Genomic DNA, 139,148 nt, shown 5'->3' with positions numbered 1-139,148 from the left:
GAGCTGTGTGTGTGTGGCTGCAGACTGGCCAGTTTTGCTGAGGCAAAACAGTCTCCATTTCTCCTGCAGAGGGAGGGTTAGCGATATTTTCAGAGGGTTTGGTGGTCCCAGTGTTAATATAGATTGCCCCCTGGCATTAAAGGTAATTTGAGCCTGTAGTTTAGACAATAGGTCTCAACCTAGGATGGGGACTGGGCACTCTGGGAGAAAAAGGAATTCATGAGTGACTTCTTTACCCCCAAGGTTACAGGTCCTGGCTTGGAGGAAGGGCTGCTAAGTACTTTTGCCAGTTGTCCCTATGATAGTGGCTTGTCTTTTTGATAACGACCCAACTGGTTTGATCATCACAGAGTGTTGGGCCCCAGTGTCAACCATCATATGTATGGTGCAGCCCCCAGTTTGGACTCTGACGTTAGGCTCTGTGGGGCCGAGAGAATAGGAGCCCAGTGTGTCCTAATAATCTCTTTCAGAGTCTTCTATTACTGTAAATCCAATGAGCTGATTTGCTGGGCTTTATTTCTGAATTTTTACAAACCCAGGGTTTGGTTTGCGATGCTCCATTAGCTTTCCTGGCTAATATTTTGGCTGCTTGTTTTGCAGTGATGGGGTTGACTGGCCTGCTAGGACACTCTGGTTTCCAATGCCCCTCCTCCTTTCAGTATACACACTGATTTCACCCTAGGCATAGGCCCTTCCTCCTCCTTGGGTCAGGGGTTCCCCAGTTTACTCTCCTTGACACAGGATTGCTTCTTTTGACTATTGCTGCTGCCAGTTTTCTTCCCTCCTGGTCTCTACATCGTGGTTGATGTAGACCTTAGTGGCTATTTCCATGAGCTGAGGAACATTTATACCAGTGAAGCCATCCAACTTTTGTAGCTTTCTTCAGATGTCAGCCTGTGATTGGGCAACAAATGCTGCATTGAACATTGTTTGGGTTTCCAGAGTGTCCAGGTTAAAGGGCGTGTATACACGGAATGCCTCACATGGTCTCTCATAGAATTGAGCTGGACTTTCAGTGAGAGCCTGTAGGATTTGGATGGTTTTTGCCATGTTTACTGCTTTTCAGCTCCCAGCTCTGAATCCTTCAACAAAGGTGCTATGGAACATTTCTAGTCGGTTGAGCCTGGTTGTGTTACTGGCATCCCATTGGGGGTCCTCGTCTGGGAACTGTTAGTGGACATAATGGTTGCTGTCCAAGATTACCTCAGGTGGGTGCTCTTTGAGCCAGGTTACAGCCCACTGTGTGACTCACAGTCTTTCTTCAAAGTTTAGTAAAGTCATGAAGAGTTGTTTACAACCAGCCCAGGTGGGTTTGTGGGTCTATATGATGGACGGGAAAAGGTCCATCATGGCCTGAGGCTTCTCCAAGTATGGTGGGGTGTGGTTTTTTCAGTTAAACAGGTCTGTTGTAGTAAAGGGCTGATAGACAAACATCTGATTTCCCCCCCTGAATCTGGCCATCTGCATCATAATAAATTGGGGCCTGGCCTTCATGGAGAGGTAACTGTAGGGCTACCCTTGTCCCTGCTTGCCCTGTCTCTGGGGCTCCCCATGATCTGAATTGTCATTTTTCAGGGACTCCTTCCTGACTGATGGCCAGTGCTGCGCTGCCAGGGGCACACAGCTGTGGGGGTGAGGGATGTATTTCCTGGTGTGGATGGTGATAAAGGCAGCTACAGGGATGGTGTGGGTGTACTCTCCTGTGCAGATGGTGGATGGTGATAAAGGCAGCTATAGGGATAGTGTGGGTGTTGTACATCCCAGCACAGATGACGACGGGGGAGCGCTACTTAGGAAAATTGGCTCATCTCCATTCCTCAGCACTGCCATGGTAGGAGCAATCACATAGGGTGGTGGGAGGTCATTTTCATTTGGCCCTTCTAGAATGGGCAGGTCAGCCCTGGATTTGGGGCTCACTTCCTCTGGACACTTTGCACAGTGCTTGTGTGGCCTAGTTCCTGGGACAGCACTTCTAGGATTTTGTATTAGGCAAATCCTGGCTTCTTTAGTCATACACTTCCCTAACCAGGGCGGACTTTGACTCAGTGTCTTGCCAGGCATCAATGTAGGGGAACTGGTCAGGGTGCCCTGGTTTTCTGGTTACTATGCCATGGACTTTACAGATGATCCAGGGGTCAAAAGTGCCCTCCTGGGGCTGGCCAATGCCAAAAGTCAGCCATTCTAATTCATAAAGCATTCTAAGCTTTCCTGGCTGGAACTTTATGCCATATACATCTCCATGGAACGCACAGGGAAAGTTCTTCAGCATACATCCTATGGGGTCCTACTTTGTGTGTTTCCCATGTTTCCACCCTGTGCCGATGCTGCACAACATTCACTCAGCCTTACGCTTCATCCGTTTCTGCCTGCATCCCTCACAGGAGCTTACAGTACCTCTTAGCCTTAGCAGGTCAGTATAAACCCCCAACTCTGAAGAGGGTCAGTATAAACCCCCAACTCTGAAGCGAAGTCAGAGGACTCTCACTTCCAGACTTTAAATCATATTACCTAGCTACAGTGGTAAAAACAGCATGGTATGGCATAAAGATAGACACATAGACCAACAGAAGTGAACTGATGATTCAGAAACAGACCCTCATAGCTACAGCCAAGTGATTTTTGACAAGCCTGTCAAGCCCTCCCAGTTGGGGCAGAATAGTTTATTCAACAAATGTTGTTGGGAGAACTAGATATCCCTAGCCAAAAGAAAAAAAAAAAGACCCTTATCTCACAACCTTATACAAAAATTAACTTAAAATGGATCAAATGCCTAAATATAAAAGGAAGTACACTAAAGCTCCTAGAAGAAAATTTAGGGAAACATCTTCAAGACTTAGTGGTATATTCTTAAAACTTACACCAAAAGCATGAGCAATGAAAGAAAGCGTGGAAAAATGGGACCTTCTCAAACTTAAACATTTCTGTGATCAAAGGACTTCATCAGTCTATGCATCCAAAATGAGAGCTCTAATTAGTAGTACACGTAAATGTTTTACAGAATGAAAGGCGTGCTTTTTTATTTTCTTACTTCATTACATTGGTGGCAAAAGAAGTCTGTATGAAAATCAGTTCTTTGCTGACACAAGTTCCATTTGTTACAACTGAATTCTAATAAAAATGTCAGTGTTATGCCAAAAAAAAAAAAAAAAAAGGACTTCATCAAGAAGGTGGAAAGGCAGCCCAGTCAATGGGAGAAAATATTTGGAAACCACTTACCTGATAAGTGTTTGATTTCCATTCTATATAAAGAGATCATACAACTTAACAATAAAAGAGCAAGCAATCCAATTAAAAAATGGACAAAAGATTTAAATAGACATTTCTCCAAAGAAGAAATACAAATGGCCAAAAAGCACTTGAAAAAATATTTCATATCACTAGATATTAGGGAAATGCGAATTTAAACAACAATGAGATATCATCTAACACCACATAGAATGGCCATTACTTTAAAAAAAAAAAAAAAAACAGACCACAATAAGTGCTGGAAAGGATGTGGAGAAACAGGAACACTCCTTCACCATTGGTGGGAGTGTAAAATGGTGCAGCCTCTGTGGAAGACAGTTTGGCAGTTCCTCAGGAAGCTAAATGTAGAACTGCCACATGGAGCAGCAATTCCTCTACTAGGATTATATCCAGAAGAACTAAAAACTATGGCAGGAACAGACATCTGCACACCAATGTTCAAAGCGGTGTTGCTCACAATTGCCAAAAGACGGAAACAACCCAAGTATCCATCCAATAAATGGATAAACAAAATGTGGTATATGTATATGATGGAATACTATGCTGCAATAAGAAGAAATGAAATTGGGACATATGTGATAACATGGATGAGTCTTGAAGGCATTATACTAAGAGAAGTAAGACAGACACAAAAGGACAAATATTGCATGGTCTCATTAATATGAGCTAAATAAAAACAGTAAACACATGGAATTAAAACCTAGAGCATAGGTTATTAGGAGATAAGAGGAGGGTTGAGAAGAACTACGGATGCTTAATGTATATAGAAGTTTTAATTAACTTGACCGTAAAAGTGTGGAGATGGATAGAGTTGATAGTAACACATTATAGTGAGTAGCAACTGGTTTATAAATGGAATTTTGGCTGAAAAAGGTAGTCTGGGGAAGTAACTGTCAATAGAAAGAAAGCTAAAGAATAATCTATGAACTGAAGAACACAGTGAATCCAGAGGCAGTTGAGAACTGTGGTTAAGGGTACAAATGCAAGGGAGTCCTTCTGTGAGCTAAAGCAGATGTACATCACTGTTGCATGGTGATGGGAATATGGAGAAGCATGGGAAAACTACAATTGATGTGACCTATAGACTGTGGTTTACAGCAATACATTGATATTGCATCAATGCCAAAGCTGTACTGTGTTGGTAATGGAGGTATATGAGAAAAGTGTGCCAAATGTATGCTATGGACCATGATTGGTGGTAATTGATGATATGGTCTCAAAATCTGTATTGGATGAGGAGACTCCCTTCATTGCTGAGGGAAATCTCCTGTTTCTCATAGATGGAATCAACCACCATACATGCAAATCCTTCTAAGAAATATCCTCACAGTAAGAATCAGACCTCAGCTTGCTTAACCAAACACCTGGCCCCATAATCTAGACAAGTTAACACATGAACTTAACCATCACAAAGGGAATAAACCAATGGAAAAGACATGGGATCCAGGAAACAGGACCCTAACTAGAAGCGTAGAGCAGAGGATCCCTAAACCCACAGTTGTGCTTCAGGCCCAGAGTGGAGCAAAAGGAAAGATGACTGTGGAAGATCCCAAGAAGAAAAACAAGGAGAGCTGGTGATAGATATATAGCTGAGCCATTGGAACACTTGGAAAAATCAGCCATGTGTATATAGCAAACTAAGGAAATGAAAAAACTATGAATGAGCGCAGGAAAAACAAAATGTAAAAGAAGAGAGACATAATCATTACACATGACTTCACTCAGCAGTGAACAATATTTTGCAAAGTAAGCCACTATAAATATAGACCATGCATCTAGCTAAACATTACAAAGAGAAGTATACTCAGTATGTAGGAAAGAGCAGTGTATGCAGGGAGATTTTAAGATTTTGCATTTCTATAATGATGAGTGAGGGTTCTCATGTTTTCAATGTTTTCAAATGGTTAGGAGACATGTTCTGTAAATTTGTGCCCCTTATCAACTTCCCCATTGGGTTCTTGTTTTTATTGAGTTGTTGGAGCTCTTTATGTTAGGAAGATCGGTCTTTTGTTCTGTGATATGTGTTGCAAATTTTTTTCCAGCTTGTCATTTTTCATTCTATTTTTCTGGCTTTTGCCTTGCAGAAACTGTTTTTTAAAATGTTTGTTTTGTCTATTTTCTATTCTAACAGAACAAATTACTCCAAGACTTAGTAGGTTAAACAACTGTAATCATCTGTTATTTCTCACAGTTTCTGTGGGACAGGAATTCAGACAGCGCACCCCAGAGATGGCTCGTGCCAGCTCCATGATGTCGGAGAGGACCAGAAAGCTGGGTGATGGAATTATCTGAAGGCATCATCTGGCGGCTGATGCAAAAGTCATTCGCTGAGAGCGTGGGTGAGGCTATTGGCCAAAATATCCATATGTGGCCACTCCCTGTGACCTGCCATCCTCCCAGCATGGTGCCTGCCTTCCAGGAGACAGGCTGAAGCACATTTCCTTTTAGGACTTAGCCTTGGAAATCACTTGGCATCACTTACCCTCATTCTATTGGTTGAGGCAGCTATAAAATCCACCCAGGTTTATCAGGAAGGACTGACTCCACTTTTTGATGGGAAAGGGCCACCATCTCGAAAGGTTCCTCTGGCATTGACTGTGGATGCTGCAGCCATCTGACTACCACCTGTGGTTATCCCACTCATAAAGGAGCGCAGAGGTAAGTGAACCTGGGAACACAGTGTGAGCCCTGCATGAGTCCACCTGGAAGTATGCCCTGATTCCAGACCCTCCGTTATAGGAGCTAGTATATACCTGTATTTCTGTGTAAGCCAGTTGGAACTGGTTTGCTTACTGCTTGCAGCCAAATACATCTTAATTTGTATATTCAGACAAATTAATCACACTGAATTATTTCTAAATTTCTGGCAATGCTAAAAGATGGGTTTATTTTCTGATCCCCAACCACCTGCCCCCCACCCCCGAGTCCAAAAAACTGAAGAAAAGCAGGGTTTCCAAGGCTGGGAAATAGTCCAACCAAAGTAGGTCAATTCCATACCTATTCATTGAAGGAGTTTCTGCCAAGAAGTATGAGACACAATCTTGGGTCTGGAAAAGTCCATCAAAGAATCGGAGCTCCAACACTTGCATCCAGGAAGCCATCTCATAATAATACAAGGCCATCAAGAGTATTTGAAACAACATGTAAAGACAAGGGATGGAATGGCTTGGTTGGGAACCAAGAGGTCTGGGTTCTAATCCCAGCACGACCACTAACTTTCTGAGCTTCCACAGGTGCATGCCCTCAGGTGCTCTGGTTCTCAGATTTGGATTGCAACATAATCAAGCATCCTTCTGGGGCACAAGAAAGAACATTTTGCCAAACGAAGGCTATTTCCCCTTTTGCTATTCGTGACATAATCCTGAGATATTCCTGAGATATTCTTGAGATATAATATAGGCTGAACCTTATTCCAATGGCCCTGTTACCTGCTGATTTCTTAAAGCACCTTAGCGTTACTGCAAATACTTAAAGGATGCCTCTTCAAAACCTGGGCAGTGAATGATATGCTACTAGGTCATCTTGGTTTCAAATTGTCCAAGATGTCCCAGAGGGCATTACTCTCAGATTGGGGTTCAGACTAATGGGTGGGTGCTGTCACTTAGGCACCTACTGCCTGCCACACAGGAGAGAAGGCCCCAAAGTGATAAGGGAGCTGAGAGCCAGCCCCAAATTCCGCTCTTCCAAACTCCTGCTGCTGGAAATTCATGCAGCTGCCTGAAAGATGGGCACCTCCTCACTGCACACTGAGAAGCAGCTGGGGAGCAGGGGTTGTTCTTACAAACCGGAGCGGACTACAGGGAGGCAAGATCATTGGCCACTAGCATGAACTTGACCAGGACGGAGATAGGAGACTGAGAATTCCATCCTCAAGCACTTTCCTTGGGGAGTTTCTTGGGACAGAGGCCTTAGGGACCAACTGGGAATACTGGTGGGAATTTCTGGGACTCTTTGCTGCTTGGTAGTCCGGGTCTAGCCAAGCTCTCACTAATCCCAGAGGGAGGGACCTGGGATTCCCAGGGATCTCTGTTGGAAAGAAAAACAAACCACCTACCCTGCCACCTTTTCCTGTTGCAAAGCTTCTTCCTGGTTCTAGTTTGTGGGGAGCAGCTGTTCCCAGAAGCCCCCAGACATGGAACCAAATCCCACAAGAAAGGGTTGGGAGGCCACCGCAAATGGTGCCATCACACACCAGGAAGCTCCCGCCAGAGCTTTCTGAGGTTTCCCCATTTGCAGCCCAGGGTGTGTGAAAATGTCAAGGCTTTGGTGCAGACGGATGTGACCCAGGGCAAGATTTTTGTCCTCACTGAGCCTCAGTTTCCTTGTCTGTAAAGTGAGGATGATGATATTTGCCTCCAGGGTGATTATGAGGTTTCAATGAAATAATAGAGGCAAAGTGCCCAGCACAAAAAAGGTAATGCCGGGGGCGGCTCCAGAATTTCCATCTAGGAAAGGCTTAGAGCCACAGCCTGGGTGGAGGGCGAGGCGATTTGCCTCGGAGCTGCTGTTTCCAGAAGCGCCAGCCGTCTGTACTCCCCGGGGAGGGGGCTCTCTGGATAGGAGCCAACAGAGGACTGTTGCCTGGTGCGGGACCCCGGCAAGGGACGCGTACTCACCTTATGCGCGGGGGCGCAGGCGACCAGCAGCAGCCAGAGCGGCAGGCAGGGGCGCATGGTACCCGGCGCCCTCCGCGGGGCGCACCCCGACGGCCACCCGCCTCGTGTGCTCGGCCCGCTCGGGAGCTCAGCGTCCCGGGCAGGGTCCCGGGCCACGGACGGACGCCGACCCCGAGGAGCCATGGCTGGGCCGTTCGACCGCGGTGGACGCGCCCGGGTGCTGCTCCTCCCAGCCGTGTGGCTGCGCGCTAAACCACCCGGGCCATCGATAAAACCCTGGCGCTACAGCGCGCCTCCTCCCAGCAGAGGGGGTAGGGGAGGTCGGGCGCTCGGGCGCGCTGGTGGCAGAAAGCAGGCGGAGGGAGAGCACCATGCCATCCAGTCGACTCCTCTAGCTGGTGCCCGCTGCCTCGTCTCTGGAGTGGAGGAGGCCAGGAGAGGACAGGCTGGCTTAGCCTTCCAGGCTGCAGCACTCCAAAGAGGGGCCCCTAAATCTGGGAAGAGCCCTCTCCCGAGCCGTGACAGACCTAAGTTCAGGGTCGGCCCTGCCACGACCTTGCTGGATGGCCCTGGGCAGCTTAGGGCACCCTTCTGAGCTTTGGTGTTCTCACCCCGGACAACCAACACAGTCATACCTTCCTCCGAGTTGAAACAAAGCTAGTCAGTGCTTGTTACATAGCCAGAGCCCGTAAACGCCTTTGCATCTACTAGTGGGTGGGGGTTCACTTTTTTTTCGATTTTTCTTAATTATTAAAGTCATACACGAACTCATTGCAAGAAGTTTCACTCCCATGAGCACCACCATGTGAAGCAGTCTTTGATGAAATCCTGCTTGGTGGTCCAGGGAGGGAGACCAAGGAGAACCTTCTGGTAGACCCAGGCACCTGAGAGCTGTGCTGCGGATGAACAGCCTGGAGCCTTGTGCTTCCTGGAGCCCTTGGAGGCTATTTATGCATCAGGCAGGTGTTCCCAGGAGCCTGCTCAGCCAGCAGCTGAGTACTCAGGTATCCTGGAGTTTGGCTCTTGGCCTTTCAGAACAAGGCACCCCAAATAGCTCCCGTAGACCCAGTTTTTTTCATTCTCTGCACTGGTGCCCATTCCCTTCCTTCTCGCTCACCTTCTCTCTTGCTCTCTCTTCCCAGGCACTGTAAGTACCCAGGCTCACTCAATACTCCAAGTCTCCCAATGCCTCCTAGGTGGACTTATGCCCAGTTGACAGAGGAGGGCGCTGAGGGTGGAAAAGGACCAGTGGCATAGGCAGATACTTCCACCTTAGAAGCTCAGACCAAATGCCTGCATGTCCACTTTCATGGCTCATGCTGATTCCCTACAACTGACCTCTGCTCAGACCGCTGAGCAGCTGTGAAAGCACACCAGGCTCTAGGACTTAGCAGCACCCCCCACCTGAAGAGACCATTGATAAAGTGAGGTTGGCAAATCATAGCAGAAAAAAAAATATGCTTTCAGCCCCTAGGTCCAAAATCAATGTTCAGTACATATCAACCTAAAATATACATAACCTCTGACTCACTTCCAGGAACTTTTTCTCCAAAAGGACCTGGCGGTCTAAGGACATGTGTGCAGAGATGTTTGCAGTCGCTATTACAGCTCTTCCTTGTGGAGAGCAACCTTTAGTGCATGCTCCCGACCACTCTTTACCCTCTCAGGAACCCCAACACACCCACATGCACACATACACACACACAGGTAAGGCAAGCTCTCTGTGCTTCATGCACTTTCAGTAAGTCTGTGGCATGCACCACCTGTCTCTCCTTCTTTTGCCAGCACACCTGCCTGCCTGCAGAGAGCCTGGAAGTCCATTGCTCTAGCCCAGCCCTGCCCCCGTGTTGCTCCTGCACCACCAGGGACAGGTCTCTCTAATCCTGGGGTCCAGTGTTAGAGAACCCATTTGCCCACAAGAATAAACCACATTCTCTGATTATGACTTTATCACTAATATAAGTGATATTTGGCCCCATCTATCTTTTTATTCCTTTTAGGAGGTACCAGGGATTGAACTAGTACCTGCAAAGCAGGCGCTCAACCACTGAGCTACACTGGCTCCCCCGGCTCTGTCTTTTTTTTTTTATTTTTTTATTGATTATCTTCTTTATATATATAGATAACTGGCTCTATCTTAATATTCGCAATTGGTTCAAGATTCAGACTGGAAAGAAAATGTTACTTCCTGGTCCCCAGGAATCCCAACATCCTAAATGTGCATCAGAAAGCGCATGAGGTAAGAATGTGCATTTTTTTCTGTAAAGACTTCCCTGATACTTGATACCTGAATTTTTTTTATTAACACCTGTGTGTATTGCTTTTTGGATTGAAGGAAATCAAGAGAAAACACAAGAATGCAGTCTGTGTTTGGCAGAGCCTCATGTTTGGCAATGAGATAGCAATAACATTTGCTCTTGATAATCCAATAAATTTCTGGTCTGTGGCAAGCTATTCTTCCTTAAATGGGACACTGTCTGTCTGTGAGAGGTGCTTTTACAGACCGTGGGTGCAATCAGTGTCAGAAACTTCATAGTAGGGGTGGAAGGAAGGAGTAGGAACTAAAAGTATCTTTGACAGCTGCCATGGGCTTGGGAGTGTTAAAAATGTGCAGTGTGTTACCATGTCTAATCCTCCAAGACTGTGGGTGAGAATTATTTTCCTTGATTAATAGAATGGGCATTTGGGGCTTAGGAAGGATCTGCCCTCGCCCTTAAACACAGCTAACAAGGGGCAGAGCCAGGATTTGAACCCCAAACTGCATCCAAAGCCACCGTGTACTGTGCCCTGCAGTAGGTTCCTCTCCATCGTGCCGATGACTTCCTGACCCTTGGGGTTTCCAAAGCTCTTTTGCAGGCACCATCTCATTTAAGCCTTGAAACCACTCTGCGAGGTCAGTAGTACCAGCAGTCCAGGTCCTGGCGGGAGAAGGTGGCATGTGCTCAAAGGGTTTAACTGAGGGGAGTTTAATGCAAGGACCATGTGCAGAGGTGTGGGCAGAGCTCAGGGAACAACAAGGCATGGTGAGGACCAGGGAAGAGCAAGAGCGGAGAGGGAACAGTGCTCCCCGAAGCCAGCCAGAGGGTCCTGGGAGGGGGCTCAGCCGTCAGAGCTTGGCCATAGAGGAACGCAGCCACCGTCTGTCTTGTGGCCTGGCATGGGTGTCATGTGCTGGAGTAAACACCCTGACCTTTCTCCTGTCCCCTGAGCTCCTGGAAATGTCTCCCTTTGGCTGGACCCAACCAGAAACCGGCATAGGAGAAACTGTTATAGAGTTTAACCTCCTGGCTGGAGAAGGGAAGAATGGATTTGGGAGGGGGTGAGGCAAAAGGAGAGCAATCCCACTTGGTGATATTGTTACATCCCTAGAAGAGATGAAGAGAGCTGAGCTCATGAGGCTGTAACTCAAGATTACGCAGCTAGGATGGAGAATTGCTGGCACCTGCAATCTGCTTTTGCTTCGCAGCTCTGCGCTGTGTCCATCATACTGAAACCTAACGATAGAAACCACCACCAGGTGTTTGCTATTATTTCATAGCTCTGGCCTTGACTCGAGGGTCCCCTTGGGGCCTCTTACAGGGCTGCTATCAGACAGTGGCTGAGACCGGAGTCCCCTGAAGACCTGTTCGCTGCCTGCCCGGGCCTGGGCTGGGGAGACCCAGCTGTGCAGGGGCTCGGCCAGCGGCGGCTCCTCGAGCTTCCCTCCTACCCCCGCATGCTCTCTCCTTGCGGTCTCTCAAGCACAGCCTCTTCAGGGAGGTTGGATTTCTCACACAGCAGCTCAGGGCGTGGCCCCAGAGAGAGCCAGGCAGCCACTGTGTCATGGTTTATGACCTAGCCTGGAAAGTCACACAGTGTCCCTTCTGCTGCTTTTTTTTGTCAAGACGATCACAACAGCCTGCCCAGGTTCAAGGGGAGAAGACATAGACTCAACCTCTTATAGGGGGAGGGAAGGTTCTGGGAGACATAAATACGGTTATGGTCATTGTGGGACAGTACCAAACTGGTCACCCTCGAAACGACAACCCCCGTGAGTGGCAGGGAAGGGCCATTTCTGTGATTGGCTTCCCAGGTCTTGTTCAAATCCCTTTCTGCTAGTCCCACTGCAGAGGGAGGGTGGGGCATGCAAACTGAAGCCACGACCACCTCCAGGACATGTCCTCTCTGGGACAACCCGAAAGATGATGGGGCTGGTGTTCAAGGCTTCAGAGGCTGACATAACCACACACTGGTTGGTAGAAGTAAGCACTGCAGAGTGCGCTGTGAATGACATTGCGAACTCTGATAAATTCTATGAGATAGTATAAAAAAGGAACCCGACCAAGCCTGGAGGGTTGATGGGTTAGGATGAGTCAGATCACTCACCATTTGTGCAGATCCAAATCATTGACTATCAACCCTTTTATAAGGTTCAGCCTAATAGACATGTGTTGCTTTTGCCTGTCCAGCCTCAATGTCCCCTTCTTCCATATAAGTGCTCCCCTCCACCACTCTCAGACCAGGTGATTTGGGTGGGGCTTTTGCCAACAGCAACCGCAGGGGTGAGCACATGACCCAGACCTGGCAGAGAGAGTCACACCCTCCTCCCAGCTAACCCCAGTGGTTGGCTCAGGGGTGGGCACATGCCTCAAAGTGGACTGATAGGAATGGCTCCAACAGAACCTAGCAGGAGTATCCTTGAGCTAGGAGCAAGATGGCAGTCTTTCACAACATGGAAGATCCTGGCTGAGAATGAAGACAGTGTGTGTGGAGAGGAACAAGAGATGGGGAGAGATGAAATCCTCTGACACCTATCTAGTGCTGTAACTGCAAGCCAGTCTCACAGTCTCTCTCTCTCATCTAGATAACAGATTAGATAGATGTTTTTTAAACCTTAAGTCAGTTTGAATCATGTTTCTGTCAATGGCAACCGAAATAGTCCTGACATGCACTTAGTCTTCCCTGGGGAAGCGATGATTGAGCTGAAGGGGCTGGTTTGCTGGTAGAGGGAGAGCACTGGGGAGGGGTAAGGAATTGGCTGCTTCGGGTGTCTAAGCCCTTCAACCAAATGACTGCACAGTGAAATAAACTTGCTCTGCTCCTCCAGGTGCTGAATAAACCAAAGAAAGATGTCTGTCCTCTCCTGAATGTGAGCTTTCCTAGGAACTGAGCTAATGCAATATTGATGAGCCATAAATAATGGGCAAGTGTGATTTCCTAGCCAGTCCCCAAGCACAAAGGTGTAACACTGACATTTTAATGAGGTTTTTATGGTCCAGGAACACTGTTTACACACTGGAAATATGGACTGGCTTTCTCGGGAAGGCAGTTTTTCCTTTTCTTTTCTTTTCCTCCTCCATTTGCCAGCTTCCTTTTGAATATTTATGTAAAATATTATAGTTAAACAGAACAAATAAAGGAGAGCAAATAAAGGCACCTCTGAAAGACAATGTTGCCAGCACTCCCAGGGGCTTATCTTCACTGGGTGGAGCAAAGGAAATCAGGCTTCCCCTGGCTCCCCCCAGCTTCCCAGCGGGTCCCCACTTTTCCTGATAAGAGAATCTGCCTAAGGAAAAGAGTGTTGGCAACAGACAAAGCTGGGCTCAAATCCTGACTCAGTCATCAATGAGCCACAGGACCTTGGGCGAGTTATTTTACCCCTTTGAGCCTCAGTTTTCTCACCTATATAATGGAAAAAGTTAAACCCATCTTTTAGCATTGCCATGAATTTAGAGATAATTCAGTGTGATTAAATTGTGTGAATATAGAAATTAAGATGTATTTGGCTGCAAGTACTAAGCAAACCAGCTCCAACTGGCTTACACAGAAATACAGATATATACTGGCTCCTATAACAGAGAAGTCAGGGCATACTTCCAGGTGGACTTGGGCAGGGCTCAGCCTGTGTTTTGTCTCTGCCCTGCTTTGTGAGTTCCACTGTTAATGCCAGAGGATTAAGAGGTGATGGCCCTTTCCCATCAAAAGGTGGAGTCAGTTCCTTCCAGGTGAACCTGGAGGGACTTTTGTAACAGCCTCAACCAATAGAACAAGGGGAAATGATGCCAAATGACTTCCAAGGCTAAGTCCTAAAAAGAAATGTGCTCCAGCTTGTCTCCTGGAAGGCAGGCACCATGCTGTGAGGATGGCAGGCCGCAGGGAGTTGGTCACGTGTGGATATTTTGGCCAATAGCCTCACCCAGGCTCTCAGCGAATAACTTTCGCATCAGCCACCAGATGATGCCTTCAGATAATTCCATCAGCCAGCTTTCTGGTCCTCCCCGACATCATGGAGCATGCACAAGCCATCTCTGGGGTGGGCTGTCTGAATTCCTGTCTCACAGAAACTGTGAGAAATAATAGACAACATAGTTGTTTAACCTAGTAAGTCTTGGAGTAATTTGTTCTAGTAGAATAGATAATAGACACAACAGAAACATTTTTAAAGGCAGTTTCTGCAAGGCAAAAGCCAGAAAAATAGAATGAAAAATGACAAGCTGGGAAAAAATTCACAACACATATCACAGAAGAAAAGACCAATCTTCCTAACATGAAGAGCTCCAACAACTCAATAAAAACAAGAACCCAGTTTCTTATAACATAAAGACCAATCTTCCTAACATAAAGAGCTCCAACAACTCAATAAAAACAAGAACCCAGTTTCTTGTAACATAAAGAGCTCCAACAACTCAGTAAAAACAAGAACCCAATGGGGAGGTGGATAAGGGACACAATTTTGCAGAATATGTCTCCTAGCCATTTGAAAACATTTCAAACATGAGAACCCTCCTTCATCATTAGAGAAATGCAAAATAAAACCACACAGAAGCACTGTATTTTACTTATCAAAGTTTTATAATATACTCAGTGAGACTGTAGAGAAACAAGCATTCTCATGCACTATAGGTAGGTGTATAAATTTATGCCCATGGATAGCAACTTGGCAATAGTTACCCATATTAGAGACACACAGAACCTTTGACCTAGTGACTATACTTTGGGGACTTTTCCTACAGATATCCTCCTCACATGTATATGAACTGATGATGTATGCCTAGGTTTGTAGAAATGGTGTGGGAATTTGTATAATAATATTTTTAAAATTTGCATAATTTATAGGAAAAGATCAGAAACAACCTAAATATTCAATAACAGGGAATTGGTTAAATAAATTATGGAATGTTATGTCACCACAAAGGGAATGAGGAGCAACTTCATGTACAGAAATGGAATCAAACAGATATATTTAAGTACTGGGGACTGAACCTGGGATCTCTTACATGGGAAGCAGGCACTCAACCACTTGAGCTACATCTGCTCCCTACCCAGATATATTTTTAATTGGAGAAAAGAAGGGTTAGAAGACTAAGGCATTTGCGCTTTTAAACAAGGGGTGAACTTCTTACACATATCAGCATATACACAGTTGCATGTACATGTATAACATATATCCCTGGAAAGATAAATAAGACCTGGGAAACTCTGATTGCCTCTGGGAAATGAAAACTGTTGGCTGAAAGACAGAGATAGAAGGGAGATGTTGTGCTTTTTGAATTTTGAATCACATAAATATATTACCCATATTCCAAAAAAATTATTTTTTGAAATTTAGAAATTAACTGTGGACCACAAAAAAGGATTAGTGACCAGTGAGAACTTAAAACAGCTATAATTGTAGTTCATCCATTCAGTCCTTCTCAAACATTAATGTACCTTTTTCTTTTTTTAGTTTTGGCTCTCTGTCATTTATTTTTTAACAAATCAATTTTGTTGATACATATTAATAAAGCATACAATTCATCCAACATGCATAATCAATGGTGTTGGGTATAATCACATAGTTGTGCCTTCAACACTTCAATTATTACTAGAGCATTTTCATTATTTCAATAATAATAATAACAATTAAAAAACTGACAAGAAAAAATATGGAACGCTTCACGAATGTGCGTGTCATCCTTGCGCAGGCGCCATGCTATTCTTCTTGGTATAGTTCCATTAGTATGTGTCTGCTGAAGTTGGCTCCTTAACGCACCTTTAAATGAACCTCCTTGTTAAAATGCAGATGCTGATTCATTAGGTCTAAGGTAGCCTGAGAGTCTGCATTTCTGACAGGGCACTGTGTCACAGTTGACATTTTGAGCAGTGAGTGTTTAGAAGGCATAGTATGTCTGATTGCTATCTGTTGCAAGAAAAAAATAATGGGATGCAGGTACAAAGGTAGGAGGTGGAGTGATGTCATCCTGGTTGGGGATCACCCTCCTGTCGCCCTGCTCTGCTGTCCTTATTACCAGCTTCACCTTAACACTAGGGCCCTTCATGGCCTCTGATGGCTGCTTCTGTTCCAGGAATCACTTCTAACACTACAAAATCCAGAGGGAGAAGATTCTGGATCTTTCTGTCTTTCTTAGAAAAGAGGATATGTTTTCCAGAGGTTCTCCAGATTCCTTCGTTTAATGTCTCCAATGACTGGAATTGGGTTACACACCCACCCCTAATCCAAATCATGGGGATGGGAGCAGGAATGCCATGATTGGCCTAGACTGGTCCAGGTCTGCTGCTGGAACTGGGGTATGAGGAAAGACCTGAGCATAGAAAGAAAATGAGAATGGGCAACCAGCAGTGTCCAGTACACTCTAATGTGCTGTTTGTTAATTGATTGTACAGAGTCCTACATATCGTCTATAATGAAAAGAATTTTGCAATTTTTCTAAGAAAAAAAGTAAGCACATAATAAAAAGAGTTGCCCAATACCTATTAACAATGGTCTGGAACCAAGCATTCCATGATTTTAGCTGGGGTGGGAAGGTCTGGGGCTATAGGAGACGTGGTACCTGTTCTCCTGAAATCTACAATCTTGTTGAGGCAACAATACATATAAAACTAAAGCAAGTGAATTTTCCACCTAGCTGGCCAACAGTTACTGAGTAATGAGTATGAATCAAAAACTGGGTTAAATGCAATGGGAGATCCAAAGATAAGGCACAGTTACCTTCCTCTAAGGATTCTGTTTTTTAAGACCATACATAAATAATGATGGGTTCTGCGGTCACCCCTGGGGCTGAAGTGTGGTTTGCTGGCCTGGCACGGGAGCAGCCGCGGTAGGCCTAATTCCAAGCCGCTGCCCCCATAATAGGGTGGCTGGTCGGACTCACCGCCACCCCTGAAGGGAGCTCGGCATGGGCGCAGAGTGCCCTCGGGTCTCCCCTTCTCGGCAGCCATGCTTCGGCGGCCGCCTCTCCTCCCGGATGGCGCCACACGATGCCTTATGAGGCAACACCCTTCTTCTTCTTTCTCCCTGCGCAGGCGCAGGGCGGAAAATTCCAGTCTGCCCTCCCCCCCCCCCCCCCCACAGCAGCAACAGCCAGGCGTGGGCGGGAAACTCAAGTCTGCCCTCTACCCCAGCAACAGCAGCCACCAATCCCTAAACCCTGTCACTTCCCCCAGCAACAGCAACAGCTAATCCCTAACCACCACCCCTCCCCCTTCCAGTACCTCCCACTGACCTTTCTCCCCAGTAACTGCTTGCGGCAATCAATCAGAACATGGCATAAGCTTCGACCAATCAGCCTTCCCCAGCCCCTATAAGACTGTAGCCACTTCCTCAATAAGATTGGACCTGCGTGTTTACCTCGTCTCCGCGGTAGTTCTTCTGCCGTGTGCCCTCCAGTCCTGAGAGCCCCGACAAGGGCCTGGCCTCCCTTGTCCCCAGTTCATCGCCTGCTTCTCCGGGCGACCCCTTCATCGCCGGCTTCGTCGGGCGACCCCATCAGCCGAACCGCGCAACCCCTGTGAGACCGACCCCTCGTCTGCTGCCGGACCGACCCCTCGTCTGCTGCCGGACCGACCCCTCGTCTGCTGCCGGACCGACCCCTCATCCCAAGCCGGACCGACCCCTCATCCAAAGCTTGACCGACCCCTCGTCCGCAGCCAGACCCCACCGCCACTGACCGAGCAAGCCGCCGCAGGTTCAGCATACAGTGAGAGGAGAAAAGATGACCAAATGAAGTATTATGGATGTTCAGAGGAGAGAGACTTTCTAGCCTGGAGGGTGGGGATGACATGGGCAGGCTCCATGAAGATGCCGCACTGCTATCATTTAGGATGGGGAGATTTTAAATACGTGATGATGGTGGGGCCGGGATGGGAAAAATGAACGTTCCAGGTGAAGGGGAAAAAAGACACATACAGAACAATATGTGATGTGAATGTGGAAAATGCAGGTACCCTGGTAGACTCCCCCTCTAGTTTCCTATTAACACGAAGCCATAAATAGTATAAAGCAAGTGTCAAGTTTTAAAGGAAAGAATGAGACAAGGATAGCTCCTGGGAAGAGAGAAGCCTGAGCAGTCTGTGTAGAGAAGAAAGTCCATGGATGAAGGGCAGGAGGTCAGGAGGTCAGAAGCGCTGACCTGGTTTCATGGCATATACCCCCTAAAAATCAGAATGAAGGACACAAAGAGTTTCTTCAAGCAATTAATTGCAAAGAAGAAAGAGAGAGAGGTGGAGGAGGTAGTCATAGATTAAAAGACTTAAAAAACATGCCAATCTATTGCAATGTGTGGGTTTTGTTTGAATTGATTCCAACTGGCAAACTCTTAAAAAATATCTTGCCATTTATGAGGCAATCGACTATTGAATATTTGGAAACGTTAAAAAGTTATCACAATTTTTTAGGTGTTAGTATGGTGGTTATGTTAAAAGGAGTTTTTACTTTCCGGATGTGCATTCTGAAATATTTATGGATTTAATGATGTCAGGGATTTGCGTCAAAATAATGCAGGCAGTGGGGGAGGCATAGATTGGCCGCTTGGGATCCTTGCTGCAGCTGGGTATTGAAGGTTCAATAAACCATTCTGCCTACCTTTGCATATATTTGAAATTTATAATAACAGAAAATGTAAAACAAAAAAAAACTATAAAAAAGAGGGTATGCGGCGGTGACTGAAAGCCTGAGGCGGAAGCGCCACCCCGGGCGCTCGGAGGCCCCGCCCTGAGACCCCGCCCTGAGACACCGCCCCTTGCCCCAGGGCTGCTCTCCCGCCTGCCTGTCGGCGGAGGCCGCGCCTTCCCCTTCCCCCTCAGGAGCCCGCTCGCTGCCGTTTCTCAGTCGGCTGTCAGTTCCTCCTTCACACCCCAAGACTGCTCCGAGCCCCACAAAATAGCCCCCAGCCCCCGTCCCTCGGGCCGGGGCCGCCGCCTCCCCCGCCCCGTCGGGAGGCCGGTCGCTTCCGGTCGCGGGCTCGGAGCGCGTCGGCGTTGTGGTGGCGACGGCTGAGCGCGGCCGCCGCGGGGCAGATCCTTCGGCTGAACCCTCTCGGGTGGGAGCGGCCGGGTGCTGGCGCCGGGGCGGGCTGGGGGCAGGCGGAGCGCTGAGGCGGTCTGAGCCCCCGGCGGAGTCCGGCCTCGAGTCACCGGGTCGAGAGAGGCGGGCCGGCAGGGCTGCAGGAGGAGGGGTGGGGCGGCCCTGGGGTCTTCCCGTACTCCTAGCAGGGGGCGGTGCGGGGGCGCCGAGGGGAGTAGGCGTTTGGCAGGGGTGAGAGGGTCCAGCCCAGAGGATGGAGCGAGAGGACAGGCCGGCCGCTACAGGCTCTCCCTAGGGATGGGCCGCCAGAATGGGAGGTGTGGGGAAACGCGGAGCTCTGGAGCTTCCCTGGGGCTACTGGCAGGGAAGGAGTGGGGTCCGGGAGGAGATGGGGAGGGAGTGTGGATTTAGAGGAGGGAAATGAGGTCGGGAGAGGCCTTGCTGGGGAACCGCCCATCTTGGCGGCTACTGGGAAGAGGGGGTGGAAGTGCAGTGAAAGGAGGAACTCCTTCTTCCAGAAAGGCAGTGCCAAGCACCTCCTGTATATTCGCTGTATTTTGCATGAATTTTTGGGGGGCTTCCCAGAGCAGCCTTGCAGCCTGTGAAAAGGCCCCAAGGTACAAAGAAGTGTGGAATTTGTAAAGTGCTATCACAAGGCAGTCAATTGTTAAATGCCAACCGAATAGCAGAGGCAGTAGTTGCCAAAGAACTTGGAAGGATGTGGGGATAGGGTGGGCCTTATGAAGTTGGTGGAACTTAAGATGAGAATGTTATGGGAAGGCAGATCTGGCAAAGGGTACAGCATGCAGCAGGGCCCACGGGGCTCCTAGGAAAGGCGCTTGAGGCATGGAGGAGGGACAGGAACCTGGCTGGACTGTGGATTCGTCCACCCCGCAGTGCCCGCTGTTGGGAGAGGGGCCCAGGAAGGTGGCTCCTAAATGTTTAAAGTGTTCCTTGGTTCCATATATCCAAGAGACCGATTTGGAGAAATCCCAGAATGGAAGAGACCTGTTTACTTCTACTTTTTCCAAACTTAATTGACTCTGATATCCTTTCCTTTTCCCTCCATGGGCCCCACTGACAGCTCAAGCAGCATCTCATCAAGGAGGACATTCTGGCGAAAGCTACTGAGGAGCATTAAGGGCTCTGGCAGGCTTGGAGCAATGGCAGGATATCTGGTTGTGATATATGATATAAGGAGACTAATGGGACACCTGTTTGTGGGAACCCAGAGCCCGGCAGCCAAGAGGGAGGCAGGGGTCTTGAACCACAGTTAACCATGGGAGGGACAAGAGGTACCTTTGTCAAGGATTGAGGAGAAAAATGCGCTTGGTCTCTCATGGATGATTATGCTGCTTCTGTTTTCTCCCCAGAACATTTGGTTCAAAAAAGAAGGCACTGCTTTTCGTGATAAAATGGCTGTGGTGAAACCCTCCAGCAGAGAACCAAAGAATGCCAAAGAATCATTTAACAAGGTATCATCCCTCCTTTTGAAGAACCTAGTGGAGGAGCCCAAGAAAAGAACAGAGGTACCTAATCACCTCCTAGAATCAAGTAAGTGACTAGAAAAAGATTTGCTCTCTAACTTCCATTTTGCCAGCACATCCAAAGTCCAGAAAGCATAATAGAAGTTTTGCTGCTGATTCATCTATTTTTCTATAGGCCCATAATAGTTTTTATTATTAAGAACAATGGTTCTATTTAAATCAGGAATAGTCTCTCTTTGTTTAATAGGTTTTTAAATATATACTTTTTATTTTTTAAATATACTTAGATTACACAAACTTTACATAAAAAATATAGGGGATTCCCATATGTCCCCCTCTCTACCCTTCCCACATTTTCCCACATTAATAACATCCTTCATTAGTGTGGTACATTTGTTTCAGCCATTTTGGAGCATTGCCACTGAGTGTGTATTATAGTTTATATTGTAGTTTACACTCTCTCCCGTGTGATTCTGTAAGTTATTAGAAGATATATAATGGCCTGCATCTGTCATTGCAGTGTCATTCAGGACAATTCCTAAGTCCCAAAAATGCCCCCCATATTACACCTATTTTTCCCTCTCCCTCCCCTCAGCACCTGCTCTGGCCACTGCCTCCACATCAATGATAAAAATTTTTCATTGCTAGAATCACAATAAGTCTATAGTAGAATAACCAGTAAGTCTACTCTAGTTCATTGTTCATTCCTCATTCTTAAGGATTCTAAATATTCCCTCTTTCTTAACCAATAAATTAAAAAAATATATTTTATTGTGGTAACACATTTTAGCCAAGTTAGATATTCAATTTGGTAGTGCTTAATTACATTCACGGCGATGTGGTACTATCCTGACCTTGAATTACCAAAACATTCCATCAACCCAAACAGAAATTTGGTATCCATTAAGCATTAACTCCCCATTCCCCACTGCTCATCCTGCCCCTGGTGTAACCAGTCTATTTTTGTGGTGTAAATTAGCTATCAAGTTGTGTGGCTTCCACTTCCTCAAATTTCTTTCCTTGCCATCTCCAGGGTCTAGAACTGCTGCAGGTCTCTCTTTGCGGGCGACATTCTCCACCGTTTTCCGTACTCTTACAGTCAGCTTCGTTTTTCAAATCCTGCGTGAATCTTAGCCCTGTGTGCTCTAGTACTCTTCCTTCACCTGGCCTCTGGACCCCTTTGCTGTCTGATCCTGCAGTGTCCCCTCACTGACTCTCCACTGGTCCCCAGCTCCAGCCACCTCATATTACTCCCTGCTCCTTCGAGTCCATGTGGATTTTATACTTTCTTGTTTTTTTCATGTGATCCCTTAGCCTGGGAAACCTGGTAAATCCTATAGCTATGACATGAAAAGCTGATCAGTTTGCCTATGTTATTAAATCACACAGCAACCTCCTGAGGTTCTTTCTACATTCGTTTTACTGGTGGAGAAGCTGAAATCAACTGAATTCCCTGAGGAGATGCAACCAGTCAGCCCCTGAGCAGGGGAGCAGGCCTTTGAGCCTTTAGGCCCTTTCCCATGGAGCCCAGTGGCCCTCACTCCTTCAGAGCCCATCCTAGTTTTGGAACAGTGATGTGTTGGTGTGACTCTTTTGCCACTTGTAGAACAAATTAGTACATATTACAATTTCTAGCCATTAGCAGGAAAAGACAACATTTACATCTACTTTGTGGCCCTAAACAAACAAAAGCAAATAACAAGCATTCAGCATGAAAAAAGTTTACTGAGCACTGGCAATTTCAGCCCTTAGAATTCACTGAATAGTAACCTCAGACTCTTTATTTCCCCTTACCTGCCATCCTTGCCCCATTCCAGCTCTTCAGTTGGGCCCAAAGCTGATGACAATGATATCTCACCTGGGGAGCAACAAAAGTACCCAGTTTCCCACCCACCTCTGACTGATACTAGAGTCATGATGGGGTAAAGAGCAGGTGAGGGTGTCTGTGACTCACATGATTTGGGTGTATTCAGAGCTCGAAGGCTAGTATTTGTGAGAAAGCAGACCATATTGCGGGAGGCAGTTTAGAATAGTGGTGGGAAGTCAGATGGACCTGGGCTTGATTTTAACTACCAATCCTGGACAACTTAGTAAGGTCTCAGCTTCCTCCTCTGTAAGCAGAAATAACACCTACCTCACGGGGTAGGAATGAGGGCTCTATGTAAATGGGGACACAGTACTGCCTGGCACAAAGCTCTTAAGAAAAGGAAACAATTCACTGTGTAATGGGCATGGCTCAGTTCCTGCCTAAATAAAGAGCTGGGAAAGTTATGTACCCTGCACAGCTTTTGTGAGCTCAGTTGTCACTGTGCTCTCAAAACTGGGGGAAAAAAAGTTGACATTCCTACTAAAACTGTTTTAGACTTTCCTGATCAGCATGATAATTATTCAAAGCTTTAACATGATTATATATCACATTGTAATTCTATTCAGAGGAAGTCAAATAATAAAAATTTCAAATACAAGGTAATCTAATGAAACACTTTGTATTTGGGTACTTTGAACTGGGTAGTCATTCCTTAATCACTCAGTGAGAAGGGTTCTTGTCTTTAAGAGCTGGTGTTTTATTACAAAGATTTGTATAAGATGTATGAAGAGAAAATTATTATCTATTTTTTTGAAAATTATTTTGACAGATGACATATGAATTTGTATTGTGATGCTAAACTCTTGTGAGTGATGTTTAAAAATAGGGAAAGGCAGTGAGTTAACTTGGAACAGATTATTCAACTTGTTGACAGCTGTATCCTCTGCCTGCAACTTTCATATGCTTAAAATGTCCCAAATTAAAAAGAGCCCATATTCATAGGGTCTTCTTTAATTTAATATTTTCTCATGTCTTATCATGTACTTATTACATTGTTTTTATAGAGGTTTATGCAAAGCTTCTGACTAATAAGGTTGTATAGTCAAAACCTTTCATATTCCATTTTGGAGGCTATCAAATAGAAAACCACCACTAATAGATTCTGGTAGGTACTTTTTAATTGGGAGAATTAATCATAATGAAACAATGCGAATGTTCGCATTTATATGACTGGTTGATCTAAGAGAAGCATAATCATCAGAAGTGTGGGTATAAGGTTTTTCTGTGATGAGAAATTTTAAAATGTTATCGGTATCATTGGGCAAGTACTTTCCCTTGCCTCCCCTTCCACAAGGCTCCTCCCATCCCTATTTCAAAATAGGTGTCATTACTGAGTGAGTGGCTCTTGGGGGCCAGGTATTGTGCTTTGTGTGTTACATTATTTAATTTTGTCCTTGTAATAACTCTGTAGAGGTTGCATTATTATCCCCCGTTATATAGATGAAGAAACTGAGATGCCAAAAGGTTAAATTGTTTGAGGACACACAGCTACTAAGTGATGAGACAGAATTTGAACTTTGGGTTGCCTTCCTCCAAACCAGTGTGCACTGCAACCCCAAGGAAAGTGGTGTCTCTTTCCCAAGAGGTTCCAGAGGCTTCCATTTAACTGGCTTGGGTCAGTTGCCCATGCCCCAGTCCTTCTAGACAGAGCGATGCTGCCCTCTGCCTGGCTGGGTCTGGCTGGTGGGGCTCCCCTCCACTGAACAGGCTCCAGGAGGGAAAGATGAAAGGTTGCACTGCAACTCTAGCCTCTAGCGCCTGCAGTCCACCACAGAGTTACACTGAAGTCTGTCCTTCTTGGGCCCTCTTCATTAACCTGGATGTCTAGGCTCATACGTGACTACAGAGTCCCAACCCCCATTCAAAAATGGACCTAAGCTTTTAAGCCTTCCATCTTCAATGACCTCTCCCAATATCTCCTCAACTCACACCAGGCCATCTCAAAAATTCTCCATACTATGTCCTAAATCTGAGCCAAACGTACCTCTGCGCATGTGTTGGAGTTGGGTAGAGGTGGACTCTCATCACCTGGGGCTTCTGAGCACCTGCTCTGAATGTGCTGTTGCCCTTCCAGCTCTGTCCCAGCCACTTCAAGAGTCTCTACTTTTAGATGTCAAATTTATGCTCATTTTAAGAAAGAGTCCCAATTATTGTATTGAACTGTTTGGTGTATAGAGAATCGATGGTAGTAGCTGACAGATGGTGAAGCCCTCCGAAAGGGAAGTAGGTCTCTCTGGTGATCTGCCGTGAACAGAGGAGAACAGCTTCCATGAGTTTCTCACACTTTTGAGGGTGATAAGAGCAGATCAGGAGAGAAACCTGCTGGAGGTCAAGCATTTCCTCTCAGGAAAGGAGTTGGATTCTTTTTTTTAAGATTTATTTATTTATTTATTTCTCTCCCCTTTCCCCCCACCCCAGTTGTTTGTTCTCTGTGTCTATTTGCTGCGTCTTCTTTGTCTGCTTCTGTTGTTGTCAGCAGCACGGGAATCTGTGTTTCTTTTTGTTGCGTCATCTTGTTGTGTCAGCTCTCTGTGTGTGTGGCACCACTCCTGGGCAGGCTGCACTTTCTTTCATGCTGGGCAGCTCTCCTTACGGGGCAGACTTCTTGCTTGTGGGTCTCCCCTATGCGGGGACACCTCTACGTGGCAGGGCACTTCTTGTGCGCATCGGCACTGCACGTGGGTCAGCTCCACATGGGTCAAGGAGGCCCGGGGTTTGAACCGCAGACCTCCCATGTGGTAGACGAATGCCCTAACCACTGGGCCAAGTCCACCTCCCAGGAGTGAGATTCTTAATTTGTGAGTAAGAACTTTACTCATCAACCCCAGGAATTCATTTCTTGGAACACAGAAATCAAAATCCAATGTTAATAACTCATTTCAGAGCCTGCTTTTCCAAGTTATTAGGTTTGGTGTGTCTTGGCTATGATGGGATAGACCCAAAATCATTCTCTATAATTGTTCACTGTTTTTAAGCCAAAAGCTAAAGTAAGTTTTTTCACTTCTTTATTCAATTCCTTTTTTACAACTTTATTGAAACATAATTCTCATACTATACAATTGACTTATATAATGTGTACAGTTCAATGCTTTTTAATATATTCTCAGAGGTATGCAACCATCACCACAATCTAAGTTTAGAACATTTCCAGCATCCCCAAAAGATGCTCCATTAGCAATTAAGCCTCATTTCCTTTCAGTCCTTCTCCCCTCCCCTCCAGGCCCAGGCAAACACCAATCTACTTGCCTATTCAGGATTCATGTGAATGGAATCATACAGCACATGGTCCTTTTTGACTAGCTTCTTTCACTGCACTTAATGTTTTCAAGGTTCATCCATGTTGTGTCAGTACATCATTCCTGTTTATGACTATACCACATTTTATTTATCCTTTTGTTAGTTGATGGGCATTTGCGTTGTTTCTACATTTTACTTATTGTGAATAGTGCTGCTGTGAACATTACATGTCTCTGGGTAGATGGATGTTCTCATTTCTTTCGGGTATATACGTAGGAGTAGAATTGCTGAGCCATGTGGTAACTCTGTGTTTAACATGCTGAAGAATTGCCAAACTTTGCCAAAGTGGCTGCTTCACTTTCCATTCTCACCAGCAATGTATGAGAGTTCTAATTTCTTCATATCCTTGCTAATGCTTGTTCTTGTCCATCTTTTTTCTCATAGCCAGTCCAGTAGATGTGAAGTGGTTTCTCATATCCTCTTTGGAGAAATGTCTATTCAAGTCCTTTGCCCATTTTTAAAATGGGTTGTCTTTTATTGTAGAGTTGTAAGAGTTCTTTGTATATTCTGTATGTAAGTCCTTATCAGATGTATGATATGCAAATATTTTCTTCCAGTCTGTGGTTTGTCTTTTCATTCTCTGCATGGTGTCCTTTGATGCATAAAAGTTTTTTTAATTTTAATGATGTCTGTTTTTTGTTTCCATTGTCTGTGCTTTTCGTTTCATATCTGAGAATCCATTGCCAAATGCAAGGTAAAGATTTTCTCCTAAGTTAGCTTCCTAGATTTTTATAGTTGTAATGTTAGGTCTATGATTAATTTGGAATGAATTTTTGTGTATTGTGTAAGGTAGGAGGGTAGGAGTGCAGCTACATTCTTGTGTATGTAGATACCCAGTAGTGTCAGTACCATTTGTTGAAAAGACTGTTGTCTTCCCATTGACTGGTCTTAGCACCTTTGTCAAAATCAATTGACCATAAATGTAAGGGTTTATTTCTAGATTTGTAATTAGCCTACCTTGCTCTATGTGTCTGTCTTTAGGCCAGTAACATTCTTGACTACTGTTGCCTGTAGTAAGTTATGAAATCAGGAGGTGTGAGTTCTTCAACTCCGTTCTTTTTCAAGATCCTTTTGACTATCCTGAGTCCTTGGATTTCCATATGAACTTTAGGATCAGCTTGTCAATGTCTGCAGAAATAAAAAACAAAAACATATTGGATTTTGAAGAGATTGCATTGACTCCTTTGGTCAATCTGGGGAGTGTTTTCATCTTAATACTATTAAGTCACAATTCTTTTTTATGATAGCTGTTTACAAGTTTGTCATTAACTTAAAATTAGGTATTATTCACCCCTGTGGGGGTTGAAGAAGAGGACTCACCCTTCTTAAAATAGACTTGTTTCTGACTCACACCTGTGATGATTAGCTTGTCAAGATTCACCTGGTTTCAAGAAGAGTTGGCTTCCTTCCAGGATAGTAATTATGGTTAATAACAATTGGTAAGTTTATAAAGTTGCTTTTTGAAAAGTGAACTTCACTTTAATTTTCTTAGTATATGTCAGTGATTCCAATAAATTTCAAATTATTTTGCCCTCTTCATCATTTTAATCATATTAACTGCTACTTAACTATTTCTTTCATTCATACTTTTTTGTATATGATTTTGTTATCCCAATGAGGATGTATACTGGTGTATGTTGTCATGTTTTTAATAGAGTTAAGGCTCTCCTCCTTTTCAATTCCACGCATACTTAGTAAGAGCATCCAGCATGTGCAAAGAAGAGTATGCAGGCATTGTGGGAGATTTTGAGGCGAATAGAATCAAGGAGTTTTTCACGTGGCAAAGGACATTAAAAAAAACCACCAAACAACTTGAACACAAAACCAAACAAGCAGGGTAGCATTAAGAACTAAGAAGAAAATGCCCTGTGAAGAGAAGAAACCATCTTTCCCACAATGAAGGGTTGAAAAAAGGCTAGTGGAGGAGGAGGTATTTGGAATAGCCCTAAGATAAGGTGAGGAGAGGTCCTTAGAGCAAGAAGAGGAGTTCGGGGTGAACAAGCATGAGGCTTATTTGGAGACCATTGTGCAGTCTGGTTTACGTGGCTTGCAGAGCTTTTGGAGGGAGGTAATGGCAGAGAAAGTGGAAAATGTAGGTTGGGACTGAAATATCAATACCAGGAGATTGTAATTCAGAAAGCAGCAAGAAACTAATGAAGTGTTTGTGAGCAGAATGATATGGTTGAAGATCAGTTTAGTGGAAGCTCAGAGGATAGATGTGGTTCCCAACCTTTTTTCCATTATCATCCCCAAAGGAGAAATTAACAAGAGAAATTAAGTACTGACGAATATGAGTTTGTCAAGTAGGGTTGAGCTTGGGAAGGTCACAAGCTACTGTACTATCTGTTGTTTTGTTTTGTTTTTTGCCATCCCAAGAATCAATTTTCATGCCCTCTGGGAGTGATATCGCCTTTGTTAAGAATGCATGGAAGGAAGTGGATGTGGCTCAACTGATAGAGTGTCTGCCTGCCATATGGGAGGCCCAGGGTTCAAACCCAGGGCCTCCTGACCTGTGTGGTGAGCTGGTCCATGTGCAGTGGTGATGTATGCCAGGAGTGCCGTGCCACGCGGGGGTGTCCCCCGTGTAGGGGAGCCCCATGCACAAAGAGTGCGTCCCCACAAGGAGAACTGCCCTGCGTGAAAAAAGCACAGCCTGCCCAGGAGTGGTGCCACACAAATGGAGAGCTGACGCAGCAAGATGACGCAACAAAAAGAGACACATATGCCCGGCGCTGCTGACAAAAATGCAAGAAAAAGAAGAACACACAGCGAATGGACACAGAGAGCAGACAATGGGGGGAAAGGGAGAGAAATAAAATAAAATTAAAAATTAAAAAAATCTGAAAAACAAATGCATGGAGAACAAGATAGTATGATTTAATTATTTTAAAAGATACCCCAACCCTGCTTCACTCTACTGCAAAAGAGGCTGTGCCATTCTTTTGTATTGCTGGTACCTAACACAATGCCAAACACACCAAAGACACTCAAAAAACACTTGTGAATGGAATTGGACTGGCTTTGTTGGAAGAGATTGACTGACCCAGAGACTCACTAATTCCAAGTAAATACAGTGTAAAGTCTAACTCATGCTGCTCTGTCAATCACTAAAACAGACTGAAGACAGAAGAGTGCAAAATGATTTAATGACATTCTGGGAGATGGTGGGAGAGCCAGCCTTCAGTTTCTACAGCAACGTCAAGCAGAAGTCTAAGGCAATTACCTTGAGATTGCTGCAAAATGGAGAGGTAAAACCAACAACTCTTTCATCTTGGTTTGGCTACAGGAAACTATGAATATTGCCCAAGAACTGAGGATTGAATGTGCATTTGAAACCACAATAAGTTGTTCATTACCATTCGAGATTGATCCAGGTCTGGGACAAGGATTGAAAATATTCTACTTGGACACATATTGAAATCAATATTTTGATTTACTGTGACATTTGAAATAACAGTTCCTGGTTTTCTCAACACCAGACACCCCTTAAATTCTTTTTTCATCTGTGGAAAGATCTTCTCTGGGAAAGCATATTTAAGTAAATAATTAATCCATTTCCCCATGAGATAACCAGTGTTGCTGTTGCCAGGCCCAAATAAAATTGTTAGCCTCTACAGCCTTATCTTAAGTAAATGAACAATTTCTTTCACGCTTTCCAAAATAGTGACATTAGTGTTTCTGATTCCCTGCTACGGCTTTTGCAGACACCCCCTCCTCCCCCCTTGCCGATCTTCTCAAAATCAGAGTCACAAATCCCATAGATGGTAATTCTGTATGCTGGGGTGGGAGGAATAGAAACATCTTTCCCGAGCATCGATTTTCCTTTTACAGTTTGAAGAATTGCATTACAGAGTAAGTTTTAGAGTGGCGTGAATGAACAACATGAATTTTAAGCTGAAACACTTTAAAGAAGTTATGGGACTGCTTGAATATTGTCCACACATCCCTGGGGTTAGATATTAATCTTCTCTGGAAAAAGAATGAGCTCTGCCACGAGGGGAAGTGTTAAAAGACCCCATCTTGGAGGGGGAAGTTTGTGTTTGGAAAAATGCTACACTAAGTGTTTGGGGTTGAAGGGTCGCAAATGCTGTGCACTCCAGATAGAGAATCTCAGAGGGGTCCTCTGAGAGGTGGCAGAAGGCAGTGTGTGCAGAGGAGGTTGCAAAGCAGGAGTGAGAGAGCTGTGAGTCTGACTGGGGAAATCCTTCTTAATCTTGAGTAAAAGCTGGTAGAACCGTGACTACTGTGTGGTAATGATTTGGACAGGGGAGTATCAAAAAATGAAGGGGTGGGTTTCCTGTTAGCATTGAAATGGGAGCCCACAGGGCAGAAGCCAGGAGGCCATTTCCCAGGGGAAGGGAGATCTTAGTGGGCTTGGGACTTATACTGAGCCTAGAATGGAAGTTTAGGCAAGTTTATTTTGCCTCAAGGGGTGGGAGGGCCCCAGCTAACAACTGGGTTACAAGTGTTTTATGCTTTTAAAAAAACTTTTAAAATAAAGTTTTCATTAGTTACTTTCAGATATACAATTTCGGGTATTAATTACATTCACAGTGTTGTGCTACCATCACCACCATCCATTACCAAACTTCTCCATCACCCCAAACAGAAACTCTGCACCCATTAAGCATTAACTCCCCATTTCTCTCCCCACCCCCATCAAATAAAAGTTTTTGTAAAAATTTTATTTTATTATTTCTTTCCCCTTCCCCCCACCCCCAGTTGTCTGTTCTCCGTGTCTACTTGCCGTGTGTTCTTTGTCTGCTGCGGCACGGGAATCTGTGTTTCTTTTTGTTGCATCATCTTGCTGTGTCAGCTCTCCGTGTGTGCGGCGCCATTCCTGGGCAGGCTGCACTTTCGTTCATGCTTCAGGGCTCTCCTTACAGAGTGCACTCCTTGCGCGTGGGGCTCCCCTATGCGGGGGACATCCCTATGTGGGGGACACCCCTGCATGGTACGGCACTCCTTGTGTGCATCAGCACTGAGTGGTGCCAGCTCCACATGGGTCAAGGAGGCCCGGGGTCTAAACCGCGGACCTCTTATGTGGTAGACGGATGCCCTAACCACTGGGCCAAGTCCACTTCCCCAAACTTTTAATGTTAACTTAAAAGACATTTTCTACATGCTTCCTTCGTGGTCTCAATGTTATTCTTTTCATTGACTTCGTGTTTTCCTGCAGGAATACCATTTATTTTCTCCCTGAAAAGATACTATTTTTAACAATTTAAAAATAAAACTGACCCAATGATAAAGTGTAAAAGGAAAAACAGGAACTATAGTTTGTGTGTTGAGGTATATTGAGCTGTGAGGTTGCAGTATGTGGAGGAAAGGGCTGTAGACAAGGGCCAGACCAGAGTTCTAGATCTGGGCCTTGCCATTTAATACCGTGTGATGCTGAGCAAGTGAACAAGTCACTGGGACGTCACAAAATAAGGGGCTGGGCTTATTGATTCTTCAGTCCTTTTAGGTCTAGGCAGTGTGGTCTTTGATAGGACAGAGCACATGGGTTACTAGAGCAAGCAGTGAGTGTTGGGAACGAAAATTTGAGCACCAAAAATGTAATGAAATTATGCCTTCCCACTATATTTTGAAATCAGGTTTTTAGATATTGGCTTTGTTTTCTAATATGTTCCTTTTAAAAGCTCGTTTGCCCTTATGTCTCTTGGAATTGTCTTCAGCACTATGGGTTTAAATGTCCCTATCAGAAGAAGGATGTATCCCACCCCCCCGTCACACGCATCACTGTGGTCTGCTGACTGCCTGCTTAGGCCTCTGCCATCTGCCGTGTGTAAAGGTGGGTCTGGATCTACAGTGTGATCTCTTCTCCATTTCATTTCATTTCTTGCCTTCATTTGCCTGAGCTGCTATCACAAATATTGCAAACTGGTTTAGGCAATAAATAGGAATTTATTGGCTCATGGTTTTGAAGCTAGAAGAAATCCAAAATGAGGATATCCGCAATACTTTCTATGGTAGTTTGAGACTGTATGAGACTGTGGCCCCCCAAAAATCATGTTCTTAATAAAGCTGGTCCATTCCTGTGGGTGTGAACCTATTGTGGATGGAACATTTTGATGAGGTTGCTTCAGTTAAGCTGTAGCCCAGTGTGGGTCTTAACCCTCTTACTGGAGTCCTTTATAAATGGGCTGTATATGGAGAAAGAAAGCAGAGGAGCAGAGAGAAAAGCTGCAGGAAGAGAGAAACCAGCAGAAGCCCAGAGAGGAGGCCAGAAGCTGAAACAATAGAAGAAGAATGAGGAGAACGAAGAGACCAGCAGATGGTGCCATGTGCTTTGCCATGTGATAAAGGAGCACCTGCAGCCGGTCTTTCGGGAGAAAGCATCACCTGATGATGCCTTGATGTGGATGTTTTCACAGCCTCAAAACTGTAAGCTTATAAGTTAGTAAATCCCCATTGAAAAGCCAACCCTCTTCTGGTATATTGCATTCCAGCAGCTTTTGCAAACTAAGCCCTTGCTTTCTCCCCAAAGATGGTCACATCCTCAGATGTCCCTGGGGTTCCTGGGCTTGTATTTCTGCCTCCTGTAACAGGATGATGTCTTCTCCTTTATTCCCACTCTTCAGGTTCCTGATGACTTTCAGCTTCTCCCTGTGGCCTTCTTGTTATAGGGCCTGTAATTCAGATTCAGACCCACCCTGCTTCAGTTGGCCACTCCCTAATACAAATCCCATTTACAGTGGGTTCAGGCTTACAGGGATGCAGATTAAGAGTAAGAAGATGTGTTTTCTTGGGCAACCTAATTTAACCTACAACAGATCTCAAGTAAAAGCTGAAATTTTCTTCTGTATCCTATGCTCCTTTTCCCCAAATGTCCAAAATTCTGTTTGATTCTCCTATTTGTCTTTTGATCCTAATGAACAATTCCAGATCAAGGATCTTTTAAAGGTGAATGTAGGAAACAGTATCTAAATAATGTATCTTTTACTATCATGCATGGGATCTATTTAGTTGTTGATGTTTTTAATGATTCCCAGATATGTTTTATCTATTGGATTGTAGGTAGTTCAGTTTTAGAGAATTCTGAAGTACTTGTCAGAAATTCAAGTAGAGACACCCAGAACATGGTTATTTATTTATTTTAAAATAAGTTTTTATTTATTTTTTAAACATACATAGATCACAAAAAAAATGTTGCATTAAAAAATATGAGAGGTTCTCATATACTCCACCACTCCCCACGACTCTTCCCACATCAACAACCTCTTTCATCATTGTGGCACATTCATTACATTTGGTGAATACATTTTGGAGCAATGCTGCACTGCATGGATTGTACTTTACATTGTAGTTTAGACTCTCCCCCAGTCCATTCAGTGGGTTATGGCAGCATATATAATGTCCAGCATTTGACCCTGCAATATTATTTAGGATGCCTCTACTTCCCGAAAATGCCCCCACATCACATCTCTTCTTCCCTCTCCCTGCCCTCAGCAACTACTGCGGCCACTGTCTTTGCATCAATGATACATTTTCTTCCATTGCTAGAGTCACAATAGTTGTATTTTATGGTAGAATGCCAGTAAGTCCACTCTAATCCATGTTTTATTCCTCCATCCTCTCGACCCGGAGCTGGTGATATCCCCTCAACCTCAAAATCGAGAGGGGCCTTTGATCCCACATGGCTGGTGGATGCAATTCTCGTGCTTGCAGTTGTAGGCACTTTCAGTTCCCTGGTGTGATAGTTGACCATCTTCACCTCCCTGTTAGCTCACCTGGGTATGTCCAGTGAACTGGAAAGTAGGTCTTGCAACTCTGCTGAGGCTCAGAGCCCAGCTAGCACATAGCAGTCTCCAGAGACTCAAGTCTCCTGCATATGCACCAACTCCAGTTCCAACCACAGGTTCAGTAAAAGTGATAGAAGAGGCATGTGTAGAATGGTCACATCTGAGTCCAATTCCATCACACTCAGGAGCACAAATTCTAAAGTAGGGCTCACTGATAAGGCACTGGACTCTAGAGCCATCTGCTATGACTGTAGAACCTGTGTGTCTCTGTAGCCCTCATGAACACCAGTACCTGGGGTTGTATCTACTTTGACTCTGGGATCCTCCTGAGATGTGCATAAGTGTGACCCCTCTGATGGCCCCCCTACTCATTTTGATGTCTCTTAGCCATATAAACTCATTTGTCTTTACCATTTCCCCCTTTTTTTCGAGATCTTTTTATAGTTGCATCACCAGCTGGGGGTTGGTAATAATCCCTCGGTGCTAGGGAGGCTCATCCCTAGGAGTCATGTCCCATGCTGGGAGGGGAAGGTAATGCATTTACATGCTGAGTTTGATTTAGAGAGTGGCCACATTTGAGCACCATGGAGGCTCTCAGGAGTTAATTCTTAGGCACACTTTAGCTCGGGCCTAGTTCATATTTCAGGTGCACAGGCTCATGAGCATAGTATCAGTATCGACGGATCATTGCTGCAACATCCTTTTTTATTGGTCTTTGCCATCACACTTGGGGGATTGTTGCTGTTCCACTGGGGAATGTGATAGAGCTCCCTTGGCTAGGAACTTAGCACTCCCTCAGTTGTCGTTTTTAACTGTAACTATGAAAATATCCAAACTTTTTTTGTACTCTGTATACATGCCCTGGAGAACTCCCTCCCAATCATGTGCCCCCCATCAATAACACCCCACACCAGTGTTACTCCCCTGCCATAGCTGAACCTCTCTGTGGTCCAAAACTTCTTCAAAAATGAAGCCTAATATATTGCTAAGTTTCATTAATGGTAAAATAGAATATAGTGATGGGTTTAAAGGTTAGATATAGAATACATAGTAATTTAGAAAAATTAAAAAGTAAAAATAAATTGGGGTATAAAAAATGAAAAAATGAAAAATCTTTGTTTTTGACGTTTTGTCTTTCATCACTGCAATAGGTGTTGCTCTATATGTACAGTAGCAAGGTAGTTTCTTTCATTTCTTCCTCAGTGTCTACATCCGTTTTTTTTCCCTCTAATTCTTAAGTTTGTCTTCACAAAAGTTTTAGATCACAGTAATTCACATATACAATATAGGGTACTCCCACATATCCAACATCAAACACTTTGTCCCTTCCCCATCCATGGTCTTTTTACATGTTCATATTATATTTGTTGCAGTTGATGTACAGATATGGAAGCATAGCTTTCAAACATGGTTCCAATTTGGTTTATATTATGGCTTATATTTTAGAGTATACAATTTTCTAAATTTTTAGTTATCTTATGTTTTACATTATGGTTTACATTTTAGCCTATAGACCTTTATACATTTTTAGTGTAATTTAACATGTCCTGTGTATTAGTGAAAGGGATAATATTTCAAGACGAAAGAACAATCATAAACATTTATGCTCCTAACAAGGGCGACTCCAAATATGTGAGACAAACACAGGAAAAACTAAGTGAAGGAATAGATGCCTCTACAATTACAGTAGGGGACTTTAATATACCACTATCAACTTTGGACAGAACATCTTAATATGGATTTTATACATAGTCTTAGTATAATAAGCAGAATGTTTAAATAATGAAATAATAAGGAAAAAAGTTGTGGTTACCTCCCAAAGTCCTAACGTCTACCTGCTTTAATAGTTGTATTACCTACCTCCTGTAAGTTAAAGAATTACTCTAATTCAGTCCCCTACCTAATTGGCTTTGATTCATCAAATAAGAAATACTTATTAATAAATGAAGCTTTATGTTCACTGAACCTGCTTTTGACCCCAATTGATTTAGACTTACCTTGATTTATGATTATGCAGGTCATTCACATTAATTTTGATCTCTTCAGTCTGAACAGCAGCAATGGAAGTCAAGTTCAGTGAGCACATCGAAATTTGCATTATATGCACCACCTATGTTTCCTTCTGAATCATAGTGTTGGAATTTTGTGCCCCCGAGGAATTGTTTATTTTTCCAGACTGGTTAGCACATTAGGAATTTGGCTTCGTGTAATCATCATTAAACAAGTATCCTGACACTTTTTCTATGGGAATTATCAGAGCTCTGAAATTAATTGAAAATCAGACATATTAGCAGTGGGAAAAGCCCTAGCATTTTATTGTTTCCATTCAGGAAAATGCAAACATGTAGCTTTTAGCAGAAGAGTCCTAGACATCAGACTTGACTTGGCTGGAGGTCAGCTCTGAGGAGGCCCTGGGGTCCCCAAGCTGAGGGCTACATAGCCCGTGTACTAATGTGAATCACCAGCCTGAGAGCTTCAGAGAGCTCGATTTGGGCAGCTGAACACTTCCCACTGAGCATTGCCCAAGGCTTCCTTATGCTTGCTTATACTTTGAGGGGCATAGGTAACTTATACTCCTACTTCTGTCCAGCCAGTGAGGCATGAGTTACTGTTAGGCTAAATTGCCTTGAAAATGCAATGACCTCTGTGGACTCTGTCTTCCAGAATTAGGAAGCATCTCAGAAAGTTAAGATTGACCTTGTGTAGAGCCTGGTTTAGGACAAGTTTATGAGTATGGTAAAAACCAAAAAGCAAAGCCTGTGAATTATTTGTCTCATTGTTGACAGTCAAGTAGATAAATGAAAGCAAACTTAACATTTAAAGATAAAAAGTAAAGTATGAAACAAAACTAGGTGGAAATTAAAAATAGATGGAAAAGTGGAAGAACCATTTAGAAATCTTAGGCATTAAAAACATAACTGTTGAAATAAAAAAATCCCAACTGATCAGATAAACTTTACACTGGACATTGTTGAAGAGAAAGTTAATAAATTGGAAGATAATGCTAAGTAATTCACCCTCAAAATAGCAGAAACAGAAAACTGTTTTTCTTGTTTTAATGGAAGGGATGTAGGAGATATTGAAGCTAGACTGGGAGACACCAAAATACATCTAATAAGAATCCTCTAAGAAGGAAATGGGGGCAGTGGTTGAGAAGCAATATTTGAAAAATTAGTAACTGAGATTTTTCAAGAATGAAAGATAAACTTGAAGCTTTATATTATCTCATTTTGAATATCAACCAGGATAAAGATAATTCCCCTAGACATATAGGTGTGAAGCTGCAGAGCATTAAGTGTAAAAGAGAAATCATTGAGAGCTCCTAGAGGAATGTGCAATTACATTAAAAGAATGGCAACAGCAATTATTCATCATCATTGAACAATGGAGTATTTTCAAAATGCCAAGGGAAAAAAAAGTCAACCTAGAAAAATTTCCCAGTTAAAAGAGTGAGGGAAAAAGAAAAAATAATTTAATATACATAAAGGCTTGGAGAAATTATCACACATACATCATTCACTAAAAAGAACTTTTAAAAGATGATTGCTAGCAAGAAGAAAACAATATCCAGAGAGAAGCCATGGGAATTCCAAAACAATGGAGAGTACCAAATTTTGATTCTATGTGTTGGTAAATATAGTCAGCTATTTTAAAATTCAGTACTTTGTTTGTTTGTTGAAAGTAAGTTAAAACTAAAACTCAGCATCACAAATATAAGATAGATGAGGGAGAGAAAGGGCATTCAGAGGGCAGGTGAGGCATGCTAGTGTCCATGCCTTGTATGAAAGGATGATATAAATACTGGATACATTTAAACTTTGATGGGAAATTTATAGCTATTAGTATATTTTTAAAAAATTAACAGAAATGAAGCTGTCAAATCATAAGAGAGAAAAGAAGAAGTGTAAAAAACAAATCAGTCCAGCAACAGGCAGAAGGATATAAGTGAAGCAAAGGTGATTTTTTAGAAAACACAAGATAAGTGGAATAATTAAGTCCAAATATATAGCTATCATTAATCATAGCAAATGTAGACAGATTAAAGTTGCCTATAAAAGGAAAAGATTATCAAATTGTATAAAAACAAAAGCCAAATCCAACTATATGCTTCTTTCTAGAGACATTCCTAAAATAAAACTTTTCAGAAAATTTGAAAATAAAAAATAAAATTTATACCAGGCAAATTCTAACAAGAAGAAAATTCATTCATGGTTAAAAGAAAAAAAAAAATCTTAGGAATAGAAGGGAATTTCCTTAATCCAATAAAGGGTATTTATCATAAACATTCCAAAAATATAATTTTTTAGGGGTAGAACATTCAAGTATTTCCAATAAAGTCAGAACAAAAAAAGGATGCTTTCTATTACCACTTACATTCAGTATTATGATAGAACTTATTTTCAGTGCAGTGGTCTGAAAAAGTATGAGTCATAGGAGTTGGAAAAGTAAATAGAAAGGGCTCTGTTTTTTTCTCTTTTCCTAACTATAATTTTTGATATAGAAAAAACTAAGAAAATTAAAGATTTTAAAAATTTTTTAAAAATAAATTTTAAAATTTAAATAAACATTAAAATTTAAATAAATTTAAAATATTTTATAATGTGTCTTTTAAACAGATAGACTTTACCATGGTTTTGGATCAACATCCCGAATCCAATAACTTTGCAATACCCTAGTAATGATAAATTATAAAAGAAAAAAGTCCCATTCCATTCACAGTAACAGCAGAAGCTATAAGATTCTTAGCAAGAGAAATGCAACAAAAATGTATGAGCTCTTTATGAATAAAATTACAAAGCCTAATCGAAGGGCATAAATTAAATCCTGAATAAATTAGAGACATAATATGTTCATGAGTTTGGAACAGATTTCCATTCATCCCAAAATAAAAATTGATGAAGCTATTTTAAAATGACAAAGCACCATAAATAACTTAGAAGATAAACTCTGCATTGGAGATGTTTGCAATGCATTTAACTGACAAAATCAATACCCAGAACTTATAAATTAATAAGAGAAAAAAGCAAACCAATTAAAAAAAATAGGCAAAAATTTGCATGAGCAATTCATAGAAGAGGAACTCTTATAGATTGTGTGAATAGAAGCTTAACCTCAAGGAAATGACTATCAAAATAAAATGAATTAACATTTCACCCTCATCAGGTTGGTAGTTAAAATGTCTGAATGTGTCTCATACTCTACCAGTGGAAGAAGAAATTGATAACAGAGCTTTGGACAGCCTTTTGGCCATATCTTATGACATTTTTCCTTTCCTAGTAAACAGTCATTCCATTTGTCAGTCAAACCTAGCATAGCTCTGCACAAGAGCATAAAGGGTGGTGCAGAAAGGTCCTCATTGCCACATTGCATTTGCAAAAAAATCTAACAACCTCAATGTCCACGAGCAGGAGAGTAGATAAATGAATTGTGGTGTAGTGATATAGTGGAATCCTCTTCAGCAGTTAAGGAAAGAACAGAACTTGGTGTATTACCATGGGTAAATGTTGGAAATAGCGCGTTGAGCAAAAAGAGGAAGCTTCAGAATCACATTGTTGAAAACAAAGAATAGTATGTATTTTGTGATACATACATGTGTAGTAATATTATAAAAGGTGAGGGAATGGCACTTAGTGAATACCAGGCAGGGTTACCTCTGGGGAGGGAAGAAGGGGCAGGGGCATCCTGGGAGCTTTAATTGTTCTATTATGTTTTATTTCTTTAAAAAAACCAAACTAATCTACCCAAAGCAAAATCCTTGATAGAGCTTGTTAGTGAATACAGAGAACTTTCTTTTATTTTTCTTTATATCTGAGATATTTCACAAATTTTAAAGAGATAATGAATTTTTAAAGCTGAAAAAACTTGCTTTCGATAATCATTTTAAATACTGTATTTGAGCTATAATATATCCCCAAAATTGCTACTGAAAAAAAGTGTTCACTTTGCACCAACAAGTCTTTGTTGGTGTGCTGGCATCGTGCTGAGGTTATCCTGAAGAACCAAATGGACGCAGACTGTGCCTTCATAAACTTAGAGTCTCCCAAGGAAGGAGACCCTGGGCAGCAAGAAGGGAAGCCCAGAGGTTGGCCAGGTCGGCCTGGGGTTTCCCTGCTTCCCTACCACCATGAACTGTTCTGGCTGCGCTGCCCAAACCTGCTGACGATCTTGTTCTCCCAGGAAGAGGCACTGGGAAATGGCAGAGGGGAGGGCAGGAGGCAGGGGCTTTCCATTGAAAGGTTATGAGGTGGGACCCAGCCACGAGGCAGGGGGCCATGTTGGGCCACAAAGGAGCAGGAGTCTGGAGTCAGCAGAAGTTACCAAACAGGAAGGGATACACAGAGTCCTGGGTGCAGGAGCTGGTGGGTGGCAGGAGGAGTAGGGAGGAGATGCAGAACCAAGCAGGGGTGGTGGGAGTGGCTGAGTTCCCTTTGAAGGAGGAGCACAAACCTGCTGCCAAAAGGGTGACCAGAAAACTGCCCCGATTGCTGCTCTGGACACCGTTACAGGGTGAATAGTGTCCTCCAAAAGATATGTTGAGGTCCTAACCACCAGTGCCTCAGAATGGGATTTTCTTTGGAAACAGGGACATTGTGGATGGGATTAATTCAATTAACAGGAGGTCCCTTAGTGCAATATGGCTGGTCCTGATAAGAAGGGGAGAAGAGGGACAGACAATGGGGAGATGGCCATCCAAGAAGGCAGCAGAGACTGAAGTGCCGCAGCTGCAAGCCAAGGGATGCCAAGGATGGCCGGCAAACAGCAGAATCTTCTAGAGGTGAGGAAGGAACCTCCTACAGGGTCAGAGGGATGGCGGCCCTGCTGGCCCCCTTGATTTTGGACTTCTGGCCTCCAGAACTGTGAGAGAATATATTTCTGTTGCTTTAAGCTACTCGGTTTGTGGTACATTGTTACAGCAGCTCCAGGAGTCTAAGACAGACCACTGAGAAGTTCTGCCTTTCTGGTCCTCATTCGTGCTGTGATCGGAGGAGAGGCTTTTAGGAACAGCACAGGGCTCTCTGAGAGGTGGCGGCTGCTGTGGCAGCTTCCGGGTGCTTGTCTGTGACAGCCTCAAGCTTCCTTCGGAGGCTTGCCACCCTGGGTGTTGAGACCATTTGTGGATACACAGCCTCTCCCTGTGTTCTCTAGGAATTAAAGGACTTCTGATCATATACAGAATCTCCAGCTTTTAAAAATCAAACCCAATCCAAAGCAAGTTTTCTTCAACACTGTTCTAGGCTCTGTGAAGACCAGGGCTTCCCAGGCTTTCTAGAAGACTGGTTTATTCAGTGTTTCCTGGGTTTCCTGAGATCTGGCTCTGTGGATGAGATTGCCTGTCCCCTGTCACCATGAGAATCCATAGATTACATCGACCAGTCCCAAGAGTGGTCAGGAGTGCAGACACCTGACAGTAGTCGACCTGCGTTCAGTCCTGGTTCTCCCACCTGGTTCTAGCTGTGTTGCTTTGCATGGAACACTTAACCTCTCTTGTGCCTTGGTTTCCTCTTGTGTAAATGGGGAACAATCATAGTGCCATCCTCATAGGATCAAAATAGGTAATACTGGAAATGTTTAGACTTCCTGGCACACAGGTAGTACTCTATCAGTGTTGGCTGTTGCTTATTTTATAACTTAAGAAAGTCTTTTCCTTGCTACCAAAATAGGTGATTATAAGGAAAAATAATATTTTCCATTTTTCTTCTTTTTTTGTTTTGCAGCAAATATTATGTTATTCCTTTGCAGTGCAGCTATGCTGTAGATTTTGAAATTCATATCGCTTTGATTCAGTCTCATCACGCCTTTACTGTTGAGCCAAAATAGTAAATGAGGGCCAAGATTTCCAGTTTCCTATAACCTTAGGGTTCTCTGACCAAATAGAAGATTTGGAAAGTTGGTGTGAAGTTCTAAGAGAGATTAAGCAGCATTTGAAATGGGTAATTTTGTGTGTGTAAAATTAACAAATTTTGTAGATCTGACAATGTAAATTGGGTTTGGATACTTGGAAATAAGGACACTTTGGGATAATTTGTGTGATACTGATAATTTATAATAAGATTCAGGTAAGTTGGTTCCAAGATCAGTGCTTAAAATCTGAAGTTAATCCACTGTTATACTAATTTCAGCTCTTGGTACATCCTTGGTTTGGTATTCACCTTCAATTCAATTTCAGATATAATGGGAATATTACTTCTTTCCAAGCATTCAGAATCTTCATGATGGTTTTAATACATTTGTCTTGTGTGATGTGAAATATCCGTCTTTGCCTGCCCCAAAGGACATAGTTCCCAGTGCTGCTCAAGACATTTGAAAGTAAAAATTTCCACCTGAACCTACTTTTGCTTCCCAGTTTTCTGTTCTTTGATGTGTAAAGTTTGGGATTTAAGTATCTGTCCACAGTTGTCTGCTGTGAACTCTAAAATGTTTTTCCCCCCTGTATAGTTATCCATTTGTTTACAACTCTTTTATCATTGCAAGTGAGCATTTTGTCTACTAAATGAGTGTTTGAAGCAGAAACTTTTAATTAATTCTAAATTATTAAATAACTGTAGATTTCAGGAACCATGCTAAGATTTTTGAAATACAAGGTAATTACTATTTATATTATATAAAATGGGACTTGTTTCTCTTTCCAGAGAAAAGAGCCTTGTTGTTTTCCTTGGTCTGTAGAATTAAGAGAAAATAAGTGGTTGCTAAAATTTTGCTAAACAAGGTAATATTTCTGATTTTAAATTTAGTTGATATTTTCACAATAGGACTTTTGGTAGAATAATTATAGCTAACACTTACCTAGCATTTACGTGCCAAGCATTGTTTTAGAATGATAGATTAAAACAGATGATAGATAGATACATAGATAGATAGATAGGTAGATTCATTAATCTTTATGACAAGTTTGTAAGGTTGGTACTTTTATCACTTCTTTTTTATAGACATGGGAAAAGGCACAGAGAGATTAAAGAAGTTGCCAGTTTCACTCCGAAGTAAGTGGCAGAGCTGGGATTTGGACCTATGCACTGCCTCATGAAGTACAATTGAATTTTGTCCTTAACTCTAGAGAGGTTATGAAAATTTCACCTATAAGGTATGTCAGTAAATCACACTAGCTCCTGTGAACTTAGTCCATGCCCACTTAGAGATTCCAACCACAAAGAAGAAATCCTGCCCCTTCCCACTGAAAGGATGCAGTCAGGGGAGGAATGGGGGTGAGTAGCCTCCGAAAGAGGGAACCGCTTGCCGTTGGAGGCAGCCTAGCTGCTGTCAGTGATTAGAAGCACTATGGTGTGGAAAAGGAGCAGGCTTGTGTCATGTGACTCCAAAGGGAGAACTAGGACCAGTGCAGAGCTGAAGACACCCAAAGATGAAATCATTGTTCATCTCACAGTGAGTTTGCTGTCACTGACATCTGGGGGCATTATTGCAGAGGGCAACCAAATATCCAGATGGGTGGTTACTCTTGAGTAGTGGCCCCAAAGTGTCGAACATCTGTGAAAAATACAGAGCCATCCCTCATGATTTGGGCTTGGTCGGTCTGGGAAGGGGCCTTGTTTTCTGTACTGTTAACAAGACCTTCCAGGTGACTCTGATAATGGACATTCTTCAGTGTGGTGTTTGGGAATTACTGGACTAATTGAACCATGAGGTCTCATCCCACTTGGTGGTCTATCATTCTGTTGTAGGCAGAAGGGAACCAGGAAGGTTTTTGAGCAGTCACGATGGGAGCTGCTCTTTAGAAAGGTCAGTGTAGTGCAGTGGGCAGGATTACTGAGGAAGGTACAGGACAGAGGCCAGGAAATCCATTGTGTTGGCATTGGAACAATCTGGGCCATGGGAGCCTGAGCTAAACTGGTGGCATTGGCAAGGAAAAGGAAGGGAGAATTTGTGAGATACCTAGAGACTCTCAGGGCCTACCCAGACTTCTCTAGAAAATTGGGTCCGAAAACACACAATACCAGTTCACAGAAGGGATTTTGAAACACAGTCCATTCAAAACCGGGGGATGACTTAGATATCAAGTACAGTGCTGAGCATAGTTCAGTGTGCCAACTCCACCTGCAACACTTAGAAGTCCATGCAGCCTTTCCTGGATGGCTCTGATTGTAAGCGGCACAGCCACATAATTCAGACAAAGGCATGCTATGTGAGATAGTTTGGCTTGATCCATTGCTAGGCTTTTCTGGACATTGTAGTGCTTTGTTCATTGCATTTTTAAAGTTAAATTAAACTGAATATACCAGTTTGGAGTCAAGAGAGATGTGAGAGCTGGGGACGTAATCTAGGAGTCATCTGGGTGTTGGAACCTGGAGCTATGGAACTGGGGACAGGGATCAACCCAGGGAGTAAGGATAGAGAAGAAAAGTGCCTTGAGGACTGAGCCCTGAGCACTCAGACACTCTGAGGTGGCATGGGGAAGTGGACCCAGGAACAGAAATGAGGGAGGGCACTCAGGAGAGCGTGGTGCCCTGAGAGCAAGAGAAGATGTGAAAGAACGAGTGAATGAATGGAGACAGGCCAAACCTCTGGAGCTCTGGGGGTTTCTCTTTTGCCATTTTAAATGCTTCTGCATCTGATGCAGGGTGTTGCTGAAACAGCTTTACAGAGTGGACGAACAGGCTGGGGCCTTCAGCCTCCCCTGAGGCTTAGCTCATCCCATGTTCCTGGTCCGCTGGTCTCAAGAATTTTCTTGCTTTGGTTTGTCACTTTGTTTATGGATCAGTGCAGCTTTGGCTGCTATACTTTTGAGGTTATAGAATTTAGAGATGACTTCTAGTCACCTCCAATAAGAAAACCTCAACTATATAGAGAGCTGGGTCTTGAACTCACTGGTTTCCTGACCTGCCAGGCAGCACAGCTTGACTCACAACTCTTGGAGTCAGAAGCAATGCGCATGACAGTTTGATCAATAAGGTGTTATTATCTCCATTCTACAAATTGGGTCCAGATAGCACAGGAACCTTGAGGTAATTTTACACTGCTTGTGGCTGTAGATACTGTTCTTGGCATACCCTTGCTAAGCTGTCATCTTAAAGACTGGTGAGGACATTCATAGTCCACCAGCTTATGAGGCGTCCTCTTCTTTAGAAGCATCATCTCTTCAAGCCTTCCAGGCATTTTGTGATCAGGCTGGCCAAATAAAAATGTTTTAATAAAGCTAATTCCATTTATGTGATATGAATCCGATGCAGTGCCCTCAACTTTAACCCATCCAGGCATTCTTATTTGTCAGAACTGGGTCTTTCGATGGTGCTAAGATTGTCCTGAGATCAGAGAAGACAGGTAATGGATCTCATGAGCTTTTCTGTAGTTTGACAAGAAATCATATACAATTAAAAACATGGAGAATACTCTGTTGATAACATTAGAAGAGCTATTGGGATTGAGTCGTGTCCCCCACAGAAGGCATGCTCAAGTCCCAAACCCTTGCTCCTGTAGGTGTAGACCTATTTGTCAATTGAACCTTTGAAGCTATTATTAAAGTTGTGCCCAGACTGAATGAGGGTGGGCCTTAATCCAATTTGACTGACGTCCTTATAAGCAAAGGAAATTGGACACAGAGAGAGAAGCCATGGAAGCAGTGAGAAGCCGGATATCAGTGGAACCCAGAGGAGGAAGGAGAAGACATTGCCATGTCATTGCCACATGGTGGAAAAGCCAAGGAATCCCAAAGATTTCTGGCTAGCCAGAAGATACCAGTCCCAGGAAGAAGCAAATCTTTCGGCTTCTGAACCTGTGTGCCAGCAAATTCCTGTTGTTAAGCCAACCCCTGGTGTTTGTTTTAGATGCTGGGAAACTGAAACACCAGCTATAAACAACTTTGACCAAGATCTTATTAGTGTTGGATACCAACCAAATGTCACACACTAAAATTATTGCTCTTGTTTACTTGTACCACTTTGAAATCCTGAACATTTGCTTGGTGTCACATATGCTAAGAAAGAATGCATCCAGTTCATATAATTGATAAATTGTAGCATATAATGGCTTGTTAAACAAGAGTTCCTGGGGGGTTGGCTGTATGCCTAGAGTTCTTGTATAAATTTCAGTGCTTTCATTCTCTCTCTTTTTCAATTATGAGAACTGTATAAACCATTTACAAAGAATTTTATGTTTTGCAAATTTCTGAAAACTTTTATTGGTTTGGGAATACTCCCAGAGGCTCTGCCCATGTCTGGCCTCGGATCACTTTTTGCACACAGCCATTGCCCCAAGGTTCAGGACCACCAGCCCAGCAGGTGCAGATCCAGTCCAGAAGCAAACCCTCTCCCGTCTACGTGGGCACTGCACCCTGCTTGTGGGGCCTAAGGCACCCTCTTGCACCTTCCTGTCCCAGGGACCAGTCTGCACCCAACCCCTTATCCAATCACCTCACCTCAGCTGGACTGATTCGTACCCCTGGAAACATCTTCCATTGTGCTGCTGACACTCCAGCATTTAGGTGTTGCAGACGGGAGCAAGTGTGAAAGAGAATATCCTGGTTTTGCAACTACAGCTCCATGGGCCCTGTCTGAGTATTTTATCACTGTGCTCCAAAGCTAGCATAGCAACCCTGCCTACAGGTCTGGTGGCCCCTGGAAGGCCACAGGTAGAGCCATCCCCTGCAGACAGGAATGGGGAGTGGTTGCCTCTGCTTCTCCTTTCTCACCGTTCATCTGCAGGTGTGTGAGCCCAAAGACCCCCAAACCCCTGCTCAGATGATGGGGGGCAGGTCAGGGCTGTCCAGGAGGCAGTCAGCTGCTATCAGATGTGCTCCATGACCTTTGGACCTCCTGCCCACAGAGCAGGCCCTTGTCAGATGTTTCTTATTGGTGGTTAGGCCCATGCTGCTCAGCATCACAGGAAATATCTTTTGATTGCATGACTGTAGGAGAAATGGAAGTATCCAGTTAGAGCTTTGGCAAGGAACACTTAAAACAAATGATACAAATGAGTGAGATACACCAGGAAATGCTTCTGATAACCTTCCTGGTCAGCAAATGGGCAGTAGCCAGGGGGCATTTGTAATGCGAAGGAGAATGTTCATGAGAAGTAAAATCGAGAGATCAAACTTTTTTTTCCTAAATGGTTTGCCAAAGCACCAAACCTAATGGGTAAAGAAGTGGGAACAATTAAGCACAGTTAAGCTCTCAAGTGCCAATGAGTTCCCTAGCTTTTCAAGGGCACAAGTAACTAATTTATAGTAGGATGCTGAAGGAAGCAGACAAAGCTAGAGGACAGACGGAAGGCAATTCTTTGTGCAGAGACCCTAAAGCAGCTCAGTCGCCTTGGTGGCATTGCTACATTTTACTCAGCTCTCACTGGCCTCGATGGAGGACGGTGGTTGTAGCCACTTCCCCAGGCTCTGGTAAGCACATCACATGCACTGTCGCATTTAATTCTAACCTGGAGAGAGTAATGGTACCAGCTGCCTTGAAAATAGCAGAAGGGGACAAAGAATTGTCTGAAAGTACCTGAATTAAGAAAATTCTATTTCATGAGGGAAATTTTAAAGAAAGTAATAATTTCTGGCCCTCATCTCATGCCTTTGGGGGCCTCTGGCATCTCCTGTTCAAGGTGAGCATTTGGAGCTCTAACGGTCTGGGCCAGTTTAGCTCAGTAGACCATAGCAGCGGTCCATGAACTTAACCCAGAGACCAAATTCCATCCTGCTACTGTGCATTCAGAAGCACTGGTCCAGGTGAGGCTCAGGGAGAGGACAGAGACGGTCAAGAAAACCTGTCTTCCAGGAGACTGGAGAAGAATGTCGGCTCTGATTACAGGAGAGAGCAGACCCCCAGGGGTCCCACAGGGTTGGTCGGCATAGGTGCCTCACCCAAAACCAGGCAGCACCAACAACAGAGGAAAAATGAAAAGCTCCAGGTGTAAGGAAGTGCAGGAAATACTGGGCTAAACAAACATACATGTGATTGTTTTTTTTTAAAATGGCTTTCTATCAGTGAAATATGTTTATCAGAAAAAAAAGTTCAAACACTGCAAAACAGTACAAAATCTAAGTTGAAACAAAAATCACCAGAATCTCACCATCCCAGAAATAACCATCCTCAACACTTGTTGAACATCACTGCAGACATGGCTCTGTGCTTAGGTAGAAGAAGGGAAGATGGAATGATGCAGAGACAGATGAAACTATTAGAAATAATGGGATCATATTAAAAGAAAATCTGGTAGGTTTTTGTTGCTTCACCTTGAAGGAAAAGAAACAAGTGGAGTTTAAGAAATTGATGAACTTATTTGATATAAGAGCTACTACCTCCTAAAATTTTTGCTAAAATTAAGAAAAGGGAATATGGAAACTTTAAGAGGTCAGAGCCACTGCATTCTTCAAGTGCAGTCCTCAACGGCAGCCAGGATTTTGGCTGTGGACAATGAAGGAAATGCACCAATAGAGTTTCTCCCCATCTCCTCCCTATAACTCCCAGTTGTATTATTTTTGGGTTATACATATTTACATTCCATTTCATGACCATAAATGCCAGAATTACTTAGTGTCTGTTTAAATGGGACAGTGTATCCATCTCCGTTCTTTATTCCATTTCCTCCGTTACCAACTTCTTCATTTTGGTCTTTTTCTGACTGTCTCGATTCTGTCATACAGCTTCTCAAACAGAGCTTCCTGGGGTCTATATATTCAGAGTTCTTGCATCTTTGATGATGGTTCTCTGCAGCTTTTAATCGTGAGGGACTGGATATACAAATCCTGGTTTGCAAGTTTGTACACACTGCTTGATTGTACTTTCGGTTTGAATTGCAGGGAAGTCTAATACTGAATCTTTCCTTATTGAAGGTGAATTTTAGAGTCCCTTACGTCCTCTCGCTCCCCACCATTCTCAAGATTCAGTAACTTTACCAGGATATGTGATGGTGATGTTCTGTATCATTTTTTTCCTGGAAAATTGCATGTCCTTTTGATCTGGAGGAAAATGACATTTGATTATTTTAGGAGATGCTACAACCATTAAAACCTTGAATAGTTTTATGTTCTATTTGATTTTCTCTTCCTCAGGAATATCAGTTATGTGTGTATATTGGTTCCCCTTTGCTTTCAGTATCTATTACCTTTAAAATCATTTCAGGGAATGGATTTGGCTCAAGAGGTTGAGTGCCTGCTTCCCACATGGGAGTCCTGGGTTCGGTTTCTGGTGCCTCCTAAAACAAAAATAAACAACAAGCAAAACAAATGAAGAAACCAACTTGCAGGCCCACGTGGCTCAGTGCTTGAGTGCCGACTTCTCACAGACGAGGTCCCAGGTTTGTTCCCTCGTCTCTGGTACCTAAATAAATAAATAAATAAATTTATGAATTAATTGTTTTTGTGGCTATCACATGCCTACCTGCCATGTCCTTACCAGTGTGTCCAGCAAGCATATGTGTGTTTGGTGCTGGTGCTGCTGTGCCAGTGTAGTTTCTACCAATTCCTTTTTGGCTTTTTTCCTGAGCTCTACCAGAAGGAAGCTAACGTTCTTCTAGTGTGTTGTACCATGCCTTCCTCAAACTCTGGAGACTTACGTGACAAGGTCATGTAGGTATGATTTTCTTATGACTCTGGTGAGCCATCTGGGTTCTGAGGTTGTCCTCTTGTGATGTGTGTGCTTCACCTGCCTTTTGCTTATGCTCCTTCTTCAAAAAGCTTTAATTTTAATATTGCATAAGACCTGTTGAAAGCATTGGTTCTTTTTGGCACTTTATTTAACTTTGAATTGCACAAACTACCAGCAGAAGGATAATGTGGGAAAGTGTTGGTGGTGATGATGATGATGATGATAGCTCATGCTTACATAGTGCCTACCCTATGCCAAACCCTGCTCCACGTGGGTTCGTAGAACTCACTGAGTAACCCCTACAACTCTGAGGAAGTAGATTCCATTATTGTGCCCATATTGCTGATGAGGGAATCTGAAGCACACAGTGTCTTAGTAACCAGTGGCAGAGCTGATGTTGGAACCCAGGAATTGTGGCACCGCAGTCTGTGTGTTTAAGCATCCTGGAGGGAAGAGGACTTGGCCCAGTGGTTAGGGCGTCCATCTACCACACGGGAGGTCTGCGGTTCAAACCCCAGGACTCCTTGACCGTGTGGAGCTGGCCCATGCGCAGTGCTGATGCACGCAAGGAGTGCCATGCCATGCAGGGGTGTCCCCTGCATAGGGGAGCCCCACGTGCAAGGAGTGTGCCCCATAAGGAGAGCCATCCAGCATGAAAGAAAGTTCAGCCTGCCCAGGAATGGTGCCGCACACACCGAGAACTGACGCAGCAAGATGACACAACTAAAAGAGACACAGATTCCCGTGCCGCTGACAACAACAGAAGCAGACAAAAAAACAAAAGAAAAAAAAAGAATACACAGGAAATTGACACAGAGAACAGAAAACTGGGGGGGAGGGGAAGGGGAGAGAAATAAATAAACATAAATCTTAAAAAAAAAAAAACCATCCTGGAAGAACATCTCGTCGGAGAGAGCCCTCCAGCTCACCTGTGCTGCTTGTTGCCATTTGTGGTCACAACCTCCCTCTCTCCCACCATATCACCTCTGTCCATAGTCTCAAGTAGGTCCTAGGCCACAGACAATAGAAGTGGCAGGGCAGAACAGGTACTTCCTCAGCTCCCGTTTCCGGCCATTCTGTGATGTTGGCTTGAGTCTCTGTTGTCACTAACCCCTTTCTCCAGGACCCAGCCACACTCCTGTAACCTGTCACTGTAACCAAAGGATGCTTGGATATGTTTTTCAGGATTGTGATGCTCACTCATGGCCCTCAGCAGGCTCCTGTGCCTCAGCTGACAGTATTTGAGAGGTGTGGTAGATTGAGTCACACCCCTACAAAGACATTTTCAAATCCTAACCTCTGGTCATGCCGGTGTGAACTCATTTGTAAATAGGATCTTTGAAGATCCTATTAAGATGAGGCTGAACTGAAGCAGGATGGACCCCAGTCTGATATAACTGGAACCATTATACGCAATGGAAATTTGGGCAGAAAAGTAGTAGCCATAGGAGGAGACAGAAAGAAGCAGGTGTCCATGTAACCGGGGCAGAGACTGATTGTCAGCCAACCACCACCAGAATGCACAGACTTTGTAGAAAGGGTGGCCTGCCAATACCTTGATTTTGGAATTCTTCCTTCCAAACTGTGAGGCAGGAAATCCCTCCCATTTAAGTCAGTGTGTGGTATTTGTCATAGCAGCTCTAGCAAACTAACATAGTTTTACCATGCTTCTTCTATGTGCTTTAGAGTTGTAGGCATTTTCCTTTTTTAATGGAAGATTTTTTTTCCCTATATATATTTTTTCCTTGTTTTGGGGGAGTTTTGAAGAAAGGGCAACGAAGTTAAAATAGCTTTACTTCACCATCTTTTCCAGAACCATCTTTATGTCACCTGGGCTCATTTCTGCTGGGTTTACTTCCTCCCATGTCTGATATTATTTCTCTATCCATTCATTGCACCAATAAATTCAGTGCATCAGGCACTGTATGGACACTGGGGTACCCTGGGAAAAAGGCAGACACTGCCGCTGCTGAGATGGGGCTGGTGTTCCAGTGGGGAAGAGAGGCAGGCACGTCAGGAACACCGAGGGAGAGTAAACATGCTGTGAAGAAAACTGAAACAGAGGCTGGGGCCAGGGGACTGCTCACCGCCAGATGGTCAGGAAGAGCCTTCCTAAGGAAAAGTCCTGTCAGCTAAGACCCCACTGATAAAGAGGCAGCAGGCTCAGGATGAGGAAGCAACCAACGTGAAGGCCATTGGGTTGGGCCAAGCTTGGTGTGGTCACACTCAAGGGCAAGTCATAGCCTAGGGTGGCTGGAGTGTGGGAGCAAAGGAGGAAGCTGGAGCCAAAGCTGGGGAGTGGACCAGGTTTGGTGAGGGTCAGAGTTAGAATCTGACTCTGAGTGGATGGGAGTGCATTGGAAAGTTTTAAGCAGGGGGTGGCATGACCTGATGCACGCTTTAAAAGATCGCTTTGGCTCCTGAGGAGGAAGTGGATTGTGGGAACATAAAATGGAAGCCAGAAGCCCTCTTAGGAAGGAGGCTGACATTGACCGGTTTCAGGGTAGCCATGGAGATGCTGAGGGGTGGAGGGTATAGTGCCCAGGCGTGCCTGAAGGCTTGGGTGAGGCTGATGCAGTCAGGGGGTGAGTCCTAGGAGCTGAGCACTGCACTCCACGCAGCCCCCTGAGCCCGATGATAACCATTCCTGTACAGCCACCCTGCCTCCCCAGGAGCTGCTTGTGCCCATGGCCCCAAAGTGCCCCATACAGAGTGGGCACGTTCCTTTCCATGTTTGATGGGCGGGAAGGGAAAGGAAAATTATTACATTCCCAAAGGCTTAACTTTACTCCTTCTTTCTAGTTCCAGTTAAAAAGACTTGCTGGAGGGAGAAGGAAATTAAAGGTTAGTGATAAGTAAGGGGATAATTAGCAGTCCAAATATCTGAACCACTTGAGCCTTCATCTGCTGTGGTCAAAGTCAACTGGTCATGGAAGCCTCAGGGTTTTATTCGGTCACAGTACATCTCCAGACCTAAATTTTAAAACAACCCTGGTAGGGCAGCCCAAGCTTATATTCTGACTTGGAGATTCGCCTGCAGTTTGCACTTTTATGGAACAAGAGAAAAAAACCTAGTGCAATGGGAAAGACATCCCAGGGGCTTGATACCATAAGGCAATTGTCTCTTCTTTTTAAGAACTTAAATGGGTCAGGTTTAAGTTTTTCAAAGAAGATTTCTTTTTGCCTTCATGTTTAAGAATTTAATTGTTACTTGTTTTATTTGGGAAGGACACATACTATGTACCAGGCATTAATCCTGATCTGTACATTATTTTTTCTTTAAACAGCATCTCACCCCCCACTTTTTTATTTGAGATACCAGGACCAGGGATTAACCTGGACCTCGTCAGTGGGGAGCCGACGCTGAACCCCTGAGCCACATCGGCTCCCCTGAGTTGTTTTTCTCGTTTGTATGTTGGTTGGTTGTTTTTGTGTTTAGGAGTCACGGTCACCGAACCCTGGACCTTCCATATGGGAAGCAGGCACTAGACTGCTTGAGCCACATCCACTCCCACACCACATCCCATTTTACAGCTGAGAAAACTGAGCTTCATGTAAAACGACCAAACTAAATCACAGAGCAAGGCTGTGAGTTGGGGTCCCTGTGGTCCCTAGGACCTTGCTCTTGCCCACACATCCCCGGGCAGGCAGTGGTGGCCTGCGATTGTTACAGGCCTGTGAGTGGGACGGAAGCCCTCCCTTCTGTAATCCAGTGAGGCAGAAACACAGAGTTGGCCAACAGTTTGCTCTTGAATGGCTTTTTAAATTATTAAAGGCCCAACTGAAGCTTAGAAAGATTAAGTAGTTTACCTGAAGTCACACCGCTAATGGAAACCTAAATCTTGGAAGTTTAATTAAAACCGATATTTACTAACACTGCAAGCATGAGAGTTGAATGGCTGTATGACAATTTAGGGAGAAAAATTGGTACTTGCTGAGATTTTTTTGAAGAAAAGATACTTTACCATTGTAACAGTCTTATAATAACACTGTATGCGAACAAGCAGGAAAGAAATTAAATTTCCCCATCTTAAACCTTACTGTTCTAGCAAATAATCTACATTTATTTCTCTGTCTCCTCTGAGTAACTGTCTACATGTTTTACATAATTGTGATCAAGACAAAGATGCAGAATTCTTTTCTGGTGATTTCATTTATTATTACAGCATGTTTCACAGTTGTTTCATTGTCTTCATTAAACTCATTTTCTTGATAAACCAAGGTTATCTTAACATTTAGTTTATTTCTAATTTTTGTTCTGTCCTTTCTCTCTCTGTCCCTCCTACCCTTCCTGCCCTGTGATTTAATGATTTAATATTATCTCTGGTTATATTAAGGATATTAATCTTAAATTAATCCCAGATGAAGTTGGACCAAAGCCAAAAGATAATGGTATGAGAGTGGTTTATTTTTAATTTTTTAAAAAATGAAGTGAGACTCTTTTTTGGTTCCTTTGTCACTTTTTAGACGTGAGATTTCACTCTCTTTTCTATCACTGTCGTTTTTACCAAGAGGGAAGCTGTGACTGGTTGACACTCCCTTTAAAGCTGTTAACCTCTGACGATCTGCTGTAGCCATGTGCCTTTGGCAGAGCTGGTGTCTGTGGTGATGGAAAAAGCAGTGTGTTTTGGTTGCCTAGACTACTCATCCCCCCTGTGCTTTGGGTATTAGATCAGGGCTCGGAGCACTTCCAAATAAGTCAGCCAGGTCAAGGCAAACATTAATCCTTGCTCCAGAGCTTGTTCTTATTTTTCTAAGTGAATGAGCTGCAGCAGAAGCAGTAGATGGTTCTTATAGTCTGAAGCCCTAAATGAATTGTGGTCATACAGGTGTATTTTCTGACAAAGTGGGTGGTCAATGTATTAAACTCCAGAGCACTATGGAAAATCGGGGCTTCTGTCTAGTTGAACTTGCCCTGGCTGATCAACCTGAGCCCTGCTGGGGCTCTCGTCTGCCCTAAAGTGGGCTCTGGTCACAAGTGGGTGTCATTTAAAGATTTTGTCTGCTGATCTCAGGAAATTGACAGATACCTATTCCTGAAGCACTGTGCTAGGGATTGGAGAGGATAGGGGAATTTTGGGGCCTGATGTCTGCCTAAGGGGGTTTTAGGTTAGTTGGGAGAGGTTACACATTGAAAGGCAGCAGTTCAGGTGCTACTTGAGTCTCATGGGGCTGATGATGTTTAAAGGAGTGAAGGTTCCCAGGGCTGGTGAGTCAGGAGGAGTTTCATGGAATATGTAGGTTGATGTAGGCTTTGAAGTTTAGGTTCACTTGCTTATTCAACAAGTACTTATTGATCTGCGGTCATAGTAATAAGCAGGTGTCTGCTGTCGTAGGACTCGCCTTCTAATCCAGGTGAAGACAGACAGTAAAGGAGATCATTTCAGAGAGTACAGCGAAAAAGTGATGGTAATTCCAGAGAGTAAGATGGAGAACAATGTAATAGAGCATGCAAGAGGATGGAGGGAGGCTGCTACTTAGATTGGGGCATCAGGGAAGCCTTCTCTGAGAGGACGACATTTGAGCTAAAAGTCTGATTATGAGAAGTCCTCCAGATGATGAGAAAATCTGGAGGAACAGATTTTCAGACTGAAGGAAGACCCATTGCAAAGGCCCGATAGCAGTGGGACTCCAGTGTTTGAGGATTAGACTGAAATTCCTTCAGGTCTCTGCCCAAACATCTCATAGGAGAGGTCTTCCCAGGCAACCCTGCCTAAAAGAGCACTTTGTACTTTCCTAGCTTCCCTGTCTCCTGCTTGACTTTTCTCCTTGGCATTCATGACATGACTCAACAACTTATGTTCCCTTGCTTATTTCTTATTCTCTGCTATCCCCAATGGGAACATCACCTCTGTGAGACCTGAGACTTTGCTGTGTTTATTGCTGTATCTTGGGTTCCTAAAAGAGTGCCTGGTACACAGTAAGTGCTCAATAAGTGCTTGTTGAATGGCTGAATGGGAGGTGCATGGAGCAGACCGTAGAAAGAGGAGAGTAGTATAACCCTCAGAGGAGGGGAAAGACAAGAAGGAGGTATTCCAGGTGAACAAACTGATCCTTAGGCATTTATGAGAGAATGTGCAAGGCCTCTGTGGGGACAGTGGGGTGACCAGATGTGCGAAGGCAGAAGACCTCATTCTAGAAAGGAAACCACAGCCTCTGTGGAAGTCAGAGAAAACACTAGCCCTATAGACCTAGGACCTTGACTCTTCCTCCCTCCCTCCCTCTTTCCTTCCCTTCCCTTCCCTTTTCCTTTCCACACTTATTGAGCATTTACTATGTTCTGAGCTCCATTTGTACCAGAACATACAGGAGGAATAGGTATGGAGTGATGTTTGATCTCTGAGAGAATTGTTTTCCATCCTGAAGAACTGAAAGCAGAGAACCAAATTACACAAAAATATAGGGAAGTGAATTGTTTGGGCACTATTCTTATGTATATTCCTAGTTTTTTCTTGTTTGCAGCATTAACACTGAGATCTGGCAATTGAAGATTACTGTTCTGGAAATTTACTTCTGATTTGCTAATGCTGATGGATGTGTATATAGATAGATATATATAATTGACACAATAAAATCATTATTATGAAGGATTAATGGAGTAATTGACAAATAAGATCAATGCAAAATGCAGAAGTTTATGCAGGAGTATTTAATGAGAAGACTATGTAAAGAATATAGAAATTCTTATCTATAGTCTAAAGAATATAGAAATATCTTAAAGAATATAGAAATATATTGAATGGACCTAGCAAGAAGAAAGAGTAGCATGTTTTCTCCTTTCTTTCCTCTAAGGAATAATTCCAGTGACTCAAAAGGTGAATGTGACTATTAAGCTTACACTGTTTCAATATGGGACCGCACAGATAAAAGTGCAGTTATCGATTTCACAGTTCAACTCTCAACCACATGAATGTGTATTCATCAGAACCTGCTATTCCAACATGTCTTTAAAGTATGGCTTCTCTGGCTTGTTTCATTTATTCTTTAAAAACTTCTGTCAAAACCCAAATCTTCATTTCTTCCATTCTTTCTTTCTTGTAAAAGTTTGCTATCAAAAAGTTATTTAGAAAGATGAGCATGCATAAAATATACTTTAAAGTATAACAGTAATACATAGAATATGTCTATCCTAGCAACAGTAATTGCTTCTGCAAAGGGTGAGAAGATAACTGAGAGAAAAGGGTTTGCAAGGATTACTTTCTTTGCACTGATTATTACTGATGTATGCTGAAATTTTGACTGTGTGCATATATTACTGTCAAAAATTTAAATAATGAGATGGCCAACATAATACAACTATTTTGAAAGTTTAAGTGCACCATTGTAATTCATTGAGAGCCTGCTGTATGCAGTGTCAGTTGTAAAGCACCATGGGAAACAGCCCATGCCCTGAAGATACTCATGACCAAGGAGCAGAAGTAAGTTGTGTAGAACAAGTTACTTCCATATAAGGCAGAAACTAAAATGTGTCACACAAAATTTTTTTAAAAAGCCACATCAGAGTTCAAATGAGAAGAAAGATGTAAAATGGAACTTTTACTTCTTACCAGTATTTTCTGAGCTTCAATTTTCATTTGAACATAAGCTGATATTTTTACATCCTAATGTGTATTGTAAGTTGTTTTTTAATAACCATGAGTGTTGTTTTTTTTTTTTAAGATTTATTTATTTATTTATTTATTCCCCCCCTTGCAGCTTGTTCCATTCTTTGCTGTCTCTTCTCTGTGTCCATTCACTGTGCATTTTTTCTGTATCTGTTTGTCTCCCTTTGTTGCACCATCTTGCTGCACCAGGTCTCCGGGGAGCATGGGCCGTCAGCTCTCCACGGCACATGGGTCAGCTTGCCTTCACAAGGAGGCCCTGGGACACGAACCCAGGGACCCCCTATGGTAGACGGAGCCCAACTGATTGAGCCACAGCCGCTTCCCTAACCATGGGTTTTATACAAGTTAAAAGGAGAGGTTGACACAGTATAAATACTACCCTTGGAAAATCCTTAAAATTATCTTGCAAATAAAAAAGAAATATCTTGATTTCTTCCTCTATCCTTTCATTGCTAGATATATATCTCCTATTAATACCATTAGACATATTAAAAGTAGAGTAACAAGCACACCAAAGTATAAAACTAATAGCATTCTTTATTTTATATTTATACCATGATTTTCTTCTTAGCAGTTCAAAGTAATCTAACCTAACTATGGAATATTAGTGAGTGCACATCCTGCAAAAAACCGAGGTAGAAATAAAGTCACTCAAGCAATAAACAAGTAGAATTGACTAAAAACATATTGTGCTAAGTTGTCCAGTGTCAGATAAAGGGGTGAACAGAATGCCACTTGCCATCTCATGTCACATGCTGCAACATACTTTTTTCCTCAAGTATGATCCTGTAATGACTGTAGGTACCCAGTTTCAGAGATAGCTTTATGGGAGAATTGAATGAAGAAAGTCCTCAGGGTTTAATTTAAGATTGAAGTCATAGGGATAATGGACTAAAGGCATCCTTGAAAACTGGAATGGAAAATACAGATGAAAGCTGCATTTTAAATGAAACAAGAAACGAGTCACAAACCATATACTATGCTGAACATCCACCTGAAATCATAAAATTTGTGTCAAAACCCTAAGAAGCTATGAGCCAGTCCATACTTCTTCAGGCTTTGGGCAGGATGCCATTTTTTCTAGTATCACATCCCTGAAAGGCCTGACCAGGGATTCTTTGGTGGTAGTTACATGCAGGTCACAGGTCATGTATGGAAGGAAGGACTGCTCTTGGAGATTGTAAAATGGCAGGTGAGGTCAAGGCAATATGCCAGTCCTAATCTGTGGTCTACCCTCCTCACCAAGGAAAATGGATAGAAGTGAAGCTAGTGAAGGAGGGAAGGAAAGCAGCACCCATCAGATCACTGAAAACCGAGCTGGTGACTTACAGAGTGTCTCCAAGAACCATACCTTCTGTGATGGGTTGGGCTATTGTGTCACCTCGGCCAGGTAATTGTGCCCAGTTGTTTGGTCAAGAAAGCACTTTGCTGACTGTAATACAAGGGCATTTATGGACTTGAGGCACCATTGACTGTACTGCAGTGGTAAATCATAGATAGCTGGTTATAATTACATCAATCAGGGAGATTGCCATCAGCAATGAGTGACGCTTAACCCAGTCAGTTGAATCCTTTAAAAGGGGAAGTGATCCCAGCATTGGGAGAGAATTTCCCAGTTCATCTTTGGACAGCCAGCATCTCCCAGAACTTGTCAAGAACCTTCACTGTACTTTCATTGCAGTCCCTGGTTGCGGCCTGTCTGCAGAAGCTGGACTTGTGCATCCCCACAGCTGCATGAGAGACTCATAGAATCGCATACTGTTGACAGATATCTCTTGTTGATTTTGTTTCTCTAGAGAACCCTGACTAATACACCTTCCTTCCAGACCCTGAAAACCAAAGGGGAGGCTTATATCTAGGATGGAAGGCATTGCAAATTTGACAGATAAGTCCAGACTGCAGTGCCTTGCTTCATTCCTCTCCACTCTAATCTGTAGCTAATGATCTCCATAGAACTGTCTTCATTCAAAGGAATAGATGCTGGACATTGTGTGTCCTGCCATGGCCCACTGGGTGGACTGGGAGAGAATGTAGACTACAATGTGGACCACTGTCCATGTGGTGCCGCAGTGCTCCAAAGTGTATTCACCAGGTGCAGTGAATGTGCCACGATGATGGAAGAGGTTGATGTGGGAGGGGTGTGGTAGGGAGGTTGGGGGTATATGGGAATTTCATATTTTTTGAATGTAACATTTAAAAGAAAATAAGAAGAAAAAAAGATGAGTGATAACAAGAAAGGGGTCAATAGAGGATTTTGCCTAGATACTTGAGCAGAGTGGTCAGAGGAGTGGGAATGAGGAGGAAGAAGAGGAAAAGAGAAAGGGCATCAGCAGATTAAAACATTCAGTAGAAGAATAATTGACCCGGGAATTTTTAGATAATGCTATCTTCCTGAAACAAGAATTCATAAAGGTGATATGGGGAGAGGGGCATTCTAGAAATTAATTGGCATATTCTTTTCAGTTTCACTTCAATTTCCTTTTCTGTTAAACTTAAAAGTTTCCTTTAATGTTTGCTATAATTTTGGAACCTCATATATTTGGATCCCATTGATGTGGGCTATGGGTGGGAGGCTCTTTGTCTCTTCAGAGATAACCTTAACCTAAGCTGTCTGTCCTGACTTGTGGGTGTGGAAAGGTAAGAGGCTGCAGTCCTGCCCTTGGTGACCATGGCAAGGACTCCAGTCCCAGGAAACAGTTTAACAATGCAAAGTCTATAAACTTTAAATATTCAGGGAAAATGCAAACCAAATGTGCTAAAAGCTTATCTAGAATATATGAAGTCCATGCTAAAAGATTACCTAGGATGTGGAAGATATATGCTAATTCAAGCCTATTGAGAACTGAAACAAAAGGACCATTTGGCCTTTCCTCTCTGTATAAAAAGGACTCAAAAATCTTGTTCGGGGCTCAGGATTGAAACAGAAAGTTCCCAAGTCTGGCCCGCCGTCAATAAACCATTTTTCCTTCTCAAAATCATTCCTGAGTCCTGACCTTTCTATATGCAAATAATTGAACCTCTTTCAAATTCTACAACACCATTTCAAAAAATCGCTTTCATCTTCATGCCTATATATAGGCAGAAGAGATCTGAAATCGTGTTTACTAAATCCAAGTAATAGAATTTTGAATGAATGTTTACCTTCTTTCATTACTTTCTTATTGCTTGACTGAAAAAAAATGAGCATTATCATTTTCACAAACATGAAACCACAAATCCAGAAGACTGTGATGTATAATCATTATTCCCCTTTTGAAGAGGAGTAGCAGTGAAAAATCTAGAAATACTCCTTTGGACTGTATGAAATTACTGCTAGTTAATCACTTTTGACCTACAAAAATCGCAATTTCACATGAAAATTTTCAGGATAGCAATTCCAGACAAAAGGATAGATTTGAATATTAGAAGCTTCCCTCTCCCCAAGGACAAGCAGAATTGGCTCTTTAATCAGGAAAACACCCTAGGTCAGTAGTGAATTACAATGGAGTCGTCATCTCCATATCCCTGCCAACTAGGATTCTTCCAGGCTGGTTTCCAATCAAGCTGCTGATAGATTCCACACCTATATACAACGGGAGAACAAAGGCTTAAACACACATTTGCATGTGACACTCTTGGGAAATGAAAGATGAAAACATTTGCTGGAGTTTTCTTTGAGAAAGAATAGAAAAGACCTCAGAGATGGACAGGCCTGCAGTGCCAATTCCTTAAAGAGGGAGAGTGTGGGTTTTGGGCTACAGGTTTGGGGTTCAGTTCTGGCACCACCAAGCACCTATTCCTTAATTCATTCGAGCCTCAATTACCTCATGCATGAAATGAGACATTAAATTTTATCAGCTGTTGATAGGATTGGATGAGCTAATACATACATTTCCTGGCATATAGTAAATGCTCAAGATATGTTAGCTCTTATGTATTATAACCACCCCCACAGCTCCTAGTAAGGACATAAGTTAGGATCACAAAAGCTTCAAGTTTTCTTTATGAGGCTATCCCAAACAAAGAAAGATGAGCCTTGTACAGTGTTTTTTACTTGACTTGGTAAATGCCTACTTTCCCAAGAAATCCACTCCTTGACTCCTGCACAGCAGACTTTAAACCCGCTGTCCACCTGGACTACAGGTATACAGTAGTGTCTGTATTCCACCCCACGCTAACATCACTTCAGAGACAACTCTTCAGAGTGCCATTCTAGTTGTATGTTCTGTCAGCAGAAGTAGAATTTCACCTAGTCTTTGGTAAATTAATAAGATATCTCATCCAATTGGTATAAAAACCATGGCAAAAATCAATCTCAGATTATTTGGTGCTACCAATAACTACTTTCCTATGGTAGGAAATCAGAGAAAACTAGATTTCCTCCATTATAATTCCTGGGCTGGTGTTTCTTGGTGCGTTGGGAGTTGTTGTTTGGACCCGGTTTCAAGGTTACCGCTGGTGTTTGTGTTCCTCCAGCTCAGTGGGAATGTGAGTCCTGAGAGGCATAACCAGAGCTGCCTCAGCATCCCGCACGTGGAGTAGCAACTGGGGTCAGGAACAGTGTTCCTTGAGAACTGTCAATTTCCTCTTTCAAAATGTAGTGGAAATAGAAGCTTTTACTCTGTGGATTATGGGCCAATTTTAAAACATTTCATATTTTAGGCTCCTGACGGTCTTGGACTGTTCCCAATTAAGTCTTCAGAAGTTCAGATCAAGCAGTGTTATTCCTTCTTGAATTTGCAGGTCAGACCTGTCACATGGCATTCGTTGATTGTGTTTCTTATGAAGTCAACAAAATATTTTAAAATTTGAATTGTATTTATCATTGTGTTCTATTATGGGTGATACTGATTAGCACACTACGTATGTTTTTCTGCTGTTATTTTATTGTATGTGTGAGGTGTAACAGATCCTTCTTGCCGAACATGGCTCACACAAAGCAATATCGTAACTATGATATATCACAGAGTATGCATCCATGAAGCTCCCCAACGTGCATATATTAAAAACTTGAGGAAAAAAGGCAAGATGAAGTGAATAAGAGTTAGTCAGTCTCTCTTGAGGTATATGACCACTTCTTTTTTGGAAAATGTAAATAGTTTAAATTGCCCAGCCAGTGTTGAGTGTCTTTCTACAGTTAAGCCATCTGGTATGGGAGAGGAATTATGAACCTTTATGTGTGGTGGGACACAGAAGAAGGCTCTGGACTGACATCTATCTGGTGTTGGTCCAAATTAACAGTCACCACAATCTCCAGTTATAACATGATGCTTGTTTTACTTTTAATCTCAGGTTGCTCAGAAATGCTGTCATTTAGAAGTAGATCCCACCGACCTCTTGAAGTAACCCAGCATGTGTGGTAGTGCTTGAGAAGGGTAAAGGATTTTGAAGGATATCCACTCAGTTGTCTTCTTTCATTGTCAGGTCTCTCAATTGTACCAAATCAAGGGGTATCAGCCATTCTCTGTCCAGAAGTCATCGACAAGTTACAAACCTCAAAAACTTGCTTGAGCCCTGAAGCAAGGAGCTGAGGTAACATGTCCCATCTCCCAGAATTGCCCCGGACTCCCTCCCCCACCCTACTGTGGCCTAGAGACTAACTGCCTCCTCTTAGTCCTTGTGAAGTATGAAGCCACCACCATCATCACCCTTCCAAAGCAGGACGCCAAGCCTCAGCTCTCTGGAAAGACCTTGATCTTGAACATGAAGCCGCCTGAGGCCTTGGCCAAGTCCCTAGACTATGATCAGCTTTATATTTTTGTAAGTAACAGTCTTTTGTTCTCTGTTCCATTATTTCAACAGTGAGTGACTTTATAAGAAAACTGAAGCATTAATAGGGAATATTTTTCTCTTTTGAAATTTCAAATGTTAAATGATAGCTCATCTTGGAAATTGCATGCCAGTGTTTATTGTTTGGAGAATATCTGTGTTTCTATCCTTTAAGAATTGTAGCATTTGTTTTTATGATTTTTTATCATTAGCCATACATACATTCATGTTATTATAAATGAAGAAGAAGAAAGAAAGAAAGAGAAAGAAAAAGAAAGCAAAGTCACCCCTGTCACCCAGAGTTTGTGTCACTACAGTGATTTGCTGATTCCTTTCTCTACCCTTGGGCAGAGGTCTAACTGTCCCTTCCATGTGTGTACCTCTTCCTTCTCAGTTTTCTGTTCCATTTTTTCTATAACCTCACTTGATTAACCTCCCTGAAGCACACTCTGCTCAGGCCACTACCCTGCTCAACATTCTTCACTGGCTCCCTGTTTTCTACCAAATCAAGCCCAATCTCCTGTTGGCCAGTAGTAACACCCCAACTCTGTGGTCCCCTGCTGCATGTGTCCCAGCCACACTGTGCGCCCTCTTCACTTACACCTTTCTACCCTCCCAGGGTTCCCTCTTCTATCCTTCCATTTATGTCTACCCCAATCCTGATGGAATCAGATCCAGACAGGGAATCTGACAAGGTTCTATGTAATAATGTGACCATCAGTGAAAATCCACAGTCATCACCCAAGTTACGGTCTCTTTTCTTAAAGATTCATGCACACACGCACACACCCATGCACATTCACTTACACATGTGCACACATGGAATTAAAAAGTACCTGATGCAATGGATGTGTCATGATGATGGGAGAGAGTGTTGCTGTGGGGGGAGTGGGGTTGAATGGGACCTCATATTTTTTGAATGTAATATTTTTAAAAAAAATGAATTAAAAAAATAAAATAAAATAAAACAAAACAAAATAAAATAAAAAAGGAAGTACCTGAGACACTACTTAGACATCTACCCTGTCTTCCAGGTAAGTTCTGCCTCTCATGTGGGCACAGCTGCTGATGGTCGCACCCAAGGTTGCTCTCAGCTACTTGGTGCAAGAGCAGGAACCAAAACCTACCTGAGAGCCCTGATTCCTTACCTCACCCCTGCTCCAAAATCGAGGTTGCTTTCCTCTGCAAGCTGTGATGTTAGTACTTTGGCCATCATGGGACACACTCCTCCCAGTCCCGTTGGGTGAGGGAAGTGTTCCACAGAGACATGGAGAATCTTAGAGCTGGAACTCACCTCACAGGACATTTGCCTCAGGGTTTCCACCCTTCATTTAGTGGCAGGGTCCTCTCATCAAATGGAATCTGCCCTGGAAAGCCAACAGGTAAAATGGAAGCGGCTCAGGCTGCTCAGATTGCGATGGAGTCAGGGGCTCTGCCCACACCTCCTCTGCCCTTGGGGCATCCACAGAGGGGTGTCCCTGCACAATCCTGGGGTTTGCCATGGCAGGCTGTAGAACCACTCTTCCACCTCTGGTCCCCAGATCCACCTACTCCACTCCACTCCCATTCTAACAGTGGGAAACCTGCAGCTTCAAGAGATCAAGAGAATTTTCCCTAGTCAGGCTCATACATTCTTGGAAAGTATCAGAATTTATTTATCTATTAATTCCACAATTACTTGGGCATAGAACCCACGTTCAGGGTGGGAACCCAAGCACGACTGTGCTCAGGGACAGCCTCCTCTGTGGCTCCTTTCTATGAAAGCCTTGTGTTCGTATCGTTCCCTACTTTTTGCTAGTGGACACGAGCAGAGGATGAGGGAATCTGAGGCCCTCTGCTCTGGGAAGCATTATCAGGGATGGTGGCTAGATCGGATGCCCATTTAGTTCCCATGGAATTTTTGGGTCTATCAGCTTTGCCTGTGTTTGGAAGAGAAAAAAATCTCAGGATCTGCTTATAGAGCAAAAGTTTTTAGATGAAGTTTCAGCTATGAAATTTTCCCTGAGTCGATGCATTTTTGTTCCTGTTTTACATTCCACTCTTATCCTGTTTTCTCCATTAAGAGATTCCTAGTGAACCATAAAATTTGTCCCAATAATTTCACATGCCAAAATGTAGTCATTGGTTTCAGATCACTGGAAGTCCCCAGGATGTAGAGATATATTTACCTATTTCTTCTAAAAGTGATGGGAAAATTGGCAGAGGTTCCCTATTTCTCATTCTTGCCCCACGTGCATTTTTCAATAACTCTAAGCCCAGAGCCTCTTGACAGGAAGGCAGGTTCCTGTCTTAGGAAGTTGCTTGGACTTACACTCCATCAAAATAACAGTGTAAATGAAGAAAGAAGGAAGATATGGCACTCAAGAAATAATAACTGACTGCCACTCTGGCCAAAATGAAGTAACAGGTCTGAATTTCCCATCCTGCCTGAATCAACTGAGAAACTGACAAACTTAGGAAAACATACATTGGGCATCAACTAACAAAGGACAGTTGTCCCTGAGAGATGTTAAGTAACAGAGGTGAGCCTTGCGGGTTACCTGGAGAGAGCATCAAGCTGCAGCAAAAGTCGGGGAACCCACACCAAGGGCAGGATTTTACCTAAGTTGACAGGAAGGAATGAGGGGGCCAAGGGGCTGAGAGGTCATGGGACAGGATACGAGGGTGGAGAGAGGTGCAGAGAGAAAGTTCTGGAGCTTGTGTTGGGTCTCTCTCAAGTCAGCAGCTGAATACTGGTCAGCAAATGTATGTCAGGAAACTGCCCAAGGCCAGGAAAGAATAACCCCAAAGGACTCAAGGAGGCAAACCAGAAACTCACACAGGGCCAAAGAGAGTTCCAGTTCCCACTGCCAGAGTAGAAAACCCCATAATTCTGGAGGCACCTGGTACGGGACTCTGACACTGGCTCACCCAGCTGGCTATGAAGCATGACAGCCATTGGATATGGTGAGATGGCCATTTCCAAAAAGGTTTCATTCATCACATTTGGTCTGAGACTGATCAAGAGAGCTGGCCAAGTGGCAACTTCATGGGCCCTCTGTCAACCAGTGTAAGAGACACTCCAGAGGGCCACACAGCAAATTCCCTTTCCCCTGGTGTTGTGCACATCTCCACCTTTCACCAACTCGTAGGGGACACCCAGTGCCACCCACGTCACACTCTGTCCTTGTCCCCATGCCCTGACTCTCCCGCATTGAGCACTCATTGAGATATGTGCTGGATCCTTCCTGGGGGAAGGCAGACTCTCCATGGCCCTCACTGCCTCCCTGCCTTCCCCCCTCTTCACCTCCACCCCTTCAGCCAAAGCCATCTCCCCATCACCCCCATCACATCTCCGCACTAACATCCCCTGGTCTTTCCAGCCTCCTTAACTCCCACTCCACTCCTAGGTGCATGCTCTGCACCAGGACTCCCGCCCCTGCACCTGGGGCTCCCAGGCTTCCCTGGTTTCACTTTGTTTCATTTCAGTGGGAGAGGGTCATTAGTTTCTTTACAGAGGTTGGGTTTCTGATGCCCACGAGGAGTTGGTGGTTCTTTTCTTATTGTTAAAAAGTCATACAGCAATCTCAGTTAGTGGTTCTGAAACATCTGTGATTAAACAACTGGAAGGGGGAGAAGAGTGTGTTTGGGAATAGGTGTTTTGTGCATGCCCCAGGAGGACAATTGAAAGTCTTTATATTTTACTATTATGATGTAATTGCTCTGTGCGTCCATCAGTTGTGCTGGAAAATTTGCAAAAAATAACACCACCAACAAAAAAACTGGTGCAGAGCTCCTGAAGGACCTGGCCCTACATCCAAATGGAGCCTTTCAAGATTAAAAACATTACCCAATGTTAAACGTTGGCATTTCCTGATACGATATGTCAAAAATCCTTTTTCTCCTCTTCAAAGTCATTAAATGACAAAGGAGGCTCTTTTTGTTTTCAAAACCAAACGCTTATTTACTTTTCAGTCAGTTGGCTTATTCCATATTTCCGCTAATTTATCAAATTTGGAAAGAAATATTTAAGCAATTGTAGGCTGTCATTTCAGTTTTACTTGTTTCCTAGTGACTCAGTAAATCTACATAGGATGAAATGAAGGTCTTAAACCTGAAAAGCGGCCTGTATGAACGGCTGTGACATTTAAAAACCCTGCCAATTTGAAGACACCTCTGCTGTCCTGCTTCTCTACCCTCATCAAGGTGACCTGGAGTTGAGTGTTGGTGCTGGTGGGAGCCAGAGGCACTGGCTGGCAACTGTCCTGGTACAGTGCTGAAGCTGGTAAACAAAAAGAAATCTTCCTTTCTCTTCCTCTCTCTTCTGTAGAATCCCAGCCCGGGCTTATATGCTGTGATGCACCCTCTCACCTACATGGAACCGTGATAGATTATCATCTGTGCCCTCACCCCAAGGACAAGTTCACCAAAGAGTCCCACATCGGCTCCACCATTCCTGTCACCCTAAAGCACTTTCTCCATCACACAGTAAAGCCATCACCGGACTGCCAGCCAAGCTGGCCCTGGGCTGCCGGGAGGCACAGGGCCCGAGGGTAGCGGGCCCCCACTGGGGTTGAGGAAAGGAAGGCTTGCTGCCTCGACTGAGAGCGACAGCTTCGGTGGCTTCCGTTCACTCTCACTCTGCCAGCCCTGTCGCCTCCTGGCCACCCATAGCCGCCTCTCGGGCTGCATGTTGCCCTTTCCCCAACATTCTCTCTCACTTTTCCTCTTGAAGGCTACTCCTGAGGCTCACTGCGTTCCCATTTCAGCCATGTAAGGAGGGTCCCAAGGTGGGAAGAACCCATGGGCAGATGCCCTCTTTCCTTTGGCACTGCCAAGTGTGTAAAACTCAGGGATGGGCACAGTGGTGATGTGACAGGTGCACAGTAAGGGAGGTGGCACCAAAGATGTCCTTCCCCCTCCCCCCAGGTGACTGGGCTGTCCTGAAAACCCACCATCCAGGACACCCCTTGTGTGGGTGCACTCAGGCCACTCAGACCCAATAATTCCCAAGTTCAGTTCATTACTGCACTTGGGCGATTACCTGGGTCTCCCTGAGCCCTCTCTCCCTCATTCACTCGTCTAAACATCAGTGGGTCCCTGCAGTCTGCTTGTTCAAGAGCACGTGGATCCATCCTCTCCATTCTGCCCCATTGCTGACCACTGTCACAGTCACTATCCCCAGAAGGCTCCCTTAGCTGCATTGCTTTCTAGCTCAGAAGCCCTTGGTGGCTCCCTGCTGCCCACAGGAGCAGCTCCAGGCTCGTGAACTTTGCCCACAAGGCCCTCTGTGACCTGCCTGCCTCTCCATTCACACCCCCCTCTAGTCCCCAGCACACACCCTACACCCCCTGAGCTGGTGGTCCCCAGCAGCGCCCTCCTTCATCTGCACACATGCTTCATGTGCTCGCCCGCCTCCCCCCTGCCCGGAGTGCCATTTGACGAGCTACCCATCATCCTGGAATATTGCACTAGCCTTGCATTTGCAATCACTAAAACAGACCACAAAAGCCAAATCCGTCACCCCTCGAGCGGACATGCTGTTCCCCCTGTGCGAAGGAAGGAGAAAACAGGTCTCCTTTGTCCCTACTTTATTTCCGTGTTGTCTCGTTTAATGTTCTTTGCTAGTGTAGTTGTCTCTTAGCTTCAGAAAAATTAAACTAAATGGAATTTAAAAATTTTGGAGCTAAACTTTTCTTACTGAAAAGCAGTGGCCCTGAAGGCAATGGAAGTTCTTCTTAGCTTTTACCTCACCACACTGTGGCTTTATACTTGATGTCATCTGCTGGTTTTCATTATAGGACATTATTCCTGGAATAATGCACTGGAAAAGATTCCAGTCCCTGGTTCTCTCATCCTTGCCTGACACCTCTAAGGCAGAGGTGAGCCAGAGGTAAGCTGAAGCTCATCTGTTTGTGTCACAGAGGCTGTGATCCTGAAAGGTTAAATGTTGAAGCTATGTCAAATTGTATTTTTAAGACAAGAGAGATGTTTACTTCTCTGAGAACTCTGATGATGCATCCACCGACTTTCATATTTCAAATTTATCTTAATTGAGGTACACTTTTAAAAAAACGAATGTCACAGCTGGCTATTTGGCAGTTCTTAAGTTGACAGCTGATCCACATAATTTATTGGAAATATTCACTCAGTTTTAAAAAATCCAGTTTTTCCCCCCAGTTGCTGAAATTAACCATGTACACACCCCATATCCAATTCCAAAGAATCTTCTTCTCTCTCATATCAAAACCTGGCATTAACTGTGATGACACATGGCTACCTCAGCTACACATACAACCTAGAACAGGTAAATGAGGTAAATTAATTGGACCAAAGAAAGAAGAAATTTGTGGTGACCATATTTTCACAAATTTTCTTATTTCTACCTTCAGAGCCCTAAGGTATCAAATAATTAGCCTGATACTGTTGTAGAGAAATCGGGTTTGCGTGGTATCGAAGGCCAGGACACAAGAGTACCGAGAAGGAAGTTGGTTTGTTTTGACCGGCCGGGCTCGGTGGACTCTTGTCCTAATAAATACCAAGCCCCGAATAGCTTTTTCCAGACCCTTTTATACAGAGGATATAGGATTAGCGAGACTAACAGTGATGGTATTCAAACAGACCTTTGGTTAGGTTCTCCAGTGTTTGATCTTAGTATCAGATAGGTTATTTCCTCCAGATGAGTTACATATTCTCCACATCCAAGCCAGCTTGGATTAGTATATCTTCCACAGCTGGTCTGGAGGCAACCCTGAATACACATTCAGTCTCACATCCTTTCTGAACATTCAAAGACTGTAGGGCCTATATTGCTTATTTGGCCATTTTGGGGACAAGGTATACTTGGAAACAATTTTGAATTTATGCACAGGCTATATCAATACTTTATCTTTAGGACTCTGCCCACCTAATCACCCCTTGAATTTTGTCTTTATAAGTAGATTTTAAAAAGTTCTTGGTCAGCAAATGTGGCTGACATTCCAAAGTGTTGATCATCAGCTGTCACCTTTTGTTCAACGCCTTTGGTCTGGAATGAGGGTTCCCACCAGTTGGGCAGAGGCCCATTGTCTTAGTCTACCAGGCTGCTATGACAAGTACCACACGATGGGTTGACTTAAACAACAGCAATCTATTGGGTCAAAGTTTTGAGATGAGAAAAAGTCCAAATCGAGGTGTTAGCAAGCTGAGGCTTTCTCCCCAAGACCTGTATCATTCTGGGGCTGCTGCCGGCTGTTCTTGGGGTGCCTTTGCTTGTTTCCCTCTCTGTCATCACACGGTGATGTCTTCTCCTTTCTCTTCTGGGTTCTGCTGACTGCTGGTTCTGACTCCTCCCTATCCTGCTTATAAAGGCCTCCAGTAATCTGGATTAAGGCCCACATCCTTCCCTTGGGCCACACCTTAACTAAAATGCCATCTTCAAGAGATCTATTTACAGAGGGTCCACACCCATGTGAATGCTGATCAAGACCAAGAACCTGTCTAAATTGGCGCACATAATTAAATCCATCACACCTGTCATGGCCCCAGGGGTGTTCAGGAAACCTGAACTCTGCCACCAAACAGGAGAAGCATCCAGAATCTTTATCCATGCACCTCCACCCCTACCCCACCACTGGTATGTCCTGGATCCCGGCTCAAAAACCCAACTTCCCAGCCCCCTTTTCCTACCACCACCACCAGCCTCCAGGAGCTGCTTGACCTTGGGCATGCTCATCAGCAGCCTCTCTGGGCTCACTCCTCTCCTCTGTGAGACATGGGAATTGGACTTGTTGTGAAGGCCTCTCAGCCTTGACATGTAAGTTTTAGTTCGAGTAAAAAGCTCTCCAGAAGATGCAGCTACCCCACAGATACCACCCATCTACTGCACTTCACCCTACCCACAACCCACCCAGGGTATTGGGAGTCCAGTTTTGGACTCTTTATCACTTCTTACTTCATATCCAGCAGAAAAAGCTCTTTCCAAATCATTCAAGCCCCAGGCTTGCTTCTGGATGCCTCTTTATGTGCTTCCCCTTTTATTTTCTAAGTGCTCCTCTACTATGCTGCTTAGCCTGGAGATTTAAATGACGTCAATGAAAAGCACCCAGCCCAGGATTTGGGACATGGTGGGAGCACAAAAACACTAGTTCTTTTGCTCTTAGTTCATCCATACCTCACCCACCCCACTCCATTGCCATCCCAAAATGAACTGTGCATCTTCTTGTACTTTGTTTTAGCATATTTCTAAACTCTGAAGTTTCCAAAACATGGGGGACACAGTGGCACTGTAGAAAGAACAGAGCTTGGAGTCAGAGAGTCCTGTCCCCAGGCTGCACTAGGTGTGTCACCAGCTGTGTGACCTGGGTGGTGTGTGAAGCTTTTAGCTCCTTGCCTGGTACATGCTTGGCAACTCTGTTCTCCTCACCCCTTATGCCCACCCACTAAACCCTGCAGTAACTGTCACTGCCAGATGGTATGCCTCTACATAATAGGCAGCCTCATTGTGCTTGGTGTAGGAACCCCACCTGCCATCAGAAAACTCCACTGAGGTGGATTTTAGGTCCAGTCAGGAGGCTGAATCAGCAAAAGAAGAAAAGGGAAAAGCATGTACTACCTGCATACCACAGCAGCAAGCACTGTTTCCAGAATTAGCAAGAAACATCCTTTTTTATTTTCCCAGAGCAGTGTCCTTGGAAAAATCTCTTATGGCTGCTGCAGGCAGTATGCCCTTGAAGGAAACCAAAATTAAACATGAATTCTGCATGAATTAAAGAACACCCTCCATGAATTGTTACTTTCAGCTCTGTTAGGCCAGTTCGGTTCAAAAGAAATTGTAATTGCATATAGATTATACAACCAAAATAGAATTATATATTTCCTTGTTGTAGATGGATGTCCACTGGACACAAGATTCTAAATCATGGTGGTTTGTTTTCCTCCAGAAATGGTTACAAAAGAAAAATGACAATTGCTTTTTTAAAATTTTTATAAATCCACTAATGATATTTCAACTTTGCAGTCACTTTGTTGAATAAATTGCTTCCCATCACTTATTTGGTGTTTCCCCTTGTATCTGCTGCACCTGAGAGTTACCTGTTTGTTGTTAAGTCTTGCAAAGTAGGCATTCAGTCTTTATTCCAAGTTATTTTTGTATTATTGAAATGCCCATTTGGTATTCTTTACTCTTTAATAAAATCAGAGGGAGTTTTTTCAGTCTGCATGGGTTTCCATAAAATCTGAGAGTCAGCAGCAACTGAAGAAATGATCGAATCCATTACTTTCCAGAATTTCAGGTTTTATACATGAGTGAAATCTCCAAAAGAAATTGGGGAGCTGGCTTACAGTTGTTGGAATTTTAGTTATCCAAGTACTTATGTTTTTTAAAAAGCATACAAAAAACAACTACTGGCACCAATATTTTAATTTAAAAAAAAAACCATGTTAACACACACATGTAAAAATCAAAGGAACATGGTCTCAGATATTTAAAATTGGGTAAATTTTGTTTCCTGAAAATCTCACTGTTAGAATAAAATGGCACTCACTGGGACACAGAGACTGATGATTGCAGGCAGAAAGTTTATTGGGAAGCTCTCCCAATGGAAGGGGTCTAAAGAGAGACTTCAGCACCTCCCGTCAACATGGTGGGGGTCTAAAGAGAGACTTCAGCCTGTCTTTGTCAGAGTCAGTTATGAATATACAGAGTTTTCTTATTTCTCATCTATTTTTATAAAATTTGTCTCACCATATGTGCTCTTTGCACTTTTCTTTTTTCACTTACTAACATCTCTTAAAAATGACTATCAGGGAAATGGACTTGGCCCAGTGGTTAGGGCGTCCGTCTACCACATGAGAGGTCCGGGGTTCAAACCCCGGGCCTCCTTGACCCGTGTAGAGCTGGCCCATGCGCAGTGCTGATGCGCGCAAGGAGTGCCGCACCACGCAGGGGTGTCCCCCGCGTAGGGGAGCCCCATGCGCAAGGAGTGCATCCCATACAGAGAGCTGCCCAGCATGAAAGGAAATGCAGCCTGCCCAGGAATGGCGCTGCCCACACTTCCCGTGCCACTGACAACAAAAGCAGACAAAGAAACAAGACGCAGCAAATAGACACAGAGAATAGAGAACCAGGGGAGGGGGGGAATTAAATAAAATAAATCTTTAAAAAAAAATGACTATCAGTCATAGAGATCTTCCTCATTCTTTTTTTTAAATAATTTTTTTTTTTTTAGTTTCATAGAAGCTTTAGATTATGTAAATGTCACATAAAAAAAATTGAGGGGGAAGCAGACATGGCCCATTGGATAGGGTGTCTGCCTACCACATGGGAGGTCTGTGGTTCCAACCCCAGGCCTCCTTGACCCATGTGGAGCTGGCCCATGCACAGTGGTGATGTGGGGTGTCCTCCACATAGGGGAGCTCCATGTGCAAGGAGTGTGCCCATAAGAAGAGCCGCCCAGTGCGAAAGAAAGTGCAGCCTGCCCAAGAACTGCACTGCACACACGGAGAGCTGACACAGAAGGTGACGCAACAAAAAGAAACACAGATTCCTGGTGCCACTGATAAAGATAGAAGTGGCCACAGAAGAACACACAAGGAATGGACACAGACAGCAGACAACTGGGGAGAGGGGAGTGGGAAGGGGAGAGAAATAAATAAAATAAATCTTTAAAAAAAATTAACGGATTCCCATATGCCCCACTCTTCCCCCACATTTTCCCACATTAACAACTTTCTTCATTAGTGTGGTACATTTGTTACAATTGATGAATACGTATTGAAGCATTGCTGCTAACCATGGACTGCAGTTTACATTACAGTTTACCCTCTGTCCCACATATTTTTGTAAGTTATGACAAAATATATAGTGGGCTGTATCTGTCATTGCACTGTCATGCAGGACAATGACAATTCTAGTGTCCCAGAAATGCCCCCATATTATACCTATTCTTCCCTCTCCTATCTCTCAGAACCTCTGGTTGGCCCTACCTTTGTATCAATGATAAAAGTTCTTGAGTTTATAAGGAAGGAGTAGAAAAAAGAGTTAGTGTGTGGCCAGAATTCTGTGGCCAAATTTAAATAACAATACATTTATTTTCCTTAGCTCAATTCCTTTAATGTCCTAATACCCAGGAATTTTTATATAAAGCTCTAAACTTGTAACACCAAATAATGCATAAGGATGGGAGAGGGAGGCAAGGTTTGACACTGAATAGAATGATGTAGGGAGTATATAAAAGTGGGAAAAGCTATTATGAATGAAAAATTACTTACCATTACCACCTCTCCAAGAAATAATATAATTTTAGTCCTTATCAGGTAAAAATTCTATGATTCTGTTTCTAAACTCTGGAAAAATGTCCTTTTTGACTTCTACTGGGACCTACCCAGTAGAAGTTCTTCCCTCTAGGGAAATAGTAGTAGAAGCTGCTCCCAGTGTTAATAACATGCTTTGGGAAAAATATATAAAGACACCCAAACTAATAATGTGATCACTTACCTTTGGCTGCTTGTGTGATTTCTCCACAGCTGCGACTCCTTCAATACAGTTACATTTCCTATAGATGCCCCTGCAATTGTGGATGGCCTGCCAGAAGAAGACAGATTGGAAATAGCCCAATGGTCCTTCTTTTTTCCTTGGGTCTCTCATGTGGTCCGGTTTCCAAAAATATCGCAGATGTCATGAGAGCTTGAAAGCCAAATAAGAAGGTAAGGCCAACACCTAGCCATTCCGCTAACTAGGTAAGATGGTAACTAGGTTCATGGTAGGATCAAAAGTTCCCTTATCTTTAGGTGCTCCAGGAGCTCAAAGGAGGGGAACTCAGAGGGCATAAATGGGTTTTGAAGGCTTCCGTGATCATGTGGACTTGGATTAATACTTGAAAGAGGGGTAGGATTTGGATAGCCATGAAAGCAAGGCCCTTAAATTTGCTCTCACCAATCAGCATCCAATGGGCAGTGAAACTGTGTCCTTGAATCTCCTGCTTCATCCCCATTTCAACCTAGTAGCTAGTGTCTCAGCATCAGAACTGAGAGCAAATCTAAACCCAGCAGAGTGTGCATCCTTGGCTAGGAGCTGCTTCTCCCTATGAGAACCTCTGTGCATGTTTCCCCAATACCCAGTGTACCCTGCCTCCAGCTGGAACCCTGTGCAGCCCCATATGCAAGTCCCTCTAGGTCTCAGGCTCTTCTTTATCCCTTTAAAAAAAATCTATTTTATCATCACATCATTTCAGAGAGAAGTTCCCTGTATTTTAGCCAGGACTTTTGTTCCCCTCTCTTTCTCTCACACCCCACCTCCATTTCTCAGCATTTTCTCTTGGCTCCAACCTTCCACAAATACCCAGAATCCTTCTACACTAGGGCATATTCCCCATTGCTCCTGTGGGCCACCCTATTGCACAACAGTGGCCTCTAGAACTGTGCAGTTAGTGGGTTCTTTTTTCCAGACAAGAATAAAATCCATTTAAGTTTTCTGGTTTAATTAACCAACATGGCCTTCATCTTTCATTAACATTTACATTAGAAGGGCAGGGCAAGCAGTGACTGAATAAGCATTCAAGAGTCTGCTCATCCTACAGACCCATTCGTAGTCACCCAGAGCTATCTAAAGCACCTCATGGGGGCCAGGAGACCAGAAGAGCATCCTGACACATCCATGAGTAATGGAAGGAGACTGCCTCTCTGCATTGAGGATTCATGAGTTGATCATTCCACACTGTGGTGACCAGTGCCCATCCTGCACTGGCAGCACCAGCCACCTCAGGAGGTACTCCATGACTGGAGTGGGAAACCCCATTACCCCAAAACAGAGTTGGAAGAGACAGTTGGGCACCAACTGCATCTACTGAATAGTAAATTTGGCTGGCTGAAGTATAGTCCTAACAACAGCTGAAGTTTGAACCTGCCCAAGTTGAGAAGAGGCTTGTAGCCACCATTTTAACTCTGCCTCTGACAGGAGGGGAAGAGGGACTGATTGAAAATCTCAGTGACAGCTGAAAATCACAGTAACTGTAGGAACTGGCTTCTTTCAACCAGATCATGTTGCAGTGCTAGCCTAGGCCCGAGCCCCACCTCTGGCAGGGAAGGAGGTGGGGGGACCTGTACCAGCATCGCTGGGCAACTGCAGGTGTTTTTGTCCTGGAAGAACTAGTTTGTTAAGCACCTTCAATTCCATCTCCACCACTCTGCTCCCATAGGATAAGAAGAGGTGGTGTTTCTTCAGCCTCTCCAGGCAACGGCAAGTGCTTTCTTTTTTTAAAATTTTTTATTTCTCTCCCCTCCCCCCCCAGTTGTCTGCTCTCTGTCCATTCACTGTGTGTGCTTCTGTGACCATTGCTAGCCTTATCAGTGGCACTGGGAATCTGTGTTTCTTTTTGTTGCATCATTTTTCTGTCAGCTCTCCCTGTGTGCAGTGCCATTCTTGGGCAGGCTGCACTTTCTTTCACACTGGGCAGCTCTCCTTACAGGTTGCACTCCTTGTGAGCCACACTTCTTGTGCATGGGGCTTCCCTACGTGGGGTACACCCCTGCATGGCAGGGCACTCCTTGCATGCATCAGCACTGTGCATGGGCCAGCTTCACATGGGTAAAGGAGGCCCAGGGTTTTGAACCACGGAACTCCCATGTGGTAGGTGGATGCCCTACCCATTGTGCCAAGTCTGCCTCTCCGCAAGTGCTTTCAACCTCCACAGACTGCATACTCAGACTCCTGTAGCTCCATCCCCGGCACCTAATAAGATAGGAAGGGAACTGTGATTCCTTAGCCTCTCCAAGCAATTGCAGGCCCTGGGTGCCCCCACGAACTGGTTTGTTGAGTGAGTTCAATTCCATCTCCACCTCCACCTCCCACCCCTCTTAAGATAGGAGGGGTCTGGTGTTTTCTCAGGCTTTCAGGGCAAATGCAGGTGCTTTGGCCTGCATGAACTCAACTATTGGGTGTCTGTGTTTCCACCCCAATGCCAATAGGACAAGAGGGGAACAGTGATTACCTATCTTCGGGGTAATTGGAGCTGCTTTTGGCCCCCTGAGACTGAATAGTCAGACACTTGTAGCTCAATCCCTGCCCCCAAGTAGGATAGGAGGGGAGGTGTGTTTCCTCAGCCTTTCCAGGAAATGACAGGTACTTTGGCCAGCATGGGTTGGACTGTTAGGTACCAGTGGATCCAACCCCATCCCCCAATTTGATAGGTGGGGGCTGGTGTTTCCTCAGCCTCTCCAGGCAATGGCAGGAACTTTTGGTTTTCAAGGACTGTACCATTGATGCCTGTGGATTGTTCCCCATCCCCCAATAGGATAGAAGGGGACTGGTGTTTTCTCAGCTTCTCTGAGTGACAACAGGCACTTTCATCCTACAGGGAGTGAACTCGTGTCCACCCTCCCTCCAAGGGCAGAAGGGACAGTACTCCCTCAGTCTCTCAAGGCAACTGCAGGCACATTTGGCTTACAGGGATTAGACTGATGGGCACTCCAGAGGATCTATCCCTACCCTTGGCAGGGGAGGAGGAGGGACAGTCTATGTCATTCTACCTGGTAAGTATAGTCATTTTGGCCCTTAATGGCATAGTTTGTTGCCCAAACTTGCAGCTCCATCCCGGCCCAGGTGGTAGGAGAAAGGACATGAAATTCCATCATTCTTTTCAGGCAACTACAGATGGTCTTGGCCTGCAAGACTTGGGTTATTACATATGGCTGCAGCTCTGTCCCTACCCCTGGCAGAGGAGAAAGCGGGGAGAACCTTCACTAGCTCCTGGGGAAATGTGGGCAGCTTCAGCCTCCACAGATTACAGCATCAGGGAAATCCTCAGCTACTGCAACACGACCTACAAGGGAGAAAGGGCAAGAAAGTACTAGCATAAAGAGAGAAATTGCACTCAGAATAAATCCATCTAGTAAGCCAGATGTTGAGGCAATGAAATAAGCCTCCATATGACACAAAGGAGTTGAGACAACTTATCATAAATGTTCAAGCAAATATCCTTAATAAATTCCATTAGATGCCTAAAGAGATTAAGGATATTAAGAAGACAGTGTGGGCGTCAGACTTGGCCCAGTGGTTAGGGTGTCTGTCTACCACATGGGAGGTCCTTGGTTCAAACCCTGGGCCTCCTTGACCCATGTGGAGGTGGCCCATGCACAGTGCTAATGCACGCAAGGAGTGCCCTGCCACACAGGGGTGTCCTGCACAGTGGTGTCCCATACGTAGGGGAGCCCCAGGTGCAAGGAGAGCTGCCCAGTATGAAAGAAAGTACAGCCTGCCCAGGAATGGCACCACCCACATGGAGAGCTAACACAAGATGACTCAACAAAAAGAGACAGATTCCCATGCCACTGACAACAAGAGAAGCGGACAAAGACAACGATGCAGCAAATAGACACAGAGAACAGACAACTGGGGTGGGAGGCGGGGAAAGGGGAGAGAAATAAATAAATAAATAAATCTTAAAAAAAAAAAGACAGTGTGTGATCACAAAGAGGAATTTGAAAGCAAACAGAAAAATAGCAGATCTTATGGGAATGAAAGGCACAATAAATGAAATAAAAAATATGCTGGAGGCATATAACGTAGCTTTGAGGAGGCAGAAGAAAGGGTCAGTGAGCTAGAAGACATGGCCCCTGAAATTGAACATACAAGAGAACAGATCAAGAAAAGAAAGGAAAAAATTCAACAGGGTCTCAGGGAGCTAAATGACAGCATGTGAAATGCAAACGTGTCATGGGTGTCAGAAGGAGAAGAGGAGGGAAAAGGGCAGAAGAAATATTTGAAGCAATAATGTTAGAAAATTTCCCAACTCTATTGAAGGACATAGATATCTGTGATGAAGAAACACAACGTACTCCCATATGAATAAATCTGTGCAGACCAACTCCAGAACACATATTAATCAGAATGTCATATGCCAAAGACAGAATTCTGAGAGCAGCCAGAGAAAAGTAATGCATAACATATAAGGGATATGCAATATGATTAAGTGTCGATTTCTCATCAGAAACCATAGAGGCAAGCAGGCAGTGGTGTGATATATTTGAGATACTGCAAGAGAAAACCTTCCAGCCAAGAATCTTATATCCAGCAAAATTGTCTTTCAAACATGATGGCAAATTTAGAATATTCACAGATAGAAACAGAGAGTTTGTAACCAAGAGACCAGCTTTGCAGAAAATACCAAATGGTGTGCTACAGTCTGAAATGAAAAAAAAGGAGAGAGAGACTTGGAAGAGTGTGTAGAAATAAAGATTATAACAATAAAAGTAATTAGAAGTATCAAAAGAATGGTGAAAATAAATATGACAGATAAAATATGACAGGAAACTACAACTCATTGTTAAAAGAAATGTAAAAGGCCTAAGTAATTGGAAGAACATTCCATGCTCACAGATTGGAAGACTAAATATCATTAAGGTGTCAGTTCTACTCAAATTGATAAATAGATTAAATGCAATCCCAATTAAAATTCCACTGGCATTAAAAAAAAAATTGAAAATGCTTATCAAATTTATTTGTTAGGGTAAGATGTACTGAATAGCCAGAAAGAGCTTGAAAAGGAAAAACAGAGTTGGAGGACTCTCACTTTCAGATTTTAAATCATATTACATAGCTGCAGTGGTAAAAACAGCATGGTACTGGCATAAAGACAGACACACAGATCAACAGAACCAAAGTAATGGTTCAAAAACAGACTCTCACATCTATGGTCAAGTGATTTTTGACAAGCCTGTCAAGCCTATCGAGCTTGGGCAGAACAGTCCATTCCACAAATGGTTCCAAGAGAACTGAATATCCATAGCCAAGAGAAGGAAAAAGAATCCCTATCTCACACCTTATCCGAAAATTAAGTCAAAATGGATAAAAAACCTAAGTATAAAAGCAAGAACTATAAAGCTTCTAGAAAAAAATATAGGAAAATATCTTGAAGACTTGATGGTAGATGGTAGATTGTTAAAGTAGATAAGAGACTGAGATGGACTCCTGATGTTTAATGCATGTAAAAGTTTTAATTATTCTAGGGATGTAAATGTCAAATGAAAGAATGCTAGAGAATGTCAACACAGTAAACCCAGAGGCAGATGAGAATTGTGGTTGATAGTACAGATGCAAGAGTGTCCTTTGTGAGCTAGAGGAGATGTACATCACCTTCACAAGGTGGTGTGAATGTGGAGAAGCATGGGAAAACACAACTGGAGTGACCTATGACTGTAAATAACAGTAACAATGTAATATTCATGCATCTATGCCAAAGATGTACTGTGTTGATAATGGTTGAGTATGGAAAAAGTGTGCCAAATGTACACTATGGACCTGGTAATAGTCTGATGATATTATCTCATAATCGGTAACAAATGTTCTACCATAGTATAGTGTATTGATAGAGGGAGGTTATATGGGAATTCTGTACATGTGCATGATTGTTTTTAAGTTTACATCTTGTGTCATAAAAGTATATTTTAAAAATAATAATAGGGATGCCTGGGGGGAAAATTCACCAAATTTAAGATAAGGATTATAGGGAAGCAGGTGTGGTTCAATCACTTGGGCTCCTGTCTACCTTATTGGAGGTCCAGGGTTCGATGCCCAGGGCCTCCTGGTGAAGGAAAGCTGGCCGTGTGGTGAGCTGGCCCACATGGAGTGCTGGCCTGCACATAGCCTGTCCCTTGCAGGTGTGCTGTCCCGCAAAGGAGTGCTGGCCCACATGGAGAGTGGTGCAGCAAGATGACACAGCAAAAAAGACGCAGAGGAGAGACAATAAGAGACACAGCAAATCAGGGAGCTGAAGTGGCACAAGAGAATGATTGCCTCTCTCCCATTCTGGAAGGTCCCAGCATCAGTTGCCAGAGGTGCCTAATGAGAATACAAGCAGACACAGAAGAACACACAGCGAATGGACACAGAAAGCAGACAGTGGGGGCTGGGGGGGGGGGGGCGGCTGGGCAGGGGTGAGAAATAAGTAAATCTTGAAAAAAAAGAGATAAGGGCTATAGTTACTAGTAAGATTTTGACAATATTCTCTCAACATTTGTAACAAATGTCTCACAACAATGCAAGGTGTTGGTGGTGGACTGATGTATGGGACCCCTGAATGATGTTATGCATGTTTGCTTTGTAAGTTTACAACTTTTACTATACACTTATTGTTTATGTATGTTCATATATAAATGATATAGTAGTAATAATAATATGCTGGGTGGGGAAAAATATACCAAATGTAAGATACTTTGCTTATTAGTAATATTTTGAGGATGCTCTTTAATCAGTAGTTAAAAATGTTTCACAACAATGCAAGGTATTGGTGGTAGGGTGAGGTGAGGTATGTGAGCCCTGTATGACATTATTATGTATGCTTGTTTTATAAGTTTACAACTATTACTATACACTTATTGTTTATGTATGTTTATGTATGAGTGATATATTTCAATAAAATTTTTTTAAAAAGATAGATGGAATCAATGTTGAAAGCCACAAGAATTGTGTACCTCTTAAATGATCACATATTCCTTCTGTTTTTCCTTTGGAAAGGTGAAACAGTTCCAGCTAAACAGCTTATTACTTTTCAGTGAGCTTTGTGAATGGGATGTAAATACTATGTTGACTCCAGAAATGATCCAAGTGGAATTCTCTATGTTAGATCGTAAGGACACCAAGAAGGAGAAGTAAGTGGAGGTTTTAATGCCGTAATAAGAGGTAGCACTGGGTAAAATTTGTCCTGTGTAAAGTACGGACCTGTCATTGTAGATGAATCTAAATATCTCAGGTGAATCAGATGAATCTAAACGTGTAAGAGACACGTTTCTAAGGCCTTCATTATTCTGATGTGGGCTTTATTTTGCACACATGCACTCCCTCAAATGTTTTGGCCAGTGAACTTTAAAGATGGAATCCAGTTTTCCTATTTGCTTATCATTTGATTTCAGAGATGTGTCTGTTTCTTCTCAACAGCTGATTGCATTTTATTCAGTGTAAGGATCCCGGGCTCTCTAGAGCCAGGTGAGACCTGGGCTGAATCTCAGCGCCACCTATCACGTGTGAGGTCTTGAGCCAAATTGTTTATCATCTCTGGGCCTCTTTCCTCACCTGAAAAAAAAATGCAGATAATAAAATCTGACTCCAGAGATGAAATTAGATTAGTGGTTGTGTAGGGCTGGGGAAGGATAGAGGGATTGAGAGGTAACTGCTAAAGGGTACTGGGTTTTTCTTTTTGAAGTAATGAAAATGTTCTAAAACTTGATTGTGGTGATGAATGTACAACTCTGTGATTATACTGAGAGCCATTGATTGTCCACTTTGGATTTACTGTATGGTGTGTGCATAGAGCTCAATAAAATTGCTTTACAAACTCCATTACCCAGACTGTACTTCAGCCTAATGAACTCAGAACCTCTTGTTGTTGAGACCCAGGTGCCAGGGTTTTCAGAGTCTCCCCAGGTGATTCCAACGTGCAGCCAAGGTATTCCCAGATGTTCTCCCGTGTGTCCAAAACTTCCCTCCCCCACCCCAACCTTACCCAGAGTTAGACTTCTAGGGCATGAAACAGAGCACTGCAAGTTTCTCCTGGTGGAATTAGGTTTTTAATTGGAGGTATTTCCTTAAGGCTTCTGTTTGCTCTGTTGGCATGTTCAGCCCTCTACACTGGAGTTACGAATCTGCCACTTTGCTAAACGTTGGCTGAGAAGGGCAATTTTATTTTCAGAATACAGGAACATTTCAGCTAGTAAACCATCTCCCCTATCCCTCATTTAGCTCTTTGAGTTCCCCCGAATGTGCCCCCCAGCACCTCTTGTTTAGTCCCTTTCAGCAAAGTAAGGAAGTTTCTAGTATCTTCTTCTTATTCTGTAAATGTTGAGTTCACTGTCACCTGGCCAGTGCAGAACAAATAAACCCATACTATAAACAACCCCCTCCAAAAAAGAATCTATCTCACAGGGCAAGTGAGGAGCATCTAGTATGTTGTTTGTCTTTCCAATGTATGTCGTCACAGTCATAATCATATCAGCTTTTTAAGAATCCTTTTGTGATGTAAATAACCCCCCCATAGTTCATTGGTTTATAAGTTTTAAACTGTGGGTATAATCTTTTTAAAACTATCTTTTTAAAAGGAAATACCTTTTCTTTTATTTATTATCATTTGTATTTTAAAATTGAGAATATACATAAAAATATAAAGAATAGAAGAAAAACATAATCCAATCACCGAGGGGTGGTGACTTTTACATTTTGTTATATGGCCTCCCAAACCTTTCTGTATACATATGTATACACATATCAAGAGTTTTTAACAACAATGAAATTATGCTCTACATATTTCGTTTTCTGTATTTTTATTTAACAATGTATCATAAATATGCACTGATAAATATAGGTAATATTATTCTATTTCATTGGGTAGATTGCCTTGATATATTTATCCAACCCCTATTGTTGGACATGTAGACTCTTTCCAGTGTTTTGCTGCAGCCAACATCCTTGTGCCAGAATCACCTGCAAAAGGATCAGAATGTTTCCTTAGGAGAAACTCCTAGAAACATAAACGCAAGGTCTTCGGATGCATTTTAAGGTAATTTTGTTGCTAAATTACCATTCAGAAAGTTCTTCCATATACCTCCCACCAGCATAGGTCAAGGGTGCCTGCCTCCAAAAAACACTCTGCACAACAGGACACTGTCCTTTTTTATGTTCACTTCATTTTTACCAAGATGATCTTTTTAAAGGCCTTCCCCTTGTCTTCATTTTCATTTCTTCACTTACTAGTGATATTAAAATATCCTCTCCTTATCAACTGTTTTTTCTTCTTTTGTGAGGAGACTGTTTGTCTCTTTGCCTACTTAACATTATCTTTCATTTACTTGTGCGTCCCTCATATGTTAAGGATCTCTACCCTTTCTAGGTATGTTGCAAAATTCTTTTCTCAGCTTATCTTCTAACTTAGTTTAAGGTGTTTTGCGTCCTATCTTTTCTGAAAGGAATGCACACATGTCTTAGGAGTGTGGGAGTTTTTGGTTTGTTTGTGATCATTTCAAGGCCTACAGCAACACACAGATCTCCAAAAGGAAGTTGCAAGCTTCTAGTAAGTGTTTAAGGATGAAAATTTTAAATGGAAATTCAGTGAGTGCCTGCTTTGATCAGTTAATGACCACTATAAAATATCCTGTGACACTCAAGTCCCAGATGCACTTTGCATTCCGTTTCAAGTAAATAGTTGACCAAGAGCTTTATATATATATATAATTTAAAAGTTACCCCAGGACACAGAATGGTTTGCCTAATGATCAGGCTTCTATCCAATACCGCTATACTCTTTTGTACTTTAAGATGATTTTTCACCCTTTATACTACTGAGTTAATGTGGAATGCCATTTGATTATCAAATTATTATTAAGTGAAATAGAACTTATTACTTTATACATTTGCCAAAGTGTTATGTCATTCTTTTTCTTTTTTTTAAAATGAATTTCAGCTACTTAAAAAGAGGGAAAAAAAAGCTAGCAAACAATAAACTCTGAAAATTTTCTAAACACTAGTTAACTTCCAGTTTTTCACAGTATGCATACATTGCATACATTTGAAATCAATATATCCTTGGTAATTTGAATTCACCTGTTTTGCAGATAAATCTCACGTATATTTTCCCCACATGTCGAAGTTGTCAACGTAATTCTCATTTGATTGGCTGCATAGTATTCTAACAGGCTCATATCCCATAGACCATTTTCAAAACTCCTTTGGTTTGGAAATTCTCTTCAGCTCAAGATGAGACTTATATTCCATGTTCAGTTTTGTTTTCTCTGTCCTTACTCGTTCATCTTCCTTGCCTCCATCAACCTCAGCCAGAAGCCAACAGAAGCCCTTCCTTCAGTCAGGCACATGCACCAGAGCTGAACAGACAGGGACAGTCACAAGAAACACACAGCACACGTGGCCTTCCATGTCCCAATGAAGACTGCTGTCCATTTGATTTCTGGCAAATATTTATTTTCATGGATGCAAAGAATCACCTGCTCTCTCCTGATGGCTATAATGAACTCAAGAGAGTGTTTGTTGCCTCCACGGAGCTCTCACCCCTCTCAGGAAATGGAGGCTCTGAACGTTTAGGGAACTTGGGCAGGCTAAGACCTCGGCGCAGGGAGATTGATGCCAGATTCATATCACAAGCTGAGATTTTTACCGGTAGCTAAATGATCACAAAATACCATGTAAAGCCTTGTTTTTAAAATGTTCCACCATATTTGACTGGGATGTCACTGTCAGTGCTGGGTGGCTTGAGTGACTAATTGTCCTCCTGTGTCCTTTTCATTTTTTTCCTATTTAGAGAAGTGAAAGACCAAGCGCAGCAACCAGAGAAGGCTGGAGAAAAGGTGCCTGAGGAGATGAAGAATCTGCAGTTAAAAGCCCTCAGCCCATACCTGATTCTAGAATAACCATCACCCATAGCTCGGTTCCCCTCGTCCACTTACTGTGAGACTCTGTGTTCCTTTGTGTCCATTTGGGAATTAAAATTCTTGGACAAAAAAATAATTGAACTGTGAGTGATATAGTTATTCAGTTATAACTTTTTCTTTTGAAAAATCAAGGTTGTTAGGATGGTAGTAGTGTTTGAAGCTTCTTGGTGTAAGATTTAGTGCTGGGATCAAGATATTGTGAGTGAGATGTGAGCTGCTGTGACTAGTGACGAAAGCCAGATGCTGACAGCTGTCCCCTGAGAGTCGTGGCAGTTGCCGTGCCCAGGACCCAGGGGTAGGTGGGTGGGGGAACGGAGAATGCCCTCCCCACTCTGTGGGAACCGGTCCCCTCAGCTCCCTGAGCATTTGCTGGCTTGGGTGGCATCCAATCCTAGAAAGGACAGAGTTGGCATGGACACAGTAGCCATTCCTGTGACAGACACCTGTGAGGGGTACTGGAAGTGGGGGACATGGTGAGGCAGGTGGAGCTTTTAGGCTGATTTGGGAGTGTCACAGTTTGCCAGGGCTGCTGCAACAAATACCACACAACAGCTTCACTCTGTCAAAGGCATTTGTTTCCTAATTTTATTTTATTTTATTTATTTTTTAAATTGATTTTGTAAAAATATTACATTAAAAAAAATATGAGGTCCCATTCAACCCCACCACCTCCACCCCACCCCTCCACCCCCAGCAACACTCACTCCCTTCATCATGACACATCCATTGCATTTGGTAAGTACATCTCTGGGCATCTCTGCACCTCATGGCCAATGGTCCACATCATGGCCCACACTCTCCTACATTCCATCCAGTGGGCCCTGGGAGGATTTACAATGTCCGGTGATTGCCCCGGCAGCACCATCCAGGGCAACTCTAAGTCCCAAAGGCGCCTCCACATTTCATCTCTTCCTGCCATTCCCCATACCCATATCAGCCACCATGTCCACTTTTCCAATGCCACCTTTTCTCTGTGGACCTTGGATTGGTTGTGTCTGTGGCATCCCTATGTCAAGAGGAGGCTCAGATTCCACATGGATACTGGATGCAATCCTCCTGCTTTCAGTTGTAGGCACTCTAGGCTCCCTGGTGTGGTGGTTGTCCTTCTTCAACTCCATCTTAGCTGAGTGAGGTGAGTCCAATAAATCAGATTGTAGGAGCTGAAGTCTGTTGAGGCTCAGGGCCTGGCTATCATATTGTCAGTCCAGAGATTCAAATCCCCTAAATATATCTTAAACCCCAACACCAACTACAATTCCAGTAAAGTAGCATGAAAGTCTTATGAAAAGAGATCCCATCTAAGTCCAGATTCATCACGCAGAAACACCAGCTCCAAAGAAGGGCCATCTGACATGGCAGTGAACCCCATCTGCCATGACCATAGAGCCCGTGGGTCTCTTTAGCCGTCAAAGGAACCAATACCTGGGGTTGTATCTACTTTATCTGTCTCTTAGATTCTGCTCAGTTGTGTATAAGGGCAATCCTTCTGACAGCCTCCAGACTCTTTTTTAGAGACTCGTAGCCATATAAACTCATTTCTCCTTTCCATTTCCCCCTTACATTAGGTCAAACAGCATTTTAAAGTCATGTTATTATATGTAGACAGGGATATTCTGCTAGATCCACATTGAACCTTACATTCAAGGTCATTTTCCAGTTGCATCATCAGTTGGTACTTGATAGTGATCCCTCGGTGCCAGGGAGGCTCATCCCTGGGTGTCATGTCCCACACTGGGGGGAAGGCATTGCATTTACATGCTGAGTTTGGCTTCGAGACTGGCCACATTTGAGTAACATGAAGGCTGTCAGGAGGAAATTCCTAGGCACAGTGCTGCTCTAGGCCTTGTTCTTATTTCAGGCGTATAGGCTCACAAGCATAGTCATTAGTATCATGCTCTCACTGTTGGACCCTCATTCCTTCCTGGTCCTTACCGTTGCACCTGGGGGACTGCCGTTTCCTAATTTTAGAGCCTAGATGTCCAACATCAAAATACAAGTTTCCCTGATTCAGTTATGCACCAAGTACAGGTGGGCCTCATTTACTTGCATTTTGCAAATAACTGTGATTTTTTTTTGTTTTTGTTTGTTTGTTTTTACAATCTGAAGGTTTTTGGCCTTGAAGTCTATAGGTGCCATTATTTTGTCTTTTTTTATTTTTTTAATGTTACATTCAAAAAATGAGGTCCCCATATACCCGCCACCCCCCTCACCAACTTCTCCCCCCATAACAACAACCTCCTCCATCATGACACATTCATTGCATTTGGTGAATACATCTCTGAGCACTGCTGTACCTCATGGTCAATGGTCCACATTATAGCCCACACTCTCCCACAGTCCACCCAATGGGCCATGGGAGGACATGTAACTGTCCCTGGAGCACCACCCAGGACAACTCTAAGTCCCAAAAATGCCCCCACATCACATCTCTTCCTCCCACTCCCTACCCCCAGCAGCCACCATGGCCACTTTCTCCACACCAATGCCACATTTTCTTCGATTACTAATCACAATAGTTCATGAATAGAATATCAGTACATCCACTCTAATCCATACTCTATTCCTCCATCCTGTGGACCCTAGAATGGCCATGTCCATTCCACATCTATATCAAGATGGATCCACATGGATGCTGGATGCAATTCTCCTGCTTTCAGTTGTAGGCACTCTTGGCTCCCTGGTGTGGTGTTTGACCTTCTTCACCTCCATTTTAGCTGAGTGAGGTAAGTCCAATAAACCAGAGTGTAGGAGCTGAAGTCTGTTGAGGCTCAGGACCTGGCTATCACATGGTCAGTCCAGAGATTCAGGTCCCCTGGGTGTATATTAAACCCAGCACCAGCTATAGTTCAGGTAAAAGTAATAGGAGAGGCTTGTGGACAAAGATCACATCTGAGTCCAGCTCCATCACACAGAAACACAAACTCCAAAGTAGGGCCAACTGAGATGGCACTGAACTCCATCGGCCATGATCATAGAACCTGTGGGTCTCTCGCATCTGCTCATTCCTTGTCTCATTTCAATTAATGCAGTCACATTGTTTTATTTATGTAATGCTATTGCACACTTAATAGCCTACAGTATAGTGTGAATTTAACTCTTACAGGCACTAGGAAACCAAAAAAATTTGTGTGACTGGATTTTTTGTGGTACTTACTTCATTGCAGTGGTCTGGACCCCACCTGCAGTAGGAGGTAGGAAAGGCCCTTTTGGGGGAGGTGGGAGGTAGAAGGGGGTGGGAGCTCCAGACCCTAATGCAGACCCCAGTGGCCCCTGCTCAGCTCCAGGACTGCCAGATCAACCCTGGATGCCCAGCTGACTCTGAATTTCAGATAAACAAGAAATAATTTTTAGCTTGTCCAATGCCAATATTTGAGACATATTACACAATAGATCACTTATTTACCTGAAATTCTAATTTGCCTGGGTGTCCTATATAGTTTTCCTACTGATCAGTGGTGGGAGGAAGGGATCAAGCATGAAAGGGAGGAAGGAAAGGAGTGGCAAGGAGAGTTGTGAGGCTCACAGCAGGCTGCCCTGGGCATTCCAGGCCCTGGGCAGGGCCCAGGATGGGAGTGTTACTCCTGCACACTTCACCCCTCCCCGGAAAGAGGCCTTCTGGTGTCTGCTGGGCCAGAGGAGCCAAGGGTCCGGGGACCTAATGGACCAAGCACCCAGCTGCTGTTCTCTGAAAACATCACCTTGTTTGTGCCCATGAAAGACAACCCAGTCAAGGACTGAGTGTGGGAGTGATACTGAGACCCATTCAGTGGGACACGGGACTCCTTTGGTGAGGCAGACTGACTCAAGACATCCCAATTGCCTTGCTGAACTGGGAGAAAGAAGGTGGACTAGGAGTAGAAAGGACAACCAACCAGACCAGTTCCGAGCCTGAGGCCTGCACTTTTCTTTGAGGACGAGAATCAGATGTGCAATTCTATTAGGATTTAGAGGCTGCTGATCCTAATGTAGCCTTCCTATTGGCTCTCACCCAAATCCCCAAAAGTGTCCTCATCAGAATCCCACTGAGGTTTGTGCCCTGAGTTCGATTTCAAGGCTCCCTGGGCTGCCCTGAGCTGCTCAGAACTGAGATCCTGGCAGAACCATTGCTGCCTTCCTAAGGGGCAGTCTGCTCTGGGGACATGGGGAGATGTTTCCCGAGAGTGCAGTGGCACTTTCCTATTTCAGAGACTTCAGTGGGAGCCCAGAGAGGTTCCCCAGGGAAACTGTAGATAGAGCCTGGCAGGAAAGCAGCCCCTAACCTCCCTCTAGCTGCTCCAGAGCAGGAGCCTGAGCCCAGGCCCAGGTTAGGTCGTGAGCACCCTCTCCCGGGTGCCCTGCAGGAGAGGTTCTGTCCAGGAGCACAGGGCCTTCCCCTCACTCTGACTTTTACTCAGAAATACAGGGCTCTGGCATCAGATTTCGGGTTGTGCATTTGCAGATGCAGAAAGTCCCTAGAGGAGTTCAGGCAGCTCTTCACTGTCTTCCCAGGACTTCTGTCACTTTCACTGCGGATGACAGCCAGCCAGCCCTTGCCTGGAGCCTGGTAGACCTAGTGCCCATAGCAGGAACTGAAGCAGAAGTGAGAGCCTGCACAGGAGGGGCTCAGAGACCCCCATGGCTGTTCCAAGTCCAACATCAGCTTCAATGAAAATATTTGTGAAATTGTGAATTTTATTATGTGATGGTGCTGGGTTTAAAACTTATCACCCATCATCCTATTTCATTCTTGTAAAAGCAGTTTTGTTGAGATATTTTCACATACCATGAATCTATCCAAAGTGTGCTATCAGTGGCTTTTATTATAATCCCAGTGCTGTGCATTCATCACTACAAAAATTTTTACAAGTATTTCATTACTCTGAAAAGAAAAACTCTGTACCCCTTCCCTTATCAGTAACCTCTCAATCCTTCAAGCCTCCCCCAGCCCTACATTTCCAGTAACCTAATTTTATCTTTATTAATTGATTTGTATTTACACATTATATAGATGGAATCATACAGTATGTATTACTTTGTATCTGGTTTCTTTCATTTAGCATAATGTGGTTTTTTTGGCCTGATAGTAACATCTTGTAGGATTAACATACATTTATTCAGTCAAAGAAAAACAGCCTTATACATGCGATATTACTCACATTCGTATTTCACTTGAGGTTTTACTATGCTATACAGTCCCATGTCACATGTTTTAGCTTTCCTTCTGGTAATATATGTGACCTTAGACTTTCCCTTTCAACCATGGTCATACCCATATAATAGCACTGCCAGTTACACAGTATGTTGTGCTTTCAACTTTTCTATTTACTTCCAAAAATTAACAATCTTTTACCAGTTCTGTACAGCTTACCCTCAGTTTTCCATTCTCTAACCTCATACTATTTTCTGATGACCCATATTCTGGTTATTACCCCCTGAGTTTACATGCTAGATTTACTTCATAGTAGCACAATCATACAGTATTTGTCCTTTTGTGCCTGGCTTGCTTCACTCAACAGAATGTCCTCCAGGTTCATCCATGGTGTCATATGTTAGACGACTTCATTTCTTCTTACGGCTGCATAATATTCCATCACATGTATACACCATGGTTTGTAGGTTGATGGGCATGTATATTAAATGACAGATAACATAAATACCAGTAGTGGTACGTAATTGTGGTTTTAATTCCCATTTATCTAGTAATCTGGAGCATCTTTTACAATGCCTATTACACATTTGTGTATTTTGGTTGGTATTAATAAAACATTGTTGCAGCTCAGCTCCTGAAGGACAGGGTCGGTCAGAGAGCAAGATCGAAGGATGCACTTGGCGCAGTGCCGGGCCTCGGCTTTATTGGGACTGATGGACAGGAGAGATTCTCTGGTGGCGGCGGTCCAGAGAATGAAGAGAGTGCTCTGCTAAGATTGGGGGAAAATAGAGGATCTCAAAACAAAGTCATTTCATAACAGAGTTTCTGCTAGGGTCACCTGAAGCACATAAATGGCGTCTGGGGAAAATGACATTCTAAGATAGCAGCTGTACAGTGTGCCCCTGCGGGGGATCTGTTCCACTTTGACTTGTGTCCTGGGGCATGCGGAGGCTGAGTTTTGCCTGAGGAGGAGGAGCCAGGTCCCGGGACCCCTGGACTCTCACAAATGTCGACTAACATGGGTTGCCTGCACTGGTTAATATTTAAGTATTAGTCCTTTAGTCTCAACATATGGACTTTGGCAGTTACATGACTAGTGAATATTATTTTCCATTCATTTGATGAATAACAAACATTTTTTATAAAGCCCTATTGTATTTTTATCTTACTGACAATGCCTTTAGTGTCATAGCTAATAAAATTCTGCATAACCCATTTTGTGGTTGACGCTGGCATAGGGGTCAGTGTAAAGCACTTTGACAACCATTTGGCAAAACCAAAGAAGGCATTGTGAATATTCAATTTTCCCACTTTTTATAATAATAATTTCATATAGTAGAGTCTATTTGTATGTCAAATTTTCAGACAAATGACATCCCAAAAGAAAAGCCCTTCACAAGCTCATATTCCCTGAATAATAAACACTTATGGCCTTAATTTTTTAAACAGATTTATTTATTTTACTGTCTTTCTTTACCACCCCCTCCCCCAGATGGTTCTCTCATCTGTCTGCTCACCCTCTCTGGGAGGCAGGGACCGTGACCTCCCACATGAGAGGCCAGTGCCCCACTGCCCCAGTCACACTCCCTGCGAGCTGTGGCCCCTGCTGGCATGTGACATCTGCTCATTGCAGTTGGGAGAAGGGTTGCTTGACTTGTTACAGGAGGCACTGGGACCTGCACCTGGGATCTCCCATGCAGTAGCTGCGTGCCCACCTGGTTGGGCCACTTCCGCTTCCCATTATGGCCTGACTTTTATCAAAATACCCATTCAGCTCTGCATGGTCAGGGTTGGAGATGACTGATTCTCAATGGTGGAGGTTGTCAATTATGTCTAAGGCTCTGTGCAAACACAGCCCGTAAGAGAGCCCAAGACAGAGGTAAGACAGCCCTAATTATTTACCGTAAGGAGAACCAGGTTTCCCTGGAGAAGTAGAAATAACACAGGGACTATAGATCTGTATAACCCAGCATCTTCCAAATACTGGCATGGTGATGGCAGAGAAGTAACTGACGTGTTTCTGGGACTATGGTTTCAGACAGGAAATTCAGGCTGGGAGGCTGGAGAGTGGAGGTGGTCCTAGGTGTGGATTTGTTCCTGTATAAGGAAATCGCTGACCCTGAGAGGAGGCGTCTCCCTCTCAGCCTCCCTTTGTGCCAGCCCTTTCATAAAACCCCTGCTCAGAGGGCCCTCGGCATTCCCTGTACTGCCTACAGTTCTTTATATATTTGGTAAAATACCTTGTCACACATACGCTTTGCACATACGTTCTCACACTGTGTGGGTTGTCTTTTCATTTTCTTACCATAATCTTTGACCAGGATAAAATATTTCATGATAAATTTCTATCTACCAGGTTTTCTACCATGCAACATGCTTTTGGTGTTGTGTCTAAAATCACAAAATTCACAGAGATTATATTTTATATTCCATTGGTCAATCTGTGTATTTTATGGCAATGCCTATCTTTTTTTACCACTGTAGCTAGATAATATAATTTAAGGTCTGGGAGTGAGAGGCCTCCAACTGCATTGTCTTGTATTTTTTTAAAAAAAGAGTAACACCCTGCTCCAGTGTTCCTCCCCTACCATAGCTGAACCTCTCTGTGGTCCATAACACCTTCAAAAAGGAGCCTAATATATTGCCAAATTCTATTAATTGGAAAATGAAATATAGTGATGGGTTTAAAGATTAGAAATAGAATAGATACTAATTTTAAAAAACTAAAATGAAGTAAATTAAATTGTGGTATTAAAAAAATGAAAAATATAATAAAGCTTTGTTTTTGATGTTTTGCCTTTCATTACTGTAATAGGTGTTGCCCTGTATGTACAGTGGCAAGGCAATTCCTTTCATTTCTTCCTTAGTGCCTACTCCTTTCTTTTTTTAAATTTTGTCTTCAAAAGAGTTTAGATCAGAGTAATTGACAAATAACATACAAAATAGGAGACTCCCATTTATCCAACATCAAACCCTTTTCCTCCTTCCCCAGCAAAGATCTTTTTACATGTGGATGTTATATTTGCTTCAGCTGATGTACAGATACTGAAACATAGCTGTCAAACATGGTACCATTTTGGTTTACATTACGGTTTATATTTTGGACTGTACAATTTTCTAAGTTTTTTGTACCTTATGTTTTACATTATGGTTTACATTTTAGTCTATAGACTTTTATACATTTTTGGTGTAATTTAACATGTCCTATATCCATCATTGTGTGATCCTGTGGAATATTTCCATTGCCCCCCAGTTACCCTGCTTCCATCTTTTCTATACGTCTCTCCTCCTCCCCTCAGATACCACAGCAACAATCAATCTTCACTACTTGAAGGATCAGATTTACAGATAGGCAACAATGCTGAGGGTGTTATTGATGGGGGGCACATGGTTGGGAGGGAATTCTCCAGGGCATGTATATGGGTACATAAAAATGATTGGATATATGTTGGATATTTTCATAGTAGTTACAGTTACAAACAAAAACTGAGGGAGTGCTGAACTCCTACCCAGGGGAGCTCGTCCCATTCCCCAATGGAACAGCAACAATCCCCCAAGTGCAATGGCAAAGATCAATGAAGAAGGATGGTCTAATGATGAGCCCTTGATACTAAAGACTATGCTTATGAGCCTGTGTGCCTGAAACATGAACTAGGTCTGGAGCTGTAGGGTGCCTAAGAGTTACGTCCTGAAAGCCTGCATGTTGCTCAAATGTGGCCACTCTCTAAGCCAAACTCAGCATGTAAATGCATTACCTTCCTCCAAGTGTGGGACATGATTCCTGGGGATGAGCCTCCCTGGTGCTGAGGGATTACTACCAATCACTAAGTGGTGATGCAACTAGAAAGAGATCTTGAATAAAAGGGTGAAATCAGACCAGCAGAATATCTCATCCTACATGTAGGATCATGTGTTAAAAACTTCTTTTTGACCTTGAATAAAAGGGGGAAATGGCAAAGACAAATGAGTTTATATGGCTAAGAGTCTTCAAAAAAAAGTCAGGAGGTCATCAGAGGGGTTGTGCTCATGCATGCCTCAGCAGGACCCCAGAGACAGCCAAAGCAGATACAACCCCAGGTACTCGTTCTCCTGAGGGCTACAGAGACCCACAGGTTCTATGGTCATGGCAGAAGGCCCTGGAGTTCAGTGCTATGTCAGTGGGCCCTACTTTGGAATTTGTGTACCTGAGTGTGATGGAGTTGGACTCAGATGAGACCTTTCCACATATGCCTCTTCCATCACTTTCACTGAAACTGTGGTTGGTGCTACAGTTGGTGTACACTCACGATACTTGGCTTGCTGGACTGTCCATGTACCAGCTGGATCCTGAGCCTCAGCAGAGTTGCAATTCCTACTCCCTGGTTCCTTGGACTTACCCAGGTCAACTAACAGGGAGTTGAAGATGGTCAACCACTACATCTGGGAACATAGACTGCCTACAACTGCAAGCAGGAAAATTGCATCCACCATCCATGTGTCATCTAAGCCCCTTCTCAATATAGAAGTAGAGTGGACATCACCATCCCTGGGTCCACAGGATGGAGGAATAAAATATAGATTAGAGTGGACTTACTGATATTCTACTATAGAACTATTGTGACTGGTAATGAAAGAAGCTGTAGTATCAATGTGGAGAATGTGGCCATGGTAGTTGCTGAGGGTAGAGTGAGGGAAGAAGAGGTGTGATGTTGGGGCATTTTTTGGGACTCAGAGTTGTCCTAAATGATATTGCAGGCACAGATGCTGGACATTATATATCCTGCCATAACATACTGAATGTATCAGGGGAGAGTGTAAACTACAATGAAAACTATTATCCATGTGGTGCAGCAGCTCCAAAATATAACATCAAATGCAGTGCATCTGCCACAATGATGAAAGAGGTTGTTGATGTGGGAGAAGTGGGGGGGGGGGGGCGGTGGCGGGTATAAGGGAACCTTTTAAAAAAGTTTTATTTATATATTTAACCCTCCCCCCCGCTTGCAGCTTGCACTTTGCTGTCTGCTTTCTGTGTCCATTCGCTGCCTGTTTTTTCTGAGCTCATCTCCCTTTGTTGGGTTATCTTGCTGCGTCAGCTCTCCACAGCGTGCGGGTGAGCCTGCCTTCACAAAGAGGCCATGGGATACGAATCCTGGCCTCCCATATGGTAGACGGGAACCCAACTGATTGAGCCATAGCCACTTCCCCTCTTATAGTTTTTAATGTAACTTTTTTGTGATCTATGTATCTTCAAAAAATACAATTAAAAAATGATGGTGGGGGTGGGGAGTGGGGTATGTGGGAAACATGTTTTTTTAATGTAACACTTTGTGTGATCTATTAACTTTTTAAAAAGTTAAAGGATAAAATAAAATATAAAAAAATTAAAAAGTTTATTTATCCCACACCCCTCCCGCATTGTTTGCACTTGCTGTCTACTCGTTTTCTTTTTAGGAAAAACTGTTACCCAAACCCAGCACTTCCCATGTGGGAGGGAGGGAACCACTCACTTGAGCCTCCTCCACTCCCTGCTTGTTGTGTCTCTGATTGCATTTCCCACTGTCTCTCTTCATTGCGTTATCTCACTGCATTATCTTGTTGTGTTACCTTGTTGTGTCAGCTTGCCATGCCAGACTGTCATGCCAGCCCACTGTCTTGCTCATTTTCATTAGGAGGCATTGGGAATCAAACCCAGACTGCCCATGTGATAGGCAGGATGTCAATCACTTGAGCCACATCTGCTTCCTCTCTGCTATAATCTTTATTATTTCTTTCTTTTTCTTGCTTTGGGATTGGTTTGCTATTCTTTGTCTAATTCCTCCAGATGTGTAGTCAGGTCTTTGATTTTAGCTTTTTCTTCTTTTTCCAATATAAGAATTGGGAGCTATATATTTCCCTCTCAGAATGGGCTTTGCAGTATCTCATAAGTATTACTATATTGGGTTCTCATTTTCATTTGTCTTGAGGTATTTACTGATTTCTCTTGTAATTTCATATTTAAAAATTATTTCAGAATGTATTGTTTAATCTCCATATATTTCTGGATTTCCCTTTTTTTCTGTCTGTTAGTAATTTCCAATTTAACTCCATTATGATCAGAGAAAGTGTTTTCTCTAATTTCGTCGTTTTTAAATTTATTGAGATCTGCCTTATGTCCCAACATGTAGTCCGGTCTGGAAAAAGTTCCCTGATCACTTGAGAAGAATGTATATCTTCTGTTTTGGGGTGTGTATTAGTCTCCCAAAGGGGTACTGATGGAAAGTACCAGAAATCTATTGGCTTTTATAGAGGGTATTTATTTGAGGTAAAAATGTACAGTTACAAGGCCCTAAAGGGTCCAGCTCAAGGCTGCTTTCTCACCAAAGTTAGCTGCACATGTTGAAGCAAGATAGTCACTGATGTCTGAGGGTACAGCTGTCCCCACTAGGCTTCCTTCAGTTTTGCCAGTGTGTGCCTCGTGTATTTTCAGGCACCTATGTTAGGTGCATAAATACTTATTATTGGTATTTCTTAATGGCGAATTGTCCCTTTTATTAATATGTAGTCACCTACTTCATTTCTAATAAAAGTCCTACATTTAAAATCTATTTCATCCAATATGAGTATAACTACACTCACTCTTACTATTTTGTTATTTGCATGGGAAAATCTTTTTCCAACACATCACTTTCAGCCTTATTTTGTTCTTGCCTTGAAGGTGAGTCTCTTGTAGACAACAAATAGATGGTTCATGGTTTTTTCCATTCTATCAATTGATGTCTTTTAATTAGAGAGTTGAATTCATTAATATTCAGTGTTACATTATAAAGGTGTAAATTTTTTCCCCAAAATTTTAATATTGCCCTTTTTGAATAGTCAAAATTGTGGCACAGAATTCCTAATGAGACCTGATCAGTTTTACTGTGCCTGGGCAAGTTTTGGGGAGACCAACCAGTCTTCTCTCACTTTCTGGCTGGCTAGCAAATGCTGCACCTTGGCATACCCATCCATGGAGATGAATCCTTCAATTTTCACTTCTTCTTCTGAGATAGTGAATTATGGTAGTTACATTTGTGGAAGAGAAGCCACAGTCACCTGCCTGCTGCACACTCCCTCTTTCCTGGGAGGAATCTGTCCTTTCCCCTCTGCATTGGCTGCTCAGTCACAGGTTTTATTGAGGCTGCTGACATCAGGAAAGTGGGGTGGGTGGTGTTCCCAACCATAGGGGTATCAGCTCATGGTTTTCCCTTTGGCTACTCCATCTCTGTGAACACAGACCCTTCTAGGCAATGTGTGTGGCACTTTCCTGGCTTGCAGGGTTCTCCAAAGTGGCTCCCTCCAACTCTCTCTCTACCTTCTCCCTTATTTGCAAGAGAACTGTGCTCTACCTGAGCTACTCTGATGCCATCTTGCATCATCTCAAGAATTGACATCTTAACAATACTGTCTTCTTATCCATGAACACTGTACACCTTTCCTTTGATTTAGTTCTTCTATTTATTTCATTAGTGTTTTATTCCACCTATAAAATCTGCATATTTGATAGGTTTATATCTAAGGCCTTTTTATTGGTGCTATTGGATATGATATTGCACATTTTTCAACCTCACCAGTGGTATATAAAAGTTCTATTTTTAATAATGTCTTACAAATGCTTCATATTGCTCGTTCTACTAGGTGGGTAATTTCATATAGTCTTAATTTTCATTTCCAATTGATAAGATATTAGGGCTCCTTTCATGAGTTCATTTGCCATTCTTTAACATGTGTGTAGTTCTTTGTCTCAAAAGTTTTCTTACATTGTCTTTTTTGTTGAGTATAAAATGTTCATTCTATATTCTGTTGCTAGTTCTTTATTAGAGGACATTGTGCACTTATAAGTATTTTGTATTCCCTTGCATGTATTGTTGAGTACAGCACTTTCTTACATATACACATCTTTTTAAAGAAATATTATAAACTCTATTTTTAGAGAAGTTTTAGATTATAGAAAAGTGATAACAAAAGTATAGGGAAATCCCATATAACCCCCACTCACCCACATGCACATTTTCCCTTATTAATCACATCTTGTATTAGTGAGTTACATTTGTTACAATTGATGAATCAAATCGATGCATTGCTACTCTAACGGTACTGTTTATGGTTTGCACCTTTTGCTGTACAGTTTTGTGGGCTCTGACAAACATATACCCATCATTACAATATCATGCAGAACAACTCCAATGCTCTAAACCTGCCCTATGTTCTACGTATTCATCCCTTCCCCTCTCGTCCGAACCTCTGATAACCAATATCTTTATATCAGTGTTACAAGCCCTTCTGTTACCACATGATAATATCTATAATAACAATAAATCTACATTGCTCCATGATTACTGTTACCACCTTATGTTTGTTCATTTTTTGATCTTGAGGAATTTGGCGTGATAACTACTATGACTTCTTTGATTGAGAGAACTGCTTTGATATTATGGGGCCGATGTAAGGAATTGTTTCACTTGCAGTTGTAGATTCTCTCTGTTTTCTGGGATGGGACATGTCCATCATCATTATTTTTTTTTGGTCCTGGACAAGTGTGAAGAACGGGAGAGTTGGTCACAACTCTGCTGGGATTTAGGGATCAACTGGCACATGAGCAGTCCAAAGATTTAAATCTTGGAGACATATGACTAACAGGTATAGTGATAACTATAGGTTCAAATAAAAGGAACAGAATAATAGTAGTAGTAAAGAATTTATAAATGAGTCTATCTGTTAGATTGGGGTAATAAAGTATCATATATTCCCAAATAGGGCCCATTTGGTCAAGGTCTAGGTCCATATGCGTTGCTGGTTGGCACTTGGAAATTATCCCTTAGTGACAGGGAGGCTTATCCCCAGGAGTCAGGTCCCATGGTGGGAAGATAGTGAGTTTATTTCCTGAGTTTGGCTTAGAGAGAGGCCATTTTGAGTAACAAGGAGGTTTTCATGAGGTAACTCCTAGGCTATAATTATAATTAGGATAGTTTTCAATTTTACAAGAATAAGGGTCCTCAAAATAGGCAATAAAGTTTGAGGAGTTGGCATATTGGCCTGTTTTCTTCTAATGGGCACTTCTTATATGTTCCAAAGATTTTTGACATTTTACTTGATAAAATATCAAGACTCTCCAGGATGGAAGTTTAATCTTTTGTTAACTGGTCTGTGGGCTTCTATCTATCAAGAAATCATATGAACACATTCATATCCCATAGAAGTGTGCTTAAGGTATTCCCCCCACCCAATATCACCCTCCTATTGCACTCAGTACTAGTGATGGAACTTCATCATAGATTCTGAAAGAACATTCTTTTAATGGTGTTCTTAACCACAATCTTCAGATTTCAGAGAATTGCACTGTCCTCTGATTTATCCTCTAGCTTTCCTTCTAGCATCATGTAAGGACCAAATCTTCCCCTTTCATCCCTGTTCACACTCGCATTTAAACACCATTAATTCCACTCATATCACTGTGCCACCATCACCTCCTTCCCTGACCAAACTGTTTCCATTGACCTTATAAAATCTGCCAAGATTAAGCACTGGCTCACCAATAGCCCATCCCCTTCTATTTCTTGATAACCTATTATCCTCATATCAGTGAGATCATGCAATATTTGTCCTTTAGTGACTGGTTTACTTCACAGAAACTAAGGTCCTCGAGGTTCATCCATGTTGTCTCATGTGTCCATACTTGGTTTCTTCTTACAGCTGAGTAATATTCTACTGTATGTATATACCACAATTTGTTTATCCATGCATCTGTTGATGGCATTTGGGTTGGTTCCATCTTTTGACAATGATAAAATAATGCTGCTGTGAACATTGGTGTGTATATATCTGTTTGCACTCCTGCCTTCGATTCTCCTGGGTATATAACTAGTAGTGCGATTGCCAAGTCATATGGCAATTCTATACTCAGCTTCCTGATGAACCAACAAACTGTCCACCACAGTGGCTGTACCATTCCACATTCCCACCAGCAGTGAATGCATGTGGCAATTTCTCCACACCCTTTCAAAAACTTGTATTTTTTTTGTTTGTTGTTTTTTTATGTAGCATTGAGTCTAGTGAGTGTAAAATATCTCATTGTACTTTTAATTTGTATTTCCCTAATAGCTAGTGATGTTGAGCATCTGTTCATGTGCTTTCTAGCCATTTGTATTTCCTCTTTGGAAAACAGTCTGTTCAAGTCTCTTGCCCATTTTTTAAATGGGTTGTTTATCTTTTTGTGATTGATTTGTAGGGTTTCTTTATGTCTGCTGGATATTATTAGGCCATCATTAGATAAGTGGTTTTTGAGCATTTCCTCCTATAGAATAGGCTGTCTTTTCAACTTCTGGACACCACTCCTTTGAAGCACAAAAGTATTTAAATTTGAGGAGGTTCCATTTATCTGTCTTATCTTTCATTGGTCACATTTTGGGTATAAAGTTTATGAAACCACTTCCAACCAAAAGTTCTCATAGATGCTTCTGTATATTTCTTCTAGGAGCTTTATGGCTCTGCCTCTTTTATTTAGGTCTTTGATCAATCTTGAGTGAATTTTTGCATAGGGCTTGAGATAGGGATCATCTTTCGTTCTTTTGGATATGGATATCCAGTTCGCCCAGTACCTTTTGTTAAAGAGACTATTCTGTCCCAGATGAGTGGGCTAGGTGGCCTTGTCAAATACTAGTTGGCCGTAGATGTATGTGTATATATCTGAACTCTCAATTTGGTTCCATTGTTCAATATGTCTACCCTTGTGCCACTACCATGCAGTTTTGACCACTGTAGCTTTGTAATATACGTTAAAGTCAGGTAGCATGATTCCTCCAACTCTCTTTTTCTTTTTTAAGATGTTTATGGCTACATGGAGCCCCTTACCCTTCCAAATAAATTTGATAATTGGCTTCTGTATTTCTGAAACAATATGATGATGGAAATTTTATTGGAATTGTGTTAATCTTTATATCAGTTTGGGTAGAATTGACATCATGACAGTCTTCCTATCCACAGACATGTACTATGCTTCCACTTATTAAGGTCTTCTTTGATTTTTAAGCAATGTTGTGTACTTTTCTGTGTACATGTTCTTTACATTTTTAAGTTTATTCCTAGATAATTAATTCTTTTAGTTTCTATCATAAATGGATTATTTTTCTATATTTCCTCCTCAGAATCCTCATTGCTAGTGTACAGAAATGCTATTGATTATTGCAAGCTGATCTTGTATCCTGCCACTTACTGACCTAGTTTGTCAACTTTTGTCATTTTTTTGCAGATTTTTCCAGACTTTCTACATATAGGGCCATGCCACCTGCAAATAGTGAAAGTTTTACTTCTTTTACTATTTGGATGCAGTTTCTTTCTGTTTCCTGAATAACTGCTCTAGCGAGAAGGTCTAACACAAGGTTGAATAAGTGTGGTGAGTGTTGGCATCCTTGTCCTGTTCCAGTTACTAGAGGAAAAGCCTTTAGCCTTTAACACCATTAAATATGATGGTAGCTGTGATTTTTTCATATATTCTCTTTATCATGTTGAGGAAGTTTCCTCTATCTTTTGAAGTGCTTTTGTGAAGAAAGGATGCTGGATTTTGTCAAATGCCTATTCTGTATCAGTAGAAGTGATCTTGAATTATTTCTTTAATCTGTAAACATGGTGTATTATGTTGATTAATTTTCTTATGTGAAATTATCCTTGCACACCTGGAATAAAACCCATTTGGTCATGGTGTATAAATTTGCTTGATGTGTTGTTGGATTTGATTTGCAAGTATTTTGTTGAGGATTTTTGCATCTAAATTCATTAAAAATATTGGTGGGTAATGTTCTTTTCTTGTAAGTTCTTTCTGCAGTCTTGGTACTAGGGTGATGTTGGCATCATAGAATGAGTTAGGTAGTATTCCCTCTTCCTCAGTTTTTTGGAAGAGTTTGAGCAAGATTGGTATTCTTTTTAGAATGATTGGTAGAAGACAGCTGTGAACTCATCTGGTCCTGGGCTTTTTTGTTTGGGTGGTATTTGATGACTAATTCGATCTCAATACTTGTGATTGGAATGTTGAGTTCTTCTCTTTCTTCTTTTTTCAATATAAGTTGCTCATGAAGGCATTTAGGGCTACGAATTTCCCTCTCAGCACTGCTTTCACTATATTCAATAAATTTTGATATGCTGTGTTCATTTTCATTTCTTTGAGATTGTTCCTGACTTCTCAGGCAATTTCTTCTTTGACCCACTTATTGCTTAAGAGGGTTTGTTTCAACTTCCATGTATTTGTTAATTTTCCAGTTCTCCACCCATTACTGACTTCCAGCTTCATTATGTTTTGGTAAGAGAAAGTGCTATCTATAATCTCACTCTTTATAAATTCACTGAGACTTGTTTTATAAGCTGATGTTGGTCTATCTTGGAGAATGGTCACTGAGTGTTCAAGAAAAATGTATATCCTGCTGGTTCGGGGGTGCAATATTCTATATATGTCCCTTAGATCTAGTTCCTTTAACGTATAATTCAAGGTCCCTGCTTTTTTATTGAACTTCTATATAGAGATGTTCTCTCTATTTCTGAGAGTGGTGTATTGAAGTTCCACACTGTGAGTGTAGAGGCATTTATTTCTCTCCTCAGTTTTGCCTGTGTTTGCCTCATGTATTTTGGGGCATCTTTGTTAAATGCACACATATTTATGACTGTTCTTTCTTCCTCATAGTTTGCCCCTTTTATTAACACGCAGTATTCTTCTTCATCTCTTTCAACAGTTTTGCATTTAAAGTCTATTTTGACCAGTATTGATACAGCTACCCCAGCTCTTTTTGGTTACCATTTGTGTGGAAAAGGGTTTTCCACCCTTTCGCTCACAATCGATTTGTGTCCTTGGATCTAAGGGAGTCTCTTGTTGACAGCATATAGATGGATTATATTTTTTATCCATTCTGTCAATCTCTGTCTCTTAATTGGAGAGTGTAATCCATCAACATTTGTCTTTGTTAAAGGCGTCCAATTCAAAATACCTGAAATTAGGTTGCTTCAGTGGGAATTTATATGGTTAAAAAGCGAAGGTTCTGTAATTGTGAAAATGCCCAAATCATGGCATCATCAGAGATGCTTCTTAACAAAGTGCAGCTGCAGGTGATCCTGAACTCCTGCCATATGGTAAGATATAATGGCAGCTGGTCTCTGGCTTCCCCTCCAGGGTTACTTTCTCCCTAAGTTCAGCTGTGGGAATTCATGCACATGCTTGTCTCTTGCCTCTCCTCTGGGCCTTGCACTTCAGGTTTGGGCTGTTCTGCTGATTCAAACCTCCAGCCTGTCTCTCAGTCACTGAGTTTCTCTGGGGTTTCTCTGTCTTTCCACAGCAGCAGGCTATCCTAGCATCCTGTCTCACATGGCAAGGTAAAATGGCTGCTGACTTTCTGTATGTGTTTCTGTATGTTTCTCCCCTTTATAAAGGACTCCAGCAAGAGGGTCAAGACCCAAACTGGGACATACCTCACTGAAGTCCTCCAATCAAAGGCCACCAACTGAATTCAAGCCAATCAAAGGGTCCCACACCTATAGGAATGGACTAATTTAAGAACTTAGTTTTCTGGGGTCTGTATAAAAGTCTCAAACCAATGCAACATTCAATGTGATTACTGGAAAGGCAGTACTTACTTCAACCATCATAGGTTTAGGTTTTATATGTCATAGTTGATTTCAGCTTCTGTTTTTATCCTTTTATTTATCTTTACTAATAATCTTCCTTTCTACACTTTCCTCCAAACCTCTGTCTCCTGTCTTTTCCTTTCAGCCTGCAGGACTCCCTTAGTGCTCCTTGTACTGTGGGGCTCTTGCTGTTTACTCTCTCAATTTCTATCTATCTGTGAATAAGTTAATTTCTCCCTCATCTTTGAAAGATAATTTTGCTGGATACAGAATTCTTGGCTGTCAAGTTTTTCTTTCAATACCTTCAATATGTCATAGCACTGCCTTCTTGCCTCCATGATTTCAGATGAGAAATAGCACTTAATCTTATTAAGAATCCCTTGTGGGAAGTGGACTTGGCCCAATGGATAGTGTGTCCACTTACCACATAAGAGGTATGTGGTTAAACGCTGGATCTCCTTGACCCGTGTGGAGCTAGCTCATGTGCAGTGCTGATGCGCACAAGGAGTGCTGTGCCACACAGGGGTGTCCCCTGCATATGGGAGCCCCTCGTGCAAGGAGTGTGCCCCATAAGGAGTGCCAGCCAGCACGAAAGAAAGTGCAGCCTGCCCAGGAATGGCGTCGCACACACGGAGAACTGACACAAGATGATGCAACAAAAAGAAACACACATTCCCATGCCACTGACAACAACAGAAGTGGACAAAGAAGACACAGCAAATAGACAAAGAGAACAGACAACCAGGGTGGGGGGGGAGGGGAGAGAAATAAATTGAAAAGAAAACAATGGTAAAGGACAACCAGCAAGATGGCAATGGAGTAAGGAGTTCCTAGTGTCAGTGCTTGCTACAGGGCAGATAGTAATCATGCAGAGCTATCAGAAGTACCTGTTTGGGTACTCAAGAAGGCCAGAAGAGCCTCCTGCAGCATCCTTGAAGGATTGGAAGGAGGAGAGTGCCCATCTGCAGAGAAGATTTGTAGACAGAGTGCTCCACACCAGAAAGGTCTGCGCCCATCCTCCAGTGGAGGCACAAGCTGCCTCGGGAGCTGATCTGTGGATGGAACTGGACGCTCCACTTCCCAAAAATGAGGGAGAAAGAGATGTTTGAGAACCAACTTCAGCTACTGATTAGTAAGTTCAGCAGACTAAAGTATACTTCTAAGAACAGCTAAAGTTTGATCCTGTCCAAGCCAGAAAGAGGCAGGTAGCTACAATCTTAACACTGCACATGGCATGAGGGGAAGCAGTGTGGACTGAAGTTCCCAGTGCTGCTTTTTTCCATCCAGGCCAGAAGGCAGCTCTAGCCTAGGCCCCAGCCCTGAAGCTCCAGTAGGGAAGAAGCCTCCTTGGAATTTACCAGCCACGCCACACAGGCCAGTAATGATCCTACATTGGCAGCACAAGCTGCCCCAGGAGCTGTTCTGTGGCTGGAGTTGGAAGCTCCACTTCCAAAAAATGGGGGATGAAGGGACTGTTGGCCACTGATTTAAGCTATTGATCAGTAAACTTGGCTGGCCAAAGTACAACCCAGGAAACAGCTAAAGTTTGAGCTTATCCAGGTCAGAAAGAGGTCAGTGGCAGTCACTTTTACTTCTCCCCTTGTTTGAGGGGAAGCAAGACTGACTGAAAATCACAATGTTGTTAGGGACTGGTTTCTTTCAGCCCCACCTGTGGCAGGGAGGAAACTGATGGGCCCTGCACCAGCCCATCCAGGTAACTAGAGGTACATTTGGCTAGCACAGACTGAATAATTGGAAGTCTACTGGTGCAACTGTGGTCATCTTGGACTTGCACTGCATAGATTGCCTTCACCACCTGGAGCTCCATCTCTGCCCCAGGCAGGGGAGAAAGGTGCATGAAGCTTCATCAGTTTCTCTAGGCAACTACATTCTAGGCCTGCATGACTTGGATTATTCCACACAGCTGCAGCTCTATCCTTATCCCTGGGAAAGGAGAAAGTTGGGAGAAACTTCATCAGTCCCTGGGAAAATGAGGGCAGCTTCATCGTCCACAGCTTATAGCACCAACTACATCCTTGGCTCCTACTGAATGACCAGCAAGGAAGAAAGGGCAGGAAGCCCTAAATTAAAGAGAAAAACTGCACCCAGAATAAATACTCTAGTAAGCAGATGCCAAGGCACCAACAAAAAATTACAATCCACACCAAGAAACAGGATGCTATGGCCCAGTTAAATGAACAAGATAGCCTCCAGATGGCATAAAGGAGTTGATAACACTAATCATTGATGTTCAAAAAAATCTTAATAAATTCAATGAGATGACTAAAGAGATTAAGGATATTAAGTAGACATAGGTGAGCACAAAGAAGTTGAAAGCATACGCAGAAAAATAGCAGATCTGATGGGAATGAAAATACGGTAAATGAAATTAAAATACACTGGAATCATATAATAGTAGATTTAAGGAGGCATAAGAAAGGATTGGTGAACTTGAAGAAATGACCTCTGAAAGTGAACATGCAAAAGAACAGATCAAGAAAAGATTGGAAAAATTGAACAAGTTCTCAGGGAAATAAATGACAGCAAAGGAAGTGCAAACAAAGTTATCATGTGTGTCCCAGAAGGAGAAGATAAGAGAAAAGGGGCAGAAGGAATATTTGAAGAAATAATAGTAGGAGATTTCCCAACCCTACTGAAGGACATAGATATCCATGTCCAAGAAGCACAATCCAAATAGAGCAACACCAAGACACATACTAATCAGAATGTCCAATGTCAAAGACAAAGAGAGAATTCTGAGAACAGCAAGAGAAAAGCAAAGCATAATATATAAGGGATACTCAATAAGATTAAATGTAGATTTCTCACCAGAAACCATGGAAGCAAGAAGACAGTGTTATGATATATTTAAAATACTGCAAGAGAAACACTTCCAGCCAAGATTCTTATATCCAGCAAGATTGTCTTTCAAAACTGAGAGCAAGTCTAGAATATTCACAGATAAACAGGAACTGAGAAATTTTCTCACCAAGAGCCTGGATTTTCCGGAAATACTAAGGGGTGTGCTAGAGCCTGAAAAGAGAAGACAGGAGAGAGAAGCCTGGAAGAGAGTCTAGAAATGAAAATTATATCAATAAAAGTAACTAAAAGTATAAAAGAGTGGTGAAAATAAAATATGACCAATAAAACACAAATAATCAGGAATAAACTTAACGAATGCCATAAAGCACTTGTATTCAGAAAACTACAGCTCAACGTTAAAAGAAATTGAAAAAGTCCTAAACAATTGGAAGAACATTCCATGCTCAAGTGTTTGAAGACTAAATATCATTAAGATGTCATTCTACTCAAATTGATAAACAGATTCAATGAAATCCTGATAAAAATTCCACCAGCATTTTGAAAATAAACTGAAAAGAAGATTATCAAATTTATTCAGAAATGTAGGGGGTCATGAATAGTCAGAAACATCTTAAAAAGGAAAAGTGAAGTTGGAGGACTCTCATTGCCAGACTTTAAATCATATTAGGGAAGCAGTCTTGGCCAAGTGGTTAGGGCATCCATCTACCATATGGCTGGTCCGCAGTTCAAACCCTGGGCCTTCTTGATCTGTGTGGAGCTGGCCCATGCACAGTGCTGATGCGCGCCAGGAGTGCTGTGTCATGCTGGGGTGTCTCCCGCATGGGGGAGCCCCATGTGCAAGGAGTGCACCCCAAAAGGAGAGCTGCCCAGTGTGAAAGAAAGTGCAGCCTGCCCAGGAATGACACCGCACACTTGGAGAGCTGACACAAGATGATGCAACAAAAATGAAACAGAGATTCCCGTGCCACTGACAACAAGAGAAGCGGACAAGGAAGAAGATGCAGCAAATAGACACAGAGAACAGACAACCGGGGTGGGGGTTTAGAAGGGGAGAGAAATAAATAAATAAATCTTTAAAAAAATAATAAATCACATTAGTTAGCTACAATACAGCATGGTACTGGCATAAAGACAGACACACAGACCAATGGAACCAAAGTGATGGTTTAGAAACAGACCCTCACATGTATGATCAAGGGATTTTTGACTAGCCTGTCAAACCCACTCAGCTCAGGCAGAACAGTCCATTCAACAAATGGTGCCAAGAGAACTGAATATCCATAGCAAAAGGAAGGAAAGAGGACCCCTGTCTCACACCTTATCCAAAATTTAACTCAAAATGGCTCAAAAACATAAAAGCAAGAACCATAAAGCTTCTAGAAGAAAATGTAGGAAAATATCTTCAAGACCTGGTGGTAGATGGTGGATTCTTAAAGCAGATTAAGAGGAGACCTGAGATGCATTACTGTTGTTTAATGTACATAGAAGCTTTAGTTAGCTTTACTGTAAAAATGTGGAAATGTATAGTGTGGATGCTAACACATAGTAACAGCCAGTTTATAAGTGGTGATGTGGCTGAAAATGGTAGTCTGGGGATGTGAATGCCAAGTAATAGAAAGCTAGATAATAGTCTAGGAACTGAATAGCACAGTATACCCAGAAGTGGATGAAGTTGTGGTTGATGGTACAGATGCAAGAGCATCCTTTCTGAGTTAGAGAAAATGTACATCACTATGTGATCGTACACAAATTTTGGAAAATATGGTGGGAATGTGAAGCATGGGAAAAATACAACTGGGGGGACAAATGGACTGTGGTTAGCAGTAATAATATAATATTCTTGCATCTATGCCACAGATGTACTGTATTGATAATGGGGCAGTATGGAAAATGTGTGCCAAATGTAAACTATGGAAATGGTAACAATCGGATGACTTTATCTTGCATTTTATAACCAATGTTACACCACAGTGTGGTGTGTTGATAGAGGGGATTTGTTTGCAAATTCTGCACAAGTGCATGATTGTTTTGTAAAGTTACAACTTCTGTCATAAAAATATATTTAAAAAATAATAATAGAGTATATTGGGGGAAATGCACTCAATGTAAGATAAGGACTACAGTAGTAAGATGTTGGCAATATTTTTTCATAATCTATAACAAATGTCTCACAACAATGCAAGGTGATGGTGTTGGGTCGCTATATGGGACCCCTGTATGATGTTATGGATGTTTGCTTTGTAAGTTCAGAACTTTTACTATACACTTATTGTTTATGTATGTTCATATACAAATGATATAAAGGTAATAATATCATAGGGTGGGGTGGGGGAAAATACTTTGGTTAGTAGTAATATTTTGATGATGTTTTTCTTTCAGCAAAAGCCTCCTCTTTTCAACAACCAGCCACTGTCTATTAACAAAGAAATAAAACAAAAGCTAACATCTTTCTCATTTGTTACCGATAACTGTTTGCTTTCTCAATCCCTTCCTCCCTCCTTCCTTCCCTTTATTATTTTGTTAATATGGGTGAATGCTATTTTTAGTTAATTTGAAAAGTAACAAATTGTGAATTTCTTTAATATAAAATATTTACAAGGAATCAATTACTTTTGGTGCATTATAGAAGAAAATAGCTGTCAGCATTTCACCTTTGTCTTTAAGTCTCTTAAATTGATTTTTGGAATTTGGGTCTCTTAAATTGATTTTTAGAAACTGAGTATGATAGGCTGCTTTAAATTTCATTTATGGGTGATGATGCAAAAGGGAATTTTTCATGGGCATGTATGTGTGCAAGTGTGTGAGAGGGTACGTGCATAGGTAAATCTAATTCTGTATTAGAAATACTGAGATGACCAGCTTTCCACCTATGAGAAACAGTAAAGAGAACAGCCGATTATCAATCAAAATGAATGAGAAATGCTTATTTTTCTTCCATTTCACCGCCAATAAGAGGCAATTAGATGGTAAAAGAAGGTTAAGAAAGAGTATTTTTGTAGAATTGATTAATTACAGGCCATTTTAATGTTCAGTTTTGAATTCTATTATTCCTGGGGAAAAAAGGAATGTTTAAGTATATTTAGAACATGAACATACCATTTTATGTTTGGAAATTGAGCTGGGTTGGGCTATATAGCCTAAAGAGATGTTTTCGGAGAAGTAATCATTGCCTATCATTCTTCTTCTCTCTGGGCTTGCACTTATCAGAGCCTTGGGCCCAGGACATTCCCTGATCTGAGGATGGGCAGGGAGCTCATGCTCAGGTCAGATCCTTCTGCCTAATGTTTGATTGTTCAGTGAACTTCTTTGTATCACTCACGTGTGTGTGTCATATGGCACCCAGCCATCCCCAATTGTCTGTCTTTTCCTGGTGGGGAGGATAATGGGGTTTTCCCAGTGCAACACAAGAGGGGTGTGCACAGGTCATTGCCCTGCATCAGCTGTGGGGAGGTACATCGTGCATGGCTGGGGCAACAAACATCATCAGCATGTAAGGGATAAGCACCTCAACAAGGCAAGATTTGAAGTAAGAACATGGCTCCCTCCAAAGTTGCCTATGCCAGGGAATAGGGTCCAATTGAAAAAATACCTCTTCCCTGGAGGGAAAAGGACATTACCCTTAATTAAATCTTAGTCCACGCTGGTGTGTTTACACCACCCTGCCATGGAACAGTTGTCCATTTTGGCTGGTGAAGAAGGCTTCTGGAGCTTGGCGGCTTACCATGGACTATAGCCAGTTAATTGCCATGGCCCTTGGTATGCCCCGTGCCTCATGACATTGCTGTCATCACATTGGTGGCAGTCCAGACAGATGCACAGTAGGCAGTGATTGATTTGTTTAATACCTTTATCTCAGGGAATCTCATTCCCTTGACCATTCATCACCATCGGATGGTGTTTGATGGCCATTGAGTCAAAATTCACTCTGAGGTGTGGTCAATCAATTACAGAAGATGATACAATGGTTGCAGCACCCACCAAGGGACTGAGAGTCCATGTGCTGTGGCAGTCTACTCTGATAATGTTCAAGGCATTACACATTTTTCCAAGAGCTACATGAGCAGAGAACCAAAAACTATTTCAGACAAGGCCAAACAGAAGTTTCCATCCTTGGTGGTGCCTAGAAATGAGAAGGAGGCTCATCAATTAATGAACCTACCCGGGCACTTCATTTGTGAATTTCTCTTAGACTCTTGGTCAAGGTGATGCTCGAAGCAGCAATTGCTGAATGGGATGCCCTGCAGCAGCAGGCTTTAGGGAACAGCCAAATGGCAGTGGCTGAAGTCTTGCCCTTGCGGCCATTAGAGTCACCAGCCCCACCCACAGAGTGTTGCAAATGTCTGCCATCACACCTCATGCCAATTGGAGCCTTTGGGAGAAAGAAATGGCCACAGGTTGAATTGGCCACTCTTGTTCTGGACACCCAAATTGCCTTATACAGCAAACTGATATATCTCTTTTGAGCAGCCACTATTAGTGTGCTATTGGTCCTTAGTGGAGCATGGGCATTTTAGCCATTTTAGCACTCTGGATGTGATTTCACTTTAAGTCTAGTACTCAAAAATCCTACTAGTAAAGGAAGAGAGAATCAACAAAGCTCCATCTTTAAATGGAAATGGTCTATCCAAGGCTGAACCCTCAAGTCAATGGCTCCATGAAGAGATTCATTCTTTGCCAGAGGATGCAGACTAATTGTAGAGGACCCTGCTGCACCTCCCTTGGCTAAGTGGGGCTCTAGTTTAAAGACATTCTTCCTGATGATATGGACTGTTTTCAACCTACAAAAGTTAAGACAGATGGAGTTCTTTTGGCCTCTCTGGCATCTGACCTAAGGATCGCCACCTTCTGGATGAATTCATTCTGAACATTGAGCTGATTTCCATGTGGTGGGGATGGCTGTGCAGGCCACCCCAACAACTTCCTGAAAATATTTAAAGACTCATGGTCACTGGAAACAGTCTCGCCATAAGCCCTGGTACTGCCAAACTGATGACTGAACTATAAAAGAACTCTCAATGTTAGGACAATGACAAGAGCTTGCCGGCTGAGATGCGGATCTCTTTGGTACACATGATGATCCCTCTGGAAAAAGATGATTTATTGCAGAACATGAATAAAATTTCTGCATTGAAGAAGTGTGTGCTCAACAGGGTGCCATGAATAGCCACTGGATTCACAACTGAATGGATCATGGAAGCCCATCTTAGATAACAAAATGGGACGAATCATGCAAACTCACCCAAGAGGAAGTGGGATTAAAGATACTGCACAGACATATGACTCCTGCAAATGATCTTAGGACATGCACGTGGCAAATTGGGCCTCATCAGCTGGAGCTTAGACTCCGCACAAGTCTGGCAACTCCATTACATCAGATCAGTGGCTCCTTGTCATGGATACCAATGACACCTCATCACCACTGATACCTACCACAGCTATGAAACCACTATCATGTTGTGGCATGTCCATGCTTTGCAAGGAGTTGAATGGAGATGCAGTACACAGTAGTTGCATTGCAAAAGTGTCTGTGCCATGATTTGTAGGATGCTATGAGACTGCATTCTGATCAGGGGATATCTTTTACTGCACAAACAACAGCAATGAGCACATTCTCGTAGAATAAGTTGGACTACCCATGTACCAAAAGGGGCCAACGAGTGATTAAAAGCAAAACTGGAGAAAGGGCATCAGGATGGCTGTTTATAGGATGGTACTTCCTGCTAACTAGGTCAGTGTGGACATTTAACACTGCTAAATATGAGAAACATAGCCCTGGCAAAGCATGTTCTGAAATACTGAGCTTGGTGGGTTTGGAGAAGTACAAGGAAATCACCTCACTAGTCTATGCCTATACAATCCCATCCTCAGTATACTTAGTGATTCTTTTTTTTTTTTTTTATTGACTTTGTAATAATATTACATTAAAAATATATATGTGAGGTCCCATTCAGCCCCACCCCCCACCCCCCCTCTCCCCCCCCAACAACACTCGTTCCCATCATCATGACACATCCATTGGATTTGGTAAGTACATCTTTGGGTACCTCTGCACCTCATAGTCAATGGTCCACATCATGGCCCATACTCTCCTCCATTCCATCCAGTGGGCCCTGTGAGGATTTACAATGTCCGGTGATTACCTCTGAAGCACCATCCAGGGCAGCTCCATGTCCCAAAGACGCCTCCACCTCTCATCTCTTCCTGCCTTTCCCCATACCCATCGTCCACCATGTCCACTTTTCCCAATCCAATGCCACCTCTTCTATGTGGACATTGGATTGGTTGTGTCCATTGCACCTCTATGTCAAGAGGAGGCTCAGATTCCACATGGATGCTGGATGCAATCCTCCCATTTTCAGTTGTAATCACTCTAGGCTCCATGGTGTGGTGGTTGTCCTTCTTCAACTCCATCTTAGCTGAGTGTGGTAAGTCCAATAGATCAGATTGTAGGTGCTGGAGTCTGTTGAGGCTCAGGACCTGGCTATCACATTGTCAGTCCAGAGATTCAAATCCCCTATATATATCTTAAACCCCAACATTAACTGCACCTCCAGCACAATAGCATGAAAGTCTTATGAAGGGAGATCCCATCTGAGTCCAGATTCATCACACATAAACACCATTTCCAAAGAGGGGCCATCTGCCCTGGTAGTTGACCCCATTGGCCATGACCATAACTCCCATGGGTCTCTTTAGCCCTCACAGGAACCAATATCTGGGGGTTGTATCTGCTTTATCTGTCTCTCTGACTCTGCTCAGTTGTGCATGAGGGCAATCCTTCTGCCAGCCTCCAGACTCTTTTTTAGAAACTTGTAGCCATATAAACTCATTTCTCCTTTCCATTTCCCCCTTACTTTAGGTCAAACAGCATTTTAAAGTCATGGTATTTTATGTAGACATGGATATTCTGCCGATCCGCATTGAACCTTCCGTATAAGGTCATTTTCCAGTTGCATCATCAGTTGGTAGTTGATAGTGGTCCCTCGGTGCCAGGGAGGCTCATCCCCGGGTGTCATGTCCCACGCTGGGGGGAAGGCATTGCATTTACATGCTGAGTTTGGCTTCGAGACTGGCCACATTTGAGTAACATGAAGGCTGATAGGAGGGAATTCCCAGGCACAATGTTGCTCTAGGCCTTGTTCTTATTTTAGGTTTATCAGCTCACAAGTATAGTCATTAGCTTCAGGGGCTCACTGTTGAACCCTCACTCCCTCCCGGTCCCCGCCACTGTACCTGGGAGACTGTCGCTGCTCCCCTAGGGACCACAACAGAGCACCACTGGCCAGGAACCCAGTACCCCCCCTACGGTGGTTTTTAATTGTTGCCACTATGAGTATATCCATACATTACCATGCACCCTGGACATATGTTCGGTACAGCTCCCTGTCAGCCATATATCACCTGTCATTGGTATCCCATACCAGTATCCCTCCATTGCCATTGTTGAAACACTCTGTGATCCAGAACTCCCCGAAATTTGAAGCCCAATATAATGTCATGGTCCCTTACTAGGGAATGGCATATAGCGATGGGTTTAAAGGATAGATAAAGAACTTGGATAAAGTTAGATAAAGAACTTAAAGAATGTTGACTTGAAAAAATTCCACATCCTATCTTTTTCTTTCTTCCCCCCCCCCCCCAATTATTCAGCTTTTCTTCACAGGAGTCCTAGACCGCAGCAATGTATATATATAATATACAGCACTCCCACACATCCACCAGAAAACCTTTTCCCTTCCACAGTGATACTCTTACGCCCTATTCATATCATATTTACTTAAAGTGATGTACAGAGTCTGAGACATTAGCTTTCTAACAAGGTGACATCTGTGCTTACATTGTGGTGCATACTTTAGGATACACAGTTCTTTACATTTTTAGTTATCCTATGTTTTACATTATGGTTTACATTATCAGTCTGTCATCTCCTATATGTTATGGTGTAATATTACATGTTTTATATCCATCCTTGTGTACTCTCAAGAAACTCCTCTCTTACCCCCTATTTACTTTGGTTCCACACATTTAACGTCCATTTTCCCTTCCACCTTGGTGCCCACAGTGACAGCCAACCTCCGTTTCTTGAGGAGCCACTTCCAGAGATAGATGGAATAGTGTTCAGGGCCTAACTTGCTCAACTGCCCCAATGCCCTGGGAGCCACCCTTTCTCTCGAGGGATACAGTTCCCTCTATTTGATGGCATTAGTCCTCCCCAGGATGTGGGTCCACCCCCACTCTCACTACTTGGGTTTCTACCCCATGGTGTCACCCACTCTGGCAGAATGAGCATTTAGACATTCCCCAGGAGCCCGTCCTGCATCAGACCCTCCCCTCCGAGCATTCTAAACAGGTAACCCTCTTTATTATATTTTGATATGATTTTCTCGGCATTTTACTCTCCACCAACACCTGACCCTCTCCTGTGTTCATATGCTACCCCTCCCTCCCCCCACTTTTGGGCAACGTTACCCATCCGTCCCTCCCCAGCCACCCTCAAACCCGCAAAGCCCCAACCAAAGGCAACCCCTTGCCCCCCTTTTATCTCTTCTTTGTGTTCATACTTACCACCATCTCGTCTTAAATTCCACCCCTGCAGACATCGGCTCATATCCTTCCTCCACCCTCCGATTTCCTGTAAGCCTATCGTTCAGTCTCTTGCTATCTAGGGCAGCTTGTTTATTTCATATCATTGAGGTCATGTAGTATTTGTCCTTCAATGTCTGGGTTGCTTCACTCAACATAAGGTTCTCAAGATTCATCCATGTTATCACATGTGTTTGTAGTGTGTTTGTTCTTACAGCCGAGTAGTATTCCATTGTGTGTATATACCACATTTTATTGATCCACTCGTCTGTTGATGGGCATTTGGGTTGATTCCAACTTTTGGCAATAGTGAATAATGCTGCTATGAACATTGGTGTACATATATCGGTTTGTTTCCTTGTTTTCAGTTCTGCTGGGTATATACCCAGCAGTGGTATTGCTGGGTCATATGGCAAATCTATGGCTAGTTTTTTGAGAAACCGCCATACTGTTCTCCAGAATGGTTGGATCCTTCTGCATTCCCACCAGCCGTGGATGAGTGTTCCCCTTCCTTCACATCCTCTCCAGCACTTGTATTCTTCTGTTTTTTTCATAGCTGCCAATCTTATGGGTGTAAGATGGTATCTCATTGTAGTTTTGATTTGCATTTCCCTGATAGCTAGAGATTTGGAACATTTTTTCATGTGCTTTCTTGCCATTTGTATTTCTTCTTCGGAGAAGTGTCTGTTTAAGTCTTTTTCCCATTTTTTAAATGGGTTGTTTATCTTTTTATTTTCAAGATATAGGAGTTCTTTGTATATGCAAGTTATAAGTTTCTTATCAGATACATGATTGCCAAATATTTTCTCCCACTGTGTGGGCTCCCTTTTTACTTTCTTGACAAACTCATTTCAGGTGCAGAAGGCTTTAATTTTGAGGAAGTCCCATTTATCTATTAGTTCTTTTGCTGCTCGTGCTTTTGGTGAGATATTCATAAATCCATTTCCTATTACAAGGTCCTGTAGATGTTTCCCTACACTGCTTTCTAAGGTTTTTATGGTCTTGGCTCTTATATTTAGGTCTTTGATCCATCTCGAGTTGATCTTTGTATAAGGTGTGAGATGGTAATCCTCTTTCATTCTTCTACATATGGCTATCCAGTTCTCCAGACACCATTTGTTGAATAGGCCACTCTCTCCCAGTTGAGAGGGTTTGGTGGCTTTATCGAATATTATGTGGTTGTATATGTGAGGTTCTATATCAGAGCTTTCAATTCGATTCCATTGGTCTATGTGTCTCTCCTTATGCCAATACCATGCTGTTTTCACCACCGTAGCTTTGTAGTATGTTTTGAAATCAGGTAGTGTGATTCCTCCAATTTCGTTTTTCTTTTTCAGTATGTCTTTGGCTATTCAGGGTCTCTTTCCTTTCCAAATAAATTTCATAGTTAGTTTTTCTAGTTCCTTAAAGAAGGCTGCGTTGATTTTTATTGGGATTGCATTGAATGTGTAGATCAGTTTTGGTAGGATAGACATCTTAATAATGTTCAGTCTTCCTATCCATGAACAAGGAATAGTCTTCCATTTATTTAGGTCTTCTTTGATTTCCTTGAACAATCTTGTATAGTTCTCGGTGTATAAGTTCTTTACCTCTTTAGTTAAATTTATTCCTAAGTATTTGATTTTTTTATTTACTATTGTGAATGATATTTGTTAATTGATTTCTTCCTGATCTTGCTCATTATTGGTGTACAGAAATGCTACTGATTTTTGCGCATTGATCTTATAACCTGCGACTTTACTAAACTCATTTATGAGTTCTAGAACCTTCGTTGTAGATCTCTCAGGGTTTTCTATGTATAGGATCATGTCATCTGCAAATAATGAAATTTTGACTTCTTCCTTTCCAATTTGAATGCCTTTTATTTCTGGTTCTTGCCTCAGTGCTCGAGCAAGTACTTCTAAGACAATGTTAAATAGGAGCGGAGACAGTGGGCATCCTTGTCTTGTTCCGGAGTTTAGAGGGAAGGAGTCTAGGATTTCTCCATTGTAAACAATATTGGCTTTAGGTTTTTCATATATACTCTTTATCATGTTCAAAAAATTCCCTTGTATTCCAATCTTTTGGAGTGTTTTTATCAAGAAGGGGTGTTGTATTTTTGTCAAATGCTTTTTCTGCATCAATAGATACAATCATGTGATTTTTTTCCTTCAATCTGTTTATATGGTGTATTACGTTGATTGATTTTCTTATGTTGAACCATCCTTGCATACCTGGGATGAATCCCACTTGGTCGTGGTGTATAATACGTTTAATGTGTTGTTGAATACGATTAGCAAGTATTTTGTTAAGTATTTTTGCGTCTAGGTTCATTAGAGAAATTGGTCTGTAATTTTCCTTTCTTGTGATGTCTTTGGCTTTGGTACTAGGGTAATGTTGGCATCATAGAAGGAGCTGGGTAATGTTCTATCTTTTTCGATGTTTTGGAATAGTTTCAGCAGGATTGGTGTCAGTTCTTTCCGGAATGTTTTGTAGAATTCACCTGTGAAGCCATCTGGCCCTGGGCTCTTCTTAGTTGGGAGATTTTTAATAACTGATTCTATCTCTCTGCTTGTGATTGGTTTGTTAAGATCATCAATTTCTTCTTTTGTCAATATGGGCTGCTTATGTGTTTCTAGGAATTTGTTCATTTCCTCTAGATTGTCATTTTTGTTGGAATATAGTTTTTCAAAATATCCTCTTATGATAGTCTTTATTTCTGTGGGGTCAGTAGTGATATCGCCTTTCTCATTTCTTATTTTGTGTATTTGCATCTTCTCTCTTTTTTTCTTTGTTAGTGTTGCTAAAGGTTTGTCAATTTTGTTAATCTTCTCAAAAAACCAGCTCTTGGTCTTGTTTATCTGTTCAAGTGCTTTCTTATTTTCTATTTCATTTAGTTCTGCTCTTATCTTTGTTATTTCCTTCCTTCTTCTTCCTGTTGGGTTACTTTGTTGTTGTTTTTCTAATTCCTTCAAATGTGCAGTTAGTTCTTCAATTTTTGCTCTTTCTTCTTTTTTGATATATGAATTTATGGCTATAAACTTCCCTCTCAGTACTGCTTTTGCTGCATCCCATAAATTTTGGTATGTTGTGTTATCATTATCATTTGTTTCAAGGTAGTCATTGATTTCTTTTGAGATTTCCTCTTTGACCCACTGTTTTTCTAAGAGTGTGCTGTTTAATTTCCAAATCGTGGTGTGAAATCTGGGCTTCTGTCCCTTGCAAATCTCCAGCTTGACTCCACTGTGGTCAGAGATAATGTTTTGTATGATTTCAATCTTTCTGAATTCGTTCAGCCTTTCTTTGTGGCCTAGCATATGATCTATCTTGGAGAATGATCCATGTGCGCTTGAGAAAAATGTATATCCTGCTGTGTTTGGGTGTAGCGATCTATATATGTCTATTAGATCCAGCTCCTCTAATATACTATTCAGATATTTGTTTCTTTGGTGATTCTCTTTTGAGATGTTCTGTCCAGAGTTGATAGTGGTGTATTAAAATCCCCCACTATAATTGTAGATGTATCTATTCTTTCACTTAGTTTTTCCAGCGTTTGCCTGATGTATTTAGAGGCACCCTTGTTAGGGGCATAGATATTTATGATTGTTCGATCTTCTTGACAGATTTTCCCTTTCACTAAAATGTAGTATCCTTCTTTGTCTCTCACAATTGTTTCACATTTAAAGTCTATTTTGTCTGATATTAATATAGCTACTCCTGCCTTTTTGGTTATTGTTAGCTTGTATGATTGTTTTCCAGCCATTCACTTTCAATCTCCATGCGTCTCTGGGTCTAAGATGTGTCTCTTGTAGACAGCATATGGATGGGTCATATTTCCTTATCCAATGTCCCAGTCTGAATCTTTTGATAGGTGAGTTTAATCCGTTGACATTCAGTGTTATTACTATCAAGGAATTATTTGTGTTAGCCATATTTTGATTGGATTTGTGTTTGTCATATTTTGTTTGTATATTTTTTTTGTCTTTTTTGTTGTTGTTGTTGGTCTTATACTCTCCTCCAACTTTGCCGTTCCTGTTTTTTCCTTTCTTCCTGCAGAACTCCCTTTAGAATTTCTTGAAGGGGAGGTTTCTTGTTGGTATACTCTTTCAGTTTCTGTTTGTCTGCAAATATTTTGAACTCTCCATCCTGTTTGAATGCTAGTTTAGCTGGATAGAGTATTCTTTGTTGGAAATTTTTTTCCTTTAGTACCTTGACTATGTCATACCACTGTCTTCTTGCCTCCATGGTTTCAGAAGAGAAATCAGCACTTAATCTAATTGAGCTTCCCTTGTATGTGATGGTTTTCTTTTCTCTTGCTGCTTTTAGGATTTTCTCTTTGTCTTGAGCATTGGATAATTTGACAAGTATATGTCTTGGGGTGGGCCTGTTGGGGTTTATGACTTGTGGAGTGCGCTGTGCTTCTTGGATATGTACATCTGTCTCTTTCAGTAGATTTGGGAAGTTTTCAGCCATTATTTCCTGCAACACTCCTTCTGACCCCTTTCCCTTCTCTTCACCTTCTGGAATGCCTATAATACGTATGTTTGAGCGTTTTGCATTGTCATTCAGGTCCCTAAATCCTAATTGGATTTTTTCTATCTTCTTATTGACCCCTTCTACTATCTGTTTGATTTCTGATGTACTGTCTTCCACATCACTAATTCTCTGCTCTGTCTCTTCTAGTCTGCTGATATTTGCTGCAAGTGTATTTTTGATTTCTTGAACTGTGGTGTTCATTCCCATCATATCTGTTATGTTTTTGCGTATGTCTGCAATTTCCCCTCCAAGTGATTTCTTCATGTTGTTAACCTCTTTCATTACTGCATCAAATTTGTCGGTGATAAATGTTCTGAGATCTTTCATTGCTTGTGCCAAGTTTTGCTCCCCTTCGTGATTATTGGTTTGTTGATTGGATTCAGCCATGTTTTCCTGATTATTGGTTTGGTTTGTAGATTTTTGTTGCTTTCTGGTCATCTCTTTATTTTGACGAATTTAATCAGTTCCTTAGCTTCTTTGTCTGCTCTTGGAGGTTAATTAGTTGTTATTTTTGCATAGGTGTTATATCTTCTCTTTGTCACTTTTTTCTTCTTATTCTAGTTACTTGTTGTTGGTTAAGTTCACTTTAGAGGAAAGTATTAGTGTTGGGGAAAGGCAATTGTGTAAGCAAGGGAAAAGTGTAAAGTAGTATTGGTGATGTATGTTAACAAAGCAAGAATATGAGATCTGGAAGGATGGAGGTTAGATTTATGTAGATTGTATAGAGTTATAGCTGTAGGTAGAGTACCTTTTATGAAGTAGATGACTGAATATGGGAGGAATATGGTTTGAACTACAAAGCTATTGTTTTCATGAGAGAGGGAAAAAGAAAAGAAAGGTAATAGTTTCAAGAGTGGATAACAGAGAGAAAACAGAACAAAGGTATTAGAAATTAAGAGTTAGACACTTTGTGGATCAAAGAACTGGAGGAGGGGGGTGGAATATAGGAGACAGTAGATGATATGGATAACAAGATGCAGGGAAAGGGGGATAGTGTAGGTAGCCTAAATCAGTTCACACAGAAATGAGGCAGTGGAGGATGGGAAAACCCAGCAAATGTGAGGTGTTCCCTGTATCACCTATTGTATACTTGAATTAAAATAAAATAAGTTGAAGATGAGGGACAAGAGGGAAAGAGAAAACCGAAAAAAAAACTAATTATAATAAAGAAAAAAAAGAAAGACAAGAAGAAAGGAAGAAAGAAAAAGCGGATGGGCAAACGGTGGGGAGCGGATAGGGGGAAGAGAGATACAGGTATACACATGTCACAATTGCAACACTATCTAAAACAACAACTTCCCCCCGCTTTGCCCTAAAACCCCCGTCTGTCTGACCAAATGGGTCTGCAAGCACCTCCCTTCCCACAAGCCCCCAATAGGCCGCCCAGGGCCCACGAATTCCCCAGTACTGCAGATGCTCAAAAAAAAAAAAAAAAAAAAATTAAGTAAAATAAATAAAAAAAAAAAAACAAAAAACCCCCACAAAGAACAGAAACCCCTCTGCAGGCCGGGCTCCGCCCACCGCGGAGGCCTGGACCGGCTCGGCCCGGCTCCGGCGTCCGCCTGTCGCCACCGAGTCCTGGACCGGCCCCGCCCGGCTCTGTACGCCGCCGCGGCCTGGCCCGGCTCCGCTCGCTACAGCGGCCCAGGCCCGGCTCCGGCGTCCGCCGCCCGCCGCCGCGGCCCGGCTTGGCCCGGCTCGGCCCCGCCCGGCCCCGCTCGCCGCCGGCGCAGCCTGGCCCGGCTCCGGCGTCCGCCGCTGCTGCCCGGCCTGGCTCAGCCCCACCAAGCGGGGCTAGATGCCTCGTCTCCGCCTACCCAAGGAGGGAATCCTCTACAGGTAGCTGGGGTCTCCGTGTATATTTCACAGACAGATCCTCTCTGTTACCTTCCCTCCAAATCAATGTCCAGACACCTCCGGACCAGCAAAAATCCCGAAACAATCCGGTCCCAAAGAGTCTCCAACGCCGCCCAGCCGATTCCCTGCAGAAGACCCTAACAGGGATGTTCACTCAGCCGCCATCTTGCCCCCTCCAGCCTCTTTTTTTTTTATTTCACTCTAAATGAAATCCTGCAGGTGTTTGCCATTGACGCCTCACTGGTATCCCTGGCAGGAACCCTGATTCCAATCCAAAGCTATATTGACTCTGATGACTCAGGTGGTGGGAACTCATGGGGAAGGTGAGGGGACCAGGGTATACCAAGGCAATATCATTTCTTTGGTGTTGTCATGAGTGCCTGACTCATCAATAAACCTGGACGAAGTTACAGAGCACGCCAAATTTGCTCAGGATGTGACTATTCATTCCAGACTTAGACGACCATTCTCAGAAGTTTTTGGTCATGTTACAGTTATAGGAATACTGGGTCCCTGGAAAGATTGCAGCCTCAGGGCTTAGACAGCCTGCCTCATAATACCGGGCAGCCCTCTCCCTGAGTAATAGGACAGGAACACCTCCAGCCATGGGAGATATGAGGCAAGGGAGGCAGATGGGGAAGCTAATCTTTTTCTTGCTTCATCAGAACCCGAGAGCACCTGAATCAACAGGTGCTCTCAACACCCATTAAAACTGGTTGAGGAGTGGCAGCAGGTGGTGTGCTCAGGCAATGCTGCACCTGCTACTCCAGTACAAGGTCACTGTCTTAGCGTGGAATCTACTGTGTCAGTCTGCCCAGTGCAAAACAATTCCTGGTTACCCCATGTGATCAATGGGGCCCCTCACCAGGCCATCCACTGATTCTAATTCAGTTGCAATCTCATCCTTCTGTTTACTGCTTTGTAGAACTTATGACGTGAATGAAAGTCATCCTCATGGTAGAATTGGGTCACTGGCTCATATTGGCTCTTCTGCATGGCTGTTCATTGTATCACCCTCACATACCTCATGCTTTGTGTGGGGAAAAATAGTGAAGGTGAATTACAGAGGATGACTCCTGTGAGGTAGCATGATAGATGTAACAGTTTTAAAAAATGATTTGGTTATGGATCCCATTGTTGAAATAAAGTTCCTCCAAACCCAAATCTTACAACAGACAACAAATAACTGAGGGTGAACCAGGACTGGGGCTGAGGAATCCCTCTTGCTTGGCCCCCTCCTCATTGTCCTAAACCCCAAAATGCCCATTGGAAAATCAGCAGGTTATTTTTAAATTGTTATGTTTCAGATTACTGAGAATTCTGTACAATTACTTTATATCTTAATAAATTATCATTTATCTTAAATATTTTCTGAAATGTACAAATAACATATTTAGCTGATAGATCATTGTGATGTGAAAAAATAGAGTTACACAGAAGAATTATTAAAATATAAAAAAATATTTCTGCAACAGTTTCAAGCTCTGTGGATCCCAGAAAATCATGACCTTAGGACATAGCTCATGTGGATGTGGAACCCTTTGATTGGAGTGGATTTAGTTGGGGAGGCTTCGATTGGATTACTTCAGTGAGACATGACCCAGGAGGGGTCTTAGTCCTCTTGCTGGAGTTCTTCATAAACAGAGGACCTAAAGCAGAGGCACACTGATAAAATGTGTCAGAGACAGAGAAACCTTAGAGGCTGAGGGAGGGGAGCCAGAGGCCAAAGGACAGATGAGTAGAGCAAAGAGGCATGGAAAGTGAACTCTGAAAAGCTGAAAGAAACATAGGCCAGAGGAGATGGGAAAGAAGAGTCATTTGCCTGATTACCTAAAGCTGAGCTCAGGGGAAAAGTGAGCCTGGAGGAGAAGACAGAGATGTAAGCTGGAGAGCCACCATGGTGTCTGGCCACATGGCGAGAGTCCAGGGTCAACAGCCACTGAACTTTGGTGAGTCAGCATTTCTGATGATTCGATTTGGACATTTTCAGTCTCAGAATTGTAAACTTATAACTTAATTCCCATATAAAACCATCCCATTTCTGGTACCTATTTCTCCCAGCACTCTATAGCAAATGAAACAACTTCTTTTGCAAATTTCTTTGTATTCCTTTTTTTTAAACACTTTCTTCTCAATTTGTAAATTTGGAAGAATATTCAAGATATGGTATCAAGGTGCACTTGCAGAGGAAGGATTTTCAGAGCAATGCAGACAGAGGGAAGTAATGTTTAACTATACATGCATTTAGAAAAGAAAGAAAATATTACTACAGGCTAAAAGTTGTTTACTGAGAACGATATCATGAGTGAAATTTCTTAGGTTGTGGTAGGGAGTTTTTATCATTTAAATCCTCTGAGCTGTTCCTTTATGGCATTGAAAAACATCAGCAAAGTTCATTCATAATTCAGGGGTTCTTAACCATTTTTGTTCCACAGAAACCTTTGCCAGTCAGATGAAAACCATGGACTCCCAACTGTGTCCACACAAGACTGTGTGTGACTTATTAAATATAGCACACCCACACCAACATGCCCACACAAGAATTTTTTTTTTTTAAAATTTCAATTCAAGCTCTCCAACCCCTTGTTAAGAATGCCTGTCTTCAATGGATATCCAAAGTCTTTTGACTTTGACATTGTTTATCTTGACTTATCCTGGGCTTAAAAGCACACCTCAGCTCACTGACAGTAGAGGCTAAAAAAAGGCAGGAAGTAACATTTAATCAGCAACCACTGATGCCAGAGGCATTATGAGTCACATGTACCTAATTTTCTCACAGAACGTGACTGGGCCCACATTCCTCCTTCTGACCCTCGGGTCCCCCATGGGTAAGGTGTACCCCAAGTCAGCACAGCAGGTGCTGGGTGGAGATTTGGAACCCCATCCCTTCCACAGCAGGGAGTAGCAGGCAGTGTGCATTAAGGGTAGCCTCCAATTGCCCTAAACTCACCTTGGGTTTAGAGAAGCACAGATTGCCTAGGGAATAAGGAAAACCTCTGCACTCAAGAGGGTGGTTTTGGAGAAATATCCTGAATGTGTCCCCAAAGGATTCTCTGGCCAACTTCCATTAATTCTGGGCCCAGAAATCTGAGGTTATGGCCCAGGTGCTAACTGAGGTATTCTTTAGCTTTCAGAAGCTCAGATTCAGTATGGGCTATCAATACCTTATAAAACATGTACACCAACCTTCATGTGAGTTGAAATTTATTGCAAGCAAATGCCATGGATCTCTTGAAGAGAACTGATTTCTTATCATCAGTGCTGACCATAACTGGTGGTAGGATTCCTTTATTTCTTGCTGTCTATAGTTTTTTACTTAAGTTTTTCAGTCTTGTTACAGTTGCTCTGTTTTTCTTCACAAATGTTCTTTTGGGTATGCCCTACATTTTTACAGTCATTTTGGAGTGGACTGAATTTTTGTTCTATTTCTTCCCTCCTTAAGGCTTACCACTTTTTGTTTTCTCTTTCATTTTCTCTTCATCCTAAGGCTTTTTTTCCTGTTCTATGATTGTGGTAGTTTTTATATTTCGTACATTTGTGGCCAACCCAAAGAGTAATGCAAATAGTAAGGCATAAATGCGACCATAGATCAGTCTCAAATATATCACTGTGTCTTTTTTTTGTTTCACAGATCGCATTTTCCTTGGAGGGGGTCCACTGTTTATACTTCCACCAGGACCACGTTTTAGACATAGTGGTGGGTCCCAGCCTACATGGCAGTGACAGTTCTTTAGATTGTTGCAAATTCCTCTATAATTGCACTTCTCAGGGAAACAGTCATACCTGATACTTGCCACAGATCCATTGCAAAAGACAAAATTGCAGTACCTTCCAGGGGCACAGATGGAACCATCTTTCGGTCTTCCAACATCAATAGCTCCTTGTCGACGGTGTTCATCCAACCCAAAACAAAAGGCACCTTCTTTGAGAGACTGATGGAATGAAACGTGTTCCTGCAACTGTGGAAGATGAGTGGCATTAGTGCACTGCAACCTTCCACAAAACTTGTCGTTTGGTGGACATCGAGTATGAAGTCTAGTATCTGAACGTCTCGTACATTTTCCAAATCGGTCTCCTTCAGTATTCATTGTATAGCAAGCATCTGGACCATCCATAGCAGTGACACCAAAGATGAGTTTGCATTGCAAGTCACGATCCGTGCAGTTGCCTTTAAAGCAGTAGCTCTTTTCACTGCAGGGTGTTCCATCTTGCATATAAAAGTTTTCAGGACATGAATGGGTGTGCCCATTGCAGTACTCAGGAAGATCACATATATTTCTCATAGGTCTGCAGAGCGTCCCAGTTGGAGCATAAGTACAGTTTGTACAGCACAGTCCGATGTCACAATGACTCCCAGGTGTCAGTTCACAGTTATTATTACAACAGGGGTTACTATAACACTTCTTGAAGGAGCCACAGTCACATTGCTCTCTGTCCTCCACTATTTCATTTCCACAACGAAATTCTGTTAGCGTTTCATTCCAAAGCCGGTAACGATCTTCAGCAAGGCAATTCCACCCATGCGTATATATACTTACCATATCGTGAAAAGAACAGTTGCTAAATGCATCTGTTATCCCCGGGTATGTTTCCATAATGCAGGTGGCCCTCCTCTGGCAAACACAAAATTCCTCATCGAAATACAGCCCCAATTGTCTCCCAACTCTTTGTGCTGTAATCGTAGAAAGCAGTATATACGGTCTCCCTAGCTGGCCAACCATTGCCAGATTGTCATCAAAGCACAAACGTTGAAATCTCGTAACAAAAGCCTGGTCCCCTGGTCCATCTCTATTCACCAAGAAAGATGACGTGTGTCGAATATTTGGATAGATGGTCCGTCGATAATATCCAAAAAATGGACTTCCTGGCACTGTATAAGGAGTCAGAGTGGCCGGATCCCTTTGATTATATATGATCAAAGCAGTAATATAGTAACGTACATGTATACTCCACAAAAATGAGTCAACTACATTAGTATGACTTATCATATATTTGACACATTCTGTAAAGTTGTTCATTGTTCTATACATTGCATGAGAACATTGAGGAAGGCCTTGAATAGTGATTTCATGGGATGCAAATCGTGTGCTAGACAACTTTGGGGCTACACTGATGTTTTCTGCAGAGAACAAGGAATCTATTTCCTCTTGGGTTCCCGGTTTATATGCAGGCTCCATTGAATTTCCATCTGCCACTATCTGAGAAATGATGTGTTCAAACCTGTGGGAATCCTTGAGGGGTTTGATTTCATAGGTAAGGTCATCCAACTTCATAATACCTTCGATGCCTCCATAGCAAGTGTCCACAGTGACCAGGGAATAAGGAATCTCCTCCAGATAGCCGATGTAGTAACAATCTCGAGGAACATGGGGATGATCAGTCTGTAAGGCACCTTGGTCGTCCTGGGATACCACCTGCAGATATCTGGGCCTGAGCAGTTTCTTGAGCTGCATGTGGATGACATGTCTCTGGCCACCAAATTTTAGGCTGTAGGAGACCCAGCCTGGTACCTGAAAACTTTTGCCATGGTACATCTGCTTCCTGGGAATCACCACCTCGGAGGAGATGTAGCGCCATGAGGGATGATCTTGAGAACACTGGGCAGAACCCAGGTGTGCCCAGAGCTCAAGCAGGAAGATGGCTACCTTGAGGGTGTCCTGGTCCTCCACCAGCTTCATGCCCCAGCTCAGTGAAACCTGTCCAAAGAAAATGTATAAAGAGAATATACTCATTGAGTCCAGGACTGTGCCATCTGCTGAGGATGCATGCCACCTCCAGAGACCCTGACAAAGAACTGCTTCAGGGCTCTGGGCATCCTATCCCTGAGCAGGTCACCTGGTAACCTGAATGCATTAGGTCACAACCACTGGGTGTGGCTGTGGGTGGGTCTGGAGAGTAATCCCTGGCCTTAGGTGGGATAAGTAAGAGTCTGGGCACTGGGTATCAAACTTGAAAAGAAAGAGTGAGGGAAGCAGGGGTGTTTTGTCTAGGCACACTAAGCAATCCTGAGCAAGCTTCATGGAAAATCACTGGCATTTTGGTTGTTATCCTTGCTGGTGTAGCTCAGGAAACAGGTGTTTCTATGGTCAGGTGGATTACCCACAAGACACAATACCACGTCAGAAACCTAGGAGGAAGCCAGACAAACTTTGGCTTTACCATTTTAGTGTCTTGTCCTTGCCTCAGGCTGGCCCAGCCTCTGTTTGACTGACAGTAATTGCTTCCCTTCCCTATGAAGGGAGTTTCAATTTGTAGAGTGGTAGCAAGAATCAGCACAGTCAAAGAAAATTGTGTCTATTTCTTATTATGGTAACTGCCAGGCATGTCTTTCTGCTTCTCCAGAAACCCAGCTATACTCTCCAGAATCCAAATATTCTAGACAGTGAGTGTAAACTCACCCTGAAAGTGAAATATCACTCTGTCGCAGTGTGGGCTCGCCCGGAGGGCTGCTGCAGGGGCGGTGTGGGCTCGGGCAGAGGGCTGCAACACACGGAGGGTCCTTCCAAGAAGGCGCTCCGGGGCCGGCAAGGTACGGAGGATGCGCGATAGGAAGAAGACTACCAAGGAGACCAGGACCTGTGTGCAAGTCTGATCTACTCAGGAAGTACAGTGGTTAATATAGGGCGAAGATGGGGGAGGAGCAGGGGACATGGCCAGGGGGCAGCAGACGGCTGATTGGTTCGTGCAGGGGTGCATCACTGGTTGCGGGCAGAAGACGGGGTAGCCAGGGTTCTCGGCGGCAGCGAGGCGGGGCTGTCATGGCGCGGCGGTGGCCCTCGGGGGAAAGGTGGGGTTAGGCCACCGAGGGGGAAGCGGGTGCAGCTTGGCAGAGGGGTGGGCAGTACGCCCGAACCCCAAGCGGAGGGCCTTAACGCCTGTTCCTGCCACCCGGGTCCGACTCGCACCGGCGCCTGGAGACGAGCCGACCCTTGCTGTCGCGGCGCTCCCACACGGTGCCACCCTACATCACTCAGGCCAAGAGACAGCTCCCAGAGAAACAACAACGGTCCAATGGAGTAAAAAGGACTTCACAGGATGATACTATGTTTAGAGACAAATTTGCTGCCCAATGCCACCAACCTGTGATGTAGTAGATGAAGGAAAAGTGAACTTCCACCATTTTCCATTCCACATTGATGGATCTCCTAATTACAGGATCTTGAATTAATCCTTTACTATTATTCAGTCCTACTTTTCTTATTTTCCTATTCTCTTTCATATTTTCATGTGGCAATCTGATACCATTCATAACTCAATGGCTGCTCAAGCAAATACAATGCAACAGGTAGGTAGGCTTTAAAAATGGGAATTTATTAGCTTGTGGTCTTAAGGCTAGAAAAATTCCAAATGAAGCTGCCATCAAGGTGATGCTCTCTTTCCAAGGCCTGGCATTCTTGGCTTGGCTACCAGTGACCCGTCATCCTAGGCTGCTCTGTCACATGTCAATGTCCATGTCAACCTCTCCATTCACTTTGGGGTTCTATGGTTTCACTTTCTTGCTTTCTATGGCTTTCTCTCTATCTGTCTGAATTTCAGACTGATTATAAAGGACTCCAGTTTTAGAGCCATCCTGACTGAATTGGCCCACACCCTATCTGAAGCAACTTCATCAAAAGATCCTACTTGCAATGGATTCACTCTCACCAGAATGGATTAAGCATAAGACTCCGTTTTCTTGGGCTACATTGCTCCAAGCCACCACACAAGCTAAGTGTGTCTCATGAACCTTGTTAATTATGTTATTGTAGACATGCTGCAAATGCCATGAACAGGATAATACAGCAGCTTCCAACAAGGCCCAGGTCCAGGATATGTAAGTGGCTTGCTTCACACTACACTGACCCATCAGGCAGGATACAGGACACTGGAAAATGCCTGTCAATGAAGTAGTACTCTGTTCGTCAAGTTCCCAAATCTGAAGAAATCCATGAATAAAGTAGTGAACAATGGCTTTCTGACCAGGAATGCATTTGTTGAGGGAAACCAGACCCATGCAGCCTATGAACTCCATCAGCCCAATGCTCTCCTCCATGCTGGTCCCTGCCATATCATGTTCTCAGGCCTTTAGCTCTCAGGAAGAACAGGGAGAGAAGGGGCCAAGAAGACATATGTGGCCTTCCAAGGAAGATGGCAGAGTCCTTCCAGGAAAACAACTATTAAACAGGCAGAAACTTACCACAAGTATTTTGAAACTCAAGAGGTCATCAGAAGAACACAATTCAGCATGCAGGGAAGGGTGGGAGGAAGAGGCTGATACACTACAGCAAAGAACAGTAAATTGTTCTCTCTGCACAGCTACCAGCACCCATCCTGTACTCTCACAACATGTGACTTTGGGGTCCTGTCCCTGGCTAGCTCCCTAGTTTCATAAAGGGACATAGAAATCCTTTTCTCCAAGAACAGGGGCAGGCAAGGCTAATCACTGTTCATGGCTTTTGATGAGTGAATTGGATAGCTGGGGGCCCAGCTCTGAAGGCAGCTATTGTTTCAACCTGCCCTGGACAAAGGTGAGGCAGCCACTGTTTCAAGCCAACCCCCAGATAAATCCAGGACTGCGGTGGTTTCAAGGATGGAAGCAGAGAAGATGAAGGGAATTTAAGGCAGGGTGCTCACAGAGGAAGCAGAAACGAGCCCCAGGAAAAGAGAAACCCTGAGCCCCGGAAAAAGAAGCCTGAGGAAGGGAGGAGCCCAGGAAGGTGAACCCTCACAGATGTTGGCAGCCATCTTGCTCCAACTTGTGGAAATAGATTTTGGTGAGGGAAGAAATGTATGCATTTTGGCCTTATCCGTTGGCCCGAATCCGCTTCTCTGGGTTAGTCTTAACCACCCTAGTACAGTGATGTGAAGACAACATTCCCCCTATCCTTTGGCATACAGGCACAACTCTCTCCATGTGGACCACATGCTAGGTTCACAGTTCAAACTCTGGCCTCCTGACATGTGTGGTGAGCTGGCCCATGCACAGTGCTGACTCATGCAAGGAGTGCCATGCCATGCAGGGGTGTCTCCCATGTAGAGGAGCCCCACGCGCAAGGAGTGCACCCCGTAAGGAGAGCCGCCCAGCATAAAAAAAGTGCATCTTGTCCAGGAATGGCGCTACACACACAGAGAGCTGATGCAACAAGACGACGCAACAAAATGAGACACAGATTCCAGGTGCCGCTGACAAGAATATAAATGGACAGAGAAGAACACACAGTGAATGGACACAGAGAACAGACAATTGGGGGGGGGGGCATGGGGAAGAGGAGAGAAATAAGAAAGAAAAAAAAAAAGATTAACCCAGATATTGGATAAGATGTGGCAATCACCCAACATTCTTGGAAGGAGAATTCTGGAGTTTGGTCAACACCTAGATGCTTGATGAAGGTGGAACCAAGAAAATGGCTATAGGACAAGCCAGTGGAATGGGTAGGTCCCTCCGTATATGGACTCAAGGAGAAGAAATCATCTTCTTAAGAATGACTCAGTCTTTGAAATCAGAGGATGCCGAGCAGGTTTACTGAAGTGTAGATGACCTGTGGCTCATGTTTCCCTCCCAATTTTTCCTTATTGTAATGAAAATGTTTATCCTGTGCCTGTCCATTTGTATAGTGGAAACAGTAAGTTTAAGTTTTCTTTTGAATATTGTAATATCTTTTTGGGATTCAGAGGGTGGAGTGTAGCAGTTTAATATTATTGATGAATTCCAAAAAGAAATATTGGATTATGCTTGTAATCTGATCTGTACCTGGGTAAGATTGAGTTATGATTAAGGTGTTGAATCCCCACCCCTTGGTGGGTAGGGACTGACAGATAAAAGGCATGGAAAAGAAGAGTTGGGTGTTTTTTTATGTTGGCCTTTTGATGTTGGAGTTTGATGCTGAAGCCTAAAGCTGGAGCCTTGGAAAGTAAGCTCACAGAGGAAGCAGAAGCCAGCCCCAGGAAGAGAGAAACCCTGAGGTCAGGAAAAAGAAGACTGAGGAAGGGAGACACCCAGGAAGCCTGATCCCTCACAGATGTCGGCAGCCATCTTGCTCCAACATGTGGAAATAGACTTTGGTGAGGGAAGTAACTTAAGCTTTGTGGCCTGGTATCTGTAAGCTCCTACCCCAAATTAATACCCTTTATAAAAACCAACCAATTTCTGGTGTTTTGCATCAGCACCCATTTGGCTGACTAATAACAAGGGCCAAAGATGGTCATCATATACTGATAAGGGAGATAATTCAACAGGAAGATGGAACAATTATAAATATATATGAAACTTACAGCAGAGCCCCAAAATACATGAAGGAAATATTGACAGGTTTGAAGGGAGAAAGAGACAGTTTTGCATCAATAATAGGAGAATTTAAAACACCACTCTTAATAATGGATAGGACAACTAGTCAGAAAGTCACTAAGGAAGTATAGGAATTGAGTGGCACGCTAAACCAAATAGTCATAACAGACATATATAGATCACTGCAGTCAACAAAAACAGCATACACATTTTTCTCAAGTGCACATGGATTATTCTCCAGATTAGACCATTTATTGAGTCGCCAAACAAGTCTCAATAATTTTTAAAAAAGATTTATTTATTTATTTCTCTTCCCTTCCCCCCCACCCTGGTTGTCTGTTCTCTGTGTCTATTTGTTTCGTCTTCTTTTGTCAGCTTCTGTTGTTGTCAGCGGCATGGGAATCTGTGTTTCTTTTGGTTGTGTCATCTTGTGTCAGCTCTCCGTGTGTGCAGTGCCATGCCTGGGCAGGCTGCACTTTCTTTTGCACTGGGCAGCTCTCCTTACAGGGCACACTCCTTTCTTGTGGGGCTCCCCAGGGCGGAGACACCCCTCCATGGCACGGCACTCCTTGCGTGCATCAGCACTGTGCATGGGCCAGTTGCACATGGGTCAAGGAGGCCTGGGCTTTGAACCGCAGACCTCCCATGTGGTAGATGGATGCCCTAACCACTGGGCCAAGTCTGCCGCCTCAATAAATTCAAAACCACTGAAATCATGTCATATATATTCTCCAACCACAACAGAATGAAGCTAGAACTCAATAACAGAGGGAGAAATGGGAAATATGTGGCAACTAAACAACATATTCATAAACACCCAGTGGGTTAAAGTGGAAATCATAAGAGAAATTAGGGAATCTCTTGGGAGCAAGTTAAAGTGAAAAGACAACATACCAAACTTAAGTGATGCAATGATAATGAAGGCAGTGCTGAGAAAGGGAAATTTACAACTCTAAAGGCTTACATAAAAAAAAAAAAAAAAGGAACTACCATATGATCCAGCAATTCCTTTACTAGGAATATGTCCAGAAGAACTGGACATACATGACACCAACAGGCATCTGCATACCGATGTTCACAGCAGCATTATTCATAATTTCTAAAAGTTGAATCAACAGACCTATCCATCGACCAATAGATAGATAAACAAAATGTGGTATATACATACAATGGAATATTGTACTGCAATAAGGAAAAATAAATTTGGGATCCATATTGATAACATGGAGGAATCTTGAAGACATTATGCTAATTGAAATAAAACCAGACCAGATACAAAAGGTCAAATATTTCATGGTCTCACTGATTTGAACTAAATATGAAGAATAAACACATGGACTTAAAACCTAGAGTATAGTTTATTAAGAGATAAGAGGAGGGCTGTGCTGGGTACTGATGATTAATATATGTAGAAGTTTTAATTAATTTGACAGTAAATGTGTGGAATTGTATAGAGTTTATGGCAACACATTATAGTGAGTAGCAGCTGGTTTATAAATGGGATTGTGGCTGAAAAGGGTAGTCTAGGGTTGGAAATGTCAACTGAAAGGAAACTAGAGAATAATCTAGGACCTAAAGAATACAGTGAACTCAGAGATAGATGAGAATTCTGGTTAATAGTACAAATGCAAGAATGTCCTTCTGTGAATTAGACTGGCTCTATTTCACTATTGCGAGGTGGGGGGATGTGGTGAAGCATGGGAAAAATACAACTAATGTAACCTATGAACTATAGTTATGAGCAATACTGCAATATTCTTGTATCAAAGCCAAAGCTGTACTGTATTAATAATAACTGAGACATGGAAAAAATATGCCAAAATTATGCTATGGACCATAGTTAGTGGTAGTAATCTGATGAAATTGTCTCATAATCTAACCACAATTGTGTGGTGTGTTGGTGAAGGATTATTGTATGGAAATTTCACATACACAGGAGCGTTTTGTAAGCTCACAACTTCTGTAATAAAAATATATTTTTAAAAAGAAGGATTTCAAATCAGAGACTTAACCTCAAAACAGGATGAACTAGAAAAGAATGAGCAAAGTATACCAAAGTAAGCAGAACAAAGATTAGAGTGGAGATAAATAAAATAGAAAATAAACAATAGAGAGAATCAACAAAAACAGAAGTTAGTTCTCTGAAAAAATCAATACAATTGAATAAAGAGAGAGAGCCCACAAATAGTGAAAATCAAAAGGGAAATCATTAGAATAAGCAAACCAGAGTCAGATTCTAGAATTTAGGTTACCAAGGGATGGGGTAGGGATAGAGAATAAGAGGTTAAGGCTTAAAATGCACAATGTCCTATTTTAGAATGGTGGGAATGTTTTCGTAATAGATACTGTGATGGCAGAACAACATTGTGAATGCAAGTAATGGCACTGCAATATATATCTCAGTATGATTAAAGGGGAAATGGTAGATTGTATATAAGGTAACAGAATAAACCTTAAATAAAACAAAACATGGAACTACACCACACAAACATTGAGCTGTATTTCTAATCATGGATTTAATTATTAGTATAATTAAAAATAAGTGATATCATCAATTGTAACAGATGCTCCCCACCAATGCCAAGTGATATTGGTAGATTGGTGGATTGGAATCCTGTATTTTATGCATTATCATTCAGTAAACCTACAATTTCTCTAATAAAAGGAAACAAAAATAAGACATACAGGGATGCAAGGCTGGTCCTGTCCACTGTGGGCAGCCCCCTACTCAAGTCATACACTCCTGGTCCATCTCCCTTGTACACTGAATCAGGTTCTGATTGGTCTTTAGACCTTAGAGTGAAGACATTTTTCAAAAATGCAAAAGCAATTCATTGCAGGATGGACAGACTTATCAACATATGATGCAGGAAAACTTGAATAAAATGATAAATGAACTAGACCTAAGAGACATTTACAGACCATTGCACCCAAAAACAGCATGATATACATTCTTCTTGCAATCTCATGGGTCATTCCCCAGGCTACACCCCATGTTAGATAAAGAACAACTATAGGTGAATTTAGAAAGGTTCATATTATACGAAACTCTTTCTCTGACCACAGTGGAATGTAGCTGGTAATCAATAAAGGGCAGAGAATGGAAAATTCACAAATATATGAAAGGTAAACTATTCACTTCTAAACAATCAGTAGGTCAAAGAAGAAATTGCAAGAGATATCAGTAAGTATGTGAAGGCAAATGGAAAAGAGAACACAACATATCAAAACTTATGGGATACAGTGAAGACAGTGCTAAGAAGAAACTTTATAGACCTAGAGGCCTGCATTAAAAAAGTAGAAAGTGGGGCGGCAGACTTGGCCCAGTGGTTAGGGCATCCATCTACCACATGGGAGGTCTATGGTTCAAACCCCAGGCCTCCTTGACCCATGTGGAGCTGGCCCATGCACAGTGCTGATGTGCACAAGGAGTGCCCTGCCATGCAGGGGTGTCCCCCATGTGGGGGAGCCCCACATGCAAGGAGTGCACCCCATAAGGAGAGCAGCCCAGCATGAAGGAAAATGCAGCCTGTCCGGGAGTGGTGCCGCACACACAGAGAGCTAACACAACAAGATGACGCAACAAAAAGAAACAGTTTCCTGTGCTGCTGACAACAACAGAAGCAGACAAAGAAGATGTAGCAAATAGACACAGAGAACAGACAACTGGGGTGGGGGGGGAAGGGGAGAGAAATAAACTTTTAAAAATATAGAAAGAACTAAAATCAAAGACCTAAGTGCACATCTGGAGGAACTAGGAAAAGAACAGCAAACTAATCCCAAGGCAAGCAGAAGGAAAGAAATAAAGATTAAATTAGAAATCAACAAAATTGAAAATAAAAAAAAGAATTAACAAAAACAAAAACTGGTTCTTGAAGAAAATTGATAAAATTGATGAATGCTTGGCTAGACTAATAAGAAAGAGAAAGTAGATGCAAATAAATAAAATCAGAAATGAGAGTGTGGACATCACCACTGACTCCACAGAAATAAAAAAGGATCAAAAGAGAATATTATGATCAACTGTATGCCAACAAATTAGACAAATTATATGAAATAGATACATTCCTAGAAATACATGAACAACCTACACTGATGAATGAAGAAATAGAAGATTTCAATAGACCAATCCCAAGTAAAGACATTGAACCAGTCATCAAAATCTTCCCAAGAAAGTGGAGTCCAGGGCAAGATGGCTTCACAGGTGAATCCTGCCAAGCATTCAAAAAAAGAATTATTATTACCAATCCTGCTGAAACTCTCCTAAAGATTTGAGAAGGGGGATGCAGATTTGGCTCAAAGGATAATGTGTCTGCCTACCACAGGGAAGGACCATGGTTCAAACCCAGGGCCTCCTGACCCATGTGATGAGCTGGCCCATGCACAGTGCTAAGGCATGAAAGGAGTGCCATGCCATGCAGGGGTGTCCCCTGTGTAGGGGAGCCCCATGCAAAGAGTTCACCCCATAAGGAGAGCCACCTAGGGTGAAAAAGTGCAGCCTGTCCAGGAATGGTACCGCATACACGGAGAGCTGATGCAGCAAGATGACACAACAAAATGAGACACAGATTCCAGGTGCCACTGACAAGAATACAAGCAGACACAAAAGAACACACAGCGAATTGACACAGAGAGCAGACAACTGGGGGAGGGGGTAGGAAAGGATAGAGAAATAAATAAAAAATAAATCTTTAAAAAAAAATTGAGAAGGATGGAACATTACCTAACTCATTCCAGGAGCCAACATCACCCTAATACCAAAACCAGATAAAGATGCTATAAGAAAAGAAAACTACAGACCGATCTCTCTAATGAACTTTGATGCAAAAATCTTCAACAAAATACTGGCAAATAGAATCCAATAACAAAGTAAATGAAATATACACCATGATCAAGTGGGTTTTATCTGAGATATGCAAGGGTGGCTCAACACAAGAAAATCAGTTAACATAATATACCACATTAACAAATTGCAGGAGAAAACCACACGATCATCTCTATTAATGCAGAAAAGGCATTTGGCAAACTCTAGCACCATTTCTTCATTAAAAAAGAAAGAAAACAAACAAAACAAAAGCAAAAAAACTTGGAAAATTAGGAATAGAAGGAAACTTCCTCAATGTGATAAAGTGGATATATGAAAATCCAACAGCTAACCATCAGAATCAATGGTGAAAGACTGTAAGCTTTCCCTCTTAGATGTGGAACAAGACAAGAATGCCTAATGTCACCACTCTTATTCAATATCATATGAGATGTTCTTGCTAGAGCAGTTAGGCAAGAATAAGAAATAAAAGGCATCCAACTTGGAAAGGAAGAAGTAAAACTTCCACTTTGCAGAGGATATATGTATATATTTCCTGAACTCTACCTCAAAGCTCATAGAACTAATAAATGAGTTCAGCAAAGTGGCAGGATATAAGATCGAAAAGCAGAAATCAGTAGGATTTCTATATAGTAGTAAAGAGCAAGCTGAGAAGAAATCAAGAAAAAAAAATCAGTTGAAATAGCAGCTAAAAAGAATCAAATATCTAGAAATAAATTTAACCAAGGATATAAAGGACTTGTACATGTAAAACTACACATTTCTAAAAGAAATCAAAGCAGATCTAAATAAATGGAAGGACTGTATGCCAACAACTTAGACAAATTATATCAAATATTTGGAAGACAAAATATTAAGATGTTTATTTTATCCAAATTGATTTGCAGATTCAGTGCATTCCCAGTAAAATTTCATCATCCTTTTTTGCAGAAATGGAAAAGTCAATCATCAAATTTTTTGGAAGGGTGAGGGGCCTTGAATGGACCCCTTAAAAATGAACTACGTTGGGGGACGCACACTACCTGACTTTAAAGCACATTATAGCGGACAAAGAAACAAGACGCAGCAAATAGACACCAAGAAAAGACAACCAGGGGAGGGGGGGAAATTAAATAAATAAAAAATAAAAATCTAAAAAGAAAAAAAAAAAAGCACATTATAAAGCTACAGTATCAAAGAGCAAGGTAGTAGCATAAGGATAGACATCTTGACCAATGGAATAAAATTGAGAGATCAGAAACAGACCCACACATGTACAGTCTACAGTCTACAGTCTGATAAGACTTGCAAGACTACAGAACAGGGACAGAATAGTCACTTTAACAGATGGTTCTGGAAGAACTGGATATCCATACACAAAAGAATGAGAGAGGACCCCTCTCCCACACCCTATAAAAAAATCAACTCAGGATAAATCAAAGCCTAAATATAAGAAACAGGACCATAAAACTTGTAGAAGAAAATGTAGGGAAGCCTTTTTGAGATCTTGTGCTAGACAGTGGTTTCACAAATTTCATAACCAAAGCACAAGCAACAACAGAGAAATTAGATAAATGGGACCTCCTCAAAATTAAAAACTTTTGTGCTTCAAAGAAATTTGTCAGAAAACTACATAAGCAGCCTACTTAATGGGCGGAAATATTTGGAAACCCCATATCCCTTAAGGGTCTAATAACGATCATATATAGAGAGATCCCACAACTCAACAATAAAAAAAGACATTACAAAAAGGACAAAAGACTAGAACAGACATTTTTGCAAAGGGAAAACACAAATGGCTAAAAAGCACATGAAAAGATGCTCAACAACCCTAGCTACTAGAGAAATGCAAGTCAAAACCATGACATACCATTTCATAACAGCTAGAATGGCCATCATCAACAAAAACAAAACAAGACAAAAGAAAGCTAAAAAAACAAAACAAAAACAAAACAAAACAAAAACCCCAAATTCCCAAAACTACAAGTGTTGGAGAGAATGTGGAGAAACAGGAGCACTCATTCACTGCTGTTGGGAATGTAGAATGGTGCACCTAAGACAGTGTGGTGGCTCCTCAGGAAGCTAAGTATAGAATTGCCATTTGATGTGGTGTAGTATATATGTATGACTTTGCATATGTATTTTCCCACAATCCTTCCAGTTCTTTCCCCCTTTAAGTCAGCATTTCTATTCTTAACAGTTACTGAGCAAAGCTTGAGAAATTATGATGCACAAAGCATGTTTAGACTTCCCTCCCAGGAAATTCTATGAATCCTATGATCAGTGAACTGCTTAGCCAACTTCATATCAATAGAAAGAGGTAACTTCAGCCCAAATGACAAACACTGTAACTGGTCAACTTGCTTAGTTACTGTGAAAGTGTAACTTCTGCCTTGCTGGGAAACATTGTGAATGTGTTGTCCTTGATTACCTGTCCTGAGCACTGCACTTTTCAATCATGCTCCTCCCCATTTGTGTGTATTATGTAATTCTAGCTGAAACTCTGTTCTCAGACTGAATGAAATGTCTTTGTGCTGAGACCCTTTCCATTGGCCCCCCCCCACCTCTTTGCCAAGCACTACCTTCGTTCTGTGGACTGCTGCCACAAAAGAGACTCTCTCCAGTAAGTAAGTCCCAATAAACTCATGTCTAATTCAGTGACTGGTGCATCCTTTGGTTTCAAAGCTGCACCAACTTGTGCCCTTCAAGAGATGGATTGAAATAATTGGTGAGACAGCCTGGAGAAAAAAGGATCATGAGCAGTG

At 42.7% G+C, this 139,148-nt stretch overlaps 1 protein-coding gene, 1 long non-coding RNA gene and 1 pseudogene across 6 annotated transcripts; 1 reads left to right on the top strand and 2 right to left on the bottom strand.

Annotated features, from left to right (window-relative positions):
- Positions 1-15,760: 15,760 nt before the first annotated feature.
- On the bottom strand, positions 15,761-15,861 carry LOC131279336 (U6 spliceosomal RNA; annotated as a pseudogene).
- Positions 15,862-18,881: 3,020 nt separating this feature from the next.
- LOC101421654 (uncharacterized) lies at positions 18,882-84,883 on the top strand. 5 transcript variants are annotated; one of them, XR_011649292.1, is made up of 8 exons: positions 18,882-19,159; positions 20,517-20,697; positions 62,077-62,412; positions 66,731-68,293; positions 73,906-74,085; positions 80,035-81,024; positions 82,802-82,925; positions 84,678-84,883. It is a non-coding gene; the product is annotated as an uncharacterized lncRNA (long non-coding RNA). The 5 variants fall into 5 exon arrangements; XR_011649291.1 differs by having other exon boundaries at positions 62,077-66,606; positions 80,891-81,024; XR_009186630.2 differs by having other exon boundaries at positions 62,077-66,685; positions 68,202-68,293; positions 80,891-81,024.
- Positions 84,884-124,502: 39,619 nt separating this feature from the next.
- On the bottom strand, positions 124,503-127,090 carry LOC101436928 (disintegrin and metalloproteinase domain-containing protein 21-like). Its single transcript, XM_004484399.2, has one exon. The coding sequence runs from the start codon at positions 127,045-127,047 to the stop codon at positions 124,798-124,800; it is 2,250 nt and encodes a 749-aa protein (XP_004484456.2). The 5' UTR covers positions 127,048-127,090; the 3' UTR covers positions 124,503-124,797.
- Between the last annotated feature and the right edge of the window lie 12,058 nt (positions 127,091-139,148).

This window comes from Dasypus novemcinctus, chromosome 7 (genome assembly GCF_030445035.2).
Source record: "Dasypus novemcinctus isolate mDasNov1 chromosome 7, mDasNov1.1.hap2, whole genome shotgun sequence".
NCBI classification, from domain to species: Eukaryota; Metazoa; Chordata; class Mammalia; order Cingulata; family Dasypodidae; genus Dasypus; species Dasypus novemcinctus.
The sequence above is the reverse complement of the archived record's forward strand: the minus strand, read 5'-3'. Positions and strand labels throughout refer to the sequence as shown.

What these genes read in the sequence shown, in the direction of transcription:
- LOC101436928 (XM_004484399.2), bottom strand. Translation starts at nt 127,047, where the DNA reads ATGAGTATATTCTCTTTATACATTTTCTTTGGACAGGTTTCACTGAGC.